This window comes from Parasteatoda tepidariorum, chromosome 7 (genome assembly GCF_982258835.1).
Source record: "Parasteatoda tepidariorum strain Cologne lab strain chromosome 7, Ptep-v5.0, whole genome shotgun sequence".
Lineage (NCBI taxonomy): Eukaryota > Metazoa > Arthropoda > Arachnida > Araneae > Theridiidae > Parasteatoda > Parasteatoda tepidariorum.
Window position 1 is genome coordinate 33,398,604 of NC_141761.1, and position 127,095 is coordinate 33,525,698.

The following is a 127,095-nucleotide window of genomic DNA, read 5'->3' on the forward strand; positions in this document are numbered from 1 at the left end:
TAGACAATTCTGCTATCCTTAATTACCAAACACCAACTTTCTTTAACGATAAACGCCTCCGATATTTCTATTGGCACTGTTTTACATACAGATGTTCCTGGAGGATCAAATTCCCTCGGTTTTTTTTCTCCCGGAAACTCTCGTTAAATGACAAAAATATGTAACACATACGATCGCGAATTACTAGCAATTTACGCAGTGATCAATCAGGCATAATCTCGAAGCTCAAAGCTTTCTAATTTTTACTGATCATCGTCTCCTAATTTACGCATTTAAAAAGAATTCAGATTCATGCTCACGACACCAACTTCGACATCTAGATTTTATAGCTCACGTCATTGATATACGGCCGATTTGAAATTTTCTTTTCCAACTGCTTTTAAAGGCCCGCTCTTCTGCTTAGCATTTTCTTAAATAATAATAATAAATTTGATTCTTATCTTCTTGCATTAAAATTGCGACCAACAACTAAGAAGAAAATCTCCAAAAAAGAGAGCGAGAAGTTAAACGCCGCTCAATTTAAAATTAGCAGCCGGTTCTGAGAACGTAGTAACACACGCTTTTACACGTAAGCTCCATTGATCTACCTCCACTAGATTTGCCAGGCATTGCTGATGCCTTTAAGAAATAATGATGAGTTATAAAGACTATTCAGCGAAAGTAGAGATTCCAATATAACCCTACAGCTGCAGCCAATGAAGCTGGATAGCCTACATCTAATGTATTGTGACAATAGCCACTACAGAGTTCGCCCTTATGTACCGAAAGACTTTCTAAAAAGGATTTTCCCATCCCTTCACAATTTTACACACCCTGGTGTTCGTGCAGCTAAGCAACTCGTCTTATCACCTTTCATATGGACATCTATAGCCAAAGATGTTGTGGAATGGACTAGCTCATGTAATAGTTGTCAGAGTCAACCGCTACATCTACTCTCCTCTGCAATCCTTCCAACTGCCATCTCAATGGTTCGACTATATGATTATAAAACTTGTTGGAGTAAATCAACATATTCTCCAGAAATAATTACAAGATCTGGGAGAAGGGTTCCCTTTAATACTAAAATTTGATGGAGGGGTGAGTAGTATGGCGAATGAGCCTAGTTTCCACCCTTTGAAAATAACTTCACCTTATAGCTGTCTAAAAGTTAGAGTTGGACAAGACGAATCATCAAAATGATTCGTCTTTTTATAAAATTAACTTTAAAATATTTTTTTTAGCATTTTTTGGCAGTATTTATATGCCTCAATATCATTTTATTCCCTTCTAAAAATCATATATAATTATTCCTCACATTTGACTTTCTGTTAAAGGGATGATTCAAAATTATCTTTTTAACTTTGATACGAATATAGTTCAAAAAAAGTTAAGATCAGACCCTGCTTGGTGCGTTCACCAACCCCTGAATTGGGTTTGTAATTTCTAATGAATAGCTTTTTTAATACTAACATATTTAGTCTAACTTCCTATGAATAGTGGTACATTTTTATACGCATGTTGTGAAACCTTGGATTCATAAACTTTTCGGTGGGCCGTAAAAATCTTGTCACTTTAGTACCTGTGTAAGCACATTATTTTCCTATAATCCCAATTAGTTAAGCATCCCTAGTTCCAGTAACAGCTTAACAAGCACCGATCACAGTGGTGACGTAATATATAGTCAGTGGCAGACGGATTTTAGGATTAGAGTCCCTTTGCTGTCGGGCTAACCACGGAAGATTTTCCTCTCCATGTAATGCGAATGTGGGTTAGTTCGCCACTAAAGCTAGTTTGATCCAGGAGCTCCCTTATTTTGTGTTGGGCTCAAAATTACTAAGCTACAGAGTTACATTTTGATAATAGTCAAAAACCACTACCTATTTTGTAAAAAAAATAAATAAATAAATAGCATTAGAAAAATAAAATGAACACTAGAATACATGGGTGTTGCTCAAGAGCTTAAGTTGCTGAGAATCATTTAGAAAAAAAATTTATCTTTTTTTTTTCTTCTCAGAAGAAGGTGTGGTTTTTCCAATCTATTAGTATACAAATTATCATTACTCTTTCTATCGTAAACATCCTCTTTTTTTAGCCGCTCCCAACTCTCAAAAATAATAAATTCTAAGATGGGAGCTGATCGACAGACTGTAGGCTCTGCATTAAATTTAGATAACGGTAGAGATTTTATTGCTATTTTCTGTTTCAATTGATTTGCTTTTTCTTTTCTCTGAAAGCGCTGGTTTTTTTAAAAGGATGATTCGTATTTTTCGTCTTTAATTCTTCTTATACTTTTTTTTTTGTTCTTATACGATACTTTTGATAGTTCTAATATCACATTTTATATTTAAAAATATTTAGGCTTCTACTCTTAGCATATCTGTAATAGTTTTGTGACGAAGCAATTAATATTTTTTTTAAATTTTTATCAAAAATGGTACATAAGACTAATTAAAACGAAATATTCGGATCAAATGACTCAGATTATTGATTCGAATCATGTGATTGCGATTAGTGATTCAAGTCAAGGGATTCAGAACAGTCATTCGGATCAAACGATTCAGATCAGTGATGCGAATCAAATGATTTGGATAAATGATTCGAATCAAATGACGTTGTTGTTGGCGTATGCCTGTTTAGGCAGAGGGGGTACGATTGTTCTTGTTTTCCAGTGGCGCCATCTATGGACTAGAATTCGACTTCTGCCACACCATACGTCGCACCCGTTTATAGGGCGGATCTATTCATCCACAGATCGTAATTTTGACCTGAATCAGAGAACGATCGATCTCCAATCCAGTACCCCCAGAAGTTTTGATTTGTTATGGGAACATGGAGGACTTTTGCGACTCGACAGATTTAACAAGCATTAGTCACTTAATTACACGGGGAGTCTTCGGTCGGCGGGGTTCGAATCCACGAACTCTCGGACATGGGCCCAGCGCCCTACCGATCAGGCTATCCCGGCCTATCAAATAACTTGGATCAATGATTTAAATCAAGTGATTCAATCATGTGGTTCGGATCATTGTTTGAATAAAGTGATTCGAATCAAGTAAAATCAGATCAGTGATTCGAATTATACGATTCGAATCAAGTGATTCAAATCATGAGATTGTTAAGAAATGATTCAGATCACTGATTCGAAACATGCGATTCGGATCTGATTCGAATCGGATCTATGATCGATAAAGACACTGAATCGGAGCGTTGATTCGAATCAAGTGATTTGAATTATTGATATTTATGAAGTGATTCAGATCACTATTCAAATCAAATGATTCATATCAGATTTGAAACACGCAATCTAGATCAGTAATCGAATCAAGAGCTTCAAATCGGTGAATCAAATGCGATTCGGATCATTGATTTGAATCGCTTCTGGCTTTTAGGTCTCAATGTTCGACACGATTCTCCTGTAAACATTGTCCTTTATAAATCCCCAAAGAAAAAAGTCCAGCGGCATTATATCAGGTGATCTGGGTTGCCAAGGAATTGAACCTCCTCGCCCAATCCATCTTCCTGGAAAATGGTCATTCAAAGAACTACGAACGATGATACCCCAATGAGGTGGTGCACCATCTTGTTGCAAAAAGACATGTGGCTGAAGCTCTTCTAGTTGTGGAAATACGAAGTTTTCCAACATGTCTAAGTATACGACTGATGAGACCATCTTTTCTGTAAAAAAGAAAGGCCCAATGACTCGGTCGTGCATTAGTCCACACCACACATTCTGCAATCACAGGAGGATCGTATCGAACATTGATGACCTAAAAGCCAGAATTACAATCGCAATAGCCACTGTGGATGCCGACATGCTTGCCGCTACCTGAAATTGACTATCGACTTGATATTCTCCGTGCGATGAAGGGGGCACACGTTGAAGTTCATTGACAAGGGTCATGAAACTTTTTGAGTCTATCTAGCCATTTATGTTATTAATTTTAATCCATCTTTATTATTTTATGAGTTATTATACATCAAAATGGGCCCGGGACTCCCTGTATTTAGTTTTACTCACCATGACAAATCAATAATTCAAACATGTGTATATACACATACTGGCTGATAATTTAGAAGCCCCTGATATTTTCTATTAGATTTTCGCAAGTGGCAAAGTATGCAAAAACTGTTTATGACGACTCCTCATCATAATGCTAGTTAGTGTGAGGGAGCATTTCACAATAAACACAGATTGGGAAAAAGACATATCTTTCCTTTGCCAGTGTGTGTATGATCTATTAGTTAAATTATTTTCCACCGCTAAATAAAATCACTTCTAATCAGAGCCGGATTATACCTTTCGTAGGCCCTAGGCACAGCCGTTTATGGGCCCTCCCCTCCTTCCCCCACTCCTCCCCTCTTTTCAAAATATATGCTAAAATTTTCTTCGTATGGAAACGTACTACGCCATTTTAGATGTATTAATTTCAGAAATGACTAAAAGGCATAAAGCTTACAGTGATTTGTTCGATAATTTCGGTTTTCTTGTTCACAAAAATTTGTCAGAATCTGAGATTAAACTAAAAGCGCAAAATTTGATGAAAATTTACTCAGCCGATTTAGAGGAAAACTTTGTAGCTGAATTTTTACTATTTTCAAATTTGTATGAACATAAACCTGCACAAGAAATGTTGAAGGTTCAAATTAAAGATAAACTTGTGAATACTTTTCCTAACGTTCACATTGCATTAAGAATATATTTGTCGATTCTTGGATCAAATGCAGAAGGAGAAAGATCTTTCTCCAGATTAAAATTGATAAAAAATTATTTGCTTTCAACAATGAATCAAGATCGCTTGGCATCGCTCGCATTTATGTCTATCCAATCAGACATTTTGCGTAGTTTGGAATTCGACAGCATAATACAAGATTTCGTTGAATCCAAAAATCGCAAAAAAGTAATATATTAGATCATAAGATTCTGCAAAATAATTTATTACCGTAAAATACTTGTATTATATTTTTATTTGTATCTTCATAATTTTGTGCAAAATACACTTGTTGTTTTTAAAGCTAAACTATTTTTGACAACAATTTTTTTTCTCCCAAGTTTTTTGTAGACCCCTGAATTTCATAGGCCCTAGGCATGTGCCTAGTGTGCCTATAGGTTAATCCGGCCCTGCTTCCAATGATTGCAAACACTAGAAAAAATTTGAATAGAATAAAAAAAGTATTAAAAGTTTAGCTTTGGTTTTAAAAATATATAAATAATTTATTTTAAATATCAATAATTATAAAATTTGATGTCTATATACAGGAGAATGTTAAAATATCACTAATAATTTGTAGAATAAATATATATTTTTATCCATCAACACCTTTTCCTAAGCCAGTCCAGCGGTCTGGAACCCATAGGAAATAACTGTCCATGGCTTCACAGAATCGAATTTTATAAAGCTCAGGAGATACAACTGTAGGCATTTTTCCATGTCCTCCCAGAATTCCTGAAGATTTAATCAGCATCTCTACTTTTTTGTCCCACGTAAAAGTTCGAATATAATCTAGAAAACAAAAGAAAAAGCATTAAAACTAAAGTACACAATCAACATTCTTTGAATGTAGGGTTTAGTTGCACAAGTTCAATTCAATAAAAAAAGGGGGGACATTTTGTTCTAAACAAATGGTCTTAAAATAGAAAGGTTAAGTACAGGACAGAACCCATTATCCAGAAATCAGAAAACCGGAAAACCAAAAAACCGCAACGAAATTCGATAAATTTTCCCGCCATTTAAAAAAAAAAAACTTTTTTCCTCATAAGATCTTAGGATTTTTCTTTCTTTTTTGAAAGATGTTCACCTTACCATAATTTTGGAAATGATCATTAGTGTATTATTTCATCGTTTTTTCTTCTTTTTAAGATTATTTCCAAAAAGAAATTTTTTTTAGTTGGGTTTAACAATAAAAAAACGGCTTTTTGTAGCAATTCAGAAAACCGGAAAAATCAGTTATCCGGAATAGCGACGGTCCCGATAATTCCGGATAATCGGTTCCCTACTGTACACACTACAAAAACATCTTCATACATGATATTAATAAAATGGTACATAACAAAACAAGTACATTTATTTAAAATTATATAAAAGTTGCTAAATTATATAAAAGATAGTTGCCAATATTTATGCGGTAGAGCACCATGAAAAACAAAAATTGTGGATAATTCGAAAGTTCCAAAAGGCGGAAGCACAAAAACAATTTAAAAATTTATTATAATACAAGCGTATATATTTAAACATAAGACAGAAATCTCTGTTCTATATTTAACCACTGAAACAACAAATGATAACGAAAAAATTATTACCGTTATTTCATAAAAGTGTTCAGTTTCCCCTTTTAAAGGGTCACAGTACGCTTGCAACAATTTTGGTATAATGATTCTTTTTGTGGGTTCTTTACATGGTCATTTAACTTGTAATTGATAATTTATCTTAACTGCTTAATTTTTTTTAAATTTTAAAAAAAAATTAAAAAATTCAAAATTTTTAAATCTCTAAGGCTTTTTTATTTTAACATATTTTCAAAAAATGTTTTTTTTAGTGATTACAATATTCGTCTTAACAATTTTCATTTGTTTCACTCATTTGTTGAAATAACGATTAGAATATTTTTTATAGATTATTTCGTAAAAAATTAGCAAAAAAATGTTAAAAATTCCTGTTAGGTATATATAACATGCTGTAAAAATTGTATCATATCATAAGATGCTTATTTCATGCACAGTTTAAATAAGTGTATCATACTTAAGATAAAAAAAGTTTACTTCAAAACTTTATCTTAAATTTAAAAAAAATTCCTTAGGGATTTAAGTAAGATTAAAACACAAAATTATCATCTATGAGAAGAAGCACTTTAAAGTCTGTCTGCTGAGCAAGTTTCTGTATTAGGGCAATCTAAAATCATTCATAACTTTTTGAAAAATGTAAATAGAGAGATGATTTTTTTTCAGTGCATTTGAAATAGTTTGAAGTTTTATTATAAGCAATAAAAATTTTTCGATGTTTTGGTCATTTTTTGGGTACTGTGACCCCTTAAAAAAATCAATGATTGATCACATGCAATATTATTTTTGATCCCTTCCTGGGATTCATGAACAATCAGCACTGCAGATAATTCACTCATGGATTATCAGGGCTCTACTGTAGTTGAAAAATGTTCCATAAGGGAAAATTTTTTGTTTTTACCTATAATTCCAACAATGAGTTGTCCTCTTTCTTCATCTAAACCAACCAACAACGAGTAATCCATCACTGATTGTTCCAAAAGAAATTGCGTGTCATTACTGATAGCCAATGTCAGGATTGTTTTGGAATGAGGTCTGATATAAAAGGGGTTATCACAGTTTACTAAAATAAAACAAAAATATTATTAGTATAACATTCTCACATTTTTCGGATTCTTACAAATTTGAATTTGAGATTCTTTGTCATACATAGAATACAGGGTTATTCATAATTCCCTGTAAACGCCATTTTTCTCTACTACAACTGGCTTCAGTGGTACATGTTACTGCCATCTACCGGCAACTGCTTAAATTAAAAATTGAATACTTTCAGAATGATTTCATATGTTCTTTTTCGCCATACTCGTCTTCGTTTTTTTACTATGATGCTTCGAAACCCCGGAGGGAATTATTAATAACCCAGTATAAACATCATTTTACACTTTTTATTGAATTTAACTGAAAGTAATTTCCAGTAGATTAAATTGTCACAACGAACCTTGTGTGAGAATTCCCAGATAACCATGGATTTATTAAAATATAAATGTTAACAAAATTATTTTAAAATCGTGAACCTTAGATAGTCTGTTCTGAAAATGGTGTTCATTTTCACATTTTTAACTATTACCTTCGTCTCATTAAAACAAAGCATGATACTTGTTTGAAAATGGACTGTATCAGGTCACCTATGAATGTGATAACATATTCCAATCATGCATTTCAGAGTGGTATATTTGCTTCTTGTTTTCCCTTATCTATAGTATTTTTGTAAATAGATTGTTTTCAAACTGTCAGTTCAATTGAAATTGCAATTTCAATTACAGTAGTCCCAATATATTTAAATTCATCAACAGCTTCAAATTCATTATCATTCACAAAATATATAAATTAATTGAAGTTTTTATTTAATTGAAGTTAACCAAATTATAATTAATGATTTATTAAAATCCCCAAATGAATTAATTCAAAAAAAAAAAACTAATGCTAAAAAAGCAGAATATATTCTATACCTAATAAGTAAAAAAAATATTAAATACAAGGAAAACTTATAAATCAATACAAACAATATATATACAACAATCAATACAACAATACATATTTAATAAAAACAACGCTTAGAAATTACCAAACAGAAACGACAGTTAAAAAAATAAATATCAAATCCCAGGACAAAGTAGGATATAAAAAAATCTTTATCATAAAATTCATGAACAAGAAGATCCAATTTATTAAGTACAAAATTTATTACAAACAGAAAAAAAACTCAAATGTAGTGGAAAGAGAAAGCTGCAATCTGCTTCATAAAATAATCGTCCGCTTTTAGTAATAAATAATTGCATGCTTATGTTAAACAGCAACCTTCTGCTTTTATTTCTTTATAAAAGCAAAAGATGTTTAGGGAAAGCAGATGTGACTGGCAAATGATATCACACCTCTAAAGAATCAGAATTTAGTTAATTAAAAAATATAGTTTCTTTAATAGATATCAAATAAACATATTAGTAACAAAGTTTTTTTTTATCGTCTATTAATTAATGTATTATCCTAAATTATAAAACAGTAATTTATCATAATAAATCAAGATAAGGGAAAATTGAAAAAGGGGTATTAAAAAAACCTAACATGTCAAAACTCTCGTAGCAGAAGTTTCCATGTTCCTTAACTTAGACATCCAATTTCTAACACCATTTTTAAGTTTGAATGAGACAGTCTGTGGAAATAACAGGTATTGTTTAATATTCATATTTTTAAACAACCATTGCTAAACATATAAAAATAAAAATTTTAATCCCTATTAATATACTATATTTAAAATTATGTGTGTGTGAGTTATTTTATGTCTAAATATTTATTTTGAAATTTAAATGATGAAAAATACTGAAGTAAATGATGCTAAACAAATACAAAATACACATTGATAAAATACAAAATAAAATAATGCTAATCCCATAGATAACATTGTAAAGAAAAGTAGCAAAATAATTACTTTTTAAAAGATTTTCATCTAAAAGGACAACATCCTCTTCTACACCACTTGTATTGACTAGCCTGTTGCGGATGCTACCTTTCAAGTCATATTTCTTTGTAATGGTTCGCTGATAAAACAAATTTTCCATAACTAGAAGATCCATTTTTGTGGCTGAATTGGTTGTAGTATTTTTGAAACCTATCCTATAGATTCCAACAATTTTAGCCAGCAAAGTAGGTTTCTGAAAGAAAAGCTATGTCATAAAATGCAATCTTAGTATTAACAGACAGTAATTAATTTTTTCTAAGGCCAATGTATTTTTAGTAATTTTAGATTATTTTAATTTGGTTTTTAACTAATTTAGATCTTTAATAACCCACTTTTGGTGGTAGACTTCCTCCGGGTCATGAATTTCATGGACATTGTTTAGCCCTGCTAACTTTGGGGATAAGGAAGAAGAGAAGAAGAGATTTTTAAAAAAAAAATTTTATCAGTAAATTAAAAACTATTCTCTCTAATTATTGAATATTACAAAATGTTAAGCAAAATACTGATAAAACTATTAAGTTTTGAGCACAAATATTAAAAACAATTTGAAGTTATTTACCATTAATTCAAAGGTTTTGAAACTAAGCATTAATAAAAGAATGGAAAATCAGTAATTTGTGCATAAAAATTTATATTTAAAAACTCTTAAGTTCATTTCATAAATCACAGCTGACTTAGAATTTTATGATTAGAGATATAAAAATAAAATTCGTATTAAATATATTTATTGATAAATACTTTTAGATATGTCAAAATTGTTTGCAGTATTCAGTCTTAATATCAAATGGACTGAAATTAGTATTGCAACTGTGAGATTTTGTAGTATGATAAATAATATATAATTTGGTTATGATGTTTTAAACGTCCCTTATACAATTATTAAATAAAGATCTACTATACTTATTTATGTAAAACATCGAAAGAAACTACAATTGTTTTAATATCTTAAGAAATTCATTAAATTTACTTTTCTTCGAATTTTTGCTTTCTAATTTCCACTTATTTAAAAATTATTGATTAAATGATGTGGAAATATAATTATATAGACTAGATTGCCATTAAAAACTGCTCAAAATTTTAATTTAATATTTGATATTCCATGATTAAGAAGAGTTTCTTTCATTTCTTCCACTTGGGTTAAAAGAAACTTGTTTCTTCCTGGACGTTTTTTCCATGTTTTCCATCTTTAGTAGAAACCTAATTACTTACTTATTGAAATATATTAATTCAATTTAAAAACGTTTAAATGCATTGCAAAGCTAAAATTTTAAAAAAATCATTTACCTGAGAAAAACTTACTTCACATCAAAGGTTAAAATTCGATAGAGATATCACAATTCATTTAAGCTAAAACAAGCATACCTTAAAATAGGGAGAAAAATAAAGGATATGCAGAAATACTGGTGTTTAAAATTGAAAAAATATTAAATTTTGTGGATTATTTGCAGAACTACTGGACAGATTTTTAATAAAATAAAGTATGATAGGTTATAAATAAAATAACAAATGCTCACACATGAATGTACGTAACACTCATCCAAGTTAGTTACAAGGTATTAAATAGTAGTTATCGAATCGGAAAAAAATGCAAATAAGGGAATAGTCCCTTCTTACACATATAGAGACTTTACATTGCAGTTAAATAGTAGAAATGATGCAATTTAGGATTCCCTGAGGCATATGGCTCTACTCGTTAAGCAACTTTGTTTTGAGGCCCTAGAATGTTGTCAGAATGATATTGCAAGCTCCAATAATTCTTCTCGAGCATGATCTTTTAAAGTTCATGCCTGGAGATATGGCTTGCCAATAGGTGCAACAAATATCTTCCCTTTCCAGGAATTCATTGGCTGCATGAGATCTATGAGGATAAGTATTGTAATCATTCAAGTGAAATCAGGGCTAATTGCACTACTGAAAAGACAAACATAGGACTCCAGGACCCTATTCCCCTCACCAATCAAAATGTCTCTTTCAAAGACATGGAGTTCAACATAAAGTAGTCCCATACCCTCAAACCTTCTCTGCAGGAATGGCTAAAGACACTTTGAGTAAGGAGTGGGTTCCTGGTTTCATATGGAGAGAACAATGAACTTGCAACAGGCCTTCAAATGCCTGTGAACTCTACTTTATGGCCGCAGAGATTAGACGGTGTAGCCAGGCAACATATTGGATGATCACAGAGACTTGAAAGAGGAACCATGACTTATGAGAGGTATGGAGATAAGATCTTCGAGCCCTATCAAATAGTTGGTCCATATTTTATTTAAATGGATGACAATGCCTGTCATAATAGACCTCATCAGGTTGGTGATTTTCTCAAAAGTATAGATATTTGCCAAAAGGATTACCTAGACATATGTTCAGACTTGAATAGTGTGTTTCAATACCTGTGACAGCCATCCAGGACCTGAAAATAATGTAGCTGAACAAATAAGACCGATTGCCACAGGACCTCTTAGAATCAAAAAGGAAAAATACATTTTCAAAAGCCTTACAAATAGTTCCATGAACTAATATGTTCTAAAGAACTTGATTAACGAAAAAAAAAACTGCAATTACAGAGACATTTTTTAATGATGCCAACGAATGACTTATAAGCCAATATTAAAGTAGCAACATGGAAATTATAGCTTTGACATTGTTTACAATTTTCGAAATTACACGGTCAATTTCATTTTTCATATTAATGATTTTTTTACTCATTATTAAATTTAAAAAAATCATCAGAAATCAAATTTAAAAAAAGAAAGATATTTCTGCGTACATATATTTATTAGCAAATGCTCACAAAACCCAAAATGAAAAAGGTAGTTAACTGAGAAACAGTGATGCTATGTTAAGTTCAAAAACATTTCGAAAACCAAACATATATGAATCTAAAAAATGCAATAAATTTGAGTTTCTTAAAAAAGAAAGTAAAAGTTAAGGTTTGGTATAAAATGAAAATTTCAAGCAATTTACCTGCTCTAAATAGGCTTTATTTAAGTACTGGAAATAAGATGGCGCCAAATCCATAAATGATTGCAATTCTAATCTGGGCATTTGTTTCAGAATAAAACGATCATCTGTGGAAAAAAAATACATTCAGAAATTTACATTTACAATATACTTTTATCACTTTAATAAAATTTCAATGCTTCATGTTATTTAACTTTATGCTTCAATGTTATTTAACAATGCTCCATGTTAACTTACTTAAATACTGATTATTTTTATTTATACACAACTGCTGATTAATTTCACTACACCTTTTTTTTTTCTTTTCATGGAAAGCATGCAAAATATGCAATATTTAAGTTACTGTTAAAACTGCTTCCATTAATATCTGCATCAGATACATATTAATGGAAGCAGTTTTAACAGTAACTTAATATTAATACAATAAGGATAAAAATATTTTTCAACATACACATGTTAAAAAAATCCTTGTTAAAAAAATTTTATTTTTTTTTCAACACTTATTGTTACCACACGGTTTTGTAAATCCCGATATTTTTAATATGTATTAATATAACAACGAATCACGCATTTAAATGCGTCCTTAATTTTTGCCACAAATAAAGGGTACATAAATCTATGAGGCATTGCAAATCTAAGAGTTTTCTTTTTAATCGTTTTTCAACAATTATTGAACGATTTTTACAGGATTTAAAAAATCTTGATATTTTTAATCTCGTATTATAAGGACTTAAGATTTTCGAATCAGGCATTGTAACCATATCATTTTTAATGCACTTTATCTCCGCTGATTTCATCATCAATCCACGTTATTTTTCAAATTTTCTTTTATTTTTAAGTTGCTGCTAGATATTTCCATATTTTTTTAATACATTATAATAACCCGTGAAATTTAAAGTGGGTTTCTTAAACTGTTTACTGCTTTTGAACAATGTTATTAATTTTTTGTAACTTAACAGAGAGCTTAAAAAACAGTTTAAATTTTACATTCATAAAATCTCTTTCAATTCACTAAATACAAATGTCCTAAAGCTAAAAATATGCTGATTTGAATCCCAACTGAATGTTGAATCTTATTCAATAATTTAATTTTAAATCATACAATTTCTTTAATTGAAATATAATAATTCTGCTTCTGAATGTCTCAAACATAAAAAAATGTTTCTTTAACTCTTAGCTTATTTTGTTCAAAAATTATATTACTTAACTAATTTTAAAAATTATCAAAACAAGAATTTGGTGATACTCTAATTTATTTCAAGCATTCTTAGAGACATCAAAACGTAACTTTAAATTTTCCCACATTGCTTTATTTTGTATTAATACTTTTACAGGAACGCAATAATAGGTGAATATTTAAAAACTACACATTTATGTTTATTAAAAGTAATCCAAATTTAAAATTAGCAATAAAACTCCAAATTAAAAAAAAAATAAGAGAAGATATGCAATACTTTTCCCTTTGGTTCTATGCCAGCTAATAGTGTTTATATAAAGAATAAAAAAATAAATTATTAAAGAGATATTTTCTAACAAAATCAAACTTGATTTGGTTTTAAAAAAAAACCATTCAATCAATTTCATACAATCCTGATCGAAATTCATGCATAGCAGTGTTTGTTGATGAAAAAATAAAAAGGACTCCATTCAGTCTTTCTTTTAATTGAATTAAATACTGTTTACGCTTCAAAATGAAATTAAAATATACAAATGTAAAACATACCATGAGTTTTGCAAAACATTGATCCTGATTTTCCACCTCTAGCAATCCACTGCACACAATGAGATAATGAACGTATAAAACGCTCTTCCCCTTCAGTAAAGATCAGGCTTCTGAGTTTCCTAAATTGTTCAGCATAATAAACCCTGCAGTAAAACTTAGTTGTATTATCAGAAAATTGGATCTCAAGGTGCAAAGTTGATGTTTTACCGGCAGTTTTCAAGTGTGTTTTGTCAGTTGAATCCAGAGAGAAATCTAAAATTAAAAGGAGTGTAATTTAGGAAACAAAACAAATATTGGCAAAAATTTTAAACAACATGAAAAATGAGATATTGTTTTATTTTTTCAATGGAATCAAAGTTATAGCTGAACCAATCTTACGGATGACTTTTAAAATATAGATAGAATACAACAACGATTATCCAACATCTTCAGGATCAGAGGTATGTTGGAAAAAGATGATAGGAGGCCGTTTTAAGTGTAAATGATTTTTAAGTGCATAAGCATTAAACTATGAGCTAAATTACTTAAAAGAAATAATAGCTTTAGTAACGTTTATAATTTTCAATGTTGAATATAATCATAGTGTATTTTGAAGAAGAAAAAAACAAAAACATTTATAAATTTTTTCTTGCAGCAAATTTTTTTACTTGTTGTCACAAAAGTAAGTGGGTAACACCATCTGTATTACATATGATGGTATTATTACTCATTAATAATGTTGAATATGAGTTAAAACACAAATCTATAGCGTGCTTCGGAAGCAGTGAGTGATCAATTATTAAAGTGTAATTTAATTCAGCGTTACACAATTGGAGTTATATACTTCATTCCATCTTGTCTTCTGTGAAAGGCACTCAGACCTGATCACAGCCATTGTCATGTGTGTCACTTATTTAACAGTGTTCAAAGCATAAGTAAAAATTGTCAATGACGATCTGACTTTACGCGTCCCCTTTGCTTAGAATTATAAATAAAATGCATTTAATAGAGAAAAACTTCAGATGTATTTCATAAACAAAATGTATGCATTTTGTGATATTCATTTACAACCTAGTAATGTTAAATCTCGGAGCAACCCAAGAATTATTTGTCAGAACGTATTGTTACATTCGTTGCCTTCCCAAATATTGGCAAGTTAAGGTGGGAAAAAGTGAACTGTAAAGGGCGCAAAATAAAAAACGGACCATCCTGAATAACTTTTGATCAGATCTTCACGTTCTAGGACTCAATCCTAATGGTTCAAGGGGTTAAACTCAAATATGTTAACTAATTAGTACAGGCAATATTTTAAGTTACGAAATCTGACACAAAAATGCACCTTCTCTGAATAAACAAACCTTTTTTCAACTGATTTAGATTTTTGTCCTGTTTGACTAAAGTTTGGGCCCCTTAATTCCATCACGGTTTTCACAAATTAAATATAAAAGCTTGGTTTAAATTTTAAAAAAAAGATTAAATATTTATCTATAAAAAGAAGCCTACCAAAGGTGTCCTCGCTACTAAGCTGACCACCCTCAGATTTCAGAGAAACATCACTTTGCATCTTTGAAATTTGTCTATGTTTTAATAAAGGACTAGATGTCAAGCTATCTTTTTGTGATACATTCAAAGTATTTAAATTGAGTTTCAATTCTTGAAGTTTTTGATCATAATCATCAGTTGCTAAGGCATAAGCGATTACAGAACTAGGCTCTTCTTCATGGACAACAATAGGTAACTAAAAAGAAATAAACCACAATTTTATAAAAACAGAATATTTTGGGCATGCTTACTTAATGAATAATAATATACATAAAAGTGTAACATATTATAAAGATAAATAAAAGTGCAACATATTAGTAACCTTAATAATAATAACAAATTAGAAAACTTATAACTAAATACTATTCAAGCTTACAATTATGATTAATTTTTTACCAACACTATACTGAATTAAATTACAGGGTAGATGAAAATTACTATTCAAACATAGTAAAATAATAAAATCTGTTTGAAAAAAAAAATTTCAATCAGTTTTTTTTCTTAATTGAATTGAATGATAAATTTAAGGATGCAAGAAAATAAGAAGAATAAACAATATGTTTTTAAAACTGATCAGAAGTAAATACAGTGACAAAATAAAATATACAGTAAGTGTAAATTTCATATGAATCGAAATATTTTTGCATGCAATTATAAAATTTGTTCAAAAGATCCTAGGTAATTTTTTTTTTTAAATTTTAACATCATTTTAGGAAATAAGAAGAAAAAACAATATGTTTTTAAAACTGATCAGAAGTAAATACAGTGGCAAAATAAAATATACAGTAAGTGTAAATTTCATATGAATCAAAATATTTTTGCATACAATTAAAAAATTTGTTCAAAAGATCCTAGGTAATTTTTTTTTTAAATTTTAACATCATTTTAAACTATTAAATTTCAACTGACAAATTATAAAATTATTTAAATATTTTCAGAATAATGAAATTTAAAAAAAATAGTACTTTTATTTCACAAGAACTATTCAAACAATTTTGTATTTCGTCATTTATATCTAGTTTAAAATGGAGTAAAAATTTATGTATCTTACAATTCAATAAGTTTTCCATAAAATGATAGGAATAATTTCTAAAATTTACTTTTCGCATGGAATTATCTTTGGAAAAACAAATTTTATAATTGTGTGCACAACTTATTCAATTCACTTAAAAACTTTTTAAGATGCAGTGAAATTAAAAAAGAAAAAGTGAAATTAACATCAAGAGACCTAAGTTTTTGATTGCTCTCGTGACTAAATTATTGGAACTATGTTTTGAAGAGTGCATCTACCCTCCATATTTTGTCCATATCCATTGAAAATAAGGGCATATTTATTCAGAGAAAGTATGTTTCTGCGTCTGCTTCAGTAACTTAATTGCAAGCCAGCACTAATTACCATATTGAACGTACAACTATTAAGATTGGCACTTAGAACATGAAAATATAATTATTAGGACAAAAGTTATTCAGATTGTTCAATTTTATTTTATGCACTGTATGTACTATCTTCATAAAATATATAAAGAGTGGATAATGGTGAATGCTATAAAACTGTGTAAAGGCACCAGGGTGGCCACTCAAATCAGGTTTCAAATTTCCCTGATTTTTCCAGGTAAAAATCCTAAAATTTCCAGGTCAATGTGCTTTTTTCCTCATAAAGTGTAGGATGGGTACAAGAAACATGTCAATATTATAAAGTATTTTATTTAAAATATTTTTTTAATGCTATTTCATCATCTTTGACACAGGGGATAGAGAGCTAGCCAGGTCCTCTATTCTTTAAGAAACCATTGGAGTTTCATGTGGCATTTTAGTTTAACAGAGTTATAATGGACCAAATTTTGATGCAAGCGAAGTATTGCTAAGTTGATGGTATTTCAACTGTTTGGCAATAAATTTTTGTCTAAAAGTGCGTATAACAGATAGTAAAATAATTTTAATTAAGGAAATTAGTAAATAATTTAAATTAGTAAAATTAAGAAAAATCAAAGAAACAATTCCAGCTTTTCTTTAAAAATCCCTGATTTTTCTAGGTTTTTTCCAGTATAAAAAAATTCCCTGATAATTCAAGGTTTTCCAGGTGGGTGGCCACCCTGTATAACGTACAAATAAAAACATATTTAACAAACATAAAATTTTTTTTTTTAAATACCTTAGGCGTAGGTAACAACAAATGTTCCAATGGAGAGAAAGGGCTTTCAATCGGAGTGAACGAAGAACTATTCAAAAACTGAGATAACATAGTTTTAACACTTCTTTCTCTTTTTTCAGGTTTAGCTCCATCAACAGAAACTGAAAAAAAAATAATTGATAGGCTAGAGCTTTACAAACAACTGTTAAAAAAAGAAAGATAAATAATTAGTATAAAATACAGTTAAAAAAGAATAACCATATACTTTGTTTTTCTGGAGTAAACTTCAAGCTTTGATTGCTCTGTGGAGTTGTGCTGTCAACATCTGATTTAGATCGAACACGATGCCTAGGTGTTACAGGTAAAGGCGATTCCTCTTCAAATTTTTCTTAAAAAAGTAAGAACAGAAAATACAGAAAGAGGATCGAGGTACAACTACCAGTTAAATAAGAAATATCATCTTAATTTATATTATGTAACTACTCATTAATACAATTTTTTATTTTAAAGCGATTAAAGGAGTTTATTTTAAATTACCTTAAACCAGGGGTGTCAAACTCAAAAGCTAGCTTGGGTCAAATAAACAATGCTTAACTTTAGGTGAGCCGCAAAAAAAAAAGAAAAATCAATGTTCATAGAAACAGATATTTTTATTTCGAATAGTACATTGTAATAAACATAAAGTTAAATTATTGTTTGATACTTGACATCTATTCTCTGCTACCATCTTTCCTATTTCGGGAGAAATTTTATTGGCCGAGACTACTTTCAAAATTAACCCAACGTGAGCGTTATTAATACGGTTTCGGACAGGAGATTTATTTCCATTCAAACAGAAAATAATTGCTCTCACTGATAAGTACTTCCAAACATGGAAATAATTTCTTATGCCAATTTTCGAGTATTTTCAAACCTTGCCGGTAAATATTTGTTAAATTCAGGCACACCCACTTCAATGAATTTTGCGTTCAAATTTGAGTCGCACTGAATCTCAATCACTTCCATTTGCATATTACTGGGAACTGAGTCTATATTTATTGAGAAAATCGAAGAAAACAAACAAAATTTGTCTTCCAAAGAATTAAAATCTTTAAACCTTGTTTCAAATTCTGTTCTAAGATTTGAAATTTTTTCTGCGTATTTTTGATACGATGCAGTATCCCTGGAATGGCAGGTGACGCAAGCCAATTAGAATCTTACATTTCCGCGTGTACAATTTAAAGTGATCCGTATAGTTTATAAAGAAAGTATATTATAATTTTATATGCTAGTTTGCTTTCTAATTCACATTTCCACTTTACTTTTACCTTGCGTCGGATATATTCACTGGGCCGCAAAAATGTTCATCTCGGGCTGCGAGTTTGACACCCCTGCCTTAAACTATTGTCACAAAATTGTAGAAAATGTTTTGTCTAGAATTACATTATACTTTTATTGCAAGTATATATTTTTTAGATCATAAGAAGTTGATAAGCAACGCATATTTTCTTATTACCAATTCAATATTCGAGGAAACTTATTTATTCCACAATTGCATTTAAATTTCAGACTTAAATACGAAGTCAAATTTTTCGAATTAAGATTATATAGAAATGATTTTCTAATTATCAACAAAATATCAGTTAAAAGTATTTTTCTACAAAAGCTTTAGTTTCAGCTTAAAATAAAATTTATTGAATTCTCATGTATATTTTTACATGTTTAATTTAATATTACCCATTAAAGTAAGTGATCACTGAAAATTTAAATCTTCCAACAATATTAAATGATTTTTTATTTACAAGCTAACAAAAATTATTTGACATTGTCAACATTCAAGTCTATATCATTAGAATTACAAATTTGCTTAAAAGTAGTAGGATTTCCTGAGTGAATACTTTAAGACAAATTTAACCTCGTATTAGTCACATTGAGGTGTTTCTCGTAGAATTGTTAAAGTAGAACCAATACTTGAAGAAATCGCTAGGCTCATCGAATTGTGGAAAATGTTTTGATTCAGAAGTCTCAATGGAATTTATTGTGCTATTTTAAAGTCAAATATATCCAAAACTTTATCGATGATAAAAAAATAAAAAAAATTTAAAGCAAAATGTACTTTGATCCTTCAATTAAATGCATACAAATGGAAACTAAAAAGCAAAATGAGTGCAAATACAGGATTTACATGCATTCTCAGGTTAAATTTTCTTCTTTAGTTGTTTGAGAAGCACATATATTACGCTCTTAAAATATGGTTACATCACTGTGTTAAAACATCTGTCGATAATTGATACAATTATATTATGCATCTTCTTCTGGTAACAAAAATTCATAAGGTTGATTTAATCTTATTCAAAAAAACATTGATTAAATTATATGATAAAGAGAAATCAAACAGAGTTTACGCAGTAATAAAAATGTCATTATTAACAACAGAAATTTAACTGTTATATTGGACTGTTAATATTTACTGTTACCAAATAAATCCAAGCTTCAAAATTTTATCAAATGTTCGGATTCAGACAAATTTTAACATGAATACAAGAAGAATTTCTGAAAATTATAATTATGATAATTTAGAATGTAGAGGCCCTTTAAGAAATATTAACTGATTACATCCAGAAGACATCCCAATTTGTTCAAATCTATATAGTTCTCTTGCTAAAAATTTGATAAAGACTTATTTTAATGAAATCCTTTTTTTTAATTAGTCCAGAGCACAATCATCTAATTTTAGCTAGCTCTACTCAAAAAAATTATAGAAAAATAACATTTCTTTAATTACAAGTGCACAACTTTGCTCAAGTTCAATTTTATTCTCAAAACTATAATTCTATGATAAAGCGTAGTTAAAAAATAATTTATAAAATGTTACTTGAAAAATTTTTAAAATGGAATTAAAATTCAACATGTTTCAAGCATTAAAAAATAGGCATCCATTTGCTAGATTTGCCAGACATCATCTTCAGTTCCTCAGGATTATTTATTTGGCAATTTAAAACGGTATAAATTTGCATACCTTTTAAAACCACATAAGTATCATAATCCTCTAAAGAAGCATTCAATCCAGCTGATATGCCAGGAGTCCCATGATAAACAAAACTTGTGTCATAACTTGAGAGTTTCCTTTCTCCTAAAATAAGTAATTAAATTCACTTTTTTTCTAAAGATTCATTAGCTTAAAAAAGAAACTTATACTCACTTTCAAAAAGAGTATTGTTAAAACGTTTACAATGAAAAACAAGCAAATCAGGTTCACTGTCAGCTCGATCTTTCTTTAGCTTTGACATATTAACTGTTTGCATTTCATACTCTGTCAAATCAACCCATGAATATGAACGAGAGCTGGAAGATAATTTTTTTAATACACCTTTTCCAAACATCTCCGCATATTTTTTAGTCTTTTCTGATTCAAATTTTGAGAATGATGCTAAAACACTATTTATCTTTCCCAAATCCGTCTCTCGGCCACTATTTACACTTAGCACTGTAGAATTAAAGACATCTTCATCAGCAGAATAGTCAGAGCTTTTAATAACTGATCCATCCTGCAAAGTAATTAGGAAACTTCAATTTGCAGTAATACTTAAGATATAAAAATAGCTACTTTAAGGAAAATAGAATTAAGTAGAGGTTTCTTGAAAATAATGTGGAAATTTTTTGCTATATATTACATAAACAAAAATTAATACTGCTAAGCAAGAAATTATAATATATTATCTAAAACTATTAACAGTTCAATGCAAAATAAAAATTTAAGTACAAACATCAAACAAAATTACTTTAAAGACTAGCCTTTTATATTAGATTTTTTAATTAGTTTTACATGATTGTCTTTCTCAATCTCCATACAATTGATTTACTATATTTTTTCATTTTTCATTATTATTACTTTTCACCTCACTACACATATACATCATTCACATTCAAACAGAAATAAAATGTAATAAAAATTTAACCAAAATTAAAAACACAAAATTCTGTAAATATTAGGCATGTATTGTCGAAACATTAAAAATAATAACTCTCAGAACTTCAGCTCTTGCTTTTTCCCAACTCAAAGATGCAAGCTTTAGTTCAATGGTATTACAATTAGGTCAAACATTTAATATTTGCCTGAAAATAGGCGATTTGAGGAAATTCTAAATTTATGAGTTATTTTCATTCTGCTTGCCCAATTATATATGCACAAAGCTAAGAAAATTCAATAATAAAAGCTAAAGAAAGTAACATTAGAGCTGGAACAAGTAAATAGTACATAAGCATAGTATAAATTAGTTCAGAATTAGATTAACTAGGAAAGTTTTTTATACACAAAATAAATAGATAGAAAAATGAATTTGTTCTTTTATAAAATTTAACACTTAGATATTTATAAAGAAATAGAGTAAAAGCTTAAAATTATTACAAGAAAATCAATATTATTATTAGCTTCTGTAAACAATAAATTGAGCATTAAGATTTATAAAAAAAAAAAGCAAGTGATAACTATGAATAAATTAAATATTTAAAAAAATAGTTTATTAGAACAATGCAATAAAAATACTTAAAGGTTACAAGCAAAAGCATTATATATATATATATATATATATATATATATATATATATATATATATATATAGTAACAGGACTACATCCCTGTTATCTTTGTTGTATTCAGCTTTAATAATGCAGTCAAAAGCCATGATACATTCTAAAAAGGTTTACTTAAAGATAGGCTGGTGGTTATAACAGTTCACATCCCCACTCCACAAGGGAGGGGATGTGGACAAATCTCCAGATGGTTCCGACAGATGTTTTATGGAACACGTTATTCAGCAAGAGACATGCGAAAATCATCGGTCTCGCATTAAATACTTACAGATTTTGATGTAAACAGGTTCCAGTCGTACATACCTTTGTAACTCTACGCATTATGGAAAATCATTTAATGCTTCCTAATATGGAAGTGAAAGAGGGACAAGATTCTAAAAATAACTCCTCCTTTGAAATATAAATCTAATTATGATTCAATGGTATGTTTTCAGCCTTGAAGTCCCAAAATAGAATTTCTACACCTATTCTTTACCAAAGACATTTTATGAAAACGAAAGAGTTTTAATCGTTTTATTAATACAAAAGTGTTTATAATTTTTGTATTATATATATATATATATATATATATATATATATATATATACATATATATATATATATATATATATATATATATATATATATATATATATATATATATATATATATATATATATATTAGTTGAATTTTCAAAAAATTAAGGTATTCGATTATTCTCAATCAAAATATATTTATTTCATAAAAAGTTGATGATTTATAAAATTGCTTGACTATCCAAGAAATATTTCAGACTTATTAACTAGGCAAAAGTTTTTTATCAATAATTTAAAAATACATTATTTGTTCTAATTTAAAATTATTTAAAATAATTTAAGAACTAACATAAAAAACATAGCATATTGGAGGAAACCTGTTAAGCAAAGTTTAACAGGTTTCCTACAATATAAAGACAATGACTGTTATGTAAATACATACATTGCGAAATATGAATGTGATATAATGTTTCTTATACTCAAAGGCAAAAAATAGCTGTAGCTTTTTACTTGACACTTTTAACGAATCGAGAAGGCAAATACTTCAAAAATATTTTTTAAAACAGAGAGAAGCAAAGTCCGAAATTTTTTTGTTGAAATTCATATTGATTGATTGATTAATTAAAACTAAATAACTCGCAAGAACAAGTTTGATAATAAATCTTACTTCAGAAATTTTACTAGACTGTTGAGTAAGCTTTGCTTGCAATTTTTGCTCTTTTTTCCTTGCAGATATGAATTCTTGTATCCTAAAATTGCAGAATTATTAAGCTAAAGTGCTTTTCAAAAACTATAAACTAAAAAAAAAACAGGATATTAACCATAAAGAAACATCTAATTAACATTTAATATGTTTTTTTTAGAAAAATTATCACAAGAATTTTAATTTTAGAACAAACTACTCACAAAAATCAAGACTAAAAATTTAAATCAGCAACAGTATTTTTAGCTGGTGGTATATGTATATATAATAATAAAGGGAAAAAAAACATAATTTCATGCAGAGCACTATAGAATTAAATGGAAACAATTATATAATCTTATTTTTTAACAGAAAATGTTATTTCGAAGGGGGGGGGGGGAAATAGTCTAAGCAAGAAATTTTGGAAAATAAAAGTTTTTTAAACGATTCATAAATTAACATTTCTTTTCTTAATACACATAAAAAGTCAAAAACGTAGTCAAGTCAATCTATAGTTTCATAGTCAATTATTATATTTAAATAATAATTTTTTGAACAAGTAAATTTAAGTACTTTTCTTTTTTTTGGGGGGGGGGGAATCTATAATAAAAATTTATTTTTTTCAGAAAATAAGTAAACAAATTAATGAAATTAAAATAAGAAAAAAATTAGAGCACATTATATTTAACACATTTTGATAGACAACTAAACAATGTCAGACTTTTAATAAAATTTGGAAATTTTGAAGAAGAAAAAATGAGAGCTGAAAAATATTGATTAGTTTTAGCTTTTACTTTAATTAATTTTATTGTAAAATTTATCATGTTTTAAATAACATGAAATATATAAATATAAAAATACAGAAAAAAAAATTATTAGCAATTTTTTATTATTAGATGTAGAACAAGCTAGTTTGGAAAATACAAAGCATTTCATTTAACTAAAACTTGCAGTTCTTTTGATGCAATATACATTAGCATTATAAATTGCTTTGACGATAATAAAATATGAAAAAATATTGTTTTGAAACTTCAAAAAAAAAAAGAATACTATACCGGCAGCTCATTCTTCATTTCCACAAATTAGCTAAGCTATCTTCTCAACTTACTTGCATCTTATAAAACATGAACTTATATCTTATAATAAATTTAAAATTAAAGAAATCAAAATATAATTTGTAACAGAATTACCTGTTGTTCCATGTTTGTACTACATTTGCGATATGACATTTTAATAATATAAGTTGATCTTCAATATTCCACATCCATTGGCATACTTCTGAATTACAAAAAGGAAAAGAAAGAGAAAAAAGGTATCAGTGACATTAAGTATGTCACAATAATATTTAGGTATCAGTAAAAGATTAGGTTGTAAAGTACTTATCATTATTTACACACGTAATGTATCTAATATACTAACATATCACACATAAACCAAAATTAGTATTTTTCTTCTGTTATTTAGTTGTTTTACGAATAGTTAATCACAATTGATAGTAGAATTTTTTTGGTATCCAATTGAATATTTATCTTTTTCAGTCATTCATTTAAAAAAACAACCAATCTTAAGTAATAGTTTTTAATAGGTAGAAATCTCTTTTCTTCACGAGAAGCACTATTTTCATTATTATTTATTGTACATTATTAAAATATATATTTACTAATATAACTACAAATGATGGTAGGTGTTTCGGCATCCAATTGCATATGGATTTTCTTTAACCTTTAATTTCTTAAAAAAAAAAAAAAAACTTGATTTTGTAAAGTGTTTTAATAGGTAAAAAACACTTTTGTATATGCTATTTCTCCATGTAGCTACAAGTAAACTCATATTTTCTTTCTTTCTGAAATTCAGCAATAGTTATAAATTTTTATTTCAATTTTTTAAATAAGTAAATAAATAAATAAATTTTTAAAAAAATTAAAAATTGCGCTAATTAATAAAATTCTGACAAGTTTGGTCATATTGGTTAGCGGATTGTACAAATGTATCATTTCAATTTTTCACAAAATATTTTTAACAGTCCTGAATAATAAAGAAATATTCGTAAATTCTATGAAACTTTGATTAACAGTTTATTTTATAAGGTGCTGCTGCTGCTAAAGTTTTGCAGGCTTTTAGTAGAAGTAGAATGTATTAAAGAATAACCACAGAGTTTGGTAATAAATGCAATGAACATTCTCACTTAGCAAGGTAACAAAGAACAATTTAATGGGAGTTTTAACAGCATTGGATTATGTGATTTTTATTTTTGCTAAAAAATCTAAATTTTAACAGAAATTTGCAAAATAGTTCCGGGTATAAACTTAGTTAAAATTAACAGGGTTTCCTGAAATCCTATTTTATGTAAGAAATAACTTCTAATTTTTATGTTTAATTTTTCTTTTCTTTTTTAAGAATTGTTCAAGAAATATTTTAGAAATTATATAAAATCGGCATGAAAAAAATAAATAAAAACTGAGGCGAAACCACTTGGGGTAAGAGTAAATGCATTAATCCAATTTATTTTAATTAACCTAGTCATCTGAAATCTAATTAAAATGTAGCCTTCTCCTCTAGAACTACTTTTTTTTAATTGGGAAGCCATGATTAAATAAATACATAAGCTACAAATGCATTGCCTTATAATACAATGTTGTGTAATACAATAATATACGCTGAAAAACAAAGCATTATGCAGAAAAAGAAACTCGTGAGTACCAACATGCTAATATAACGCAATCATATCATACTAGTACCGAATACATTAAGATCTGTGCACAAACCTTTTCGAGATTCAATGTCTTCATTAGATTTCAACTGCATACTTTCAATAGTGGGTGAAGTAAGACGCAATTGGATATCTTCAATTTTTTCTCGAAAGGGAAGAGATTCTAGCTATTTAACAACAACAAAAAAAATAGGTGAGCTTTAAAAATATACTTTGATTAATGATATATTTTTAAACAAATTTATAATTGAAGAAAAATAAAATTTACGACTAATCATTTAAAATTTATTAATTAAATTTAAATAATAATCAACTCCGATTGAATCTATACATTTTTGTAAAGAGAAAAAAATATTATAGAATATTATGATTAAATGTGTCTTTTATAACATATTTCTAAATACTCAATCATAGAATTAAAAATAATAATAGCCATTTAAAATCAATATAATTAGTAGTACAGCAGAGGATATGGTGAATAAATAGAGAAACTCCCCTTACTTCAGTAGAGGAATTAAATAAATTTTTAAGAAATGGAGTAAGTATGACAAACGCATTTTACCAATTAAACTAGGGTTTAAATTGACATTTTTAATTGAAGCATAAACTACACTTTAAAAGACATAAACTTTAAGTATTTTAGCTATTTTTTCCAAACCATAATACGATAGTAATATCCTAATACCAATTTTCTTTGTATTATTAATATCCTCTAATTTTAACACTTTTAATGACACTTTGAAGATAGTTATTTAGGAAATTTTGTTAAGATCAATATATATTATTTTTAATGTAGTTTTAGAATTATATGCAACAAAGATTGGTTTAAAAAAAAACTCTTTGTCTATATTTTGCTAAACATAATTTTTATTATTTAAGGTTTCTAAAATCAAAATTTCGTTTCTCATAAACTTTAGGGATGAAAAACAGAAAACAGTTTTAGTTTTGCAAATTTTAAAAAACAGCAATATTTTGCTTCAGTAAATAGGTATACCTTTAGAATGTTTATCAAATCATCTACAAAATCTTCAGAAGTAGTGTCATTATACTCAGTCAGCAGTGCATGCAAAAGAGTGTGAAGATCACTGTTAATACCATGTCCCCTAAAAAAATAACATTTTTAAATTGCAATCAATAAACATTAATGAAATTAATCAGCATATTGATAACAAAAAAAATTGCAACACAGCAATATTTATAATAATAATTATAGGATCACTGTAGATAGCTTTTAAGTAATTAGAATTTTACAACGATGGGCATGGTTGAAAGAAAGTTTTTTTTTTTTTAAATCTATGCAATTGTGAAACAATTTAAATAAAAACAACATTATACACCATGAAAATTTTTATTTTATTTTATTCAGCACAGTAAAAATCCCTGAAACTAATTTTTTTTTATGAAGAACTAAAATGAGAATTAAGTATGACATATAAAAACAATATTTAAAGTTTGATAAAATTAATAAATACAATCGAATTCCTTAATAGTGACCAGGATTTAATTAAAAAATTGAAAATACTTGGTTGGTACAATGTTAAGTTTATTGGAGCATAGCTCGTTTTTAAAGAGTAAAATCCAGTTTTACAGATTAATATTTTTTAGATTCATAAAATTTCTATGTACTTCCACCTCCCCAGGTTAACTAAACCCCTTTTAGAGCAATTCATTTAAAAATCCGAAGAAAGCTAAAAATTAGTGATGAATAAAAAATTTAGTGAACATGTAAATTTTTTCAGAAAGCAGGTGTAAAAATTACAATGTTTTTTGGATGATGAGTCTTATTCGAAGAACAATAACACAAAGACAGTTCAAAATATGTGAAGAAGATAAACAGTTTAAAGAAAGAAACAAAAAGACAGCTCATAGCAAATTAATTAATTTCCTTTGTAATGTAAAGGAATAAAAAATAAAGTATTTCATGTTTAGTTTAGAAAGTATTTATTTGCATAACCCCAAATGCTATGTATGAACTTTCGCGATTTTTTCATGAGTGCATTTTTTTTTTTAGCACTCAATTATAACCAGCAAATATTGCGTAAAAATTCGCAATCGTTATAAGCTAGTTCGACTGTAGCAAATAAGAAAAAAATAACTACAATTAATTTTTAATTTAAAATAAAAAATTTCCCTTTTTTGATACTTTTATAGAATAACCTTTTTGCATGAATTCAAGGCAATAATGAGATTTTAAACTACGGCATTTATAGGCATATTAGTTTGGATAAAGTCTATAATCTTGAAGCCAAATTAATAATATTTAAAATGAACGGCCAGGTAGATTTAAAAATGTTACTAAATGTCTCCATAGTAAATATTTTCTGAAACATTTATGCAATTTTTTTTAAAAAGTGATCATTACATAAATAAATTTTTAATTTTTTTACAAAACAGCATGAATATAATGAGAAAAGAGACAATTGAAATGCCTACAATAAAAAAAAACTATTTTACTTGATTTTTAACAAGCAAATATGATGGTTTGCTCAACATCATACATTTTTATCAAAACATTTTGTGTCACATTATTTTAATTCACATTATCAATCGTGCAGTTCTTAAAATAATAGTAGAAACATACTGACACTATTCATAAATGTTACCATTTTGGAAAAATTAGAAAAATTTTGTGTTAGAATATATTTTTTGAACGCAGAATTCTTCGGGAAAAAAAACATTATTTTCTTAATTTGTTTAAAACTCTTATTTTACAGTAAAATGAGGTCACTAAAAGAAAAAAAGCTATGAACTTTGTTTCTTTAGTTAGCTCGCAGTAGACATTTCTTTAATGTTGCATGAGAATTGAGAGTAAACAACAAAAAACTGGAGAAAAGAAAGTCAGAATGTGATGGATTTGGCAAAAAGATGCTGAAAAATTTTTGCCAATATGTTACATAAATTGTACCAGAAGATGATAATCTTTCATAATTAAAATACTTTTTTTTAATTTAAAAATTAAAAGCTAATATATAACATATTCATAATTATCATATTAAATATGTCTGTATCGAAATTTATTTAATTATTATTTAGACATATGAAGCAATAAAAGAAACAATATAAATTACTAAAATATTGTGGTATAATTACAATTTGTCAGCAAATTTTTAGACACTGCTAACCTCACACACAAATTTTCAAACTCAAATAAAAGTAAAAAAAATAACATGCCTGGATGTTACAACATTAATTCCATCTAAGAATCTGAAATTCTTAACTTCCATACATAATATTCATTAAAATTATTTATAAATATTTAAATTAATATTTAAAATTACTAATAAATACTAATTATTATTAATAAAAATTATTATTTAACGACATCATAGATTTAATGCATAATATGGAAAGCAGAAAAATACTTGATATGGCTATGAATAGGAAACATACTTAATAGATATTATTTTCAGTTGTTCTACAAGGTGATTCAATGGAATAGCTTTGTCGTTTACATTAATTACAAAAGCTGGAAAAATAATCTCCCAAATAAGAACGGGGGTGTACCTGGAACAAATATATAAAATAATAATAAAATTATGTAAAACAATATGGTTTATACCCTATCAATAACTAAATTAATTGAAGCAATAAAGAAAAAAGAAAAACAATGGAAATAAAATATGGCCACCGAAGCCGACGTCTTCAGGGGCTGCCAGCTCCAGAAGCCATAGAACTAATTAATTTTTATACTTAAAAATGAAAATATAAGAGACAGAGATGTGTAATCAGAATTTAAATATTTATTTTGTTAAAATTATTATTGTACATTATTATTATTAAATTATTATTATACTCATTATTAAGATAATGAGTATATACTTTTTTCTGACAACAAATGGTAACTTTCTGATAGGTTGAAAAAATCAAAATTTATTTTAATTTTTATCATTAATAATATTTTTACTTCAGAAAGAAAAGTGGGAATGACACACATAAGAACAAGCTTTAATAATGTCAAATGTTTAATTTTGAATTGTGCTATTTAAACAACAATATTGCAATTTTTTAAGACTATTGTAGAAATAAATATTTTGTTCTTAATTTATTAAACAGGCAAAAAAAATTTTCTTAAGTAGGTACAAAAATAAAATAAATAAATAGCTCTAACTTTTTAGAGAACATGTGTTAATGAAGTTCAATTTAAAAACTTTGACTATTTATTTAAAAGATTAAACAATCACGAATTAGAAATATCTTTCTAAATTTATATAATTGGCTACTTTTTAAACTCAATAGTCCTAAGAACAAAAGCGTTTTTAATAAACAATGGTCACCGTATTCCTTAAAAGACAACACTGTATTCTTTAACACTTAAAAAATGTTAGTGTTTTGATATAAAAATTTTACAAATCAAATTTGAATCTTTTAATAACATAAAAATCTATAGTAGCACTGTACATGTTCAATAAATAATTAATGCGTCAAAAATGAATAATTTAAGTTTAAAAATTAAACAAAATATTTCACAATATTGTCTTAAAGATTTCTCATTCGAAAAATATCTAAAGTTTAAAAAATAAACAACTGAATATTGCTAAGAGAATAGATATAAGATAAAATAATTATAAAAAAATGGGAAAAACATACTTAAATATGGCAACCAATTGATTTTGGGCAAAATACTGATAATGATCATGTTGCAAGGAATGAGAACAAGATTCACATAACCCTCTTCTTTGATAATCTTCTGCATAAAACTTCAGTTCTAAGTATTTAGCAAAAGAGAATGACCATGTATCTTGGGACATAGATACAACTGGTGTTGCCTGAATAACAAATAAAAATTATTCATTTCAATACAACTCGTTGCTAACTAATGATACCTTAATGATTTTAAGTTTTAAAAAAAAATATTCTAAATTTAAGTTATTTTCTTATTATAAAGAGTCGATAATTACTGTTTTGCAGATTTGGCACCAGCTCCACATAAAAATGTTATTTTCAGTGGACATTGAATGAACCCCAGCATCTAAGGCATGTAATAGGATATGAACACAGCCTGAGCCATGCACAAATTTGCGTACATGCTCTGTCATTGGTGTAACACAAGTTGGGCTGGGGCAGATATAGGATGACCTGAAATAAATAAGTTACTTATTTATTTTAAATAATTTTTTCCAAGTTCAGAACTAATGACATGGTTATCAACATTAGCAAAGACTATCACATTCGTAGATTTTTAATAATTTACATTTTCAAGATTATTTACTATTATATTAGTTTGACTAAATAATGTGTGAAATGTAGATTAACATGTTAAGATATCGATTCTTCTAGAAAAATACATAACAGGTCACTAAATTAACCATAGTTTGGAATGAAAGACAGTTGCAATCAATAGAATTATTAATATCAAAAAGTAAGTGATATAATTTTTTGCTTGTTTTGAACACAACATGGTCAACTTTCATGCAAAATTATGCACACATTGTACAAGTGTGCACTCACAAAGCATTTAAGCAATTAAGTGAGAAGTTTTTGCATTTTTCCACTCCAAGCAGGGTTGGCAAAAATCACAATATATTTCTTTTTAATAAAATAAAATAAAAATTTAAAACAAAACGATTTGATTTAAATAAGATTACCAACCAATTAATCATTAATAGCTAATCATTAAATAAATAATATCATAGTTATACTTTTCAAGCTAAACTTGCTACTAATAAATGTCATTTAGATACCTAATGAAGAGTAAATTAGTTTAGATCAGAAAACATAACTGGAAAAAAATCATTTTAAGTAACTCTTGTCGATATCATATACTACATATTTATTAAGTTTTCAAAGCACTGAATTTAATTATGCAGAAAACTAAATGTGTATAATTAAAAATATTTTTGCACATATATCCCTTTTATACTTTACTTGCAATTTAATATCCCTTTTTAATATCACCGTTATAATTTAATATCCCTTTTATTATCTCTCTCTCTCTCTTAGAGTAAGAAATCTCCATTAAGACTTCATAAAAAAAATCACGCATCAAATAATGTATTTTTAAAAAAATCAGTTAATTTAAATAATTGGAAAATTTTTCTTTTATTTAAATTCATGTTTTTTTAACAAATTAATGAATACGCATGTAATATGCATGTAAAAATAAACTTAAAATCACCCTCTAAAGAATGTATTAATTATATACTACAAAAAATATTTTATACTTAATTATTTAAAAAAATCAGTTTGTTTAAATTAATGGCAATTAAAAAAAAATCACAAGTGATTCAAATCATGCCAACCCTGAGCCCAAGTAACACAAATGTTTCATAAAAAAATCTTCCACAAAAGCAAGTTTGTCCAAGTGCTTGATCAAGGAGTTACTTTGTCTTTTGGCTTGAGATCAAAATTGCAAGACAAAATAGTTAAATATTGATAGCAACAAATTTAATATTGGTCAGCTGGTCAATGTCAGGAATAAAATGAAACTAGTGTATATTATATGAAGGTAATTATTTATGCTCATTATCAAATATATTATTATTAATAAGCTGAGAACAAAAAATTTTTTCTTTATAAAATCAAATTTTAAATTATACATATTAAAGATTTATTAAAAGGTATTATTATGTTTTTATATGTTAAAAGATTTTGATTTAATAAAAAGTATTGATATTTCTTAATTTTTTTATAATTAATAAAGTTTAATAAAAAAAATAGAATGAAATATTCTGAAAACTGAATTCAGATTTGAAAAGTTAACAGTGAATAATTCATTCATTTGTAATTAAATTTACTTTTTCTCAGTGTAAAAATTTTTTTTACAAGTCATTGTTTGTATTTATTAGACACCTTTGATTGAAATCTACTACTCAGCAGTATCATTTTTACAGTATTTTTGCATATTTTCTTTAAGTATAAAAGAATTAATATTCGATTAAAAAAAATTCATTTACATAAACTTTAAAATTATCAGTTATTTTGAAGAGACTGATTCTTCATTGAGTGAAAATGCTAAAAAAATCATATATTACGGGATGATAATAAATTTGTCTTGTATTAATATATATTATAAATAAAATACTGAGCACATAAATTAAAACATTTTCTTTGAGCAGTAGCAATACTTTTCATGAAAGTTTATAAACTTTTTAAGATTTAATTTTCAAAATAAATAAAATAGTAATTTGAAAATTATTTAATGATACAAGATAATAAAAAAAATATCACGTCTATTTCTATAAGATATGTTATAAAAATTTTACTTAAACTAAAACCCAGTGTTTTGGTAGCAACTTTACATAAAATATTAAAAAATAATAACATAATATTTCGAAATATTTATGGTAAAAACAGGGTAAGTAAATTGACAGTTAATAAGCCTTTACCTGAAACAATATCGATCAAGAAATCCACCAAGTGTAATATCATTTGCTCCATAAAATTCCATTTTCACAACCCTAAGAACATGTATCACATTAAACGAAAATCAAATTATTTGAACTTTTTAGACAGCTCTTCAGAAATGAATGAAAATAAACTATAACAAATGTCTTAATATATTAGCCATCAAATTTTACTAAACTTGTCAAAATGTCTACATAGACTATTTTATAAAATGTTATGGCTAAGCAAATTGGCTTTGATTAAAGAACCATACTCAGTCAATTTAGAAAATATTTTTATACACAAATTATTTATTTTTTTTTCAACATATTAATAGTTCATGATTTGCAAGATATTCAGTTGGCTGAATAATTTCTTTTTCCTCAATTTATTTAAAATTTGCAATAAATGCAAAAATAAAAATGTTTAACAACATAGTATTTTCTACTATGGAATATTATAAAGCATATTGAATAAATAATATTTCTTCAGTATTTATTCTAGATAATTGAAATTAAATGAGTATCAAAATGTAACTAAGGATATAATAGATCATAAATTAGTCCATCTTGAAAACTCCTTATTTATTTTTAAAAAAATACTTTATGTTTTAAAGTCTATCAGACGAACATAGTTATTTAGGATTAATAAAAAATAATAATTCAATGGGAGAAAAATTAAAGAAACTATGTGTTATTATAACTCATATTTATTTTTATAAACGGCATATTAATTGTGACATGAAATTTGCAATTTAAAAAAGGAAATAAAAGAGCAGTCGATATAAGAATAATTAAATAAAAAAGACTCACTCACCAGGGATTGACACAGTAATTAGGCGCATTATCTGAGCTGCATGAATAACTTGAGAAAAGAACAGATATTGTTTGATGGTTACAAGGATCCAAAGCATCAACCTAAATAAATTATTAATTCAAATATTTAAAAAAAAATATCTAACCAGAATATTTATAACTTTTCAAATAAAATCTATAAGTTAACAGTAAATTGAATAAGATGCAAAGGAACCATCATAAGAAAAAAATTAAATGTTTATGTATCTTTTGATTACAGAATAAATAGTTGGAGAGTTGTATTTTATTGTTGTATTGTTGTATTTTTCAACCTAAATAAATTATTAATTCAAATATTTAAAAAAATATCTAACCAGAATAGTTGAAGAGTTGCATTTCTAAATTTAAGTGCCAAGAGTTTCATTTATGCAAAATTATGAATATTTGTGCATAAACCATCAATTTCAATATAATTAATGCTTATAACATATTCTAGTTTATGAACAGAAAATCATTTAGCAGGTAGATCAGACAATGTTTAAGGACAGAAAAGATTATTGTACCATCAGCTGTTATTTTCAAAACAATAACATATTCAAGTTCATGCATTCACCAACTCACAATGCCATCAAAAAAGCACTTAGTCACTCAATATGTATGGCACATGACACTTAGAGGAAAACTGAAAGTTAAGTTGGGCTCTCTGGATTTCACATATTTAAACACAAACCATCTTCATTTATACTGAGAATGGATTGGATAGTTTAGTTTGAACAATTTTTAGTGCTTATACATAATTTTATGAAAAAACTTTATACAATTATTAAATGAATAACTGCTAAATTATTTTAAAAATGTAACTCATTTAAAACGTGAATAAGAAAAAATAACTTGTGAAGATAACTTTAATTGAAATAATCGTTAAACATTCTATATAGAAGTTAATATTAAATCATTTTCAACTTAAGCCTCACTTATTTAGACGATAACCTTTCAAACATAATCATCAATTTGAAATATTTATAAAATTTTTATTTTTTTTAGAATAATTTGTGGCTTTGTTTAGCACAATAGACATAAACATAAAAATTTACAGTGAAATATTCAAATTTGCCAATCATTTTTCACATACTGTAAAATCGTTTGCCTGATTTTAGTGAGAACAATTTTCTTTCCCTCGTAACCTACTTTTATTTAATTGTTTTGCTAAATATTATTGATTGAAAACAATGTAGAAAGATTTATTGGTAGGAGAAGTCGATAGACTTCTGATTTTTTATAACATATTTATAATAAATTTTAAAATCTTAATTTAAAAAAGGCATAAAATAGACATAACATTCAAATACCTTTTTTTCCCAGCACAGACCACTATTATTAGTTTCTAAAGATTTCGAATGTTCACGTGCAGTATTCTGATGAGAATTTGTCGCCTTCTTTTCCTTTTCTTTTGCCAAGCGTTCATGAGGACATAAAAACTTGATCATTCCACCTCTAGCTCGAAAATCCGCTAAAAGTGCTTGTATATCAAGAGATGCACTTAACATATCAGTTATTTTAACACCTATAAATTTATGACTAGATAATAATTCCACATTTTTACTATTTATAATGCTTTTTATTCCAGAAATTTCTTCCTCTAAATCAGACGCTGGGGTATCAATTTGGTGCAGCATACTCATATCACTGTCTTTGGCGAAATGCCGAGACCAGTAAATTTCTTGAGGGAAAAATTTCCTTAGCCCACACTTTTTACCGGTTTCGCCTTCCAGAAACGGAACGCTCAATTTGACATTCAGAGATATGCATAAAATCACATCATCCAAAAGTTTGCTGAATGTGTTTGTAGTGGGTAGAACATTTACTTTCAAGTCATCCACAGGTTCAGGCTGAAATGTGTCACTTTCTGAGTGCAGGTAAGAATGAAGGGGATCACTAAAGTCGCTTATCGATTCAGTTTCTAGTTTTTTACCCAATTCATCAAATTTACTCCTTCTATTAAGCTGCTTCTGGTTTAGAGTAACATTGCCATTCTCTAAAACATCCTTGGAAGAAATAACATTTTCTGTTTTTATTTCCTCTGCGCTTATTGGTTCATCCTCAGGTGTATCTATCTGCTCTTGTATTAAAGAAGGAACAAAAGCAAATTCATCCATCAAAAATGAGCGCTCCAGTTGCCAGTTGTAAGCAACATAAATCATGAACTGGACCACTTGTTTAACCTGAAGCAAATGTTTAATATGATGTTAAGTATCAATAATTTTAAAAAAAGGTTCATGATCAGGAAATTACAGAATAAAGCAACTGAAAAAAATAACTACAATAAATAAGAAATGATTAATATTTTATTTATACACTTAAAAAGATTACTGAGCAATAATTATGGAACATCTATCCCGTAATTGCAGGTTTTCAGTGACAATGGCAAATAATAACCAATAAAAATGGCAAATAATGAGGAAAAACTAATTTTAAGTTAACAGAACCACCTAAATGTTAAGTTATCATTACTCAGCAATATTACTTTTTAATTTTTTAAAATTTTAATAAATTTTATTATTACACTAATTAAATGTTACAAAAGCTGTCATTTAATTCCTTCATTACAACATTTGATGTGTCTTAAAGACAAACAAATGAGCCAGATCAAATTGAGGTAATGTTTCCTATGAGGCTGTTTTTTTTATGCTACATTGAATTAAACCAAAGCAGTGTTAATAAGGTTAATAGTTACAAAAACTTTTTTTATAAAATTACAGTTTAGTACTTACACACATTTATGCATTCCACATCTTTATATAGAAAAGAGACATATTGGATCAGATGTATTATTTTAAGCCGAATTACATAACATTAAAACCAAGTTAATAAGACTAATGGTTTAAAAGAAAATTAGGGTTTTATGTATGAAATTTATAATGTTTGTCTTAGACGCTATTATGCATAAAATCCTTATAGCTTCTAAACTATCTATTCCATCGATATGGTTTTGATCTCATTCAATAAAGAAGAACTTCAAAATATAGGCATGAAATAATGAATTTTTTCGTGAAAGACTACAGCGCGAGAATCTCGCTTATTTTTTTCTTTTCTAGCATTAAAAAATTATTAATGCAAGAATTTTGGAAAAAAAAAATTTCTGCCATTTTGAATAAAATTCGTTTCACTTTCATTATTTTCAACATTGAATAGATATAGAACGTTTTCCATATAATGATACAGCACAAATATTCAATGCTTTAAAAATTAGAAGATGTTAAAAATGTATTATAATTAAAGAAATATTTCTTCCAAGTCTATTCGTGTTTTTTTTTAATTTTTAGAAATCTCACCTAACTTTTTGAGATCTCACCCTATTTTTGAGAAAGGGTGAGAAATTCTCTCTCATTTTTTTTCTGTAATGAAAACACTGAATAAGGAAAATATTTAATAAAGCTCACTTTTCTCAGCTCATTTGCAGATCCACCTCGCAATAATATAGTACATCCCAAGTTTTCTGGACACCCATCAAAAAACATCAAGGTTTTGAACTTAGCTAAATAATAAAAATCGTAATTGCTGAGAATCTAACTAAACACAATTCAAGAAATAAATAGAAAAAAAAATTTGAACTTTAATATTTTCTTTTGTGTTGCATTTTATAAAAAAAAAAAATGGAAGAAAAAGAAAGAAAACATATAAATTGTTTCTTTGCATAATACTTTAAAGACATACTGGTAATGCAGCCAAATCAATCAATAGCTAAAAAATTACATTGAATATGAACTTACAGAAAAATTCAAATTTTTACAATTCTATATTTTTATATGAAATATTGATAGCAATAAATAACATTATATAATATTAAATAATTGATCATGTATATCAACAACAGCTAACCAGTACAGTCAGGGTACTGAAGAAAAAAAAATTGGTAGCAAAGTAAAAACTAGTAAAGAATATCTAAATTTAACTCCAACATTAAAAAAACTTTTCTATGATTTTTGCACCCAAACATATTTTTCATTTAAATTGTAAAATTTTTTAGCACTTATTAATGGCGTATATTCTGATGTATAAGTTGACCTATTGTACAAGACGACCCTTTTTAAGATTAGAAAATAGCAAATTTCTGATATGTGGGGTGAATTAGTCAACTGCTGAAAAATATTTATAAAATATACTTAATAATATTTTTTTAAATACTTTTGAATACATTAGATTAATCTTTCTTATACTTATTTTTTAACGTAATTTAAAGTATTAAATGTAACGAACATAAGTGAAAAAGAACGACTTTATAAAGCAAATATGATGAGAGAAAAGGCAAAATTAATTGTATATATACATTAAACGTAAATTTTGCAATGGGTAAATGATAATTATTCTTATTTATCTCCTTGCTTATAATGCACTGATATTTCAGTATCAATGATTTTCCTACTTTATTACCAGTATGTAAAGTCCTGATTTTTGTAAAATTTGGGGGGTTTGAAAAGGAGATTTATTCAATGGGAGCATAAAACATTTATATTTTTCTTAATTTTGCTACCACATTCAAAAATTTTACAGATCACGGCATCCCTGACAATATCTTTAAAAATAAATACAGTAGAGAACCTATTATCCGGAACGATCGGGACTATCGCTATTCCGGATAACTGATTTTTCCGGTTTTCTGAATCGCTACAAAAAGCCGTTTTTTTAGTGTTAAACCCAACTAAAAAAAAAAATATTTAGAAATAATCTTAAAAATAAGAAAAAACGATGAGGTAATACACTAATGATTATTTCTGAAATGATGGTAAGGTTAACATCTTTCAAAAAAGAAAGAAAAATCCTATGAGGAAGAAAAAAATTTTTTTACAAATTGCGGGAAAATTTATCGAATTTCGTTCCGGTTTTTTGGTTTTCCGGTTTTCTGATTTCCGGATAACGGGTTCTGCACTGTATTTAAGTTGGAAACAACTAATATATACAGTAAATGTTGCTATAAATAGAAAAAAATTGGTTTTTCATATCAGTAAATTGCATAATCACACAATAGTTTGTTTTAACCAATTATAATGAAAAGAACAGAAAAATATTAATGCAATTTAACAAAACTATTACAGCAACAATTTTAATATAAGTCAATATCGTTTGCAATACATAGGCAATAGCAGATCCTATTCAAGAAGGAAAAAATAAAAGAAAAAGATAAATACAAAATGAGCTTAAATATATAGGGCATAAACTTTACAGGGCAAAAAAAAAAAAATTCTAATTGTTTTTTTGAAAATTTACAAGATCTACATAACTAAAATTAGTGTTACTTTGTAGCTAATCATTTAACTCACAAACCACTTTTTTTTATTTTCTATTAACTTTCTTTATTTCTTTTATTAGCATTAAAATAATGCAACAAAATTAAAAATTATTATTTAAATAATGATAGGCAATAAAATTAAATGTTTGTAATCTTTAAAGATGATAAAGTGCCACAGTAACTTCCTAAAATTAAAGGACTAGTAAAAATTAAGAGTCAGTTTGACAAAAATTTAGTTATATTGGGTGTAAAATAACATAATCTTGAAAATTTCAGTCTCAAAAATATTAAAATTTGTGATACTCAATTCTAACTATTAACTTCTAAATAAACAAATATTTTTTCTACTTAAATACTAATTGCTTTTTTCTCTAAAATATATGGATAATGATCTAAGCATGCCATTTTTCTAATTGCATTGGTTCTTGAATAACAAATATTTCTATTAACAACTTTTTTCAGGCCATATTATGATGATTTCCTTGTAATATCGTAAATATTTTAAGTTTCAGAAATATATATTTGTGCTTTAAATTATTTTAAGAAATGTAGTTTTGAAGAATATGTTTTAAAACTAGGAATTAGAAAGATTTTCACTCTCTTAATGTTTTTGGCATAAAAAAAAATAAGAAGAACAGTTTTTTACAGATGTATAAATATTAAAAAAAACTGTAACAAATTTTCCCTTTATTCTTAATCTGAATTTGGTAAAATATAAAAAAGTCCTAACTCAATATTTAACTTTTAAGAATTTGAAAATTTAAAAAGTTATATTATAAATTAAGTTATAAGTTATAGCATGGAATAATAATAAAGTTATAAATGCAACAATTTTAAACACCATGTACTAACGCAGTGTTGCTAATTGTAGCTCATTTAGGTACCAATTTACTTACAATAAATTTTTAAGCTTTAAGAACAAATGAAAAAATCAAAATAATCTCATATTATAATACTTTTTAAATCAGTGATTTCTTTTTAGAAAAATGATTTAAATGAATAATTTTCTTTTTAAGAAATCAGTAGATTTAAATTGTGATTAAATGTAAGCCAATTTAAATCAATAAACCCTGTTACAAAATAAAAAGTAAATAATACTAAGAATTAGTTTGATGTAGGAATGTCAGCTTCAAAAAAAGTGTGGCTAATCCCCAGGAACGCCAGATGTACACTTCATTTATGCACACGCTATTTGGAATCAAGAAAAATTCTGAGATAACAATCAGCGTAAATTGGCATAATTTACCATTCATTATTAAAATTATTGATTTTAAATTTAAATGATCAGCAGGACAATTATTACCTCCAGAGAGTGAGTATGTCTTCACTTTAAATTGTTCACATGTTCCAAGTTGCGGTCTGCCAAGGTGAGCATCCACTGTTGATACAATTGCAGCTTGAGTGCCTCTTGCAACTCTTTCCATAACAGACTAAAAAAGAAATTCCATTTGTCAGTTAAAATGCTTAAACAAGAAAAACCTAATGAAATGAGAATTTATATTGAACACAAAATTAAAATAAGTTTTGGTGTAGCAATTATATATTTTTTGACATGAAATCAATGAAAAATGTTTTAGATTTATTCACACGTATAGCAGAAAATATAAACTTTATTATATTTCATGCTTTAATCACAATAATGTATTTTAAAATTAATAACACTATCAATTTCAAGAATAGAGTTAAAAAATAATGCTTACAAAATTCAAACACTATTTGTTACTTTACTTGAATAATTGAGCATAAAAATTTCTTCAACAATATTTATAAGCTAGCAAAAATATTTTTTTTAATTTGGACATAGCACATACATTCTTTTTATGTGAGTAACAAAAATGAACCCTAGATTCATAAACAAGCAAGGGAGATACATACATTATTTATAAATATTTGTCTAACAATGTAGGAAAGTATTTAGAAACTAATCTCTTTCATATTATAAGTTACAAGTATTTGTGAGACAATTGTTTATGAACCTAGAGAAGAAATAAAATTAGTGTTCGTGGTAATTCTTCGTTGTTATTCACATGTTTTTTTTTTCCATCATTTTTTGTCTAAAAGAGAGGTCCTTAGTCATAATAAATAAAAATTGCATTCTGAATCTCTAAAATAGTGTAAATTAATCAATAGTATAACAAAAAATTAAATAAATAAAATAAAAGACTTTTGATTAGAAATTACCACAATTTTACAAATTTAATTACCAAAATTTCAAATAATTTCTAATACTTCTCGTAGTTCTTTATTGGGTTAGAAGATAGAAATTTAAACAATATCTATTTTATGATCAAAATCTTAAATAAACATAATAAATTCATTTTTATCAAGAATTTTAAAAAAAATTTAATTTTTTTTAAAGCTTAGTTGTTTAATAAAAATTTAAAAACAAATTAGCCAATAAATGCATTATTAAATCATTTTGATTTGTCATGGTTCCTTTCACAACAAAATTTACATATGACCAAATCAATAAGCTTCTCTCACAACAAAATGCCCTCACATTTCTTAAATATTAAAATAAAAATCTTAAAAACTATGCTCTTCAAGTGGAGTGCAACGGAGAAACTAATTTTACTTTTGTCAGACTAAAACAAAAAATGTAGGGCTTATCACTTCTGAAAGATGATAGGGGAAATATTTGGTGGCGATAGAAGTTTCTTACGAAAGTGATGCATGCTAATTTTTTTCATTTCATGTCCAGCAAAAATAAATTATTTATTCCAAATTAGTGCCAAAGAAAAACATAGTTCTCAATTTTTTTATTACTATAGTTTTTATTAATTTGCTTTTGTGTTAGTGAATATAAAATCAAACAATCAAAAATTAAGTCATATTCCCAATTCAATTACTACATTTTAAGAAATAAATTAAGATATCAATTCAAGTTAACAGACAAGTTCAGGTATGTGTTTTTAGCATATTAATTAAGCATATAAATTAAGATATTAATTCAAGTTAGTTGACATGCTTTGGTATGTTTCTCTTGGCATAATTTCAATGCACATGGTTGAACACAATGTGCAATTTTACTCCTTTCTTTTGATGAGACATAGCACCAACTATTTTTTGTTCTTTACATCAATACCAGTTTTATATTGAAATTTTGTTCATCCATTAACAAAATGACAATAACAACTTCTCGGTGTTTAAAGCAAAAAGTTTATTTATTTTTACACAAAAAAGTTAATCATCAAAATGTTACAAGTATAAATTTATATTTTTATTTAAAAAAAGAAATTTTTTAAGTTTCAAAACTAAAAAGATAAAATTTCTTGAAAAATCTAAGGTAAAACTAAAAATGTCCTTGTAATTTACAAATCACAATTTTTGCACTAATAAATGTAACCAAATTAAATTACACAGAACTATATATCAAAGCTAACAAGATTTAAGCACTGGTTGATTAATCTTCTCCCAAAAGAATTATTTATTAACAGTTTTAATAGCCCAACATTAAAGCAATAATTAAATCAATAGAAAAAATTTGAATGAATCTCAAAATATTTAAGATTATTCTTCCCGGCACTAAATTAGCAAACTATTCTAACGCGTCTGAAATAACATTTGAATTTCGAAACCAAACCTTAAAATAGTTTGAGGCACAACGCCTATCTAGACGACACAAGTAAAATTCAGCGAAGTTGAAAGTGGCATAAAGTTCTAAACGTGACAGGCAAAATAAAATATACAATAAATAAATAAATAATATCAGAGAGTTGTAAATGCAAATTACCCAACAATTGGAAATATCAATATAGAATACTCACTGGCTTGACATTTAATGCAACAGTAACACCAAGCCCCAATAGCATTTCTTGAGCTAAGCGCGATACTGTTTTTTCAGCTAATAATATATCAGGTTTGAAAACAGTCAATTTTCCAATAATATTTTTTAAGTATTCATTTTCCTATAAAAAAAAACTTTTTATGTAACTATCTAAAAACTAAAGATTTTATTCAGAAAACTATCAAAATTTATTGACAAATTTTTAGCATATAACAAATAAAAACTGCTGAGATACATAATGTAAGCAGATAATGTAAATGGCAATATAAATGAGATTTAGAAGGATTTTATATATATATATATATATATATATATATATATATATATATATATATATATATATATATATATATATAAATTAACATTCTCAAGCTTTGCAGATATTTTAACACTAAATAATTTAATTTTTCTTAAAATCTTATTTATGAGTATGGCAATTTTTTTTTAATAAAAAGGTATTTAAGTATCAATGTCACATTATATGAATAGCAGCGAAGAAATCTTTATACAGATGGAACTGTATATTCACTTTATCTCTCTATCTCTTCCCAGTTTAAAAGCATGAAAATTTTTTAATTAAGAAACTTTTCATTTATTGATGAAATGAAGGGTGGGTAAATGTTTTCAATTTCATAACCGGCATTGAACAGCTGACTCAATTCTGAGTTAACGACTATAAATTGTAATTTTGAACCCAACTCAAGACAAAGGAACTCCTGGGTCAAGTATTAAGACAAACTAGCCTTGGTGGAGAACTTTTTAGTGGAATTATCCCGCATTTGTGTTACATGGAAAGAAAAACCATGAAAACCGACAGCAAAGGGATTCTATCCCATGATCCGCCTACTATTTAGGATATTTAGCCTCGCAATCTGGTGGGTGCAAGCCGAGAGCAGAATTAGTATCAACTAGCCACTACTGGTATTTGACGCCGGGATACCTCGTTGGGAAGATGAACGATTTATCCCCTGAGCCACCACAGCTCTTTGAGTCAGACGAAATCAAACCAACCTTGTACTTTCACCTCTCATTGGGCTCACTGTTTTCATTATCATTGTTTTGGTTGCTTAGGTTTTTCTCATGAGTTTGTTACTTTGTATTGATCGATTTTATACAGTATATTAAAAAAATGACTTTATACATTCAAAGTGCGAAATATAGGAAGCAAAACAGTACATATTGTAGGAGAATGCCAACCCTCTACTGCATGTCTCCAAATAAAAATTATGTTTTTTATTAGAAGACTAATTACTTTTTTAAAGAACATTTTCAGAAACTGTAGAAGTCACCGTACTGTACAGCATAAAAATAGATCAAAACATAAAAAAATTTTGAATAGCATTTTGATAAAACAAAAATAAGTTAATTTGTACACTGTTATTTTATTTTAGATTATTTAGATTTTATCATAGATTATAAAAATTATCATGTAACGCAATATTTTTTTTTTATTTAATAATATCATTAATTTGTAATACAATACCTGCATCAGAATAGGATCTAAAGATGATAGTTTATTTTCAACCCTTTGATAAGATATAGAGGAGCTCAGAAGTAAAACAGTTGGCTTGTCAATTCTTTGTCTCATCTAAAAATTCAACAAAAAACACACACACTTAGAAGAGAGAAAAGTAATGTATGATAATGAAGCAAATGTTATATTAATGAAATTGTGTATTACCTTTTTATGAGCAACTGTCTTAGAGAAAACAATACCACTAATAATAGTACTTTCTGACTTGTTTCCTCCGGGAATCTATAAAATGTTTTGCTCAAATTTAAAAAAATAGCAACCTAATAATAATGAACTACTAGTACTCCATGAATATCTTCACATCAAAAGAAATTAAAAAATATTTGATAAATTGTAACTGAAAGTAAACAGCAATAAGTAAAAATTAAATTTTGTAATAATACAAAAAGTTTAGAATCAGAGCTTGAATACATATGAAAAACAAATTAATTTCCTGCAGTCTGAAATACTGTTCAGTGCTTCAGTTACTGAAATAATATTAACAAATACAGATGAAAGATAATAAAGAAAAAAAAATTATGCGAAAGCAATTCTATAAAGGAGTAGTTGCTTAATAATATCAAATTAATTTAACAAAATAACAATAAAAAATTTTAGTATCAAAATGTATCAATATAAATAAAATAAATAACTGATAGTTACTTTTTTAAATTGCACATATTGTCTAATATCCATGTCATCGGCATCATTTTTGACATCTGGATGAACTGAGTTAACAACTCTATGAATTATGGGTAGAACTACATCAGACCAACATAATGAAAGAGATTCATTGCTGAGAAGCTGATTCAAAAGAGTTTGTTCGTGTTTTATGTATGTTTCACTATAAAAGTTAAAGATAATTAGAAATAACAAATGAAGAATAAGATAGCTCCTTTATGATAAAAATCATAAATTAGCAATTTCATATCCCCTCCTGAATAATCATAAATTTGTATGGAAGGTTTTAATTTTGAAAATTTTAATGGTATCTACAAGTTTTTTTTAAATGATATTCTATTATTTTAACTCATTAAATATCTGAATGAGAGACAAAAATTGAACTATAACAATAAAATATATCAAAATGAAAAAAGAATTTAAATCACATCACATTCTTATGATATCAAAAACATTGTTACATATTTAAGATTAATTTAAGAAATTTGAAGAAAAAAAATTAGAATTAAAAAATAATTAAATAACACTATTTATAAAATAACAAATTTGTAATCAAAGAAAAAAAATTTAATGTGCAATGAAGTAAAATAATAAGGAAAGACATTAAATGTGCAATATTTAAAAAATTTATATAATAACAATATAAAAAAAACAAGAGAGTATTTTTCAAACTTATTTGTCTCATATTTCCTTCTTAATGCAATTAAGTAAGAAAAAATGAAAGTTGAATGATATATATATATATATATATATATATATATATATATATATATATATATATATATATATATATATATATATATATATATATATATATATATATATACTAACTTCAATTTTTCGAAGGTAATTTTTTCCATATTATCATCCTTAAGCTGGGCACACTGCCAGTTTTTTGAAGAAATAGCTGATTTAGTAATTGAAGTATCTAAGTCTTCTTCAGCAAAAGCTAGAAAAATATTAAAAAGAAGTTATGCATCAGGCTTTTTCATGTAAATAAATAATTATATTTGGAATATCAAAACATAAAGTCACATTAAAAATATTATTCTATTATTAGTGTGGGATACAAGAATAGGTTTTCTTGGAGAAAATTGAAAAAGTCTACATTGACATTCCTCATAAGTATTAGCTTATAAAGTAGAAACCAAACAAAAATAAATGTAACAATTAGCTTACCAATTTACAAACAATTAATTTAATACAAATTCTGTCAACAACAACAAAAAATTCATATTTTTGTTTTTATTATGAAATAATATATCTTAAATGAAGAAAATTAAATATTTTTATTTTTTAACAGTTATTTAATGATAAAGAGCAACATTAAAAATTGTTCAGCTAAACTATCACAAAGTTTTAAATTATAGCAGCACAAACTTTGTTTTAAAAATTTAGCATCTAATTCTGTTTAAGTTAAATTTCGACCAAATCATTTTGCTTGGTCACCATTATCATTTCATGAAAAACTTGTTTTTAAAATTTTAACTCAATTTTGCATTTGATTTTATACAAATTTGTTAAATGATTTTGCTCATTATTATTCAACAATAATGTGAAAGGTTAATTCCTGATATTGTATAGAAAGTTCTACAATTTTAAATGTTTTCTTTTTCATACTCATTATTCTAAATGCATAGATTGACTGTGCTCAGTTTCACATAAAATATATTATAAGTAAATAAAATTTTTAAAAAGTAAACAAAACTTATTTATGGTTTGATTAACATAAATGTTAAGCATATATGATTATCACAAAATATAGCATTATAATATCATACATTCCCTTTTAATAAAGGTACACCATTTTTAGTATGCGAATAAAATTGGTCTATTCCTTCTGTATTATCTATTAGTATTAGAAAACAATAGGAATAATTTAAATTAGTTTAATAAGCCTTAGTTTAAAACATTTAAAAATTTCAGTTTAATTTAAGATATTTCAATTTAAAGAGAACGATCATGTAATATTATGTGATATTCAAAGAAGTCTAAAAAGATAACAGTAGAAGAACAAAAATGAGTTTCATAAAATGTCAACTTTAATACAAACAAAACTAAATAAACATAGTTATTTGAATATGAATTGCAGTTAACATAATTAAGCAAAGCCATGATAAAAAATGAATACAATAAGGACATTGAAGAATAGATACCAGTTTTATAGTCATCATCAAACTGATCATGCATGTACTTTTCTAACACCTTTGAATTGTAGAACACATTTTCTTCTTCTTTACAGTCTATAATAAACACGTGATTACATTAAATATATAATAGTTTGGAAATTTGGTTGTTTTACATATGTTAAATATCAAGTGTTAAATTTGCTAAAAATCTAATTTTTTGATTAAATAACATAACAAAACAATTTAAAAATATAAGATTCATACAACAAGTTCATACAAGATTCATACAATAAAATAATTCATACAACAAGTTTTACTTTATCCACTCAACAAATAGTTAGTAAATTATTACAAAAAAGACATATTATTTGAGAAGGTTAGTTATAAATATAGAATTTAAGTAATGCAATATTGAGGGCGATGTTAAAAAAGAATTTTCTGTTGTCATAACTAGTATTACGAGAGACAGGCCTGAATAGGGAGGCTGCAAAGGTGTGAATAAAGTAGACATTTGATCAGAAGATAAGAAGTATGTATTACAACATAGTATGTCTGCTATATAGTCACAGTAGAGAAAAAGAAATTTAGATTTTGAAATTTAAGAGAAACAAAAATGCAAGTGGCAAGACTAGCTGTGGGTATATACTATAATGAAGAAAAACATAGATTAAAACAAGATGTACTAGAAATTCAAACTTCAATAAAATGCCACAAAAGAGCTAAACACCACTAAAGCAAGATAGGCAGCAATTATGAAACTGGGTGATTTGAAGCTAAATTATTGGCATTCACAGCTTACTGCTTGAAAATGATGTTTAACACTACACTGCATAGAGATAAATGAACATTTTCTAGTAAATGAAGATATTATGCTGTATTTACGTTGCATATTGCTATATATCAGATATAGTATAATGCTATGTATCAGATCTTTCAATCTGTACTTTAAAGGACATGCTTAAGACATTCTAGGGAGGGTGGATGCAATTTTTTATTCCTCACTCCTCTTCAACAACCATGCAGGGACTAAAAACAATGTTGCTGAAAAAATAAGGCCAATAGACACCATACTCGTATAATATACATGAACGTGCGAACATAGTTTGCGTAAAATTTGTCACCATCGCAGAAAATTATTACAATTAACTTTAAAAAAACTACCACCTTCTCTTTAAAGACAGTTTGTCTTTTTAGAATTCCTATCAATGCAATTGTGATTTAAAATCACACATCTCAATTTCTTTTTATGCGATATATCAAATATCACATTTTGTATTCACTTGATTTAAAAGTCACTATTAAGATTTGTGTTCAAGTGACTTAAAAATTATACATTGGAACTTGTATTCACGCAATTTTAAAATGAAACATTGAGTTTCATTAATGCGATTTTAAAATCAAACATCAAGATTCATATTCAATCGAATTTAAAATCAAATATTGAGACGCGTATTCAGGCGATTTTAAAATGAAACATAGAAATTCGTATTAAAGCAATTTTAAAATTAAATGTCAAGATTCGTATTTACATGATTAAAAAAATCACACATTGAGATTCATATTGACACAATTTAAATAAAGTACTCACATCGATATTTTAAGTTAAACGATTACATTCTGTTGACAAATGCTACCTACACTTTTTCTTGCTCACATCTCAGGTATTTTTTCAATTATTTAAAAAGTATTTTTGCACATAACGTTTTTGTATTTTTATTTTAAGCTTTTTGGGGTTTTTTATTTTATCAAACTCATCACTGTGGTAAAAATCAAAATTGAGTTCTATAAAAATTAAATATTTTACAAAAATCTATGATTTTTAAACAAATTTCACCAAAATGAGGTGACAATAAGAGGGTTGAAACTAGCTACAAGAGTTAATCAATGAGCACAGAAAGTTTTTCATTTTATCTAAGTCTGATAAACTCAGAACCTCTTAAATTATTTTGAGCATGAAACTCCAAAGTAATAAACCTTTTTTGTCTTTTTTTTTGTTGTTGTTATGTAACCACTGTTTCGTATTAGATTCTAATAGATGTTACGCATTATTATGCATTAATGCTATAACTGTTGAAAGGTCATTTTAGTATTATGTCCACCTCACATTAGACTTCTTTAAATCAGTCCAATGGTTTAAGTGATAATCCAATGAATCAAACTTTATCTTAAGTGCAAACATCAGATCAAATGAAAATAATAAAAAAATGCTAACCTGATCCAGAAATTTCAGCATCTTGTTTTAATATGGGGCTTTTGTCAGATTCATTTTGTGACTTGAATATACTAACTTTTGATTCTTTTACATCTAAATCAAGATAGAATGTAGAACTCGAAGATGATAATCTTGAGTAACTCCCAGTGATTCTTGGGGTATGAGGAGATACAGGTGTTATAGAGCTCTCCTTGGAGTTATCTAAAAATAGTTGAAAATAACTGATATATTTTTGTATTACAAAAGAGCTAAAAAAATTTTATTTTATTAAGTAATTACAAGCATGAAATTGTATTACAATAAAATATATGATTTTTCATAATACTAGCCAAATCAATAATATAAGCTAACCCTCTACATTTTCAAAAAACAAAAGTAAGAATTACTACAACTAGCATTTGATAAAATTGACAGGGAACAAAATTGTCAAATTTAAAATGATAGCATTTCTGAAACAGAAAACTATATTTTTAATTTTTCCAGCATAATTAGAAAAGAGAAAATAGTGTACAATTTGCTTTTGTGATAGCAGTAAAAAGATTTTTAAAAACAAATGTGATCCAGTTAAAATTAGAGGCAGTTAAACCTGTACTATATTGAATTAATTAAATGGTAGAATGCAAGCACAGATTTAAACACAACCCACTCTACCATCAATATAATAAATTCTAGAAGGTATTTTTAAACACTTAATACAGTAAAAAATGAACATATATTTAAAGAAAAAAAGGTGTCTGCAACTGCCTGTTGGTCCACTTACACATGCTCTCCACCTCCATATTTCTTCACCTGCAAAAACTTAAAACTTCACAGTTCTATCTTGTAATTCGCTGCTTTTTGTTCTAAATTCATGGCAGTAGTATTTTAGAACAAATCGTAAGAAAAAAACAAGCCTGAATTTCTACATTTGAACAGCCAAAAATACTACAAAGGTGAAGGCAAATCAGCGGGCAGTTGATTTGCCTAAATGAACTCACTCCTATACTGCTCCACATTGTTCACTGCCTTCAAAAAATTACAGTTTCAATGACCACTCGCTGCCATTCTTAGCATTGCTTTGAATTCATGGCATTAGTATTTTGAGTGCAAAGTGAAGAAGTTTAAATTATGCACAAACTCACAGCTCCACAGTTCTGAGCTGCATTAATCCTGCTTTAAGACAGATGACGGTGTAGTGTAGTGACATCACAAAAAAAAACCAAAGCTATTAATAATTGAAAAATTATTTTCTCTTTACTTCGTTTAGTGCTGGAGAAAGCTCACATATTGCTTACTTTAAAAAATCATATTAAATCATGTAATTAATGTTTTTCATTCTTTATGTTTTAAATTACAGTGGAAGAATAGCCCATATTTTAATTTAAAATTAAATTACATATTTATACTTTTAATAAAATGTCGTATTCTAAAAATGTTGAGAAGGTAATTCATGTAGGTAAAAATGGGGAAAAAATTACCTAAAAAAAGACAAGGAACTTTTTTTTAAAGGAAAATGTATAAAATTTACATAGTGAAAAACTTTTGCAGGGATATTTAAAAAATACAAAAAAAAGGGGGAAACGGTTTTAACAAATTACAATTAAAGCTTTTAAGCATTAAATCAATAATCACCAGCTAAATTTATCTCTCACATCTACGGTCCAAATTTTTGGAACCTGGTAAGACTGGTTCTGGAGTTCTCGCATCTACAGTCCAAATTTTTGGAGCCTGGTGGTATGAATGGTTCTGGAGTTATAAGAGAAACACACAAACTCTTATTTTATATTATCACATGTTAATCGCTTCTTCTTGTGATAGTTGGAATTTACCGCATCCCAACCGCTTTTCCCAAAGAAATGGCACTTCATATAAAAAACTTAATTACATTTTTTAAACTTCGTGATTTTACTTATCAAGGTATATGGAAGCATGTTTCCAAAAGTGTGATTATAATAATAAAAAAACAAAGATGTGGTCATGCATAGTTTTTAAAATTTTAACATATTAAATTTAAACTCTACTTGACACTACTTCATCACTGCACAAAATATATTCATGGTGATTTTTGTGTCTGACTCAAGGAATCAAAGATAAAAAATTACTAAGAACCTACAATAAACTTTCCCCCTTGATTAAATAGAGCTTTAAGCTAGCAAAAGTTAATAATAGCGTCTTTTAAATCCTTAAAAAATAGACTCATATTCAAGTTAAATGCAACTCTATAAAAAAAAAAATGTGTCCTTGAAATATGCCGCTAGAACATTTATTGATAAAAATTTTAATTATTTTTACGAATGTGGGCTGAAATTGCCCTTCACAAACACTGCTACAATCATGTATCCTAACACAAATGGTTCTGAAAAAATAAGAAAACCACACTAACTCTTTTGTTTTATTTTTATAATATTTAATATATAGTATTAGAATGCAGTAGTACAACAGAGTTCCTCACATATATTCTTTTATTAACGCAAAAATTAAGGACTTTATAGTCTTCAATGAAAAAATTAAGGACCTTAAAAATAGTATAATAATTGTTCATCATATAATATATACATGTACCCACAATGATAGTTTCAATTAAACACATTTCTTAAAATATATAGTATATATATTATATTGCATGCATTGATATAAAATATTTATTGCAGAACTGTTTACATTTTAGCACAATTAGGAATTTAAATTTTACCACTTTTTAAAAATTTACTATTACCTATTACGCATTGATAAATCATACAAATTTGTTTGGTTTTTCAAGTTTTGTAGAAATAGTTTCTTTTATGGACTCAAGTTACAAAAAAAAAAAATTTTTTTTTGTTTCTTCCTTTTTATAAGCACATGCGCTACCAGTAGAATTGAATTTCTTGCACTCTGTCGATATCTTCTACTACTTAAGTACCTTCAGCCAAAAAAAGGCAAGATCTCCCCCACACACACCCTATTCTTTTCTTTCAAAATGCTCTACTCTCCACACCCGATCTCATGCTAGGCAAAAGGAAAAATATTTTAATGAAAAAAACCACAGTAAAGGCAGGCTTTTTTCCTCTCGTCTAGAGTCCCCCTCACGCACACCCTTTCTTGTCTTTCAAAATGCTTTACTTTTGAAGCAAGGTCTTATTTTAGTTGAAATATTCTAGTCAAAATCTTATTCTAGTTGCAATAGTTGAGTCATAAAAAATAATTAAATTCAGTTTAAATGAAAAGAAATCTGATTTTAATTTTTAAAAAAATTTAATATAATGAAAGAAAACTTATTTCAAACCCTGTATTGATATTTAACATATTATTTCAGAAAATATGCCTAACATTAAATTGTATGACATAACATATACAGAAGCAAATTAATAGATAGATTTAGAACTAATTGCTTGCAATAAAGCTTGCTTTGATAATTCAAGGAAAGCTGTAATATATCTTGTTCCAGAAAGAAAAAAAAGCATTTTACTTGAACAATTTTAAAATGACTTAACAAATGGCAGTGTTTACATACAAACAAATTGTGTAAAATAATTGAAATACAATCAAATACAATTTACCCCACTGTAACTTTAAAATATATAGTATTATATATATTAATTATAAATATAATATTTATCAAAAAAAGTAAAAAAAATAAGAAGGAAAGAGAAAAAGGAAAAAAAATTTGAGCAAATTAATTTTAATAATGAGGTTTAAACTCTGGTGGTCATGTTATCTGGTAGTTAACATTATGAATGGTAAAAGTCTTTAATAAAAATAAATGTAAGCAAATAGAAAACTAGAAATACCTTTGAAAGCAAAAGAATCAGTAGTTTGAATCTCTTTTACCCACAATGGCTCTAAACTTTCTTGAATCTCATTAGTATGTTCAGTGCGACAAGCAGTCTCAAAAGGAGGTATCTAAGAACATTCAAAAAAGTATTTGTAGTCATAGTTCGTAAAGTGAAACAAAATGATAACGTGCTTCTCACACAGTTGGAAACTTACAAAATAAGTTGAATAATAAAGTATTAAAAAAATTTTATTACATTTTAGAATAGAACAGAAACTCAGATAAAAGATTAAAATATGAATTCAATAGAGAAGGGAAACTAATAATTGTAGAATTACAATATTCATAAAATTATAAATAATTATAAAAAAATTGGAGCATTGTTACTAAAACCTACTGGATCAATTCCCAGTAATCAAAGGTTTTTATTTTTGTAATTGTTTGTCTAGGTATAAATTTGGAATTAAAAATAGTAATAATTTTAAAAATTTTATATTTTTATTTTTCTGTATAAAAATTATCAGCAAATACTAAATTTTATGTAAAAAAATTCAATTTTAGAAATCATACTATTACTATTTTATAAGTTACTATAAGTTACTATAAGCTACTATAAGTTACTATTTTATAAAAAGTCCTTGAATTACAATTAAACATTTAGTATTTCTTGTGTGGTGTAATACAATTGGTTACCAACTTTGAATAATGTAAAACAGTGGTTTGCCATAAGAAAATAAATATTTAATGGCACATTGTATTTCTTATAGTTGGACACATAAGAAATGAAATGTTATGTTAATGAATTTCCAAGATCCAAAAAAATGCTATTGTCTATTTACTACTAAAAACATACATCTTGTTATTGTGTAAACGTAGTTATTCAATTCTAGTTTCATAAACAGCTTGGTAACAAAAGAAATCACTTTTTAGACAGGCATTAAATTCAAAAATTCAAAGAGAATTTTTTTTTTAAATTTCTTTTTTAAAAAAGGAAAAATTGAGTGAATACTTTGCAGGCAAAATAATTGAGAGCATAATGTAAACCTTTTAAAAAAGTTGTTAACATTATAAGAATACAGTGAAATATACAGGGAATACTGGAAAATCAGTTATAATGAATTAAGCAGAAACTACTAATTATAATTTTTTCTTACTTCTAAAGGTTTGTAAAGAACTTTCTCATCCATGAAATTCATATTTTGTGGCATTATGCATTCTAATAATCCAGCATTTATAAAAGCCTGTCCCATACTCACAGCATCTGTTCTGTAAAGCATACAGATAAGAGAGAAAAATAAAATTTGCTTCTAGAAATTTAATTATAAAATTAAAAAATCAGCAACCTAAAGTGTATATGATAGATCATTACTTTTAAAAAGCTTAGAGTACGAAAATTCTGAGAGACATTTTTGAAGCAATTATTATGGCTTGGGAAAAGATCTTATTTTAGACTTATTTAATTATAGAGCATTTACATTTATTTACTATACCAAGTCTATAAAGTTTGAAGATTTCAGTGGATTAAGATAGTACTTGACTATCTTTAATTGTGTTCCCTGAGAAAGTTACAAGAACACTAAGCAAAGAAAAAAAAACTCAATGAATTTCATTAACCTAACAAACATTTTGATTTCAAAGGCTTGCCAAATTGACTTTAACAAATCTTTGAAAGCATCTATTTTTGGTATCAAATAAAAACACAAGAAGTGTTGACAAAACGAGGTGAAAAGTTTAAACAGGCATTAAAAGATTCATTGATTATTTTTTCCAGTTGAAAGTTTGCGGACAAATAAAAGAAAGGAATAATCTATTATTGCACAGTGAATTTCACTGAATTCGAGCCTGTTAACATTAAAATACAAACTTTAAAGTTAGTTAACTGGAATTCACTAACGAATCACTTAGTACTTTTATGCACTCGGCATTTTATTTGCAACACCTCAATAAAAACAATATGAAAAAATAAGTAAAGACAAATGATAAACAATTTTAATGCATAAAAATTTTTCGCACATTGAATTTACAAGATTTAAAAGGAATAGTAATAAAAATTACAACATAAATTTTTTTAAAAGGAAAATTTTAAAATTTAACTTACCGTGATAAACTGACATTATGATCAACAAGCCAGTCGACAATGTCACACCCAAGGACAACTTTTGTATGGTGATCTTTATATTCTTGCTTCCATAAAGACACACTTTGAACAGTATTAAGTAAATCTTGCATGATTTCTTTCAAATGTGTTCTATCCTGTAAAATAACTTAGCAAATGTGCACCAAATTAACAAAAAAAACTAAAAATTTATTTAATGTTTGCTGTTTATTATTCCACTTTATCGAAAGCAGCATCAAGATCAAATTCATAAACCCATAAGTTATCAAACAATATAGAACTTGAATAGGTGTTTGATAAATAATGCAATACATTTTAATGTTATTTGTAATTATATTTACCTTCTTAAAAAAATCTTGGTATTTTATAGAAAAAAATATTTGATTATTATTTTATAATAACTTAAATCATAAATTGAGCTATGATGGCTCATTGGTTAAGACACTAAACTTTCATAGTGCAGAACTGTGGTTTGATCCCCAGAGGCAGTTTAAAGTCTACGAAAGCTTCAGGTCAATAGGTACTAGTTGTCAATAGGTTTAGAATTAGGTGTGATAGCAAAAAAAAAGTATGTTTAAAACAGTATTTACTAATATATTTGCTAAACTATCATTTGTGATATAAGCCTATTGGTTGCACATACTTCAATCTCAGCAAGTATTGAGTTAGCAATAAGTTCTATGTAGATGATACACTAAACCTTATCTTAGAATAATAAATTAATAAATAATTAAATATAATTATTTTGAGCTAATTCAAACACTTCTTTCAAATTTGACTGAAAAATTTCGAGAATATCAACTGAATGCTGACACATGATGTCATTGATAAAACTTTAAAGAAAAATTAAAAATAATTTAAAATAAACTTAAGTCTAAAAAATAATTCATGCCAGCTTAAAATTTTTTTAAAATATTAAAAAGGAATGTGAAAAATAAAAAGTTAATGTAAAAGAAATGTAACAGTATAATTTCTCTAAATTATGAAATAAAGATGGCAAAGAACTTTTGATTAAACATTTCTAAACTGAAAACAATATATAAATATTGTTGTAAACAAAAGTAATTTGAATTATGCAATCTTTTTATGGTTACTATGACTACTAAAAATGAAAGATTTGAAGATTTTACTAAAAAGTATGAAATAAAAAAAATTGCAATATTAAAATTTGCTGTAATTTTTCATTCCAAGTTTCATTTTTTTATTGCATGCTTATTATAAAAATGATAGTAAGAAAATCTACTTTCTTGATAAAAAGATGAAACATGGGATAAAAATTTTAAAAATGATAATGATATAAGAAAATATATAATGATATAAGAAAAATTATCAATATAATTTAATGAAAATTAAACTTTTTGAAGTTAGTTTCATTTGCATCACTTTTTATAGGAATCTGCAAATTATAACAATAATTTCTTTTGCTATACATTTGTTATAATTTATTATCTTTTTACATGAAGTTTTGCGTTTTTTATCAAGAAAGTAAAATTATTTAAGTATTTCAGCACAAATTTTTAATTTCTTACAGAAAAAAGTAACAAAAGGGGTAAGTATCATATATTAGAATAAAAATTCCATAAATAAAAAAAAAAAGTTATTCATTAACTTTGAGGAGGTAAAAATTAATTAAAATTTATATAATAAAATTACATACTAGTTAAAATGTATTTATAAAATACAGTAGGGAACCGATTATCCGGAACGATCGGGACCATCGCTATTCCGGATAACTGATTTTTCCGGTTTTATGAATCGCTACAAAAAGCCGTTTTTTTTATTGAAATAATTATATTATTTTTTGAAATAATCTTAAAAAGAAGAAAAAACGATGGAGCAATACACTAATGATTATTTCCAAAATGATGGTAAGAAAAAAGAACGAAAAATCCTAAAATTTTATAAGGAAAAAAAATTTTTTTTTTATAATGGTGGGAAAATTTATCGAATTTCGTTCCGGTTTTTTGGTTTTCCGGTTTTCTGATTTCCGGATAACGGGTTCTGTACTGTACAATTGAAAACATTTGGAAATGCACAAAAACCAACATTTATTAGAGATATTTAGTTTTTTTATAAAAAACTATAAAGATTCTTGGTATACATTATCTCATACATTAAATTTCTTTTTAAAAATCTATGTCTAAACATTACTTTTTTAAAATAAAATATATTAATTTAAAATACATTAATTTAAAATATAATAATGATAATCTAAACAAATTTTAGCTAATTTTATTAGTTTATAAATATGAAAAGAATATAAATATGAAATTTCAGCAGTTAGTATTGAAACTTGTTATCTCTTTAAATTATATCAGACCAGAGTAAAACTAAACTAACATATAAACTACTATATAAACACACAGTTAAAAAATTAAATGTATATTACCTGAATAGGACCTTCAATTTTTTGAGGACGTTCTCTAATGGGCATATTTGTTATAGCAGTTCGAAAAGATCTATAAAAAGTATTATACATCAAATATTTTCATTAAAACTACACCAAAATGTCAATTGAAACAAATAAAAATATATTCGACAAAAAGCATAGCAAATTAAGATTCAATTTATAAAAAAAAAAATTTTTTGAATCTCAATGATAGATTTGAATGAAATCAAATCTGAAATTTTTGAATAAAAGCTGAATTAATTGCATATAATCCATAAACAAGTTGATGAAAAAATTTCATCCCTGATGTTGAATAGGTGACCCATATTAGATTTATGGCTACAGCAATTTTCAACTCCATAACCTTCCAATTTTAAACACAACCTAGAAGGCAAGGGAACACCTCAGTCAAACACCATAAAACTTCCCATGATTAGTACAAGGAAAGGAGACCTCTAACCCATACTTTGTTGATTGGAAATATTTTTTGTCAGTATTATAGTGAGTGTGAGCTAGGATCAGCATGCCAACTGATTAGCCATTACTCGGATTTAAACCTGGGTCACCTCATTAGGAGGTGGTTACTCTATTCCAATAATGAAATAATTGAATAAAACAGACTTTAAATTTAATTGCTTTAAATGAATATAGGTTTAATGTCAAAAGGTACAAATTAGGACCAGGGTACGAATGCACTAAACATCAGATTTCAAAATACATCAACAGTTAAATATAAATACAGTATTTTAACAGAAATATGGCTATGGCATATTTTTAGTGTGTAAATGCAATGTCAATGATTGGGTATATCAACATGATGGTTTGGAAAAACTTAAATATTGCCTGGGGCTTAACCTTCCTAATTGTGGTTTAATATCTATTAATTATATAACTAGGTCAAATTGTTTCTTGAATATTGACAAGGGAATATGCTTAAGTTGCTAAAAAAATTAACTATTTTTTTTATCCCCTGCAAACTTGCATGTAGAATTCAAATTCATTTAATAAATAAAGCAAATATGCATTCAAGAATTATTCAGCGATAATAAATCTAATTAAACTTTAAGAATTTTATTGCTGAAGAAAACAAGTACATATTTCCTAAAGAATGAAACTTGTATTTTTGAAAATTATAATTCAAAATATGCAAAAAATTTTTCAATGCAATAGGACCTATATTTAATGAGAAGCTCGGAAACACATAAACGCTCATTAATTCTGTGTGCCTGTTAAACTTGAATTCAATGTTAATAAAAAAAAAACAACCCTATTGCTTGATTACTTTAATAATGATTGTCTTTAAAAATATGTTGGATTTCTTTGTCTATTTCTCTACGATGCTGAGGTCTTTTCTCCAATAATTATGTACAAAAAAACTTTAATAATTTTCAACAATAGATAGTGCATAGAGCAATTGTTTTTCCATTTCCAATATTTTTTGCAATATCCAAAATTATTAACCTCTTTAATCTCTTCTTGTGAAAAAAAAATTAATAATAAAATAATACAAAACTATGCATTTCAAGAATTATACCAAACAAAAAACTCCATTTTCCTCTGTAAATTTGAAATTTTATTAAGTGTAGGCTCATAAGTGATGCCCGGTGGCTGAGCGGTAGCACTTCCCGCTGTCATGCCACAGGTCCCTGGTTTGATCCTCGGGCCGAGCAAGGCTGACTCAGCCTTTCATCCCTTCCGTGGGTCAATAAATGAGTACCAAGCATGCTTGGGAACTAAACACTGGGGGTTCCGCGTTCGGCTGACCACCTGACCGGAACATCAGCTCCTGCACCCCAGAGCCCAAGGTCAAGAAAACTGAGATGGGCACCGTAGGTCTTGGCCCTCAAGGACTGTCGCGCTGCTGAGTTTAGTTTAGTTTTTAGGCTCATAAGTGGGTGATTTAAACTAACTTTAAAAATTAGAAAAATCAGTGTAATTGACAAGTAAAACATTGGGTACTATCCTTTTGTATTGAAATTTAAGAAAAATTTATAAAATCAATATGAATGTAACACCTTATATTATACAAAATTAATATTATACATTACAAAGAAAATATAGATTACTTTGCTCTCGCAATGTCTTCCTCCCGAAATCCAATAACAGAGCTTTTCCTTCTAGCAGGAGAAATGATACTTTGTTTTGGACTTGGGGCAGTTTCTGGTTGGGATTCAAATCTAATCTTCTTCGGCTGACTTTCTTGAAAAGCTTGTCCCTCTTCATAAGCACACATATTGGTATCTAAAGACCGCACACATGAAAGAACCATCTTGCAGCAGTAGGAACACACACGGAGATCTTCTGCAAAACAAAACATTACTGAATGTTTAATTCTATTATTATGCTAATACATAGAACAAGAGTTTCATTTACAAAAATTATTTAAATAGTTTCCATTTATTTTCAAAAAATATAATTTGTGATTAATATTGAAAAATCAGTGCAAATAACTATTAAAAATCACAATACTCATTTCATCAAAGGAAAACATTACTAATTAAATTTTTACTTTTAACTGTGATTAATTAAACTGAGATTTTTAATCAATAAACTTGTTTAAAAATATATTTTTAAAAAAAGATAAGGTCGCTTTTGTTTTAACAAATTATGAACTTTAAACATGAAATGTTAAAGATTTATTTTATTTTATTTATTTATTTATTGAGTTTTGAGTCTAATCAATTCATCTTCTACATAATTATATATTTTAAAATTAATAAATATAATCTTAAAAATCAAAGTTATTGTAAGATTACAATTAGTAATGAATAATAACTTATTAAATATCAGTAAAAAATATAATAAGAATTTGTTTACACTAAAAGTTATACTTCGGACACTTTAATACACTTTTGGATTGGTTTCATATGCTGAGTAGCAGAATGAATGTGAAGTACTATCTCCTTAAATCTAAATTTGTCTGCGATTTCGAAACAGTCAAACAGAGATTATAATTGAAAAAATTCAACTTAATCTAACAAACAGGTAACATAATATGCAAATATAAGGTCCATATACATAAAATCAAGTAACAGAAAAAAAATTCTTTACTTTTTGTTCTTTGTGGAGTTCTCAATTCAGCTTTTTAATTTTAGTAGAAACAATAAGTGTTTTTAAAAGAAGTCTCAGCAATTTCATCTCAATTGTTTGGTTTATTTTAGAAAAAAAATTTAGAAGAAAGATAATCTGCAGCACCCACTGCTGTGTTGGAGGCTATCTGCTACTAGGGCTCGTGAGAATGATCCAAAATCAGTTTTGGACAAACAAACCCCAATCCATACCTGCCAACTTTTACGCATTTGGCATAAAATTTTATTTTACCACGTTTATATAAACTTGCCTTCGTGTATGTCTGTCCGGGTGGAATTTTGTAATCGATTTTAAACTAACTTCCCGAATAGCTAGAAACTTCAAATTTAGCACACAGTTCAGAATTGGATGACAATGCATGAAAATGAAGAGAAAAAAGACATGTAAAGTAAAATAAAATTTTAAAAAAAAATATTTTCGAGATTTTCTTTTGTTGTCGATTCCATTATTTCAAATTATTACGTGTCAGGTGAAAATATTTTCGTTGTCGGAGTATTTTTATTGGCTGAAAAATCACGTGGTAGGATCCAGTTTTTCCTCATTCATTTCCAGATTGTTTTGGTTGCCATCAGCATAAAACTAATGAAAGTCGTAAAGTTATTGTTTTTCTATAAAGGTTTTTGCATCCCTAATTTAAAATAAAAGTTCTATTACTTTAGTAGTGGTCTTGTAGTAGTTTTGACTACTCTTGACTAAGAAAAATAATCTAAATAGAAATATATATTTTTCAAAACCACGTTTTTTGTAGTGAAGAATAATAATTAAAAAATAATAATTTTTTAAAAATATAAAATAAAAATTAAAAATTAAAAAAATCATAGCTTAAAATAAAAAAATTCAAAATAAAAAATAATATTTTTAAAAACCACGTTTTAGTAGTGGAGAATAATAATTAAGAAAAAAATTGAAAAACGAAAAACGTGGGGCGCATGAAATACATAACAGTACATATACACATACATATACACATTTTCTTACTCATATACATGCACAGCCACATATACATCCACATACATATGCATATACAAAAGCATATTCCACATTCACATTCAGATACAATTACTGATATACATACACATATTCTCAAGAGCACACATGCACACACTAATATAACATTACTGTTATGTATTTCATGCGCCCCACGTTTTTCGTTTTTCAATTTTTTTCTTAATTATTATTCTCCACTACTAAAACGTGGTTTTTAAAAATATAATTTTTTATTTTGAATTTTTTTTATATTTAAAGTGGTAGTAAAATTATGCTTTCTGTATATTCCTTACATTTATAAGCTTAATTTATAATCTTTTTGACCACCACTATTTTTAAAAAAAATCAAGCATATATATAAATATGTATATGTATAATTTGCATGAGCTTTTTCAAAATGCAGCGTATATTTCTGCATAAAATTGTAATTTAAATTTCGCTTTATTACCACTCGGGAAAATCATGCTCGTAAGGATTAGAAGTTGGCAGGTATGCCAATCCTTCAGAAAATTTTTGCTTTTTTTTAACTTTTAATGCTTAAAAATAAAATTCGTTATGTTGTTCAAAATAAAGCAATTATTTAAATTGAATACAACTTACATGTCTTAGATAAATAATTCAGAAATTTTTTTTTCAGTTAAAATAAAAGCAAGCATATAAAAACATATTTATTTTCAGATAGCTATATGAATGTCTAGATTTAGTTCTTTGATTATCATGGGTTTTGGATACAATGGTAAAATCAAAGATATAAGTCACAGTTTTTACCATCCTATCAATTGTCGAAAATCTTTTTTACCATAGCCAATTTAGCAGGAGTTACATTTTAACATTACTAATACACTATTTTAAAATACACTATTATACAAAAGTAAACAACTTGTTAATTAAGCTATAATTAAAATGGATGTGTACAAAATATATAAATAGAAAAAAATATATAATTCTAATAATTTGGTTTTCAACAGTTTAAGGTGATTCGAAACAAGAAGTTTAATAAATATCTCTTGAGTCTATAAAATAATTATCATTTTTCAAAATACATATAATTATAAAAATACGATGGATTGTAAGATTTCAATTGATAATGAACAAACAGTTATCTCTTATATGCAATAAGTGCATAGTGTATTTGGAGTTGTAAGTTTTTAAAATAGTAAAAGATACACAAGATATAAAATGAATTATAAAATGCTAGTCTTAAATTGACACTAGCAGAAATTAGCTGACACTTCGAATGCATAAAATAATTAAGATATTTACCAGTATAACCAATTAGATCACCGGCAATTTCTTGACTGCAGCAGCGCCAACAAAAGATTTGGCCGCAAACACGACAGTGATGCCTTCTTCTGAAAGTTGTGAACTTTTCACCACAGTCGTAGCATTCCTTACAATTGCTGTCACGCATCCAATGTTGTTTAAAATCACTGTCTTTATAACTTTGAAGACCCTAACCAAAAAAAAAAAACTTTCAATTAGAATCTAAAGCACAAAAAAAAATTAATAGGTAGAATATTTTCAATTGTTATTTGATTATCTACATATTTAACATAATTTCATATAATGTAAATTTATTGGCCTATGCCAGCATACATTAAATTATAATGCATGATGGTTGTCCTCCGGCTGTTCATATATTTAATAGAATTGCATTGAATGAGGGTAGGAATGAGAATGTGTGGTACATAGATCAGTTAGTGCTCCCCAACCTTTTTATCACCGCGGACCTGTCAACGTTTGATAATTTTACCGCGGCCCACTGGGGGGGAGGGGTGTTGATTGTTTATAGTTTAGATTATTTTGATTTATTAATTTTAATTTAATTGTATTTAAACATGCCTTCAAAATAAAATACAGTTACACCAAAAATAAATATAAAGTGATTTAACATTTTAACTTACTAGAACGTTAAATGAATGAGAACCCTGGGCTTGTTTCTTTGCAATGAGACGGTTCCATCTGGGGGTAATCGGAGACAATGATATATTACAAACATTGAAAAATTTACGTCACTACCTTCAGGGGGCCCCTTTTTTTAAATAAATAAAATTTTAATGGAACACAGATATTTCTAATTATTTGGGGTATAAACCTAGGAATTTAAATTCAGTGTCAATGAAATGGGCGGCCCGGTACTATTTGATCAACGGACCAGTACCGGGCCACGGACCGGGGGTTGGGGAACACTGGGCTAGGTGATTAGACCACCATATATTCTCCAATCTAAATTTTGAAAGTGTAGTGTGCGCATGTACTAGTATTATATTAGTATCATCAAGATGAATGCCAGGTCATTCCCAATGGTTCATTTGTGCAGCTTTAATGTGATGTAAATGAACAAAATAATTAAATATATATTTAACATTGTAATACATAATTATATTAAGTTTTAAATTAATATATTTAGCAAGATATATACATACATCCATTAATTTTTAATTGTTTATCCTTCATATCCTTACCTTAACCATTATCCTTTTAATCTCAGCTATGCTATGATTTTTTTGCTTTTCACTTTTAAGATATTCATGTTATATAAATATATTTTAAACAAATATACATTCTCATAATTGCAAATATGATTAATATTTTTAACCTTTCAATAAGTTAACAGAAGCATTTTAAAAGATATAACAATCAGAGTGTGCAGTCGAATTTGCTGATATTCACCAATCCCGATGATTGCTTCGCAATAATTGCTGTTTCTTGGCAGAAAACAGTTGAAATTATTCAACTAAAAATATATTTACTAAAAAGAACACTTGTGCCTTTACTTCCCATATCCAAATATTTATCTTATGATACTATTAAGATCTGTAAGTAAACATACATCATTTTTCTAAGAAATCATTTTTTGAAATAACATTTAAAATTATAAGTATATTTTTAAAACAAATTTGGTGAGTTCGCAACTACAATTTTTGCATTCATCACTTTATTCATGAAGCTGAAAGTTAAGTTCTAAATCATTTAACAGTCTCTTTAACCGTAATTCTTAAAAGTATATTAATGTAACTTGCACCAAAAAATCAAAATTTTAAATTAAAATTAATAAGATCAGACACCTATTTCAATAACTTTATCTTAAAATGTAACATAGAATTACTTTATTCTAATAATAATAATAATAATAAAATCAATCCACCTAAACTCTTAATTTAGAAATCAAACAAAATAAAAAGTGTAATAATAAGGGTACAGGAAATTTTATCCTTTAAATTAGGAAAACAAAAATATTACAAGGAAAATAATAACTTATATCAATTTTATGCTTATGACAAATAAACCAATATAAAAATTAATGTGGGAAAACTGGATCCTACCATGTGGTTTTCTAGCCAAAATAATGTATTTACAACAATGAAAAACTGTGCACCATCAATAGATTTTTATATATAGTAGGAGTTGGGATGTGTGCACTAATAAAAAAATTCTCTTCCTATTTTTGAAAGTTCTTCAGATATACATTAACACAATGCAAAGTAATTTTCAAAGAGAAAATGCATAATCATGATTAATAACTAGTTTCAGATAAAGAACCCTTTTCTGGATTACAATAGCCACTATGAAAACAATTTATACATAATTTTAAATATATTCAATATTGAGTAGGTCATTTTATTTTTTAAATTAATAATTACTTTATTTAATTACTTAAAGAAATTTAATTCAAAATTATAATTAATTTAACTATTATTTGAAAAGTTTATCAAGCATATTTTTAGATTTAAATAAAAGTTATTTATAAAAGCATATTCAAAAAAACATTAACAAGATTAATATTATTGATCATACCAAATTTATAAAGATATGTAAAGAATTAAGCAAACTAAGAAAACTTTAATAAAATTATATTACAAACTGTATAAGAAATAAAAACTGAATAAGAAAACTTTGATCTATTCATATTACAGATGAAACAAAATTAGTGAATGGCCTCCTAATAAATTTTTATTGAAATTTGTTACTTAGTTCAGCATTTCTAGAAAGAAATTATTTTTAAAAAATGCAAATAATTTTGAAATGTAAATACAATGAGTATTGAAGCTCACAGAAATAAATTAGTATTTGGTTCTCTTGCAGCTGAATATTAATAAGTTTACTATGAAGATTTTAAAAGTAATTATAGAGTAATAAAAGGTAACAAGTAAAAAAAAGGTAATAGAGTATAATAAAAAATTTCAACTATCCAATTAGTGGATGGTCTCTCAGTTAAAAATCTTACGAGAAAAAATCTTCATTAATTCTTGTCTTTATTAAATTAAATGAATAAAAGGGAAATGGAAATTTCGAGATGATGAAGCTTTATGATTCTTAAGTGCTCTAAAGACAAACATGAAAATATGTAATTAGTGAATAATCCCCAAGACAAGTTCAAGGATTATGGTATGGATCTATAAATAGAAGAGCTCAAGAAGAAATTAGCTTGCTAGTGAAGAAGACAATGGCGCTTCACCAAAGATAAAATTAACAAGAAAAATAAATGTTTCTGTTGATAGTAGGGGGGAAAATATGCAATATTCAGTTGGTTCCCTTGACCAGCAAAATTCAAGAGATTTTTCAGTTCGATTTCAGAGTGAGGAAAATGAAGCCTAAAATTGAGAATCTCTTGCAAAATGCAGCAGATATGCAGATAAGAGAGCAAGAATCCTTCCCACTGAATCTAGCTCAGTATACATACATGTGAACCCGTAAGTATTTCATCAAACATCTAAAATGTTTGACACTTTCACACACTATGAACCAATGGTTAGCTAAAATTGATTGTGGTTGAAAGAATTGTACAAATGCTGAATGGAATAATGTGAAAACCATGCTTCATGCTTGTGGTGAAAATCAACATAATAAAGAAAAAATATCTCATTTTGGAAAAGGGAAAATTAAGCATTTTTTAAAAACACCCAAAGAAAAAAAGCACCATTAAAAGCTTTCAAAAAACAAAAATCGAAAATAAGCATCTTTCAGCTCTTTTAAAAAAATTTACACACCCGGACAATATAAATAACACAGTTGCAGCCTGATATTGTGCTTCCAGAAGATTAGTCAGGACTTAAATTAATGACAGAAAACAATTTGTTGACAAAAGCAATAAAAATCTTGATCCTAGGAAAATGGGTGTACTCAAATAAGGTAAAATTTCATTACATGTAAGCATATATATTATTTTACTATATATTAATATTTTTTCTACACAAACTTTTTGTTATTAAAGAATATTAATACACAAATAATGACTGACCTTTTTCTTCTTGTCAATAATATTGTCCACTATTTTCCCTAAAATACCTGCCATGCCACGATTTTCCTCAGCAGATATTTCAGGAGATTTATTTGAAAAATTGGATTCATCAGTAATATAATAAGGTTCAGAAGTGGGAGAAGTTTCAGGAGACCCTTCAGCAGATTTATCCTGAGTTTTCTTTTCAAAGGTTGTAGATTTTTCTAGAAGAGAAAAAAAAATTTCAAAAAGCCATCTGAATAGGAGATGAAACTTTTTCAATATTTAAAGGAAAAAATAATCCCTCAAAAAATATAATTTGTTAAAATTTTAATACGAGTATTAAGATGATGGTTAATAAACTCAGTTTCTAAAATCAGATACTAAACACAGCCAAAAAATGAGAAACAGAAGCAATAAGTGTCAGAATTTTTAGCAATAAACAAAGGTATTTTATTCTGATCGCATTTATAGAATTAATGTTTAAGCAGTTCCACTAAAAATTTTATTCAAGACATTCAAGAAAGTAAATTATATTTCTCATGAATAATAGATGATAATCTTACTTTTTCATGAAAAATGCTTAAATTTTCTCATTTTAATATTTTTTGAACCTTAAAAAAATTAAACCCATCAAGTATTTAGAACATGATACAGTTTTTTTTTTCTTTTTTTGGTATGAGAAAATGTTGTACATAAAATTAACAAGCAAAAAAGATATTTGATTAAATCAATGAAAAAAATTAAAAGGAAAGGAAGGACATTATTATAATCGAATAACAATACAATAGATTGATGTGATTAGTTTTTTTTTTTAACAAAACAAGTTGCCTTTACAAATTTTCTGTATCAGGTTTTTCAATCCATAATAAAGCATTGAGTGGTAGTATGTAATTAGTAAAAAAATTAATGTTTTATGATTGGGGCTAAATTGTCACGCTGATGAAGAAGACATTTTCATTACTATTTGAATTTACATATTTTTTAAAGACAATAATATACCCAAAATGTAAGTGTAGCTAATTTCAATAGGGAAAAACTCCTGATTTTAGTAATGCATAAGAAAAATGTAGTTAGATAAGAGCTGTATCATAAATTTAAAACATTTATTTAAGATAAATACAGAACATAATTTCTTTTATAATAATTTGAGTTTAAACAAATAATTATTCAGAGGTCAATAAAAATTTACACATATAAATAATAATTACTTTACACAAAATAAATATTATTCATTGTTTTTACACTAAACTTACCATTTAAACATGATACTTAGCATTTAAACATATTGTTTTGAAATAATATTGACTTAAAAACTAAATTGAAAAACACAAAACCTTAATTACAAAAATTTTATCAGTCTAGCAAGAAACCACACAAAAGTATGCGTTTTTAATCTAATAAAAATACATTTAAAAAATTGGAAGTGCAATTAAATTTTAATAAAAGTTATTTTTTAACAGTAAGAGTAAACACACTTAAAATTTAATTTATGTTTTCTAAAATTACTAGATGTATTCAAGCCATATTCTAAGAAAAGAAAAGACAATATGACATACTTTTAAGTAAAATTTCAGCATCATAAAATAAAATGATTGTGGAAGAATGATTGTAAAAAATTGACTTAATTGAAAAAGTCATACACACAACTATTATTATAAAGGAAACAAAACTCAGAAATTTCGATGAAATATGATACATAATTCTTCAAAAAGCAACACATAAAAATTATATAAAAATAAAAAACCTACTTAAAAACCAATAAATATTATTAATTTAGATCTACCTTTGCTCCTGAAAAATATATTACGTATGGAAAATGATTGAGATTTTGATTCAGGACTTAATGGTGCAAAAGAAGTTAAAGATGTTTGGCTCTCCAATTTCTTGGCCATGATAGTCTTGTCTACATATTAAAAAAAATAAACATTAATTAAACAATGAAAATGATACTAAGAATAACAAATGACAGTAAACATAGCTCTATAGTTCTTTAAAAAATAATTTCAAAGGAAATGAATTATTCAAATGGCTACACAAATTTAAAACCTTAAATGGTAAAAAAGTATTTCATTACTGCAACAAAATATCATTTATAAAAAATGAAACAAACTACAGTAGGGAACCGATTATCCGGAACGATCGGGACCATCGCCATTCCGGATAACTGATTTTTCCGGTTTTCGGAATCGCTACAAAAAACCGTTTTTTAATTGTTAAACCCAACTGAAAAATAAAAACAAATTTGGAAATAATCTTAAAAAGAAGAAAAAACGATGAAGTAATACACTAATGATTATTTCCAAAATGATGGTAAAGTGAACATCTTTCAAAAAAGAAAGAAAAATCCTAAAATCTTATGAAGAAAAAATTTTTTTTTAAAAAAGAAATAGCGGGAAAATGTATCGAATTTTGTTCCGGTTTTTTGGTTTTCCGGTTTTCTGATTTCCGGATAACAGGTTCTGTACTGTATTTATTTTATTAAGCTTTAAAAGAAGCATTTTTGGGTTTTAAATTGATTAGCTAAGAATAAAAAAATAATAATCAATAAATAAATAATAAAAAACTGCTTGAATTTTAAAACTAAAAAACTTTGACATGTCAGCAACAATCTTCTTTAATTACTTTATTTTTAAAAAGAGTAATTTTCGTTGCTCTTCAAATGATTGTATCCCCTCTGCAGAGGATCAATATTGAAATGGTATGTTTTCGGATCATCCTCAGGAATGTTTCTCAGATCACTGTCAATAGCCTATTGTGCAGTTCTAGTGTGAAATAAAAGAAGTATTTACCTACCTAAAGATTGCATAAAAAAATAATAGCAATAAAAGTAACTATTTATGGTTTCCCATTGATGAAATTATCCAATATAACTTTTTCTTAAACTTAACTTAATAATAAATTTTTAACTTAACTTACTAAGATTCAATCTTAATGGTTTGAAGTTGAAGACCTAGCCTTAATTATGCTAATTAATTAGGAATATTTAATAAGTGCAAATAATATTTTTTAAGTTATGAAATCAGACACAAAAACGTATTTTCTCTGAATAAACATACTTTTTTTAGAGATTTAGTTTCTTGACCTTCCCAAATGAATGGTAGTCACAATCTGAGAAATATTGTCCCAATAATGTAATTTTACTTTTTGTGTATCTTGCCCTATTTCAAGAACTTTTTTAAATAATAATAAAAAATTGCGTTAAATTTTAAAATATATTTCTCGAAAGAAACTTCCATGCAAAGAATAATCTTAATTATTTATCATTATTTTATTCAATAATGGTCAAAAAAAATTTTAAATATAAGATATACAAATTTTTAGATCATTTTAAAGAATGTAATTTTAAACATCAATATACAAAATTTGATTGAAATCAATCAAATAGTTCTAAAGAAAGAAATTTTAAAAATATAGCTTCTTGAAATCCAATCCTTCGATTCTTCAAATTCATTATGTTAAAATCTGTACTTATATTCGTAAAAAATGGGACGTCGTTCTGAACACAACAAAAATCAGGAGGCAAAATATTTTTACCAGAAAAATATGAACAAATACAAACCCTGAAATGGAAACTGTCTTAAAACATTTTTAATTTGTCTTCACCCATATGCATTTCTTGCAGCCACTTTATAATCAAATAATTCTGAAATAAATAAGAACATAAAATAAGGTCATGTTTTAGTAATGCTCTTAGCAAAATGAATCCAAATATATATGTATATATATATATTTTTTTAATGTATGACTATTTGCTAGGTACAAGCATAATAAGGATTAGGTTGACTAAGAAAATTTTTGCATGCATTGAGCCTTTTATCATTTTCCTCACTTTATACCAACTTGTTTTGGTTCTTCAAGCTTTATTTATTTAAATTATATAAATTCTTGGAAAATCCTTACTTTTATTTCAAAATAAATATGTATACATGAAACAGGCAAACCTGCATGTTTCACAATTGAATGAAGAGAAGAAAAATTTGAAATGCAAAAATTCAAGCTATCAAAAGCCACATGATATCAACAGAAAAACAAAAGGAAAAGAAAACTTTTTTAAAAAATAATTCATTTTCAATTAAAACAAACAATTAGAACTAGAAAATAGGAGATTTCAGTGCTATTTGCTTAAGAATAATGTTTTATGAATTACTTCATCAGAGTGGACAACTTTAAATATTCTTTCTAAAATATTTGGCTGACTTTCAACATATTTTCTCAAAGTGGAAGTGGTTTTCTCAAAGAAATTTTCAGAGGAAGGCATTGGCTCACATTGGGCTGTCTGGCCAACTATGATGATGATGATCCCTATTCCCTTTAGAACTTAGTTGAAAGAAAAAAAAACAATAGAAAATATTAGTAGTTACTGTGCATGCATTAAAAATGACTAAAAATTGCTAGGGCAACAATAAACAAGAATTTTTAATTCCTGTTTTAATAGATTAAATAGAATTTTAATTTCTATTTTGTTACTATTTGTAGTCATTACATCTCTTTAAAAATTTTATCCAGGATGTACTGGCAAAATTTGGGAAAGTTTTTCTATTTTTACAAAAGTTTTTCTATTTTTACAAAAGTTTTCTAAATTTTTTTCATACTTAAAAGAAAATATTTATTGCAGTTGTGAAAAACCAAAATCAAAGAAAAGGTAAGGTATAAATGGTATTCAAGAAAATATTTATTGCATTCATAAAAAACCAAAATCAAAGAAAAGGTAAGGTATAAATGGTATTCAAGGTAAAATTGAAGAAAAATTCTTTAGCAAATTAAAATTTTTTTAACATTGAGTGCTAGAAAATTTAAAAGAAAAAAATTTTTCAAAGTGTTATCAAAAAATTTATAGGAAGTAAGCTAGGTTTGACTTTATACATACTTCCAGACTTTCCCTTAAACTATTTATTAAAAATGCTGCTTTGAAAATGTTCTCTTCATTTGAAAATATGATTCTAACTTCAATAATACGATTCTTTGATCATTAGACAAACTTAGAAGGGAGCTAAAACAAATCATTGAGAATTGCATATGAATTCATGACAGGAAATGGCATTGTACGCCATTAGTGGTGCTTCCCTATTATGAACTGTTTCCGTACCTTTAAACAGTTATTTTATTTATTTAAATTACCTTAAATTATTTAATCTTTATTTAAATTATCTTGATCTCTAATAATTCTTGTCTAAAATTACATGAAAAACATAGAAATAGCTGTTTTATAGTAAGATAATTTAGATAAATAAAAGTATTTATTCAAAGGCACACATAGAAGCAGTTCATAATAAGGAAGGGCTCCCGGCAGCAATGCCATTTCCTGGCACGAATTTACAATTCTTAACCTTTATGACATGCCTAACTTCCCCTCCAAGTTTGTCACATAATCATAAATTCAATCTGAAGAGTAGTAATTTCAATATTTCTTAGATCAAATTATTAAAAAAATAAACTTTCAGACAAAATAGTCTCAAAACAATTGTCAAAAGTAAATTAGATGAGCATGTTATGCTACAAGCCATCTATAATACCCTAAAACTAATTAGGTTCATTACCCCATAATGATTGAAGATTAGTATTTATTAAAATTAAGTAAAAATTAATCTAAAATAATGTTAAAGTTTCAGAGAATGTTTTTGAAAATTCAGACATTAGTTTAAGTGAATGATTTTGAAAATTAATGTTTTAAAAATTGAACAAATTTCTTCTAAGAAAGAAAATATTTCTGCGTTATCTTTCTCAGCCCTGTCACATATTAAGTAAATAGTAAGATATGAGGCAAAACTTAAATTTTAAAGTGATACTTGTAATATTTTTGTTTTCAGAATATAAAAATGAAAAGAACAAAGAAATCGCCATAAAGCTATTATTCATCGCACGTAAAAAAAAGATTTTAAAAAATTTTGCAATAGTGATAGGGACAATATTAACTTAATAAAGCTGTATTTAGCAGAACAAACCCGAAATTTCTCATACATAAAGGGGAGTGTCAAATATAAAATATGTGAATCGCTGAATAAAATGAATTCATTCCTTTTTAAGAATTACCTTAGAAAAAATTCAATTTAAAGTTTTTACAATAGGTGCTTTACAGAAAAACTCAATAAATATTTACTTAATATTATTTTAGTTACGTTAAGATGAAACAAAGAATAGCTCATGAATTACAATTTATTTTACAAATAAAAATAATTCATTTGAAAACATTCAAATTTAATCACAATGAAATAATTTGAAAATATTTTTGTAACTTGCTTTAATTTGAAATTCTGGGATAAAGAATACTTCAAATACTAAAATTTTGTTTACAACACTGGAAAATCGTTTCCGAATTTCTATTTCTTCTCTACGACTATCCTTTTCTCGTGATGACTGTTTACAAAAAAAATTAATATCATGACTTTAAGCTTTCATTGATATATTTGTAATTCAAACAGTTTATAGACGGCAGTTACACAAAACACCGCACCAAGCGGTTTATGTGAAAAGTGGTTTTTCAAAATAAATATTTGTGAGGAAACACATTTATGAGGAAATGAACCTAGGATTACCATCCACGGATGAAGCGATTTCTGTACTTTTATTTCTCCTTTTTTTAATAATTCTTTGTGTGGAGGGAGGGCTTTTGAACATTTTACTTTCGATTAATTGTACTAATAAAAAGCACATTGCGTTATCAATCTTTTAAAATAAATATATTCTTTTGAATAAAGAATATAGTGATTGATTACTCTGCAAACATTAGTGATGGGAATAGGAGCGGATGGGAATTTAAAAAGTCGCCAGAAATCAAAATCCCTACATTCCGATGAGGTTTTTAGGTACCCAACTTTCTTTTCATTTTCAATTTGCTCTCCTCTTTTACTTTCATTGTCCTCGCTTTCGAAAACATCGGGAGTTTCAAGGGGCATTCTTTGGCAAGTAATCGCAGGAACACAGTCACAAATTTTACGAGTCCAAGGAGCTATTCATATGAAAGCGTAACTAATTAAAGAGTTTCATTAGATTATTATTATTTACGTATTCTATTCATAAAAAAACATAACGTACGCAGTTTCTTTTAAATATAAATTCGTTACTGATTTCTATTGCCTATAATATGAAGAGATATTAAAAAAAAAAATTTGTGAAAATTTTTTTTGTTTTTCTGCTATCTTGAGCAATGAATATTTTGCAATATATATCTGTTCATTATCAATGACCAAAACAAACTGAAACCTGAAATTGACAATAGAATCAATATGGCCAACAGATGTTTTTTTGGACTAAAAAGTCAACTAAAATCGAATTTTATTAGCCAAAAAACAAAACTAAAATTATATAAGACACTCATTCTGCCTGTCTTGCTATACGGAAACGAAACCTGGACTTTAAACCTTGACGTACAACGCCCGATAGAAACGTTTGAAAGAAAGATACTTAGAACTATCTTTGGTGCCATACCAGAGGGGGGATGTTGGCGAACACGGTACAACTTTGAACTTTATGGGCTCTATAAACATCCTCAAATTACGCAGATAATCCGAAGCAACCGACTAAGATGGCTCGAACATATATGGAGAGGCTCTGAAGATAGCCCTGTAAAAATTGCCACCTTCAAGAACCCTCAGGGGTCCCGCTCTAGAGGTAGACCACCTACTCGATGGCTCAAAGACACTGCAAACGACCTCAAAGTCCTGAAACTTAAGAACTGGAGGGGAGTTGCCATGGACAGAGGGAGCTGGAGAAGGCGTGCTGTTGAGGCAGCCAAGGCCTGCAAAGGGCTGTTGCGCTCCTGAAGAAGATATATCTGTTCAATTTTTTAAGGTGGAAATTAAACTTTAATTCTAAGTGGTAAACTGAAATTTAAGAAGAAAAAAAAGACGTTTCTGTGACAGAAATTACCACATAGGCACTTTGGTTACCTTGGTCGAAGTAACTTTGGGATACCTAACTTATCGTTTTATAATCAACTAAAATATACTCTGTTCTAGATCACAGCAAATCCTTTTAATTAAGTATCGCAACAAAATTTAAAAATATCCCTAAATATTTTTAATATGTTAATTTTAAGAAATATTTTTAGGGGGAAATAAATATTGTAATTAATAATCACATTACTACTGTTTATAATTAAACTTTAAAGTCAGCATCAAATATATTATTAGAAAATTTGTTTGGAAATGGGATAGTTTTTATTTTATTTGATTTACTTTGTACTAGACATAGGATAGCTTTGTGGTGTCCAATATATTGCCCTTTTTTTACCTTAATTCAATTTGAAGAAGCGTGACATACACTCACACAAATTGCGAAAATCTTATGAGATATCCTCTGATCTGAGAAAAGACTGTCTTCAAATAAAGCAAAATTTTCTTTATTCTTTTCAAAAATCAATGACTAACAGAAAAAAAAAATTCATTAAATTAAAACAGTAACCACTTTTATAATCGATTTTTTTTTTTTTTTTTTTTGCATTACTGTATATAAAAAATCCAAGCCTTAATGATTTAATAAAAATATCCTGATCCTAAAATCCTGATATTTTTAGTATGTATTGATACAACATTCGAATTGGGCATTGAAATGTGCCCTTAGTGTCGCAGCGAAAGAGAGGGGGGAAAAAGCTGTAGCTAACAGTAGCAATCAGAAGACTTCTTGTAGTGAACGGAGTCAGTATATTTTGCGAATTAACAATTTTCATCGTTAAACTGTACTACCGTAAAGTGCTCGACTTCGCATGCAGGTCGTTGGGCTACCGAAGCGGGGGTGCCATCCCCTCCGCAGAGGATCGAAATTGTGATGGCATGTCTTCAGATCATCCTCAGGGATGTTTCCCAGACCGTCGCCAATAGCCCATTGAGCAGCTCTAGTGCGACGTAAATGAACTACTACTACTACTACAGCAATTTTCACTAATTTTTAATTTCCATTATTCATTTTAAAGGCATTTAAAATAAAACATCGGGTAAAACAAATAATTCTTGTACATTTCAAATCAAGATGAACCGTCACCAATAGCCCATTGTGGAGCTCTAATGCGATGTAAATAAAGTACCAACCTACCTCAAATCAAGAGGGAAAAAAGGAAAGAATAAAAAGAATGCTACAGTAGACATTGTTAATTATATGAAATATTATAAAAGAATCATTTTCTTTCGAAACTAGAAATGAAAAGAAGATGAATCGTATAGATCTGAAGTTTATTCAGTGGGGGGGAAATATTCTTTTCGTACAATGAGCTGAAGGAAAGTTGAAACCCTATGAAAAAACACAGGGTGCGTTAATAGCATGATAATGAATAATGATCCCACGAACAATAAGTTTTAGCTATATAATTATTTTTAGTTGTTGTTGTTAATTTTACGTCGCACTAGAGCTGCACAATGGGCTATTGGCGACGGTCTGGGAAACATCCCGGAGGATGATCCGAAGACATGCCATCACAATTTTGATCCTTTGCGGAGGGGATGGCACCCCCGCTTCCGTAGCCCGACGACCTGCGCGAAGTCGAGCCCTTTACGGTAGCACATTTTAACGAGGACCAATGCCGCACACCTACGCAGACTGATCGAAGTGGTCACCCACCCACACACTGACCGTAGCCAGTGATGCTTGACTTCGGTGATCTGCTGGGAACCGTGTCTTAACGATCAGTCCACTGCGGGACAATTATTTTCAGTGGCTACTAAATAATGTCTATTCTATGAAATTTCTGAGTAGATTTCATTATTGGCGATCACAATGCTCGAATAAAACCATCTGGGGAGAGACCGGTTTCATGACTTTGGCCCTTCTCCCTTCCCTCTTTACAGTTGTATAGGAATGTACTGAGATATTTTCCCTTTTCATTCAATTAAAATATTTTTTAAAATTTCCATGATGCATTTTTTAGAACTATGTTTAATGTAGTTTTTAGTTCCATATAGTTTTCTAACGTAAAATATTTTTATCTATATGAAAATCAAGACATAAACTAACGTGCTTTCTTCCTCTATGTCTCTTCACACGCCAATGGGGAAAGCATCTGAAGTGCTGCCATAGATACAGAGTTCTGCTCTACGCCACCTACAGTCTATTTCGATTGACCTATTTTTCGAACTAAAAACTGTAGCATCCGCTTAAACTATTGAAATGACCACTGACTATTTAGTAGACATAATTCTGCAAAAATAACAACAAACACGAAGTTTGTTGTCTTGTTATAGAATAAGTTATTATTTTTTTAATTAATATATCTTAAAGAGAAAATAACTCATTTAGATAATGTGATTTTATTTAAGCTAACACTTTCAAATTTAATTTATTGATTTTGGATTATGAGTGCGATATAATTCTAATTATATTAAAGATTTTCGAATTCTGTGTTACAAAAAGATACAAAAGGTAAAATTATTTTTACGTGTGTGTTATATAAGAATGTAAAGAAATTACTATCTTTTTGCTTGTAAATTATAACAATTTTTCTTTACAATAATTAAATTTAAAAAAAAGGGAAGTACGTAGTTTTTGATGTGTGTAAACAATATGTATTTGTACTACGTTTTAATTTTATTAGTAACATTTTTTTCATGTGCGCATATAATTTTCGCATTTTTAAGCAATGTCAAAATGATAATCTCAAAGTATAACAGTTATTTGTTTTAAAATCAAATCTATCAAATTTTTTGGTAACTACTGTAGACTTATTCCTCAGTATGTTCCTTTTGCAGTGTCCACAGCTAATTTTTGTAATAATTTTATTGCAGGTAGAATTTTTGTATAAATAAATTTTAAATAACTGTCTTGATACCCCTAATTTTTGTATTGAATTTAAGATCTGAATTTTTTCCTTTATTCATTTATTTCTATCTTTAGATACTTTTTATGTGTAAGAAATGTAATATTCAAAATTTTATTGGTTTTTTTAATGTATCTAGTGAAATATATAATAAGAGTCTACAGTTTTAATATTTTCATTGAAAAATTTTCTTTTTATGTATTTTTAACATTTCTGACTAAAATTTTTTAACATTAACATTTTTTAACATGGCTTTTTACCCTTAAATACCACGGAAAAAAACCTGGTAAATACTATCAACTCATGTCATTTTTGGGTGGTAGTTGTTTGTTATTTATGACTAAATGGAATTTATATTATTTCTACATTATAACTAATAACAGGAATTATTTGATAGCATGTATCTAATGGTGGCTGTCGTGCGAGCAGGACTAACAGGCACAGGGTTTGGAACGAGCAAATTAATTTTATTTAAACATCATCATCAGAGAATGAATATCTTAGTGACACAAAACTGAAGTGCTCCTCAATAAAAGTTAGGGAAAATCTTGCAAAATAAATCTGTAAAATGTTTCGTTACAGGAAATAAGGAAAATTTAATAATTACAATTGGTTCATTAAATAGATAAAGGGAAAGTCTTTCTCACAGGTTCAAAAGAAAGGAAAATATCAAAAATGTTAATTAATGCATTACTTGAAGTCAAAAATAGATTAAAAGACTGGATGTGAATATTAAAGTGTGAGATAGTGTTAGTTTAAAATAATAAATTACGAAAAAGATTTAGATAAAGGAATAACTTTAAAGATTAGTTGAATATTTTGTGTTACATATATGCATTACAAATTAAGATACATTATGAAAACAATTTAAGAGGAAAAAAGTAAAACCTATGCAATTGGATGCCTATCTGTATTTCAAATTGGTTCGTTTAACTTAATTTTTAAGGAATCTATTTTATCTCTTCTATAACTTTAAATGTTTCATTTGTAGAGTTTTTGTTCTCTATTTTGGCACACAAACTAATCTAATTCTCCAATCTGTAACTCTTGACTCTAATTCTAAAAATCATGTTTCCCTTCCGATAAATTTATGTATTTCTTCTTCAATTTTCGAGATCTCAGTATATAATCTTCATCTGATTTGCTTTTGGTTTCAATCTTATCTTTCTTGGGGCAATCAAGTTGTTAGTCAACAAATCAGCAGACTCAACTTCTCAAACGAGGATAAGCCGGTAATGCACAAGGCAAGAAATATTGTTCATGGATGCCGAAGTACTGATTATGGTGATCTTTCTCTGGCTACTAAATTTAATTTGCAAGAGTTACTGTTTGCATTGGCTTTTCTCGATCTTAGCAAATCCCCCGGTCCGGATGGAATTCATGGCTACATGCTCGAAAACCTTGGACCCTTTGGAAAACAAAAACTGCTTGACTTGATTAACCTTTCTTGGAGTAAGGGGCGTTTACCTCGGGAATGGAAACAAGCCACCATCATACCAATCAAGAAACCTAATAAAGATTCTTGCTCACCTGGAGACTTTAGACCCATTGCATTAACCTGTACAACGAGTAAAATAATGGAGAAAATGGTCTTATTCAGACTCCATTTCTTTCTTGACAAGAGTAAATCTCTCCCTAGAGAGCAATTCGGATTCCGAAGAGGACACAGCACCATGGACCAAGTTCTTTTCTTCGCCCAAACTATCAGAGATGCGCAGAACCACAGGCCAACCCATCACAGCGTTGCGGCTTTATTGGACCTCACGAAAGCTTTCGACAGAGTATGGAAGGACAAACTTGTTATAAAACTTCACGATTCCTACAACATCCGAGGCAATACACTGGCTTGGATTTCAGACTATCTTCATCACAGACATATCAGGGTGAAGTTTAATGGAACTCTCTCAAATTCAGTTCACCTCAGTCAGGGTGTACCCCAGGGAACTGTCCTCAGTCCAACTCTATTCACTCTGTACATGGCCGGAATTGAGAAAACTGTTTCTCTCGGGACTCGCATCGGAATGTTTGCTGATGATATTGCTCTTTGGGGTAGCGGTGACGACGTTGCCGAGATTGAGTCGAGACTCAACAACTCATTAGAAGCCCTTTCCAAGTACGCAGATGAATTCAAATTGAGCTTCAACCCAACCAAATCGATAACCACCTTCTTCACTACTAATAAACGACTTTATAAATATGAACCATCCTTGTTTCTCAAACACCAGAAGCTCTCCTACGAGAAACACCCAAAATACCTGGGATACATTCTCGATCCCGAATTTACAAGTAACAAACATATTGATTATATTGTCTCGAAGTCTAGGAAGCGCCTAAATATTATTAAGTGTATCGCTGGTAGGGATTGGGGAGCAGATGCAACTACTCTTAGGACTTCCTACCAGGCTCTTGTTAGACCAATTCTTGAATATGGCTATCCTGTCTACTGCTGTGCTTCTCAATCTAACTTAAACAAATTGGAAAAGGTTCAACTGAGCGCCGCTCGCATCATCACTGGACTGAAACGTAGCTGCCCTTCAGAGATCGTTCTTTACGAAGCAGATCTGCAACCTCTTAACTTCAGAAGGCAAGCTAATTTAGTGAAATATTACAATAAACTTTCCAGTTTAGACCAAGGCAATTTAACTGCTATTTACCTAAATAATTGGACCTGCAATCAAAGGCTAAAGAAAAACAGTCCTTTTAGTCATGTTAAATCACAACTGTTAATCGCTGAAAATATTGAACCTCTTTATCTTCATAGCAATCTTAGTACTTGCTTGGATCTTTCCAATGTTAGTTTCCATGAAAGCCTCCCTACCATGCTTGACAAGAAAGACTGTGTGCCTGACTTCCTCAGACAATTGTCCCTGGAAATCATCAATAAAATCCCTCCAAACGACATCAAAATATTCTCTGATGGCAGTAAAATAGATAGACAGACTGGCAGTGGGGTATTTATTGAAACACCTCGAGAGAACTACACTCTTCATCAACGAAACCCCGATTTTTGCTCCGTCTTTCGAAGCGAACTAATTGCAATCGACAGGGGACTAGAGAAAATCTTGAGTGAAGGGCACCTTGGAAATACTTGGATACTATCTGACAGCCGTAGTTCAATTCAACACCTCAAAAATTGGGCCCTCATTGGAGATAAAACCAGTTTTTCGATCTTACAAAAAGTAAAGCTCATTTCCCAACAGCATGAGGTCCACTTTCAATGGATCCCGTCCCACGTCGATATCCACGGCAACGAGTTGGCTGACACTCTTGCAAAGAAGGGACTAGACCATCCAGTCCCCTCCACCTCAGAGCTTACATACCTTGAACTGTTTGCAAGGCAAAAGGCCCAGAACAAACAAAAGTGGCTGCTTCCACCTATTCACTACTGGTATAAAGCAAAAAGACCAGGACTCTCTTTATCTCTCCCTGGTGACAGGCGAACCAACACCTGCTTATCCCGACTGGCCAGTGGACACCTGAAATGTCTCACATTTTCTGCAAATCAAAAAGTCTTTCCTCTTTGCCCTAAATGCCAACAAAACCAGGCATCACCTGAGCACATCTTGAACTGTTTAGGGCTGGACTGGAATGACATTCATTCCTCTCCCATTCTGGTTTCGGATTTTCTGAATATCAACGGATTCATTGATCTGGTCTGACCCCGTCAAACCAGATGGGAATTAGCAACAACAACAACAAGTTGTTAGTGCAATTTTGCCAACTGGAGCACTGCTCCTGCACTATCATGTCTGTTAGTGCCAGGACTTAAATTTCCATTTTTGTTCTATTTCTCTTGGGAGGTTTTAGATGCTGATTGGATTGTTTACTATTTCCTCTATCTACTTTTTGGACTTTTTCCTGTTTTAATATTCTTATCAATTTCATGCCCAATTATAATTTATTTTGACTTTTTTTTTCTAAATATATATGTATATAGATATAAATATATATATATATATATATATATATATATATATATACACAGTAGGGAACTGATTATCCGGAATGATCGGGACCATCCCTATCCCGGATAACTGATTTTTCCGGTTTTCAGAATTGCTACAAAAAGCCGTTTTTTTTTATTGTTAAACCCAACTAAAAAAATTTTTTTTTGGAAATAATCTTAAAAAGAAGAAAAAATGGTGAAGTAATACACTAATGATTATTTCCAAAATGATAGTAAGGTGAACATCTTTCAAAAAAGAAAGAAAAATCCTAAAATCTCATGAGGAAAAAAAATTTTTTTTTTTAAAAAATGGTGTGAAAATTTATCGAATTTCGTTCCGGTTTTTTGGTTTTCCGGTTTTCTGATTTCCGGATAACGGGTTCTGTACTGTATATGTATATATAAAGATAAAAAAAAAATTTAAAAAATTAAAAATTTGCAATTATTAAAAAAAAAATAATGAAAAGACATAATCTTATCATCAGCTCACACAATTATATCCTCAAAAATAATGCTTTCAAATACTGTATTAATATAGCTAAAAAAAATATATCAATACAATAGTCTGAGGAACACCAATAGAGAAAAAATAATTACAACTCATTAAATGAAACTTGTTAAATATTAAATTCTTAATTTACATTTGAAATTTTCTCTTTTCTTTCATTGTTGCCATTTATAGTGGGCTATTTTCTCAATTTGTGAACTTTTGCATCCTTAAACAATATTTCTAATTAAAATATTTACTTTTTATTATTTAATAATATGCTTTTCTTAAAATGCTGAAAAAGAGTTGAAAAAGTATGTATCAGTTACATTTTGCACTTAAATTATATTTTTGAAAAAATATATTATAGGTAAAATTTTATTATTGTTCTGCGTCTCCAGCATATATTTCTATATTTTTTAGGTAATTAACTATATTATGAAATTGTTGCAGATATAGATGCATACATATTCAGATAGTGTGACTGTGCATTTGAATATGTATCAGTAATCTACATAGACTTAGGTGCACCTCCTTTCAAGTGCATCCTATCTTAGACTTATCATAAAGATATTTAAAATTATAATATGAAACAACAACACTGTGGTGAAGAGATATTTGGATGTTTATAATCATTAATTTTATTTTAATTCAAGAAAATGAAAATTGTAATTGCGACTAAAGGTTATTATTAAGGTGCTAACTTGAAACACTATACTGACTTACCATATTAAAATTAATTTGTTTTGGTAATAGGAGAAAATAATTTACTATCTCATAATAATTATATTTAAAGTTTAGTTAAAAGTTATTATTATTTATAAACTGAACTAAAAAAATTATTTTATTAATAAAAAATATTTTTATTTTAATTCATAGTAGAATTTTTTTTCTAGCAAGTGTGCTCTATAAACTGGTACGACTCCCGCATCCCGATGTTATTTACACCACTGATATGTAATAATCAATATTCTTAGAATAATTTGTATATTTTGTTCTACACATCACTTTGTATGTTTCCCCCATATTTGTGTAATTACAAACCTGTGTACAAAAAGTGCTATTGCAACACTAAAGACAGAGTTGGCGTGGTATTTACCATTTGAGGTTTTTACCATCTTGGGAATGTTTCATTAGGCTGGTAATTGGCTGTAATTATTTGTATTGAGCTCTTAAATTAATTTATAATATTGAGAAAATTTTATTTTATTTAATTTGAATTCATATAGTCAGAAACAGGGTTGGCAAGATTTTGCCGCAGGTGGAAAAAACCATGGTAAATACTGGTAAAAACCGTCCTGGCAAAAACAGGTTTTTGCCAAACAAATTTGCAAAAAGTGGCAAAAACCTATATTTTCCAAGATGAGAGGACAAAAACACATTTTTGATACAAAATTATTCCTAAAATTGAAATATATACTATGAATATAAATAATTACAAAAAAATGAACAAAATTATTATTCCATAATTAAATGATAATGTAATAATATATCATTTCAGTAGTTTAAAACATTATTGATTGGAAAATTTGTGATTATTCTCTTTTTTCCAGTGAAATGAACTTATTTTAAATTAATACATATAACTATAATTTAAAGCATAATATATCTATCAACATGTGTAGTTAATTATTGTACAAATAATAATTTTTTATAATAAATAATAATATTATACAAATAATAATATTTATTTATTTGTAAAAAAACATTTATTTTAGGATTCTAAAATGAAAAGAGATCAAAAACTTTCAATCTTTTAAAAATTATTACCCTTATATTAATCATTAATATGTTAAAAATAATTTTTTCATGAAATGTATCAAAATTATTATTCTTTATGATTGATTTAAATTTGTTTCAAGTATTTTGTAATAATATTTAATCAGCAATTTAGATAATTTGGTTTTTGCCGGTTTTTACCAGGTTTTTGCCATTATCTTGGCAAAAAACCCTTTTTGCCGGCAAAAACTCCAACCCTGGTCAGAAGCTTCTTAAATGTTTATTTTTTTGCTGTTAGCAAAAAATGATTTTTTTTCTTCAAATTCAAATAACAGCTTTCTTCAATTTAATTTTTAATACTGAAAGACATTTATTTCTAAATGGTGTTATTATTCCATTTAAAAAAAAAACTCAGAGCAAAATTTTTCTGAACATATTGAAGGGCGCCAATTCGAGATTTGCTTCAGGCACTATATTCCTTAGATACATCTCTGGTTATAAGCATGAAACATTAACCTGCTTTGTTATTAACAAAACCATATTTCTACGTATTTTTTCTAATTATTTTTATGAACTATTTTCAATATTAAGTTTTCAGATATAATATCACTAAATGATTATTTATTATCAGATGCTCCAGCTATCAGGAAAAATTGCTACTCTGCAGCGGCAACAGCTCGCTTGTCGCATTTCTAGAAGTATATATTCCAGTAAAAGTGTTCGGCTAACCTCAGAGTCTAACTATAGAAATTCTGAATCTGAAGGTAAATTTTATAATGTTACTCATTTTCGTGAAATAAAAATAAATAAATAATATAAATATAATAATAATAAAAATATTGAACTATTGTGATATTCACATTGATTGATGGATTGAACTTCTAATAATAAAGACAGAGATATGTTTTTCAAAATTTTTGTCTTCAAAGTCTTATTATCGATGTTTTAAAAACAGTGGTAGAGCGCAATGAATTAAAGACATGCTAACCCTGCCACATTTTACGGCTAACTTGCGATTTCTGGTTGCATCTCTCGCCCTCTGGAACTGAGCTGAAAATCTCACGAATTTCAACCAATTTAAAAGACAAATTTAGAGTTACCATATTTTGTTTGAAATTTTTTTTCCTTTTCCACACTGATAGTGCCAATCTATTTACTAGAAAGCTGATGGTGTTAGTGCCCCGTTTAATTTGTAGATTAGTACTGCAATGCAGAACTTTGGTATTGTTCCTTTATCAAGTTTTTCATTTGAATTTAGGGCAGTTAAAGGCAGGCACATTTTCATATCCCACTTCTATTAAATAAATGTGAAATTTATAATTTAAATTCTAATTTAGCAAAGTAAGATCTGAGGAACTATCCATTTATTTTTATTATCCAAAGTATTTTAGACTTCTTATCTACCTTACTGAATTTGTTATTTTCAAAAATTTCAGTATTCTTGAGTTATTTTATGAAGAACAGAAGTTCAATCGAGATTTCAATGAAGTACAGATTTAGGGGACCTTCAATTATATAATATTTCAAGCACATGATGTAACAAATTTTTTATGATTTAAATTTTTTATTCCAAAAAAATTAATGTTTTTGTCATTTTATTAAAAAAAAATTATGTTATTAGAGTTCAATGATTCCAGAATTATTAAGAATGGGGAATTTAGCAGAGGGACCATATGCTAAATTACTTTTGGCAAAAATGCTTAATTATTCAGAAGTTTTGTTTTTTCCCAGAATTATTAAAATTCTTTTTTTTTTAATTAAATATTTTTTAAATAATTGCATCTAATTACGAATTATTAAATATTGAGTTTTTCAAGTGAAGGGATATTTTTTGATAAAAGTTTTTATGTTCATTAAGAATTCCGTAGCTTTATAATTTTAGCATATTCAAGTCTATATGATGATTGTTTTAAATTAAAAAAATAATAATTAATGAAAATTTAAAAGAGAGCTATTCACTAATTTACATATGTAATATGATTTTATGTTTTTTTCTTTTTCTACTTAATTCAGATCAGAACCTTCATTCAGATCATCCTTATAAATAAGTGATAAATTATTATGGTAAACAGGTTTTTTTCAGTTAGTCTCCCGCATTTTTTTTTTCTCTCATTGCATTTTTGACTTTTTTTTTATCATTTATTTAAAAAAAAATTAATGTGAACTACTGTTGGCTTTTTTCCTTCTTTATTGTTGTTATTATTATAAACGCTCTTATTCTGATAGACTTTTATACTTATTATGATGTGGAATTTATACAGAAAATAGATTTAAATAGATAACTGAGGTTTACTGAGTTCAATTATCTGGCATATTTTGCTTATTCATTTTCTGTGCATTAATAAAATTTATAAAATGCAATGATTATGTTATTTTTTAGTTATTTTTTTATATTGCATATCATATTTTCATTTTTTATTAAACATTAATTTAGTTTTTTTTTTAAAGCGAATTTTATGTAATTTGACATGAAAAACCTAGAAAAGTCAGCATGAACCCTAAACTGTTTTGATTATTTTTAAGCCTCATACTTTTCTTTTTTTCTTACTAAAACTCTTTGCATTTTTGGGTACTTGGAAAAATAAATGCTTTTTAATTTAGCATCATGCATTTCCTATAATTGGAGCTGCCCTGTAGCCACTTGATATATCAAAACTGAAGCAGTAAGCATCTGAAACATTTGCAGACTGTAGCAGAATTAGAATATATAAATCGTGAAATCTGTGGCAGTAACTGGCGAAAAAAATATTCGTCACAAAATGATGTAGATTTATGAAGGATCATGCAAATCAGACTCTTCAGAAAAGGGTAATTCATCAAATGCATGTTTTGAGATTCCCTTGTTGAAAATTGATATCATATTAAAAATATTTGATTTTTAATTACTAAGGGAAAAATCAATAGCATCAACTGCCTACAAATAAAATTATTTTTCTAATTCTACAAATAAAATTATTTTTCTTCGGCAGTTTTAATTTTGAAGATCCTAAACATCAATAATAAAAAAAAAGCCCAACTTTTTTGCATTATAAAAACATAAATTTTTTTTGTTTCTTTTTCTTGAAGGGTTAAAAAAAGGATATGGTGAAAAAGAAATTTACTTACTTCCTGACATTCGAACACCTTTACCAAGCAATATGGGAATTCCTCCAATTTCTATGTTCTCTAGAGTAAGTTATTAAAATATTTACTGTTATATAATTAAGGTTTAAAGTGAATTGACAAAAAATTATCTGTAGAAAAAAAGGCCATCTAGAAATACAAATATATTTTTTTTAAAAAATCACAAGCACAACAAGAATTAATAATTATATTGCATTGTTATAGTTCTATAAAGTTAGGGTTATTTTGGGCACTTTTTCATTTTAATGTGGTGATTAGAATTCTAATCTAAATGGTAAGAAAAATTTAAAAAAATAAATTATGGCATTAATTTAATTATTTATATCACGTTAGTTTAATTTGAAGATACAAACAATTTTAGCATAGCAAATGATTTTTTTGACTTAGTTTCAGGTTGTTTAGCATAAAACAAATTTTAGACAATAAGATGGAGCTGGCTCAAAAACATTATTGTGTTATGGTTTTAAAGTGGGATTAAATCAATAAGAATTCTTTCAACGACTACAATTAGCATTTGGAAATATAGGACCACCTTGTGTTACTTTATTCAGATGGTGTACAGAATTTTGCTAATGTTGCCATTTTCTTCAGGAGGAGTACAAAAAGGAAGTCCACCCTCGGCAGTCTTCCCAGATAATGTGTACAGAAAATGTTAATGGCTAATAATCACTCTACATATTAAATGATACAGAAGGAACTTAACATTAGTTCTGTTGCCAGTTGCCATACACAAAATTATTCACGAATTACCTATGAAAAAAAAATTTTGCTGTTAGGTTCCCCATAATATAACTGAGCACCAAAAAGGGGCGCATGTCAGAATCAGTAAAGAATCCTTGGAATTGTAACCCTTAAAACACAAAACTGGTAACAGATGATGAAACATACATACTCTTTTTTGAGGTTTCAACATGTCTAGAAAGCAAAGTGTCCTTGAAAATTATTATTTTTTTCATGTCATGGTTCAAATTCATAAGACATTTTGTGAAAATGCTTTTGGTCTTCCAAGACTTTTTTGAATGTGCATATGAAACTGGCATTATATTATGGAGACATCCAGGCATTTTACTTTTGCCTATGACAAACTGCTCAATCTTACTGAGCATCTTGCATACATTAATTTACAGGTAGATGAAAAGTTGAATAATAACCGGCATCTTCTGTGAGCAAAACACTGTCCTACAAGTATGGTTTGTTACCACTCCCGATGAACACCCAATATCAAACTTTAATGACATCATTCGGTGACTTAAGAGATAGGCAATGAATATATATATTGGCTGATTTGACATGATTATTGACTATATTTCGAACAATCTACTCCCTCAGACAAATCTGTCAAAAATTTGCTTAAAGTCACACATATAGAATTGAATACTTAATTTATAGACATAGTATACAAATATATTTTAACTTTAACATGTCTATCTCAAAAGTACTAAGAATATGACTTACCTTTCAAGTTAAATTTTGGAATTTGAAAAATATGCAAGTCTGCACCGTTGAAACTGATTACTTTATTTAATAAGCATAAGTAATTGACAGTATGAAACAATTCTTTGAAAAATTCAGTTTCCACATGCATCCGATCTGACCAATTTCCAAAATTAAATTTATGCATTTTGAAAAATTTAAAATTTGCCTAAAATCAATATACAACTTTCAAGCAAACAAACTTTTAAATTTCAATTTTTGAATTAATTTTTAAGTTCAAAACGTTTAATTTCTAAAATCACTTCTCTGCTTTATCACAACTTATAACTTATATTACCAAAATTCAACATTAGCATTAATATCATTAGTTAAATTTATGTGCTCATAACATAGATTTGATTGCTGGTGACTTGGCTGCACTGTATCTAAAATTAATTTAAAAACTACTCTTATTTAATTTATTGGAATATTTTTTTGCAAAAATATTTGTAAAACAATATCAGTATTGCATTATCTTCGAAAATTATTTGATTAAGAGGGGATCTTTGACATTACATCTACTGGGAAATGTTCGGTTCCAGAAAGTTTTATTCTTATAAGCAGGGTATTCCCTTATCTGTGACACAATTAAAGGAGGTGGACAATTTTTTTTCCAAGTGATTGACTTATACACTTGACATACTAAAAATTTGCTGTCTTATATTCAAAAATAGGGAGTCGACTTACACACTGGGATGTACAGTATAAAATATATAATTATTATAATTCTATTATTATTATTATTAATTAAATTCTTTTTATTGATTCTATATGTATTATGAATCCTATTTTTAATTTAATTTTAAAATGATCTTCGTAAAAAGAAAGTAGCAGTATACATTTTAACACAATAAAATTGAAAAAGATTTTGAGAAATCTCCATGTCTTCTAATTTAACGTTAAAATTTAAAATTTCATTTTACCTAGCCTTTATATTCTAGGGAGTATTAGCTGAGATAACTATTAGAATGTAGTTATTTTTCTATTATTAGAATTTCTTCTTAATAGTAACTCAACAGCTAGAGTGCTTGAAATAAATATTTTTGTTCAGGGTGGCCTATATTTAAAATATACAATGAATTAATAGTTATTTTTTAATATACTTTAAATTTTACCAAAAATTTAATTCTTAATATTGCAATTTAAAAACTACAAACAATAAGCTTTTCAAAATATAAATAATAATATTTATATCAATAGTAAAATATAAATTTTTAGGTTTTTGATGTGACAGTTTTAACCATGGTTAAAATTGTCAAAAACTTGCTTAGGGTTGAACAAAGTTATTGTTTTTTGTTTATATGTGTACCATAATTTTCGGAGTACCATCCGCAGATTTCCTTTTAAAATCAGCTAAGCGGATTATAGGCTGGTGCTGACAATGCTCCGGAATCCACCCCGCCCGTCGAAACGTTCAGTGCCTGTTTTTCTCCCGATTATCATAATCACAATCGAATTTGCGGGTGTCTTTCCATATTTATTAATTTCTCTCTTATTTTTTTTTATTGGATTTGCCATCGCCATATAACTACGGTCAAACACAGCACACTTTCATGGCTTCATTTTTCTGAGAAAGAAAACAAAATCTACTTTTTTTTTCACTCTTAGAAACCATTTTTTTCTCTACTTGTGGTGCTACTGATTTATAAGAGGCTTTAATTTGAGAGTACAAATTTGCACTCTCATATTCAACAACATCTTTATTTCTGTTGGGCATTTCTTATCCTTGGATTGGAAAGAAATATGAATGGAATTTCTAAATTTCACAAAAACTGTGATAGCAGATAAAAAGTTCACAGAAAAGGATATTATAAACATAAATGAGGTACCCCTAGGTTTCATTTGTCCCCCCTCTCTGGAATAGAACAGTTGATTCCTGTGCGGTTAGTTTCATCGCCATTGCATCAACGTGGAATGGGGAAACTGCTTTCACTGTCATTCTGGCGTATGAAAATAGCTTGCTTCCCTTGTTATTTTCAAGTGGAAGTCAATATTGAAAAAGAATTATACCAAAGGAATCAGGATTCAGGTGAATGAAAATAGTGGATGAGGTGCAATGTCTCGACATGGTGATTGTCATCAGTATAGATGGCACCTTCTTTAACAAGTAGGATTGTTGATTATGGACTCAATGGGGGCTCCATCACAGATATAATGAAAGAAAAGTGTAAAAATTTTTAGATAAAATTATAATTCCAGGGGAGTTTACAAAAAAACTGTAAGTCCTGGATGTTGGAATAAACAAACCATTTGTAGCTCAAATGCGAGCTTTGTGGGAAGACTGGATGTTTAACACTTAATATACTTACACTAAGACAGATGGGAAAGTTTGTTGGACAACTTACGCGGAAGTGTGAGTGAGTAGAGCAGTGAGATGTGGTAATGACTAAGACCCTAACAAATGCTTTTTGATAGGATGGGATATTGCCTCATTGTATGAAAAATGAATCCATAACTACAAAAATTATGGACATTTTGATTGGTTCTGAGGAAGAAAATAACGAAATGGAAAATATTAATTTAAATTTGGATCTTAGAATTATTTAACTCTGAATCAGACTTAGAAGGGTTTGAATGAATTAATTTTTGTATTTATTTAGTATTGGCATTTGTTTATTGTAAAATTATCTATTATTTCATAAAAGGAACTAATTTTCAAACATTTGTAATTTTCTTTGTTTAATGTTTCATTTTTCAATATATTTTATTCCGTATCTCATAATTAAAGGTTCATAACCTTTTTATTTAATATTTCATTTTTAAATGCAAGTGTTTTTATTTTATAACTTTATTCATGCTTTACCCTTGTATAATAGAATGGTATATCAGTGCAGATAAAGTTTTGAGGCTGATTATGCGGTGCTATTTTTCTTCACTTCAGAGAATAGCGTTTGCAGGTTATGCATCGCTGCAGATAATATTTCGAAGATTATGGTACTTTGTATAAAATTATATGATCATTCTAAGTAATATCTGTTTTTGATATAGGACACTAATCAAGAGTTTCCAAAACCAGCTGGTGAAAACTGTGAAATATTGACTAAGCAGTTGCCAGTTGAGAGGTATCAAAATATTTGCAGCCAGGCTGCAATAACAGCTGGGGCAGTAAGTTTCAAAATTATCCCATAAATATTTTAAAGTTTAGTTCTGTATTGATAAATTATCTTGTTTTCATTAAACATGAAAAAAATTATGTTGTTTTTCATATTTTTATGAAAAAATTTTTAGTATAAAGAAAATTTTCTTAGTCTATCTATTGAGATTAAGTAGTAATTGTCTTTTATTTAAACAGAATTTTAAAATGCAACTTAAACAAATAAAATAAAAAAAGTGTGAGTACAACTGAAACATTCTTGGAATTTTTAAACCCATGAAATCATTGGTTCCTGTTAAAAATAAAAGTGGTTTTTTAAGCATCTTTTCCCCTCAGAAGTTTGTGGTTAAGGCACTGAACTGTCATTGTGAAAACTTGGGGTTCAATCCCCGGTGGCAACTTGAAGACTACCCAGCCTCATATCAATGGGTACCTGCATGTCTAAGAATTAAAGGTTGCCTGCGTGCAGTGCTGACCACATTGCTACAGTCATGCTGTTGGTCTCGAATTGTAGAGCTTCAGCCTCTATGACTCCCTGGCCCACAACGGGCTGTTGCGGGGATGCTTTACTTAATTTTTTTATTTATTGTTTGCCACTTATTACTAACCCACAACTCACATTGTTTGTTTTGTAAAAATTTACCTTAATTTTATCAAAAAACTTTTTATTTAATTTTTTTTCTAATTTATCACTCATTTAAGTACGCAATTCAATAGTATGAAATTGAAAGAACACAGTCTACATTCTTTATTACTACTCCACATTACAGCAACCATTCCAATATAAAGACTAATGCACTATGTCCCGTTTGCTATATGCTAATGTTATTTTAATATCCATTTCAACCGCCTCACTGAATAGTTCATTCCAACATAGCGATCAAAATCTAATAATTTGGTTAAGAAAAAATTTAAAACAAATTAATTAAACCATTATTTCCTTTGATGTTGCCATACATTACACCTGTTTGACACCTTGTAGCTATACATTACACAAGAGTCTCTCTAAATTCGTATTTTAAATCATTGGTGCTCATAACTTATGATCATTTATAAGCTGTGTGACTGTTTTTTAAAAATTTATAAGCTGTGTGACTGTTTTTTAAAAATATACAATATATTTTTCAATCATACTTTTCTTGTTTGAAAATAGTATTCTCTTTTTTTGTGAATTGTTACTCTTTTTGTGTGGTTTTATTTTCAAGTTAAAGAGTACTTATGGGGATATAATAACATAGGAAAAAATTTATGTAGCTTTCAATTTTTCTGTTAGTCACAAAATTCTTTTTAATGTAAAGCATCTTTTAAGCTATGATTTAATATTTATGGTATTTTTGTGCACTAACGATATAACAACCTCTCATTGTAACATCAGATTTCGTCCAGGCTAGGAAAGTCATTCAATCTAACGTCGCCGGTATTTCCACCCAAAAAATTAAGTACTATATTATAAAAAATTTTTTTTAGTTATTTGAACTTGATTCCTTTGTCCAAAAAAACCTCAAAAAATCTAAAAAATACAAATATTAAAGTTTTCTTTTAAATTTCAATATAGTGTTACTAAAATCTATTGAAGTTAAAATCTCATTGCAATTTTTTGCTAATTTGTGCAGTGTAGTGAGAAAATGCTTTATTTGGATAAAAATGCTTTTAAGTATTAAGAAAATTAATTAGCTTTTTATTAATGTATGGATTATGTCTTTATAAGATTCTTTTTGGTACTTGAGAAATATTTTTAAAACTTTTTCATTGAAGTCTTTGTGAAAGCTTAGCATTAAGATATTGCATTGCAGAATATTGTGATAAAATGTTTTTTAATTTTGATATACATTTTTAGGAAATTTTATTTGGTTCTGGTAAAACAGAATATGCAGGTTATGATTGTCCTGAACTTCTAAAGAGAGGTACTTATAAATTACATAATTTAAGCTGATTGTCTTATTCTTTTTATAAACAATTCCATACTTTTAAAAAACAGGTTGTAAACACAGCTGAAAAAAGCAGTATTGTGATTTACTGCTTGCTCATTCCTGAGTTTTAAAGCAATAGATTTAGTATAGTTTTTCTGTTTCTGTCTGTTTTTCTGTTTGTTCAGTTGTGCAATCTTACCAATGGCTATAGCCTTAGCTTTAACTTAAATTTAACTGACTGAATAAAAATAAGATTTATTAATACACTTTTTGAATAAATTAATGAAAAACATTTGTTGTTGTTTTTTTCCTCTAAGTTTTTGTTCGTTGTGATTGGTGGACACAAAAATGAGAAAATATAACTTAAAAATATTCATTTAATTACTTTCAAATTGAATATATGTATGTTTTCTGTAAATTTGACTGAAGATAATGTACAAATGAATATACAGAAACCATGTTTATTATCTATGTATTCATGTGTATATAAACTTTAAAATACTGAGGAAATAAGCGAGAAGTTTCTCACTGTGCATGATTATGTTGGAATATGTGAAAGACCAATCTCAATTAAGCTTATAGCAATACCTATATAAAAAGCAAAACATCATTAAACAAAAATATTTTAGCTGCATGCTGTACAGATGACATTTATTAAATCATGATTTGGCATAAAATATTTAGAGCTATGTTGAATAGAACAAAACTGAAAAAAAGGTGGGGGGGGGTGTACAAAATGCAGCAATTTATTTTGGATGGCTTGATAATTGGACATTTCTTTTCTATAGTCCAAGTAATCACATGTTTTATGACTTTAAAATGTTAATATATTTAGTATTTTGGCTGAAGAGTAAAAAATGTAACGATTTTTGTTATTAGGAATTTTATTTTTGCTTTAACCTGTGTGCCTATTTTCAGACTGCATTTTCAGTTGTTAAAATTGTGTTCAGAAATTTTTTATAAATGGTATCACTTTTTCTTATGTCATTCATGCTTTGTTCAAAAAGAGACATTAAATGTATGGCTCTTTTTTTAAAAAAGTGTTTTTAATTTAGATAATATTAGACATTAGATTTAAACTTTAGAATTAGACATTAGATTACATTAGACATTAGAATTAAACATTAGAATTAAATAATTCTAAAAATATTCATTTTGTTATGAACTTTAGAGTGCCTAAATTTTGCAACGGGTGAAAAATACATCATTTCTAAAAGTGCTGAATCACAATTCACAATCTTTCAAAATTTGTTAACAGTTGTGACTTACAAAGTTTTCAAGAACTTTTGAAATCTTAGAATCAACTTGTGTTTTATCATTATTGTGTATAACAGTGTTTCCCAAAGTGTGGTATGTGTTCCCCCAGGGGTACTGGAACAGTTTAGAAGGGATATGCGTTCTTATGCGAAATATCTGGCAACAAACAGAAATTTCAAAAACTTTTATTTAAAAACAAAGTTAGCCATGTAAAATTAAAATTACAAATTTTTCTATTGGCTATTTTCTGCAGAGTTAACAGTTTATAATTAGTGGTGTAAACAGCCTTTTGTGATTTTTAACTATTGTGCAATTTTTTATTGTAAAAAATGCATTCATTTTTTTTTATTAGTTGTACACAACGTTACTAAAAATTTAGAAAGGGTACACAAAAGCCATAAGTTTGGGAAACACTGGTGTATAACAATGATTTCATTGCAATGTTTATTTTTTAATATTTATATAAACTATACATTGGTAATTTTTTTCCTTTTAGACTTTTTAGATCTGTTTCCTCATAGAGATTTAAGGTATGATGAAAATCTAACTGTAATTACTATTTGCCAAAAAACAGAAAATGATATGAGTGTCTGGAGTGAAGCAAGTGAAGTTGAAAGTGTTAAACGTGAACAATTTGTAAGTAATTCATCGTTTTCTTTCTTTTTTATCTAAATGTTTTTTGGAGATCTCTAACATGTACTTATTGTTTTTTACGCAGGATTTAATTTAAATTTTAATATTGAAAACAAAAAACAAAAGTTTCTTTTGAACAAAAATTAAGTGTGCATAAAAACTTCTTAATAAAAAAGTGTAGCATATTAGTTAGATTTCCCTTTTAGTTTGTCGAAATTTATTTTTACATCTTTATCTAGGCATTTATATCTATAAGCTAGTTAAAGTTATTAGTTGCAATTTTAATTTGCCTTATAAAATTTTTTAATATTTAAAAAGATAGAAATAGTTTAACAAGTAAGAATTCTTACTTTTAAGGACAAATAGTTTTCAATCAAAACTCTTCTTTGCCAGTCATTAAATATAATTCTGCTCTTGAGAATGTAGAGTGTTCTCTATAATGACTACACTTGTCAAATTTACAATACTAATGTAAAATATAATAATAATAGTTCCTACTTATAATATTTAATTGAGCAGCAGTATTAAACCTGCAGTGTGTAATTGAAAAAAGAAAGAAAAAAAATCTTTTTCTAACTCTGACCAATCATTTATGCCATGCTATTATAGGAACAATGTAAGTGCTTAACTGTAGTTTTCGAGAAAAGCGGCTTGACAATCATTTTCTTTCTATTACTATTTCTATAAATAGAAAGTACTTCTTTCTATAAATAAAATTTCAAAAAAAAAAAAACTGATAAAATAAAATTCGTTTTCGAAAGAAAAAAAATTTGCTGTAAAAAGCTTATCATATAAAAATTCCGAATACATAAAAATCTCAATTTTCAATTTTTTGTTGCCTACATTGTTTCTTCTACTGCACGTCAGTATTAAGGTTCAGATGACCAAAAGAGATATTGAAATCACCAAAAAGTTATGGGGATTATATGTTATACAAGAGAAGAATATATAGAAAATATATATATAAGATAAGAATATATATAATATTATGTAGATTCAATAAAAAAATATGAAAGACTTACTTGCAAAATTGATCAAGATAACACCTGAGAATTGAGGAATCATAAAATATTATTTTCGAACAAAATATTGACAACTAAATAATTCCATAGGTAATTCAACTTTGAATAATAATGTGTTCTCATCTTGTAATGATATATCAAAAGTCATCATAGAGGGACAGACAGGTTCTGATGGGATATTTTGTTCAGTTCCAATGCTATATGAAAATAATATTAGTGGGACTTCTATGCTGGTTAATACTTGTTTTGCTCTTTTTTTCCCCCTCTTAATCTTAGCTTATTGTATTCTTAAAAATTTTGTCTTTAGAAATTCTAATTTCCACTGCATCAAGCAACATTAACAATAACGTTTTAACATTGTGGTTAGTTAAAAATTTAGGAAATTATCATTAGCTGTAGTATTTCCAAGCATTTCTATTATCATTGTTAAAGTTGAAGCATTTATAAATGGCTCAATTAGATAAATTTGTTAAAAATATTGTTTTTTTTTTTCCTTCCAAATAAAGAGCTCATCCTTTCAGCTCATCCAATTTCATCTCTATAGCAGCATTTTCTGGGCTACAGAGTTGCCTACATATTATTTTTTACAAGTTCAACAGCTAATAATTTTCGAACAAATGTTAGAATTTTCCAATCCATTGTACTCTCAATATTTTTCCCATATGCATTGAAAATTTCAAATTTTTAAGTGTTTCAGTTTCTGCACACCAAAACAGAATTTTATATAAATAAGTAAAATGTAATATTAACACTCAAAATAGTGGCAGCAGCTCTTGAAATTTTTTAATATAGAGAGAAATGTGAAAAAGAATAGATTATTTTTTTGAAAAGGAATAGAAACTAATTTTTTCAGATTTAATGTCAATTTTCTTTCCTTTTCTTTCTTTATTTTTGTTAATAAACATGTCAAATATTTAGTCAGTACAATTTATTTTCTACACAATTACAGAGAATATAACTTGAAAAAATTGCATGAGTAAAGGGTCTGTGCAGATATTTTTTGAAAAATCCAGTTTTTGTAATTGAAATTTTTGTAATTTGTAGAAAAACTACTCATAATTTGTGAATTTAAAATTAGCATTAAATCATATTCTTTCAACCAGAGTCCTGTTTTCATGAATTTATTTGAATAGGATCTTGTTATTGTTAAAATAGCGAAAAACACTTAACTTTCAAGGAGTTGTAGACTGTAAATAGACTCAAGATTATACTTAACCCTGTAAAATTATAATAAAAATATACATGAAATTTTAAAAAATAAATACAAATTACTACTACTAGATTAGGTATGCAACAAATAATCGGTATTCGGCCTATTGTGCTCAAATGTTGAATGTTCATTTTTGGTTGAATAATAAAGTATTGAACTGAATATTGAAAACAATCCCCTCGCCTACTCCTGCTACATGCAGAGTGCCAATCTCTGGCATCATCATCTTCTGTGCAGAGGAAAATTGAGAATGAAGAGGGATGGAAAGAAGGTTGAGGATGAAAACAAAACTTTTAAATCCGTTTTTTGTTTTCTTTTTTTAGCAAGGATTAGTTTACTTTTATAACAAGTGTTTTTCAAATCAAACACATTTTTGAAGGATCTATTTGAAAGATAAAATATTGTGTAAGGGCTTCATTTTAAAGATAAAACATTTTGTTAAGGGTCTGTTTTTATGATTAAATATTTCATGAAGGGACTGTTAACAGATCCAACTTTCTTCTCAACAGACACCTGATAAGACTTTGGTTTCCAGAAGCATATTCTGCTATATTTTAGTTTTAACCTTGAACTGTTTTATCTCGAAAGAAAATAAAAAGTTTTTTTTTCCTTCATTTTTTGTGTGATTTGGCAAATAAATTTAAATATTTTATAATACCTGTTGGGTTGAGGGGCTTAGTAAGTCATGAAATCTAGCTGAGTAGACATTTTATTTATGGACAACAAATAACATTAATACATGATAGGATTAAAAGCAAGAGTGAGAGAGAAGGGAGAACATTCAACCAAATTTTACATATGCATTGTCCACATGTTAAGCTCCATCTACATGCTGACAACTTCCTCTGCATTTGAGAGTGGATAAGTAAAGGCATTGTTGTTTATATTTAATAAAACTCAACAATCCCTAGCTAAAAAAAATATCTTTAATGATACAAGAATTTTTTGTTTCTTCAAAAAATGTTAGTTGCATTTATTGGTATTAGTTGTATAAAATCAAATTTGCAATGAACACATGGTTAAATTACATGGTTTCTTTCAGTTTGTCATGGCTGCAAATATGGTAGTGGATCATTTAACTTCCTTCTACTACTGGGCAGACTTTATCCATCCATCTTCTGGCACTGTAGCAACAGATAAACCTCGTTTTAACCAATTAAATGTAAGTATTATAGGCTTTACTCTGATCATTTATAATCTTTAAAGTGAAAATATTCAATATTCATCGAAACATATTCAAAGTTTGGCCAATGATGTCCTTACATGAATGTTTGGAAGAACAATGTTTGGTGAATATCTGAAATAGTTGTTTAAAGGAAAGCACGCTAAAGTTTTTCAAAGATTTAAAAAAAAAAATTCTTGCATTTTTCAATGATCTATCTTTTTAACAATTATACCCAAATGTTAAACTGATTTTCGCAAAAATGTAGGAAGTTACAGCATAGTATGTCAAGCAGGGCGCACAACGCAGAATGCTCTGTGTTATGCATGATCAAGTGAACTTTTACACTCAATTGATTAATAGATTTTCTCACTCCTATCAAAACATTTTATTAAAATACTACTATTCTAAATATTTTCATTAAATAATTTATTTAAATTATGTAATTGAAAGGAAAAAGGTACTTTCAATACAAATATTAAAATTGCTACATGTTTTCTGAATAAAATTTTTAATAAAATGAGATGAAAGTTTTAAATAATGATATTAAGAGACAGGTTATGAAAGATAAATCCCCATGACCTGCCAGATTAATAAGTGAGTATTTGATTGACGATTTGAAATGCAGGAAGAGATCAATTATAAGTGCTTTATCACAAGTGACCACTCACGAAAATCAAGCCAATCCCTCAATTTCAAATGTAAATATTTAAACAATTTGGCATAAAATAAACCCCTAAGAATTCATTAAAAGTTAAAGTAAGCCTAATGTTAATGTAATGTTATTGAAGAAAGAAAGATTAAAAATATATTTTGATACTCAGTTTTTGAGACATTCAATGATAAAGTTTCAATGAAATAGTTTACTGTTTCTTATATTGAGAAAGGAAAAGAATAGAAATATTTGCATTCACTCTTTATAAAATTAAATAAAGATTAATTAACAGTTCTACTTATTTAAGGGATTAGGAATTAAATATGAGTAGTAAGTAATGAAATAAACAAAAATTAAAAATCTAGGAAATATATAATGCCTTTAATGTCATGACAGTGACTGCCATTTTATTCTTTTATTCCATCTTAAACTGTGCTAGCTGTTACAATACACATGGATGATATAAATGAATTCTCCAAAAATGTGTTAATAAATTGTAAAAAAATACAACAGCAAACGAGCCATAAATAAAAACTGACTCTTCTCTCTCATTACCCTTAATTTCTAGAAGGTGGTTAAGTTAAGAGGTGGGTGCAAACCTCTTCAAAAAGATCTTCATCTAATGTTCGCTTAAGGAGTTCTTATTCTCGCTCTCTTGGATTACAGGTTAAACCTGTAATTTGTGTGTGTGTGTTTTTTTGTACTAAACATACTTTTAATGGTAATACATTATTAGACAGCAAATTCCTTTCAAAAAAGATATGAAATAAAAGAATTGCTTATCAAATTAGGAGAAATAGCGTCATTGGTAAATTTTAGAACTTCTATGAATTTTATTTCAAAACTTTATAGCAATAAAATGATGCGATTTGGGGCTTTGAGTAAGTAATTTAAAACTACATGTTTCTCAGTTTTTAGATTTCGGGCAGGAAAGGAAGGGACTCTTGAATATTGTGTTTTCCTTATACACAAAGCCCATATCAATCTGTTGGGAACCGGTTTACATTATGTCTGTGAAAGTTACCTTTCATCTTCAATGTGTATTTCCTTTGGTCAAACAATGAAAGTATTACGAGTGAAGAAATCTTAAATTATTAAGAGGTTTATTAATTTAACTCATTGTTTTTATGCATGAAGGTTTTGTAATTAGTGTCCCAAGCTGCCTATTCCAACAGGTGAAGTTGAGAAACTTTTTTTAGGCTTTTCTGAAATCAAATTATTTACTGCTCGAAAAATATGGAGAACATCAAAGTTAAAGGGTTTTAGAAAGCTTTTATTTTTTCTTAGTTGATTAAGAACCTTAATTACTTGTTTTAAAATTTACGATTACAAAAAATTATTATTACTCGTGTTAGCTATAAAATAAAAAGGTAAGTGACATCATGTTAGAAATTTATTTATACTTAATGAGAGCAACATCTAGTACTGTGTATCGAAAAAATGGCTGAAAATTTCAAAAATCAATGGAAGAAGATAAAAATGTACTGTTTACTTTCTTCTGCTTACAGAAATAGATATTTATTGTCACCACGTTTCAAATTTAGTTTAAAAGTTCTTCAGTAGATGGCGGTGTGAACTGAGAATAACTATAAAACATTCTTTTCACTGCTTGCCAGACTATTCAAACTTAAACGTTTGCATTAGTGTTTAATAATTTTGTTCTCAAACTGTGAAATGAGTTAACAGTTTATAATATTTGTCTCTTAAATATTTACAAACATTAGGTTTTTTTTTTTTTTTTTCAAGCTGCATGTGAAACAAACTGTTAAAAAAACTTTGTTTTTACATTAATTATTAATCCAAATACTTTCTGTTATTATTTTTTAGAATTCATCTGTTCCACTTACCAATGCAACTATGTATCAAACTGATTTAAGATATGCTCATCTTGGTTTCACCATTGATGATATGGGATGCTGTAGAATCATATCACACCATAAGTGGGGAACACATATTTTTGTGGGAGCCATATTCACTAATGCCAAATTAGAAAGCAAAGAAGTTCAAGTGTTATTAAATAAGGAACGTCTTTTGCAAGAAAAATTATATTAAATTATAATATTATTTGTTTTTTTCCTTCTGTATATTAAAAATTGATTCTTTATTTTAATGTTGCTTTGTTTTGTGATTGGAATTTTCACACAGTTTTATTGCATTCCATGTTCTTATACCGTTCCTTAACAGTGACATATATTTCAGAAAAATGAACCAAAAATGGAATTTTTTTTTTTTTTTTGACTGTTTAATTTTGTTCTTTATATTATCATAAAAGTTAGAAAATTTTTTCTATTACAAAAATAAAATCTTAAATGCAATTACTAATGTATTTATAATTTGTACTTACACATTAAAAAGTAACATCTTATTTAATTAGAGCGAATTAAACACAATTTTGAAGCTAAATATAATGTAACTAGTATAATATAATATAAAGACACAACAATAGGATTTTCAATGCATAAATTTTTCAAATCTTTTACAGTATGGTATATCCCAAAACACGGTATCACACACAAGCCCATATCCCACTCTGCCCTCGACCGAAGTCATAATCTGGGGAAAACTAGGACCGCTAATGCCATCCATTAGGAAAATAGTGAATTAAGTATCATAAAGTAGAAACGAACTCAGCTTGGGCTTCACAAAATAGAAAGGTTAATTTTTCTTCCGCCTGAAGTCAGTTCGGGCATTACAAATACTGCACGTAGTAGTTGCCCGAACTAGATTCGGGCGACACTGGCAAGGGGTTAATGAAATTAGAATTCAGTTTTCATTAATGTGGCCAGATGAAGTTTTTATATACATACATATTTTTTTATAAACTATTATAAAAATTAACTTTTAAAAAAATTTAATAATAACATTTTCAGGAGCAAATAATACTAAATTTGTTTTTGTCTTTATCTCAAATATATATATGTCCTGCTATCACAAAGGCTCCTCCTGAAAGTAAGTTAGGGATAGTACGCTGCTATTGAAAGAATATAATTTTTTAAAGGGGGGGACCAAACTAATAAATATCTAACCTAACCATATCTCCCTTCTTAAACCAATGCAAAACATCTTTTATCTTATTGACTACAACATATCTTACTAGGCAGCTCTGCCCCTGCTTGCTCTGCTCTCTCGTGACTGCTTCGTATTTGTCAGGTTTTTTTTTCTCTAAAAGTCAATATTTTTCAAAAAGAATAAAGGTAATTTTGTGAATACTATTGCATATAATTATTATCATAATTTAATGTTATGCATTTTATTAGGTATATTATAAAGAAATGAAAGATTACCTAGATTTTAAAAATAATCTTTCTTACTTAAAAAGAAATTTAACTTAGAAATGTGACACAATAAGACGAAATAAATGAGAAGTAATTTTACTGAAAAATGAGAATATTATTATAACTGTTCAAATAGGAAGTGGTTCTTATCTTGCTTGAATAAGATTTTATGCAGTTTATACTCATAGGCCATTTTAGCGACCAATTAATTGAGTCTCATTTTTTTATTCCATATGTAATTTTAATGTCTGCACTGAATGCTGTTGTTTTAAGTCCATTAAATAACAGCACACTACTGGGTTATTTTAGTGTCCATTCCACACTGGGTTCTTCATTCCAATTTAGTGACCAAAAACCAGCCATGTGATTTCAAGAAAGTTTCAAGGAAATTTTTTAAACCATTATTTCTTTTAATTTTACCACACAATAAATGTAAAACACCTTTAATCGTCCAATTAAGGAAGAGCGGCATGATTCTACGCCCCAGGTGATTGTAATTTATGGTCATTCATAATCTGAGTAACTTTTTTTTTCAAAGGTTACAATAAATTTATCAATCATACTTTTCGAAGTAAAAAATTTTATTCACTTTTTTGTGATTTATCAGCCGTTTTGTATAGTTTTTACTATAGAGTTAAAATAAGTTATCTTTTCAGTTATCTTGACGGGTGTGTCAACCAGCATATTATTTTTAATTCAAACAATCTCCTATCCTCCTATATTATTTTTAATGCAAACAATCTCCTGTCCTCCTATATTATTTTTAATTCAAACTATCTTCTAATCTCCTATATTATTTTTAATGCAAACAATCTCCTATCCTCCTATATTATTTTTAATTCAAACAATCTCCTATCCTCCTATATTATTTTTAATTCAAACAATCTCCTATCCTCCTATATTATTTTTAATTCAAACAATCTTCTAATCTCCTATATCATTTTTAATGAAAATAATCTCCTGATCTTCCCATTTTTATTCACGTTTTCAAACACAATGTAAAAAAAATATATATAATTTAGAATTCAAGTATAAGTTTGTTTGCAGTTTCACTCACTGAGATGTGGTGACACTACTTTTAAAAAAAGTTATCTCAATGTACCTTTGTTTTCAGTATTTCAATTTCCTTTAAGCTTTGTGTGCATTTCCATTGGAATTAAATTAATTGAAATTGCTCTCTCTATATGACTTATTTTTTCCTCAAATTGTACATTTTGTAGTAAGTTAAAAAAAAAAAAAAACTTTTCTATTACTAAAGTTAAGCACTTAACATGTGCATACCTTAAATTTTCGTAAAGGTCGGTAGGCATCAGAGGAATGATTAGAACATATACTTGCTTTCATTTTCAGTTTAACTTAATTATGGAAATCTGATAAGTCTTTTGATATTATTAAACCTCAGATTTAATATTAAGTTACTTTTATATGTGAATTTGTCATTATTGATTGAATGGAAAATAGACATTGACGTTCATACCATTTATCCTATGGGTGTCATATTAAATTTTTCCTGTCCTGAGTTGAATGGGACATTTGTCGATGACTTCTTAATTTCCTAAAATCTAAAGTTTGATTTCCCTTTGCCCCATTTTTCATTTATGCATTTTAAACAGGCTAGCGAGGCCTTATTTTCTTATGTATATTTTCATGTTGAACTGAATGGCAACTATCCCGAGACGATGTAACTAATAGTTTAGAAATTATAAGGGCTTTATGAACAAAAACCTTTGAATGCCCAAAGAAAAAATTACATCTGTTGCGCTTACATGGGCCCCTGACGGTAAAAGAACAAGAGGAAGACCCAGACTTACCATCCAGCTAATTAAAAGAATGTAGAATATCTGGCTGGGAGGAAGCAAGATCTATTGCTAGAGACAGGAGGCGTTGGAGGGATATGCTAGAGGCCTTAAGTGCCCAAAGGCACGTAGAGGATAAGTAAGTAAGTATGTACAAAAGTAAAAATTTGTGCTTGTACCTATTAACGCATCTGATATTGTTATTTAAATAAGTGGGACATTGTTTTCTATGTATAATTTTACGCTGAATCGAATGAAACTATACACGTGTCAGCAAAACAAATGGTTTAAAAGCGGTTTTATGCATAAGAAGTGTTATTCTGTGTCATTGCTTTGTACACTTTTTATTTTGCTGTGCATGGACTATCTGGGCACATGAGGTACATTTTTCGATGATTTTTTTTTTTTTGCATAATTGAATGAGAAAAAATTCGAATAGATTTAATAAATAAGTTACAAGGTTTTCTTCATAATATGTATAATTCAAAAATAGTACATTTTATACATATAAAAAAAATTCAACTTTTGAAATATTAGCGTTTTTTGTTTACTTTTGACCTCATTTGATTAAATGAGAAAAAATACCCGATACCTCACTTGTCTGTACAGCAATGGTCCCGTAGTGGACTGATCGTTAAGACACGGTTCCCAGCAGATCACCGAAGTCAAGCATCACTGGCTGCGGTCAGTGTGCGGGTGGGTGACCCACTTGGATCAGTCTGCGTAGGGACCGAGGGTGTGCGGTATGGGTCCTCGTTAAACTGTTCTACCGTAAAGTGCTCGACTTCGCGTGCAGGTCGTCGGGCTACCGAAGCGGGGGTGCCATCCCCTCCGCAGAGGATCAAAATTGTGATGGCATGTCTTCGGATCATCCTCCGGGGTGTTTCCCAGACCGTCGCCAATAGCCCATTGTGCAGCTCTAGTGCGACGTAAATTAACAACAGCAACAGTTGTACAGCAATGTTAGACGCGTAAATAAATACACGCACAAGATTATATTTTTTGTACTTAAAATGCTTATAACTTCTAAACCACTAGTCCGATTGTCTCCGGATTGGTCTCATACAATTTAGCATGGTAAATTGCATTGGAAAATTTACATTACGTCATCAGATAGTTCCTGAATATCTTTGTAAATTGTTTACGTTTCAAAAGATAAAGAAGCACCGATCATGGATATTAACTCTTGCAATTTTTGAACTATTGGTTTCTTTTGACTCATGTATAGTCTCATTTCATTTATCGTAAAAGAATGCTTAGAAACAATGTCTTACTTGTTTAAATACTAATATCAGATGCGTAAATAGGTGCAAGTGCAACACAGTAATTTTTATTGCAAGTAGACAAATCGACGCAATCATCGATTGCGGAGCTGAGATTTTTATTTTGAATACGTCCCATCTTCCGTCTTTACAAATCGAAGCTTACAGTAATTTTTTATGCATAAAACCCTTTTAACTTCTAAACGATTAGCCGGATAGTCTCGGGATTGGTCTCATTCAATTCAACGGAAAAATATAAATCAGAAAACATACTTCACTTGCTTGTCAAAAAGTAATTGCATTTTTACCACACATCACCACTATTTCCTTCAAAAGAAAGAAAAAAGGAAAGCGAACGGAAGAAAGTAGGGGAGTTTTAATAATCATTTATAATAACCTAAAAGCTTCCTATGGAACTAAAATATTAGGCATAATATATTTCCGTTGAAAAAGTACGAAGCGATATGGTATGAGAAAATCGCATTCCTAGTATTTCCTTCTAACGTTAATTCATTTTCTATTACAAGTTGAAAATCAAATTTAGTTTTAAACTTATAAAACATTTCTAAGTTTTAAATATTTTAACGCAACCTATATCAATTTAAATATCTATAAAGCATAAGTATTAGACCCCAATTTTAAATTTAACCTCACTTCAATTTGTCAATTTTGAACATCCCCCATTAAAAAGTTACATTTAGTGCTAACTATTAAGTTAAGATTTTATCTTCTCGCTTTATCTTATGGGGAATTTTATTATTGTAAAATTTATCTTATTGTGAATTTTATTATTGTGTTAACTTGATTATATCTTGAGATACTTTTTGGTACATGAAGGTTGACATAGTCTATAATAAAAATCCCCTCAGATCTAAAACACAAATGTGAAGCTGCAACAGGAAAACATACATAAAAATAGAAAGTAAAACTGAAAAAACCGCAGTACCCCAAGAGCGAAATAGAAAATAAAAATTAAAGCAAAAAAACGGAAACAAAACCGCAATAGCCGAGAAAGGCAAATCAGGGCAAAATGCATTTCCACGTTTCATGGAGAGATGGCGTAAAACTAATTCGCGATCGCAACACTCGAATACGTCATCTGGGGAGAGACCGGTTTCATGCCTTTAGCCCTTCTCCCTTCCCTCTCCTCCTCTTTTCATTTATATAGGAATGTACTACGATATTTTCCCTTTTCTTAATATTTTTCCTTTTTACTTAATAAAAATATTTTCTAAAATTTCCGTGATACTTTTCTTTAGAACTATGTTTAATGTAGTTTTCAGTTCCATATAGTTTTTCAAGTTAAAAGATTTTAATCTATAGGAAAATCAAGAGAGAAACTAACGTACTTCCTTCCTCTATGACTTTCCACACGCTAATGGGGAAAGCATGTGAAGTGTTGCCATAGGAAAAGAGTTCTGCTCTAGATGTATATACTTTTGCTATCCAGAAACTATCTGAACATGTAATGTAAATTTTCCGCAGCAATTTTTCACGTAATTGTATGAGACCAATCCCAAGACGATTGAACTAATTTATAAGTTGTAAGCGTTTCAAGTACAAAAAATACAATTTTGAAACCTGATTTTATTTACACATTTTGCATTGCTATACGGACTAGTGAGGTACTGTTTCCTATGCATATTTTCGGGTCTCTATCTTTTAAGGAATTGGTAACTAATTTTAAACCATAGTTTCTACTACAGCAGGGCCTGATAAACCTCTGAAAATAGGGGAAGCATAATAGGATTTTGGGGCCCCCCTAACTTGAGCAAAAGAAATTTTTGATATTTTTCGCCCATAAACAATACATTTAAAGAGACAAGAACCATGTGAAAACTATTAGAACCTTAGAAAGGAATACAGAGATCTTATGCAATCATGTTGGGCCCTTCTTTACGTGCTTTATAGTAACAAAAACATGTTAACAAAATTTAAATATTCCAATAAATTAAATTATAAAATTACTTGTTGTTATACGAAAGGTTCTTTGCAAGATTAGTCTCTTATTTTACGCCAATTCGTTTACTAGCGGCAGAACAACACAAAATTCTAATTCAGCATAAATTATTGTTACTGCACCAGAAAAATCATACCAAATAATTTTCAAACATGAAACAAAAATATTTTTCGTACTGATAGATATTTAAAAGTCTTGTGTGTTTAGTTCAACAATAAAATGCAGAGTAAAATTAATTTGAGCACACATGATAGAGAAAGAAGATTTTTAAAAAAATAAGAAAATTCATAGGTTTATTACCATTACATATGTTTTTTTCTCGCTGTTAAATTCGCAAAATCTTCAATAATATCTGCAAATTGTAACCTATTTGTAATATCGCTCTCTTTTGCCCAAAAGGGCTAAACTACTTAATTTATTATTTGAAAGAGTTGATCTCCACCGATTTTTTATTCTTTTCAATACAGAAAATGAACGTTCACTAGTGCAGTTATAAGTCACTAGTGCATTTTCAAAAATAAGAAATTGGGCCCTTAATTTCAGTCGTTTGGGGGCCCCCCTAGAATTTTACAGGGGAAGCACTTGCTTCCTATGCCTTTTCGGTAATCAGGCCCTGTACTACAGAATGGCAACAAGGAAATGATAACGTCGGATCAATGGGCTTTTCGCATTGTGATTGGCTGTTGACTATCACTCATGGTTGCAAGAATTTGGGAAGTTATCGCGTTTATTGTGAATTAAAATAAAAATTTCAATAATTTTGTGCACGCCTGTCTGTGTTCTCGCGTAATCTCGTATTTGGTGTGATGAAACAATTGGTTCATTGATGGATTGTGTTTACATTTATTTCGTAAACAGACACTGGAAAAGAGGAGATTTGTGTTTAAAAAAGAAATTAGGCGAAAATGTTTTCGAATTTTTAGATATTTATAAATGTAACAATAAAAATGAATGTTTTCTTTGCTATGTTTATTATTTGTTTTTAAATAAAAGTATGTCATTTTGATATTAAGAGTATGTTCTTAATACTTTGCTCTTAATACTTTTAAATTAAGTATTCTCTTATAAAAGCTTAGCTGCAATATTTATATAATTTTCTTACATTCTGTTGTAAGGAAAAGAAAATTCGGATCTAAATTAAAAGAATAATTATGCCATGTAATGTCTAATCATCCTATGCATATTTCCTAACATTTGTACTTAAGCATTATAATTGTAACATAAAAAATAATTCTGGAGTAAAGTTCAAATTGATGTTTAAGTGTTTATATATTATGTTTATTCGACATTAAAAGTGTTTCTACTTCTAACATTTTATAAATGAATTTGTAACCCGCAGTTTTAATAAAATAAAATTATCGCTAGTTAATAAAACTATGGCAAGAGAAAAATTATCGGTAAAATTTTTATGTGGTTATCAATTATTATATATTTATTTGGAAGTAATGAAAAGTAATAATATATTTGTGAATCTAAGCACATCATGATAAGCAATAATATTGAAATGATAAAAATTCTGTGGAGATAACAATAATATTGGAAATGAAAAAAATTCATGTTACATGAAATTTATTTTCGAATAGTTGACTACTTACTTTCATGATGATAGATTAGATTTTTGATTACATATTATTTACTGCTGTGTATTAAGAGTTAGGTCAAATGTGCATCAAGTGGCAGTATAAAAATGTTGCTTTTTTTAAACTTACCACTGCTTTATTAGAAAAACAATTTTGTAACAATCAAATAATAAATATATAAAAATCTATATTTGAAGCATATAAGAGTAAAATTTTTATTTTTTGATTTAGAAACTATCAATCAAAAAGATCCTTTAAAATTTGAATTATATTTATATAATAAGTAGAAAGAAATATTAGCAAAGGAAAAATTTCATAATGAGTCATTGAACAATATATCAATCACTTTTGAACTGACCCCCCTACTATTTTAATGAAATTTGGTGGAACATGCACACATGATAAAGTAAACAATTCGAACAGTTTTTAATTTGAAATTTGTCCAAGTTATAAACACTTGAAAAAATAAAATTTTCACTGAAAAAACCACTAACTTGCATACATATAAATAACTGTATTTTTTTTTTTACTTAAAAAAAGTTACTTTAAGAACTTTTATTTTATAAGTTACTTTTTTTTAACTTTAGAAGAAAGTAAATGGTGTTTAAAAAAAGATTTGAAACACCATTGCAATAAACCTTTCATTTGATACCTTATATGACTTTCTGAGGCTAGGTCAACTTTCAAAGCAACCTGATTTGATATGTGGTCTCAAAGAATTATGAAAGAAATATTTTTTTTTTAACTACAACATTCTTCTACACCTTTCAAATTTGTAGCATAGAAATTGAAATTTAAAAAAAAAAAAAAAAAACATTAATTATTGCAAACCAAAATTTTTATTAATTGAAAGTGGTATGCTGTACAACTTTTTTCCCCTTTAAGACATTTCATACAATATACATGGAAAACTGAGTAAAAAGCCTAAAATTCTTAAACCAATATATAAATCAATGATCATTCATACCAAAAGTAGTATTTATCCCATACTTTTGTCCCCCAAAATGTATCGAAAATAACATTTTTATTTTTAGCAAGTGTATTATATTTTTCTTATTAAAAAATGGTTTACCTTTTGATATGCAAAAAATATGTGAAATAGTTACAAGATATGAATAACATTTATTTCATAGAAAATATTTTTTAAAATTATGATTATTAACTCTGTTACAATATGTTATGAACAGAATTAGTAATTTTTTAAACATATAAGCATTATAAAATTTAATGAAATAGTTAGGAATGATGTAGTGCTATTTTTTTGTTAATTATTTTTATCTCATTAGACGGTATGAAAAAATATTAACCTGTTGTTGTTAGTACTTCAACCTTCTAAATGATCTGTGATTTATTTACTTTCAATATCAAAGGCTTCTGTGGGTACGAGTATGACAGTGAGGGTCCATGAGGCTGTAGAAAACGTATCTTAACTTCTTCGTAGTTTATATTTACATCTAAAATACATCGTATCCACCATTGGCTGTGCTGCAAAATTACAACATACCCTCTAATATCTTCTAAGAGCAGTTCTAAAGGATGTTACACCACTGACTGGATCTTACTTTCAGATGAATTTTAATACATTTTCGTTTTAATTGATGTGTGGCTTTCGTGTCTGTTTTCATATATTTTTTTGTGTACCGGAGATTGTGTGGCTTTTCAAAAAAGTGTCTCTATTTCTCACAATCATAATATGATTTTATAATACACAAAATTTGTTTATTGAACACAATATTAAAAAGTGTAAATAATTTACTCTTAATTTTTATTTCATCAAAGTTTTTTTTAAAATTTTTTATAGGATTGTTTTGTGTTGAATGAATATCTAATTTAAATTGGTCTAAATATTGCTAGCATATATATATATATATAGAGAGAGAGAGAGAGAGAGATTTTTTTCTGAAAAAGTTATGTATGAATGCTGAAACATGAAGGAAGAAATTTTTTTTACAGTACAACTATCGTTTTACGTTAAAAGGGCATTTATTTTTTATGCTTTGTTTAGAAACATAAAGAGACCAAAGAACATCTTAAGGGATTGTGGATCTCATTTCAAATCAGCTTAAGTAAATAGAATTAAATTGTTTTTTATTATTTGAATTAACAGTATTTGTTTATGCTTACATGGTTACTGCTACTTTATAGCCTAAAATAATTATTTCTTGTTTTGTAATCAAATGGAGAAGTGTATTATTTCTTCTTAGTCTAAATCAACTACAGTTTAAATGGTCATAAAAAGTATATTTAATTCTTAATTTATTTACCATTTGTATCAATGTTAATGTACTCAAAGTTTGGTATGAAATAAAACCTAATATAAAAAAGAAGCTGCTTTTGTACATAGTCTTAAAAAAAAGCTACAAGTAATGTAAAGTTTCATTTTTTCATAACATGTTACACATATATAATTTTTTTTTTCATTTTTTTATCATGGCTAAAATAAATTTAATACAGAAAATGAGATTTGTTAAATATTTAGTTAATTTTTTACTCATGAAAAAAATATATAAACTGCTGTTTGTAGAAAATGCAACACCATGAAGGAATCATCAGAATCAAATGAAATTCGCAGCAAATGTCAATTATAGGATATTATGCAAATTAATAAAGTTTCAGAGCCATCGCGCGTGCGTGGCGCGCGCAGCGCCCTCTGAATTGATGCTGAAAGCGTATAAATAAAGTGCTGTAGCGGGACGTTGAAAATAGTCTATGATTATTTGTTAGTGGCAAACGTTTAGTGAGACCTGAGTATGCCTCCACGACGGAAGAATAAGAAATTCAAGCAACTTACGGAGTTTGAACGAGGGAGGATAATCGGCCTTCGAGAAGGAGGATTTTCCTATCGCGCAATAGCAGCTCGTATGCAGCGGAACAGTTCCACAGTGATGCGAGTTTGGAAGCAGTGGACCGACGAGCACCGAACAACTCGAAAAACAGGCACTGGACGACAGAAGGTGACGTCAGAGCGCGATGATCGACACCTGCTCCGCATGGCGGTGAATGATCGCACAGCTTCCTCCAGGCAGCTGGCAGCACATTGGTCTACTGCTACAGGTGTACAATTGTCGGCTTCGTCAATTCGTCGTCGTCTGCTGCGCCGTGGATTGCGTGCAAGGGTGCCATTATACAGGATTCCCCTCACGGCGGATCATCGACGGCTGCGTCGGCAGTGGGCTCTTGAGCACAGAGACTGGCGAGCTGATTGGCACCAAGTTGTCTTTTCAGATGAATCACGCTTCAATTTGTGGACCCATGATGGCCGTGTTCGTGTTAGACGTTATGCCGGTCAACGCTGCCTTCCTGAGTGTATTATTGAACGACATAGTGGTCGAACACCCGGAGTTATGGTCTGGGGTGCGATTTCGTATCATGGACGATCCAATTTGATACGAATTGAGGGTAATCTCAATAGCAACAGATACGTCCGTGAAGTGCTACAGCCCGAAGTCGTTCCTTTCCTTCAAGCCATCCCTGGAGCTATCTTTCAGCAGGATAATGCACGCCCACATGTTGCGCGGACTGTTAGAGACTTCTGTTCAGCACAACGCATGCAACTTCTTCCTTGGCCTGCTTATTCGCCGGATATGTCGCCTATTGAGCACGTGTGGGATATGGTTGGTCGGCGTCTCACTCGTGATCCGCGTCCTGCAGTTTCCAAAGACGAACTTTGGTTGCGCATACAAGCGATATGGAATTCTCTTCCTCAAGCAGATATTCAACATCTGTTTGACTCCATGCCACGTCGTATAGCAGCACTTATTGCAGCGCGTGGTGGCTGCACCAAATACTGATTTCGGACGCTTAATTTGTTTCTTTTGTTTTGAAAATTTCATCATTTATTTGTATCAGTACAAGTCGTTTCTGCATTAAATTTCATTTGATTCTGATGATTCTTTCATGGTGTTGCATTTTCTACAAACAGCAGTTTATATATAATTTTTATTTTATTTGCATGTATAGAATTGGCCTTTTATGTATAATCTGCACTAAGGCTCTTTCTCATACTGTTTAGCAGTTTTGGAATTTTGACATTTTTTTCAAAAAAATTATTGAATATAGCTTTTTTTATTTTATTTATTTTTGTCATTTCTTAGATGACCCTTTGACTATCCTTGGGCTGCAACCCGCAAACAGTAAGCCTGTACTTATCCCCATGATTCATGCATAGAATAAAAAGGCATACCCCATTAATTTAACAGTACTTTTTATTATTTATTTTTAATTGTTTATTTGTAAAATCGCTGTTTGAACTCTAATGCACCATTGAAAAAGATTTTCCTTAGAGCATGAGTGGTGAGTTTTCATTGCTTATTACTAAGGAAAATAGTGAGGTTAACTGGTAATCAATAAATAATGTTTCAATTTTGATTTGCTACGTTTTATATATGGATTAATTGTATTTGAAGAGAAGTGTGCTTAGGATAAAGCTCAAACTGGACTGACTCTTTCTAGATGAAATTTCAGTTATAGTTTAATGACAGCATTACCAGAATCGACTACACTATTCCAAACATCAATGATATTAAAGAAAGCTCATCAATATTTGCAACATGCCTGATAAACCTAGTATGAAACACAAGGATAAAAGCAGCAGAATTTTATTTATTTACTTTTTTTTTCCAGAGTGCCTTCGACATTCTAAATGCTCCTCAATATCGTTTGAACACTAAGTTGTTCTTTTTTTCGTAAAATCTATGCAACTTTTTACAATAGCTCAATCTAAAGAGCGGTCGAAAATATGAGCACAAATGCTATGGCAATTCGCATTTCCGTCGTATCTATGAAGTTAAATTCAAGAATTTAAAAATATTTTCACATTACAGTAAAATTTATTTGTCCAAAACTAATGTTGAAGTTCCTTTAAGAATTAAAGATTATTTGTATTTTATTCATTAATGATTATAAATAGAAGTGTATTTTAAAAGGTATGAAACATTTTATATCATTCTTAACATCATAATTTTTCAACATAATTTTGAAGAGACGTAGTAATTACAAGAAGTTAAAAAATGATATTTTTAAATTTTAGGTATTAGAAAAGCTATTTATCTTATTAAAATTTAAATTTGATTGTGAAAATTACCTAATTAATAATCACGTAAAATACTGTATATCATACAGGGTGTTCTGTAATTACATCTAACACGTTGTGAAAGCTGCAAATTGATATTTCATAGAGGAGAAAAAATGACAACTTCATCGTATCAGTTAAATTAATTGGTAAATAGGCGGTATGAAAAATAGAAAACCAGTTTGAATGGCCGATGACACACGAACGTGTTAAGTTTTAATCGCCTTCTAAGTTTTGTTTTCTCTAGTAATCACAAGTTTTTAGTCAATCCCACCTTCATCAGTCGTGATTCATTAAATTTTGATTTTTTTTTCCTTGCCTAAATATTAATTTATGACCCTTAATGTGTGTACTCGTTTTTTTACTTAAATTTCATCAAGGATTTTAAAAATATACATTAAGGTTGAACTTTATGAAATGCCCTGTTTAAGTTGAAACCTTTTATTGTTTTTAAATGAAATTATTACGACAACCAGTTTCGACAACAATGATTGTAATAGGATGATTTGAATGCAGTCATCCAACTCCATCCAAACTCAAATATGTTATGCAGTTTAAGTAATGATATTTAAGAGCTTTAAATCTGACTCTCAAAAAAAAAAAAAAAAAAAAAAAATCGGGATATTACTGAAAAATATTGTGATTGGAGCGCGTGGTTTTTATTTTATTTCATAATCGTCGTTCAACAGCCGACCCAATTTTGGGTTTACTGTTACCAATGTTCAACAACGTCGCCTTCTAATTTTGTACCCAATCCAGAAGACAAGGGAACTCTTGGATCAAGTGTTGGGAATTTTTTTTTATTGAAACTAACCCGCGTTTGCGTTACACGAAGAAAAAAACCACGAAATCCTATAATCCGTCTACCGTGGAGGATATTTTGCATCAGCACTGTAGTAGGTGCAAGCCGGGTGCGGAATTCGTATCGACCAGCCATTATTGGGATTCGAATCTGGTTCACCTCATTCGGAGGCGAATACTCTTTCCCTTGGTTCCATCTTCACTGAGTATTAACTCTACAGGATGTTCCAATTTTATTGATTGGTACCAATTTTATTGTTTTGTCTAAATTTAGTCATCTTCAAAATGTAAATAGCAATTCGATCGTAATTTAAGGAAATAAACGGGTTTTTTCTCTTAATCCGCAATGATTAATGAGAAGCAACCATGAGGGTTGATCAGCAACGTAAACAAGGGGCGGAACTTTCCAGTTTTTAATTATAAAATTACAAAACTACGGAGTTGAACATTAGTGGTCGTAAACTCAAAAATTGGATCAGCTGTTCTACGACGGATATAAAATAAAATAAAATCTATCTATTATAGGCCTGGATAGTAGGGCACTGAACCCATGCCCAAGAGTTCGTGGGTTCATCCACAGCCGGCCGAAGACTGCCCGTGTAGTAAATGGTGACTGATGCAAGTTAAATCTATCGAGTTGCAAAGTCGTCCATGTTCCTATAACAAATCAATACCTCTGAGGGTACTGAAACAAAAATTTCCTTGTCTTCTGAATTTGTTCAAAATTACAAGGTTACAGAGTTGAACATTAGGAGTCGTAAACCTAAAATTGGGTCGGCTGTTCAACGATGGTTATAAAACAAAATCTATATTTTAAATAAGGCGAGTGAAAAAGTCTTTCTCACAGTTCAAATAAGGGGATAAATCAAAACTGTTACTCGAGTAACCAAAAGTAGATTACAAGACAGGATGTGAATATTAAAGTGCAAGAGCGTTTAGTTTAGAATAGTAAATTAAGAAAAAGACTTCGACAAAGGAATAACATAAAAAGATTAGTTGAAGCGCTTTATGTTACACACACATATATATATATAGGGAGGGGGGAGAGACTCCCCCCACTCTATAGGTACTGCCGCTGTCATAATTTTACTTCTTATAATCTTAGCTTAACTAAATTACGCCGAAGGAAGCGACAGCCCCTAGGGGGCCAAGGCCTACTGGGCCCATCTCAGTTTTCTTGACATTGGGCTCTGGGGTACAGGAGCAGATGTTCCAGTTAGGTGGTCAGCCGAACGCGGAACCCCAAGTGTTTAGTTCCCAAGCATGCTTGGTACTCATTTGTCTACCCACTTAAGGGATGAAAGGCTGAGTCAACCTTGCCCGGCCTGAGGATCGAACCCAGGACCGGTGGCACGGGAGCGCAAAGCACTACCACTCAGCCACCGGGCGTCTAGCTTTAACTTAAGATAATTTAAAATCTGTTCTCCTATTTATATCCAATTATGTTAGAGGCTATGTGTCCTTTTCGCTCGCACTCACTTGTTTTTTCCAATATTTTAAAAACATGAATGTAATTATAAATGGATGCAGAATTTAACAGAGTATTTATAGTTTGTCTAAGCTAAGAACTCCCCCCACCACATGGTCTGAGGCCGTCTGCTGCTATGGATACAAGAATAGCGTATTCCAGGGAAGGTAGCTAGCCGACCGGCCTGTGGAGGGGTTAGGGAACTGCCTTTGCACCAGAAAGGATCTGGGATCGAATCCCGGGCAAGGCATGGATGTTCTTTTCTTCTCTGTACTATCTGTCCTTACTGTGGGAGCAACGTTGGCCCACCTAATATGGTGCCCTTGTAAGAGAGGCCAACAAATCTGCCCTGTTAATGTCCGAATTGACGAACAATGTTAACACAGGAGGGCATTGGGGGGGAGGGAAGGTAGCTTCTCTTCACTCTAGGGCTAACAAAATAGACTGGAAAAAAAGTCCTCTTACTCTCGCTGAATCTTAGCCAAAATCTGTCCTAAGCAATGACCCCACATCCCTTGAAATAGTTAGACGTCGTTACCATAGTCACCGCCAAGGGTCTTGACAAATGGCTAGGCGAGTTTTTACTTTAGACAAACTATACGTTAACTAGTTCATTAAACATTTTTTTAGAAAAAATTGCGCATTGAGACATAAAGGTTTGCCACCCCTGGACTAAACCATCCGACAGAGAGCAATGAAATTGGCATACTAATAGTTCGTCGCACGAAGGTTACTGTTCACATTAAAACATTATATTACAAACCGTTCGAGCGAAAAACGGATTGGAACTTTCTTGCGTCATGTGTACTTAATTACATGTCGGATAATCGAATAACAAGCTTACACGAATGGAACCAAATCATTTTGTATGCAACTAATGTTAAACTTCCCCGTTTAAACTGACATTCTTTGTTTTTTGTCCCCGCCTAATTGCATGAAGAAGAGGTACTGAAATGAAAAAAATTTGTTTATTTTGGAGAAATGCTTCACTAACTAAAATGAAATTTTCGTTTTTCAGTTAAGATAAGGATACAATAGGTGGTCACTTCAAAAGGGTCCTGTTCATTAGTTGGTCTAAACAGGTGTTAGAGGTAAAATTGAAAAAAAAAAATCTAATCTTGCTGCTAGTTATACATTGAAGTGAGCGACGAGTGTTTTACCCCTCTTTGAATTATAGTTTGTTTACGGTAAGAACTCCCCCCGCCACTAAATCTGAGGCCGTCTGCTGCTAAGGAAACAAGAATAGCGAATTTCAGGGAGGGTAGCTTCTCTTTACTTTAGGGCAGTGTTTCCCAAACTTATGACTTTTGTGTACCCTTTCTAAATTTTTCGTAATGCTGTGTACCACTAATAAAAAAATGAGTGTATTTTTTACTATAAAAAAAATTGCACAAAAGTTAAAAATCACAACTGGCTGTTGACACCACTAATTATTAACTGCAAACTCCGCAAAAAATAGCAAATAGAAAAATACGTAATCGTAAATTTTCATGGCTAGCTTTGTTTTTAAATAAGTTTGTTTGAAATTTTCGTTTATTGCAAGATATTTCGCATAAGGACGCGTACCCTCGCTAAACTGTTCCCGTACCCCTGGGGGTACGCGTACCACACTTTGGGAAACACTGCTTTAGGGCAATATGAAGAAAAATGATTCCCTTTCTCTCCCCCACCCGAGACAAAATATATCCTAAATAGTGACCCACACCCCTATTTGAAATAGTTATACCTTGTTACCATAGTCACCCCCACAGGTCCAGACGAATAGGGGAGTTCTTACTTTAGACAAATTGTACTTACTTACACATCATTTAGAATTTTAAAAAGGTACAGAGTGATTTGTTTTGTAGTCAAGATTTGTGGTCCCCTCCTGGTGCGCTATTAGCTTTCATAAGAAAAATTTCAAAAACGTAACAAATCAGTATACAGTGTGTCTTTCTCTTAAGTAAGAATAATTATTGCTTAATCCAGAGAATAACTCCAGAGAATGATTGCAAGTTCAGCAAGAAAAGGATGGATTTGAATTAATAGAGGGGGGGGGGCAATGAATCTGGGAAACGATATATTAAAAAAAATTCCAAACTAAAACAGCTCATTAATTTGGAAATTCTCAAGACGAGGTTAGAAAAAAAAAATTTAAAATAAATAATCTGACTATACGTTTGAGAGGAATACGCAATTATTCATGAAAGTCTTAATAGAAACTGAAAGGGAAAATCTAATTTTGATAAATTGACGAATTAAACGGGTATAAAAATAGTCTTCAATTATAGATTTTTTCGGAAGGGATCAAATAATATTTTAGTACCTATATATTATACTATTCACTAATATTGATTTATTTTTATATAACTTTAAATGACATTTATATTTTATGATACTAACACAGATACTATTAATCAAAATTGTTTATTGATCATAAAACTAAGTTTATTTAATCAAAACACTATAATTTGCATTAAATACCATTAAAAATAAAATTTCGCAGAAATTTAGGATAGAATATTGCACTATCCTTTTAATCGAATAACCCGCTCAATTGCATAGATGTGGCTGGAACTGATGATATTCCTTTAAGCGGGGTTGACTGGTTAAGCCTTAGCCGTTGTTTCCTCAAAAATCTTAAAGATAACATCATTGATACTTTATAGCTCTATTTAATAACAATAAAAAAGAGTTATTGCTTGTACTTTATTTAGTTTTTTTTTCTCGCTACGTCATAATTTCAATCAACAACAGTTCCGCAATTGACTGATTGTTGACACGTTCTCAGCAGATCACCGAAGTCGAGCATAACTGGCTGCTGTCAGCGTGCGAGTGAAAAACTACTTGGATCAATCTGTGAAGGGACCGAGGGTGTGAGGTATTGTTTCTTGTTAAAATGTTATACGTAAGTACTTGACTTCACGCGCATGTCGTCGGTCTATCGAAGCGAAGGGAGCCTCACCTCGGCAGAGTTCAAAATTGTGATGGCATGTCTTCAGATGATTGTCAGGAATGTTTACCAGACCGTTACCAATAGCCCATTGAGCAGCTTTAGTGCGACGTAAACAACAACAATGAAAAAAAAAATTTACGTGGTAGCACTATGTCACCAAATTATCTCTGAAGTTATCTGAAATCACGTATTTAATTTGTCACGTCTGTCAAAATGTGTTTCGGTATAAGTAAATAATTTAAAAACAGCGGTAATTAAAATTAAAAAAAAATTCTTTTGCAATGAAAGGCAAAATTAATGGGAAAGTAGTACTAATTTGCTTAGGAAAAACGTAGAAAATTACTTCAGTTTTATTAACAGCTGTCCCTCTTTTCCTTTTCTCTGGCCTTTTAATTCCTAGTAAGAATATATATATTTTTTTGGTATTCTCTCTTTAAAAATAAAAAGTCAAACAGCTGATAAAAAATATTTGTTAGATTACGGAATTATATATTTTACTGAAATATAAAATTCAAAATAATTAGTTTGGAAAAATCTTTTTTTTGATTCATATTCAAAAATGTATTAATGATTTTGTAAATTAAAGAAGTTTCAATTATAAATAACTGTTTCGCTAAGATTTAAATAACTGCATATTAGTTAAATTGTTTGGAAGTGAACCGCGTTTGAAATATTTGACTTTTTATGCAGGAAAAGACATGGTGTTTCACGTTATATTTCATCTCACCAAATATTATTAAACTTCTAAATTTATTTCTCACCTATCCTGACATGAATAAATACAAAGAAATAATGAAAAAAAATATATTTAATGAAAATTCTGAGTCAAAGTGCTAATGCTGACGCTCAGTTCATTTAAGTAATGTAATAGATGCATATTGAAATACTAAAAAGTAAGCCATTATGTTACAAAAAGCAACATTTATGGAGTTCAGGTACTTATTCGTATAGATTAATCGTAAACAAGCGCCATACTATTATTGTCGCCAATGATGCTTAATTAATATGGGTAATTCCTATTATATAAATTAAAAAAATTACTTATTTACAAAAATTCCAAGTTAATGGTTAATTTCGATATTATGCCTAGTAATGTTGAATACAGTTAATCTCAATTTTAATGGGCTGAACAACAAAAAACAGGTTTTGTTATGTTTTTGCTTACTAATTTTGTCAGTATATACCGTTCAGTTTTGTCCACGATTTCATTGGGTTGTTCAGTACCGAGTTATTGTTTTTTTGATTTTATTAATCCTGTTCGAAGAGTGGATATTTAGCTAGTTGAAAATAAAAAAAAGTTGAATTACAGTTCGTTAAAAATAAGTTAACTAACGCTTTTCGTTTCCCGAAACTCTTGTTTTTTTCTCAGGTCAAGAGCTAGCCCTTGTACAATACTTATCAATATTTTAGTCAAATAACTTCTAAACGTACTATTGGACGTATTTTCAAAATTTTAATTAAATATAGTAGCATTAAATTCTAACTTGAGATTCATTTAAACTGAAATAGTTGCAGTGTTATAGTAGTAGCACCTTGGATACATATGTACTATAAAATAGTATCTTTCTCTTGATATACATCTTCAAGAAAGAATAAATAAATGAGATAAATTTTCTTTTGAATATATTTATTTTTAGTGGTAAGAGTACAGCATATGTAAAAAGTATAAAAAAGGAAGAAAAAAAAAATTATTCAAGTTGGATCTGAGAATTTGAAGCACGTATATTTGTTTTTGTTCTTACACAATAGACAGAGTATGGTAGCTAGCTTGACTCTATGAAGGTGCTTGCAGATGCAATCATATAAGGTCTATGACCACTATCAGTGGCATCATCCTGAGAAAAAGAGCAGCTAAGTCTTTCTTTATAACTATTGCATAGCTGCCAACCTTATGAATCAAAAATGAGGAACACTATATGCGACAAAATTATACGCACTAATTACGAGAGTAAGATAAAAATTTAATTATTAAATCATAACATTAATAGACATGCATTTAAATATGTAAATTAGTAAAACAAAACTATAAACACTATCTTTTGTGGGAAACTTATAATATTAATGTTTTATAATTAGGAATACCGGTATAATATATTAAAAACAAACATTACCTATTAATATATAATTATTTATCTCCAAATTATAAAACACTGGTAAATAATAATCTACATCATAAACAAATATTTCTGATGCAAGTGTTTAAATACAAAAAAAAAAAAATTTCCAAAAATAATAATTTAGTGAAATAATCAGCAACAGACAGCTATTGGAATAATATTTTCCAATAAAAAGCTACTAAAAATTACTTTAGCACAATAATCACAGGATGCATGCTTGTGGCGATCAGAAAAAAGGATTGGTTTAAAATCAAAAATTTTATGAAAATTCAGAATTTTTATAAAAATATCAGATTGGATTTAAAAATTAGGAACAAATCCGAAAAATTCTGAACAGTTGGCAGCTATGCTATTGTCTGCTTAGTCAGCTGTAAAATAAAAGCATTTTTCTAGATAAAAAAATAGAAATCATGTTACTTTAAAACTCTACAGTGGATCAGAATCCAATCAAAGACTTCAGTTATATTAATAACTGACAACCGTGCCGGAAAATAAAGAGCTTAATTATTTTTATGAATTTAAAAAATATACAATTATATTTAATACATATAGCAAAATCAATGACTGAAATGTTATCTTGTTATGGTACAGAGATATTCTTCAAACTAAATGAGACTCTGCATAAACCATTGTAGAAAATCAAGTCCTGGTAAATATATCTCACAGAAAAGCTTTAAGCAGACAATGCTGTGAGACCATTCCCCGGGACAAACATGAATCATCAGCAGAATCCAGGCAAAAGCTAGAAGAGAACAAGTTGCTTCAAATTAATATTGTAATCAAGATACCTTGTTAAGATTTCAACCAATGGTTAAGTATATAGATAAAAGCACAACTCTTCAAATTGTGAATCTAATAAAGAATTGCATACATTAGTTTGAATCAATTTGAATTACAGAGTGAAAGAACTTTTAGCACAGTATAAGTTTTAAGTTATAAGCACAGATTAACAGAAATTTTTTTATTATTATTAAATCTGGCATATCCATCTTTTTCCACGCATATGGCATACTTGCGACATTTTCAGAGTGGTCTCACAACTCTTTTGGGAGGAAGCATCACTCAAACTCATACTCGGGGATTTGACACATCTGTCACTTTAAAATCAAGACATAAAAAAGGAGTGTAAATTATTGCAACATTAGCTTTGTTGCTCGATTTTTTCTTTTTGCAGATCCCCAATTTAGTCAGGTTACTTACATCTGAAAGAGAGGGAAAGTGTCTGATTAATATTATTTAATATTTCTATTGCAGCATCAATCAGGGTTTACATATAAAGACTAATGTCTTTAAGAACAAGACAATCACAGGACATTACATCACAGCATTTAATAGTTAGTCACAGCACAGATTTTATTATATTTTCTTTACACAACATAAATGACCCCACAGCCAATTGTTCAGTTGGTGTGTGCACTGTTGAGTCACCGTTTACCCTAGAGACAGCCACGTAGGCTTCTTAAAGGCACGAGTCCATGATGGATCATGGAATGTGCATGTTGTGTTATCCCCACGCTGACTTTTAATGATGAGCCAGTACATGTTGATGTGTTTGTCCATTGTTCAGGTGTGATTGCACTGTTCCCAGTTTTTTAGTATCTAATCATCTAAATTCTGTCGACATCACCAGTTCCTTAATGAATATTATTTTCTAAACCTTTTACAAGAATAAAAAATAAAATCATAAATTAATTTTCTAAACTTATTACAGGGTTCATACTCTTTCTAAGAAAGTAAATTTCAGGAGTTTCTAAGGAGTTTTTCAGGAGTACAATACAATAAATTCAGGAGGTGCGAGGGAAAATTATATACTTTGTATAATTTTAATATAGCTATTTATAAAATTAAATTTACAACATTACAAAAAAAACCAGAAAATAGTAAATTAATAAAAAAAGGATCTTAAAATATTATTTATTTTAAACACTTTTTAAAGACATATATGTCTTATTCAGTTCTTCACATATTTTAAGCTTAGATATTTTTTCTTTAGCATGACGCCTTAAGGCATTTGCTTTTGAAATTAATGAGAGATCACATTTTTTTCTGCCTGATCAGAATAATCATCAGAAGTTTTATTAAGTTCTTGTATATCATCTTCCAAATGTTTCTTTTTTCACCCTTAGCTTTATTATTTGTAATTACTTTCTCTTCTTCCAAATGTGCAAGATATCTTTGAAGTGCAACTCTAGCTGAAACAATGAGTTCTTTTGAAATAATGACTTTTTTAAGTCCACCAACAAATCGTAGATGGTCATCAATTATTCTTTTAGCCACAATTGTTTGGTTTGCCAGATTTTCAACCGATTGACCGAAAACCCTCTCTCACCAGTTGCATGGCCATGAGAAAGCAGAAGTAGAGGTTTAATTACGTTCCACAAATTGGGATATTGTGAACTTGACAAGAACTCACAGTATAACACATCTAGTCGATCTACGCTAGGATCAAAATTATCGCCAATGCAGTGCCTAAATTTTGTCCTAGTATCCATGCTGTTAAAATCTTCAACAAATTGAACATATTCCTTCAGAATTCTATCACAATCTTCTTCTTTTACTCTACCTGTATTGGTCAAATGAAATAATATTTTTCGAAGCTTGTTTAAATTTGCTTCTTTATTAACATGCATTGTACAAGGATCAATGCACGATACATTTCGCACTAAAGAGAAATTCAGTGGTCACTTTTCAATTAGCTTTTTTGACAACTTCAATAAAAATTGCCTGCAATTCAAATAAAATTCCATTGTTTTCTCTTCATCCTTCAAAATTTTCTTCTTTATCAACTCTTTTTTGGCAACAAAGCCAACATCAATTTTGGTTGCCTCTTTACAAATTTCTTTATCTTTGAGATTTATACTTAACACATTGTATTAAGTATAAATCGATTACGATGCTGGAAGCTTTTCTTCTTTTATAAATCTGTTCAGCACATCTTTTAATAGCTAGTAGAGATCACCATTAAAAAATGGTAACTTATCAGTTTGATACAATTTTAAGAAAGATTCAACATCTTTCACAACAGGTAAAATGAAATTACATTTGGCAATAAATAGTTCATCTTTAACCATGTCCTGTAAGATTGTATACGATTTAATGTTTGGAAGAGAAAACTTTTTGTTTTCTATCTCCTTCAAATAAGGTTTAACATCAGGCAAAATTTCTAAAAGTCGAACTAAAACTTTTTTATTCTCCACCCACCTCTGCTTGCAAAATTTTGAAGGGAATTTTACAAATTCAGGATTTACAGATTCAAAATCTTCTCTTCGAGCAGGAGAGTCTTTAAAAAATTGGCAGGGTTGGGTTTTTGACGTCAAAAAGTGGTTTTTGACATGACAAGGGTATAATACTGGTTTAAACCGTCAAAAACCCGTCAAAAATGTCAAAAACTGAAGTTTGCCAAGAAAATATATAAACTTCAAAACTACCAACAGTTGCCATGCATTATATTGAAATTTAATTATACTATAGGTAATCAGCAGGTTTTAAAATATTTTTTAATTAAAATTAAGGTAAAATAACAGATTTAAAATCTCAGAAATTTATATTCAAATGCATGTGCAGAAAAATTTTGCACAAAATTTTTTTAAATATTTATATTTAAAAAATTTTTTTTTTTCTTTTTGATACTTAAGAAAATTAAAAGTTTATTACTATGCATTTTTGACATATAAGGAACATATAACTAATATTTATAAGGAACTTGCAAGTTATGTTGTATAAATACAAACTTGATACAAGTGTATAAAAAAAAATTTTAATGTTATACCGAATATCTTTATTATCCAGTATGTTAATTTGAATTTAAAAGTAGTTATATTTATGAATAATGATAAATATAATTCATATTGTTTATTATATTTATTTATAATTATTACACTTATCATTTTAAGACAATTTTTATCTCTTAATTTTTTTTTCTCCTCTCGTATTAAGAATACAAATAATGCATATCTTGAAGGCAAGAAGTAATTATTCAACAGCTGAATATTTAGATATTCAACAAAACTATATCATATTCAGCAAAATGAAATTCACAAGTATTTGGATAAACTAAATTTTCAGCATAGTAAATGAATAGGCTGAATATACTGTAAATCGACACTAACTACTCTGTGTATTTAACAGAAAGCACTTAAATTTGTATTGTCTTATGTAAAAAAGATTATTAAGAAGATTTAAAAAAATATTAAAAAGATTTTTCTTTAAAAGAAGATGTCTAATGTACAAAACTGCTAATAAATCTTTAAAAATGTCTAATTTTTAGTATAATCTATACCAGTGCTGCGTAAACTTTTTTCGACCGCGATCCCTTTTGTGGAGAGAAAATTTTTGGCGACCCCTAGAGATAAATGTTCACAAATATAATGTATATTTCGAGCATTTCTTTCGTTTAATCGAATAAAAACATCATCATATTTGACTCATATTAATTTTATTTATAATTTTAAGAAAATACTTTTTGTATAACACAAAAATCAGTAAATTGCCCTTTAATGAGATGTATGTGGCTGCAAGTTTCTAATTATCTCATCGATGTTTGGATGTATGTTGCTAATTGCAATTCGCATATCATCTTCAGGTTTTAAACGCGAGTGGTATTTAGTTTTTATTGAAACTAGTTTTCTAAATCCAGTTTCACATAAATACGTTGATGCAAATTGTATTAACACTCTGATGGCATTCTTGCATAAAACGGGATATTGTTTTGCCACGGATAGCCAAAATGTTTGGCAAGGCTGAGTCTTAAATTGATTTCGAAGAGTATAATCACTAATCAGATCTATCAATTGCTCTTTCTCACTAATTTGAAGCGTTGAACTGCATATGTCAAAGGAAAATGGATCAGGAATCCAACCAAGACCGTTTTCAGGAAAATCCTCGAATCTTCTCGAAAAAATTTTCTTTAACTTTTCAATGTGATTGGAAATGATGCTTTTAAATGTAAATATATCTATATTATTTTCCTTGATAAAATCGTTAAAGCAAGGGAACATGTTGGTGTTGTTCTTATTCAGTTCAGTTTGCCAGAGACTAAACTTATTCTTAAAAGCTTGAATTTTACTGGCTGTAGTTATGATAGTTAAATTCTCACTCTGCAAGCTCAA

The 127,095-nt window shown here is 28.3% G+C and overlaps 2 protein-coding genes and 1 pseudogene across 4 annotated transcripts; 1 reads left to right on the plus strand and 2 right to left on the minus strand.

Moving 5' to 3' along the window:
• Positions 1-5,165: 5,165 nt before the first annotated feature.
• Positions 5,166-73,631, minus strand: fab1 (1-phosphatidylinositol 3-phosphate 5-kinase fab1). Of its 3 annotated transcripts, XM_087167640.1 has the most exons (40): positions 73,321-73,608; positions 71,438-71,607; positions 70,850-70,933; positions 69,074-69,193; positions 67,309-67,511; positions 63,330-63,519; positions 60,056-60,290; positions 57,990-58,059; positions 55,583-55,737; positions 54,639-54,750; positions 53,501-53,612; positions 49,752-49,952; positions 47,567-47,653; positions 46,242-46,359; positions 45,393-45,573; positions 44,898-44,972; positions 44,700-44,804; positions 43,197-43,337; positions 40,733-40,859; positions 37,583-37,677; positions 35,492-36,364; positions 34,165-34,265; positions 33,351-33,422; positions 30,924-31,101; positions 30,613-30,791; positions 29,416-29,529; positions 27,020-27,128; positions 26,081-26,192; positions 24,506-24,593; positions 23,301-23,382; positions 20,727-21,072; positions 20,544-20,657; positions 17,811-17,933; positions 17,567-17,706; positions 15,376-15,610; positions 13,894-14,145; positions 12,174-12,277; positions 9,183-9,405; positions 7,158-7,319; positions 5,166-5,480 (listed from the first exon to the last, which is right to left on the minus strand). In XM_087167640.1, exons 4-40 carry the CDS (start codon positions 69,180-69,182, stop codon positions 5,284-5,286), a joined length of 6,120 nt encoding a protein of 2,039 aa, XP_087023766.1. In that variant the 5' UTR covers positions 69,183-69,193; positions 70,850-70,933; positions 71,438-71,607; positions 73,321-73,608; the 3' UTR covers positions 5,166-5,283. The 3 variants fall into 3 exon arrangements, with proteins under 3 accessions (XP_087023766.1, XP_087023765.1, XP_087023767.1); XM_087167639.1 differs by lacking the exon at positions 71,438-71,607 and having other exon boundaries at positions 73,528-73,631; XM_087167641.1 differs by lacking the exon at positions 71,438-71,607.
• Positions 73,632-77,357: 3,726 nt separating this feature from the next.
• On the plus strand, positions 77,358-101,832 carry LOC107436171 (cobalamin trafficking protein CblD). Its single transcript, XM_087167642.1, has 8 exons — positions 77,358-77,637; positions 84,815-84,947; positions 87,250-87,353; positions 91,768-91,884; positions 93,711-93,777; positions 95,537-95,676; positions 98,948-99,067; positions 101,550-101,832. The coding sequence occupies exons 2-8, from the start codon at positions 84,815-84,817 to the stop codon at positions 101,772-101,774; spliced, it is 906 nt and encodes a 301-aa protein (XP_087023768.1). The 5' UTR covers positions 77,358-77,637; the 3' UTR covers positions 101,775-101,832.
• A 21,847-nt stretch (positions 101,833-123,679) lies between these two features.
• Positions 123,680-125,675, minus strand: LOC147806988 (uncharacterized; annotated as a pseudogene).
• Between the last annotated feature and the right edge of the window lie 1,420 nt (positions 125,676-127,095).

Bases quoted from the DNA above. Each gene is read 5' to 3' on its own strand.
- fab1 (XM_087167639.1), bottom strand. From the start codon at position 69,182: ATGGCCAAGAAATTGGAGAGCCAAACATCTTTAACTTCTTTTGCACCA. The intron at 49,953-53,500 runs GTATTTCTAGTT...AACTATTTTTAG, and splicing joins TGATTCTTTTGCTTTCAAAG to ATAACTCCAAGGAGAGCTCT. The intron at 34,266-35,491 runs GTATTTGAATGT...TAATTTATTTAG, and splicing joins GTCTGTGCTGGGAAAAAAAG to GTTGATGCTTTGGATCCTTG.
- LOC107436171 (XM_087167642.1), top strand. From the start codon at position 84,815: ATGCTCCAGCTATCAGGAAAAATTGCTACTCTGCAGCGGCAACAGCTC. The intron at 84,948-87,249 runs GTAAATTTTATA...TTTTTCTTGAAG, and splicing joins TAGAAATTCTGAATCTGAAG to GGTTAAAAAAAGGATATGGT. The intron at 91,885-93,710 runs GTAAGTTTCAAA...ATACATTTTTAG, and splicing joins CTGCAATAACAGCTGGGGCA to GAAATTTTATTTGGTTCTGG.